The following is a 141,119-nucleotide window of genomic DNA, read 5'->3' as shown; positions in this document are numbered from 1 at the left end:
AATACTGGAGTTAAAAAAAACCTGCAAAGAATATTGCTGTCTCGGAGGAACACTGAAGCAGTGCAAAATGACATATTTTGGTCAAAAATACAAATAACGTATAACGTTTTGCTAAAGTTTGATTGATTTGTTTTAGGCATATTTTTGTTTTAAAGGCAGAGTAAGCCTCCCGTAAACCATCACAGATACGGTCAGGCTTTTACACACAGTACAAACACCCTTTCATTTAAACACTCACCAATTGAGAACATCCTAGGTGCCCTCCGTAAAGAGCGAACAATTTTCAAAGAATTTATTTTTGCGTGGTTTATCTTACCCCTGAGCCATCGTGAACTCGTGTGCTCCAGTTTTCCCTTTTCACAATGCAGTCGTCATAGTTAGTCATTTGAATGCGACTCGACGTGAGCTTATCTACAATAGCACGTTTTTTTTATGCACGAAACAACGGCTGTGGTTCACAAGAACTCTAGCGATGGCTTTTGACTGTTGAGAGGAACGGCGATTTGCACTGATAAACCGGCCGTCGTCTGCTACGACCCTTGCGTGACCCTGCTTCCGGGCTTTTCTTTTTTTAAACTTTCACAACTTCGAATTGTTCTGATCTTGTCTTGATGAAAAACGAATTCTTTTATGATTAAAGAATGTTTGTGTAACAAGCTGTCAATTTATTATTTAGATTTTAAAAGTTAGGTCCAGCGCAAAAACGAGGCGCCGTTGTTGTTAACGGAACAAGTCTACGAAAATAAATTCTTGGAAAATGTCTCACGCTCAACAGAAAGCAGCCAGGATGTTCCCGTTCGGTGAGCGTTCAAATGGAAGTATGCTTGTACTGTATTTAGACGCTCGGGGAGCTCTGTGATGGTTTACGGGAGGCTTACTGTGCCTTTAAATAATCTATTTATTTATTGACTTCATTATTGATTTATTTATTCACTCGTTTATTTATGAATTTGCATACGTATTTATTTGTCTCAGTCTTGATTGATTTATTTCTTATTTAGTTCATTATTTTTTTATTATTTTATTCTTTTAAAATTTTATTTATTAATTTCTTCTTTTACTTATCTATTCTGTTTATTTTATGTAGTTCAATAAAATTCTTTTGTAAAGATAGTAAAATAAGACATCCCCGTTTGTAAGCCCTAATATCTGAGAAGAAAGTTGATTACAACACATTTAAAAAAAAAGATAGAAAACAAGTCGCCTAAGGCGAAATTACTACATTTAGTCAAGCTGTCGAACTCACGGAATGAAACTGAACGCACTGTAGTTTATCACCAAGACAGTTCAGCTTCGTCAATCCGGCCCGCGAGAAGGAAATCGCTCACCTTCCACGTGCAAAACGCAGTGAAATTAACACGCCAGTGTCGTATAGCTTTAACTTTCCTAGCATATAACCACGTCGTGTCCCAAATAGACACTAGTTTTGGGGACAGAACAACCAAGTTAGCATAGCATCATTCTGATAAGCATCGCTCCACGGCTATTGCCAGTTGTGTCTCTGACCGGACGCTACAGTCCTACGCGAATCTATCAAAACAAGAATACAGAGTTATCTCCCATATGTTTTTCGCGAGCACTGATCTAAATTTGAGATCAGTGTTCGCGAGACGAAAATGATTGCAGATTGGCCGACTTCGACAGTGATCTCCGTTCTGTTCTTCACAGTTATGATAAAGACATCGTTCTAAGGTCAAAACAAGTCGACATTTTGGGACTGCTGCCGGAAGGAGACCGTAATATATGGTTTCATCACTGTCAACTGGTTACAGAAAAAATCGTCTGCTCCAGTGAGCACCGAAACCAAACGGTTGATTATCACGTGACACTTTTGCCATATTTAGAGTTGTTTGCACAGTAAATACAGCCGCGAAAAATAGCTCGCTTGAAACTGTCTTACATATCAATTCCTTTGTAATTTAAAAATTACAAAACACCATGAAAAATCATTATCGACGATCGCGAATCTGCTTATATCAATAATACATTACAAAAAGCTCTAAATATGTAAAATAAAATAAAAAAAAAAAAAAAATCGGTTTCCTTGCCAGACAAGGAAACTCAAGGCATCCTGTCAGGGAGAAAATGAGCCGAACTCATTTTGACCTGAGTTCAGGATGGCATAGCATAGCATAGCATATAGCAAAGCTTTAACTTTATTTCGCCTACAGAGAGGAACGGGGAGAAACACAAAAGAAACTGGCGGCTATAAAGGCACACGGGCACGGACAAGATCACCTGAAAAGTCATATACGTTGGTATCATATCGCTTTAACTTTCTTTCCCCAGCAGTGAGCACAATGAACGGGGAGCTACACAAGAAGCGGGTGGCGGTGATCGGGGCTGGGGCGAGCGGGCTGGCGGCCATCAAGAGCTGTGTGGACGAGGGTCTGCAGCCTGTGTGCTTTGAGCGGGTGGACGAGGTGGGGGGTCTGTGGTACTACACCGATCACGTGCGTCCTGGCCAGGGCTGCGTCATGAAGTCCACCACCATGAACACCTGCAAAGAGATGATGTGCTTCAGCGATTTTCCCCCGGCACCTGAGTTGCCCAACTTTATGAATCAAAAACAGGTAAGTCAATCAAAGCAAAAAGAAAAGACAACAGCAACCAGTTTGGGTGAAATCTTTTTATCAAATTGTTATGTTATATGTTATATGAAGTCTTATATCGCGCGCGTATCTCCAGACTCGGACTCAAGGCGCAGGGATCTATTTATGCCGTGTGAGATGGAATTTTTGACACAATACATCACGCATTCACATCGACCAGCAGATCGCAGCCATTTCGGCGCATATCCTACTTTTCACGGCCTATTATTCCAAGTCACACGGGTATTTTGGTGGACATTTTTTTTTATCTATGCCTATACAATTTTGCCAGGAAAGACCCTTTTGTCAATCGTGGGATCTTTAACGTGCACACCCCAATGTAGTGTACACGGAAGAGACCTCGGTTTTTCGTCTCATCCGAAAGACTAGCACTTGAACCCACCACCTAGGTTAGGAAAGGGGGGAGAAAATTGCTAACGCCCTGACCCAGGGTCGAACTCGCAACCTCTCGCTTCCGCGCGCAAGTGCGTCCACTCGGCCACCCAGTCAGACAGTCGCTGACTTCATCAGGGTGGGAAGGATAAGTTAGGAATGAACTAAACAGGTAAACAGGTACTAGGTAAGTCAAGTCAAATGTTTTAAACAAAGTTGGAGATCGGACGAAAAACCGTATTAGATACGTTTCATCCCATGTTGATTGTGTGTTTGTCCGTCCAGTACAAAGACCATTGGGTCGATGTACTTGTGAATGTTTTGTTGTGTCGACCACTAAACGATAAAATAACTAATTCTTGTCAAATTATGAACATGATGTGCTTCCGTTACTCCGCCATATCCCCCCCCCCCAATTCCCGCCACTATAATTGTCTACTTATGTTGAACAGAAACAGGTGAGAGGATATGATTCGAATAAATCAATTCAAGTGAATTTAAGTCAAGTAAAACCAACATGATGTGCTTCAGTGACATGATACCGCTATGTTTCAGGTGTGGACGTACTTCAACAAATACAAAGAGCACTTCGACCTCCAGAAATACATCCACTTCAACACAGAGGTCGTCTCGGTCAGCCAGGCCAACGATTTCGACCAATCAGGATGCTGGACGATCAAAACCAGGAATCACATGACTGGAAAAGATACCACCAACATTTTTGACGGAGTTCTCGTCTGCACCGGCCATCACGCGGAGAAGCACTCTCCCAAGTTTCCGGGACTGGAGAGTTTCGAAGGGGAGGTAGTCCACTCACATGACTACAAAGAGCGACGCCGCCTGGAGGGGAAGAAAGTGCTGATCATCGGTATCGGTAATTCTGGCGGAGACCTGGCAGTAGAGCTGGCGCCTGTTTGCAAGGTGAGATTGTTGATATTTTAATCATCTTACAAACCTGCAAATAAAGGAAGAAAGAATGAAACAAACAAAGATATAAATAAAGAAACTTGAAGAAATAAATAATGAAACTAACAAACCATTTTGCCATTTCTCTTTTGAGAAATAGGGCCTACGGATAGATTTCACACGCGCGAGACAAAAGCAGACATTACAGCAGATTATTATATTTTTTTGACGAGAGGGAGGGGAATGTGTGGGTATGTATGTGTGTGTGTGTGTGTGTGTGTGTGTGTGTGTGTGTGTGTGTGTGTGTGTGTGTGTATGGGGGGGTGTAGGATTCCTTGGAGGGGGGATACTGGAAGTAACTATAACAACTTTAATGAAGATATTTCTTTGAGTAGTTTCTTTGAAAAGCAAACCCTGTTAACGTGCAGGTACTGATCAGCACACGGCGCGGCACGTGGATTCGAACCCGGGTGACTGGGAAAGGTCTGCCCATGGACATGGTCAACACGAACCGCTGGAAGAAGACGATGAGGTCTCTGCTGCCCACCTCGTTCTATGCGTCTTACGTGGCCAAGAAGCTCAACCAGCGCATTGACCACGACCTGTGTTCTCTCCGGCCTGTCCACTCTCCCTTTGACCAAGTGGGTAATATACTGATATATTACACGTGGTTTGTATTATTGACCAACATATGACATTGTACACAGATCGAGACAGACAGTGTTCCTCCCGGCGAGACCGCGCCAGCGGTCGAGGTGAACAAATGACTGTCGAGGTCTGTGACAAATGTCATAATTATTTTGGTCCAAAATACGAATAAGATTTACGTATCAATCGATTTTGTGTCGGTCTCTGGCGTCACATGACTCAAAGAAAGAAATTCCAATGTTGAATCGATACATATGGATTTATTAATTGAGTCATGTATTGATCTTTAATGATATACGATACCGATCCCTTGCTGCCTTATTTCGTTCTTCATTCCTGTTTGAGACATTTCGCGTCGATTTGAAAGAACACGGTATATATCATGTCGACGCTGCATCTTTCTTCTTTGAGTTCTTGGAGCCATATGACGTCAGAGGCCGACTGAAACTCATATTATTTAGACGACTGGCCGAGACTTCAAAAGGGTGCCGCATTGTTTGTGTGCGTCTGTCGTAAAACGTAAAAGGATTTCTAACTGAAATGGATCGATACATAAATGTAATATGTATTAATGACCAGAGTAGGACATTTGACACTGATCTCGATAGTCATTGGTTACTTGCCCGCTAGTGCGGTCTCTTGGACCAATCTGTGTAAAATGTCATGTTTTATCAAAGAATACAAATAACATTTTATATTTATTTATTTATTTATTTATATGGGAGATTTATATAGCGCTTGACGTTCTCTAAGCGCTTTACATATTAATTTCTGCCGTGTGAGATGGAATTTTTTACACAATATATCACGCATTCACATCGGCCAGTAAATCTCAAGCCATTAGGCACAAAAAAAAAATTGTCTGTTTCTGGTAACATGGCTAAAAAAAATAGGGTCGGTAGGTAGGGATTTTTATTTTTTTATTTTTTATTTTTTTTACCCCAAATGTAGACCAATAAAACTAACTTTAAAAATCGCGCAAAGATTCACTATACATAGAGACAAGACACTCAACACATTTACAAATCGTCAGCGGACTTTCGTTTTCACACGTTTTTGTTGTTCATTTTCTCACCCTGTCCTTTACCACAAAAAAAAAAAAAAAAAAAAATTTTGAGTTTGGAAAAAAAAAGTTTAGGGTCGGCGCCGAAATTTAGGGTCGGTCGGGTGACCAGAAACAGACAATTTTATTTTTTTTGGCCTTACGGCGAATATTTACTTTTCACGGCATCAGTATTATTCCAAGTCACACGGGTATATTTGGTGGAATTTTTTTTTTATCTATGCCTATACACTTTTGCCAGGAAAGACCCTTTTGTCAATCGTGGGATATTTAACGTGAACACCCCAATGTAGTGTACACGAAGGGACCTCGGTTTTTCGTCTTATCCGAAAGACTAGCACTTGAATCCACCACCTGGGCTAGGAAAGGGGGAAGAAAATTGCTTAGGAAAAATTGACCCAGGGTCGAACTCGCAACCTCTCGCTTCAGAGGCAGGTGCACGTACCACTCGGCCACCCTTTTCCTTACCATCAACACAGAATGTTATTTGTTTTGTCGTGTGTGGTTTAAAAACGTTTTGTTTTTTTAATACTTTTTGTTTTACAGAAAGTAAAACTTGAGGTCTTGAAAACAAATTCAAAAACAAACAAAAACTAACAAATCAAAAACAATTATTCATATATGTACTTCTTCTTACATAATTTGCAATATAAGACACAAGCACACACAAAAATGTAACGCGTTTGGTTAGGCCAAAACAAAAAAAAAAGTCTGTTTACGGTATCCCGACCGACCCTATTTTTTTGCGCGACCCTAGCCTTTTTTTTTGCATTTGGGAAAAAAATTTTAAAAAAATTAAAAAAATAAATTTAAAAAAAAAGTCTGTTTTTTGGCAAAATAAATTAAAAATATGGGTTTTTTTAGAAAAAAAATTTGAAAAAAATCCCGACCTACCGACCCTATTTTTTTTTTGCCAGGAAAGACCCTTTTGTCAATCGTGGGATCTTTAACGTGAACACCCCAATGTAGTGTACACAGACTATTTTTTGTTGTTGCCTTAAGTTGATGCGCAAATGCTGAAACAATGGTGTTTTTCTGTTCTTTTCGTCTGACAATATTTGTATCGGTTTCGTTTATCACATTGTTGCAGGTATGTATGGTTAACGACGACCTTGGCACGCGCATTTCCTGTGGCTCCGTCACGGTCAAGACTAACGTCCAACGGGTGACGTCACGAGCGGTGGAGTTCGCCGATGGCTCAGTGGAGGATGACGTAGACGTAATTATTCTCGCCACCGGCTACGTTTTCGGTTTCCCTTTCATCGACACGTCCATTCTTGACGTACAGGAAAACAAGGTCAGTCTTTCTTCTTTTGATTGTATTTTATTTGACTTCACCCACGTATCGGAACCCCCGATTTAAGGTTTGATAAGGCGTAAAAGCCTTTCAATAGAAGATTATTGGGTCTTGAACAAATTGTCAAATGATTATTATTATATGAAGTCTTATATCGCGCGCGTATCTCCAGACTCGGACTCAAGGCGCAGGGATCTATTTATGCCGCGTGAGATGGACATTTTACACAATACATCACGGATTCACACCGACCAGCAGATCGCAGCCATTTCGGCGCATATCCTACTTTTCACGGCCTATTATTCCAAGTCACACGGGTATTTTGGTGGACATTTTTTTTTTATCTATGCCTATACAATTTTGCCAGGAAAGACCCTTTTGTCAATCGTGGGGTCTTTAACGTGCACACCCCAATGTAGTGTACACGAAGGGACCTCGGTTTTTCGTCTCATCCGAAAGACTAGCACTTGAACCCACCACCTAGGTTAGGAAAGGGGGTAGAAAATTGCTAACGCCCTGACCCAGGGTCGAACTCGCAACCTCTCGCTTCCGAGCGCAAGTGCGTTACCACTCGGCCACCCAGCCCATGATGACGATTTATGGGAATTTAGTGTTGAAAGGAGAAAAGAAAGAACAAATAAAAGATGGAAAGAAAGAAAGAAAGAAAGAAAGAAAGAAAGAAAAAAAGAAAGAAAGAAAGAAGAAACAACAACAACAACAACAACAACAACAACAACAACAACAACACCAACAACAAAATTCAAACGTTTATATGTAACTAATGCGAATCCCCTTGTGGCACTAACATAAAGTCAATTTTAAACACAGCCTTTGGGTAATTAATAGTTTTCATTTCGTGCAATGAACAGATAGAGCTGTACAAGTTCGTGTTTCCACCCGACTTGGCGCACCCCACCTTGGCCATAATCGGGTGCATCCAGCCCCTGGGTGCCATCATGCCTATCTCGGAGATGCAGAGTCGTCTGGCTGCTGGCGTCATCAAGGTCAGTTTACTTATGACGTCATTGTATTATTCTTGTATGACGTCATGGGATTCTTGTTCGACGTCATTGGATTTTTTTATGTCATTTTATTCTTGTATGACGTTATCGGATTCTTGTTTGAGGTCACTGGGTTCTTGTTTGACGTCACAGGGTTCTTGTTTGACGTCACTGGATTCTTATTTGTTTGAAAAAACTAAGGACTTTGAAATGCAACAAGCGCTGATCGAATGTGTACTGCTATGATATGGTCATATGATTTACTGAATGATTTAAGAAAATGTTAGTACAGCACGTAAACATTTGCAAGTAATAAACGAGCGGAATAAAGTGACTCTATGATTCTATATTTTTGTTCATATGACAAGGAGCATGAAACGGCATTAGCTAAACAACATTGATAAACCGTTCTTTATATATATATATACGATTTTCTTGGAACTATTTGTCCACATTTGAAATGGTGTTTTGTGTCTGCCAGGGTTCACTGACGTTGCCATCCCGTGACGACATGTGGAGTGACGTCAGACGCAAGCAGGAGGAGCTGAAACGTCAGTACGTGGAGTCCCAACGTCACACTATCATGGTGGACTTTCTCCCGTTCATGGATGAGCTAGCGGAACTGGTTGGCTGCAAACCCAACATCGGTCAGTGTGGCTTTTTTTACCAGTATCATCACACATTGCACTATCATCTTTTGTCTTTTTCGTCGTCATTTTCATCGTCTTATTCATGTATGTTTTGAATGACAGTAGTTATTTAGATTCTGTCTTGAAAAAGAGCTTCGAACTCCGGGTATGTGAGTCTGTAACCGACTTGTCGCTCCGACGGGTTTGCCTCTTGAACTCGTCAATGGTTGACACAGCATGACATGTTAATCACTCGATCTACGAAGGCTTTAACTTGCTTTCTATAAACTTTCAAGAACGAACTCATTGTAGAACTACAAAAACAGAAGATATTTATAGAGCACCGGCCGACACCGACACTGCCGTTCGCACACTGAGTTGCTCAACTTGCTTCTGATGGCCAACAACAACCAAACAACACACACACAGACACAGAAAGACACACACACACACACACACACTCTCTCTCTCTCTCTCTCTCTCTCTCACACACACACACACTCACACACACACACACACACACACACACACACCCAAACAAACACACACACACACACACAAACACACACACGCGCACACACACACACAAACCGAATGCACGCAAGAGCCGGCTACGGTCCGTCGAGAAAAAAACACAAAAAAACAAACCCGAAGCCACCATCATCATTGTTATCAGATGTGTGTGTTTGTGTGTGTGTCTGCAGGTCAGCTGATGATGCGTGACCCTCGCCTGGCCATACAGGTGATGTTCGGCCCATGCAGCCCGTACCAGTTCCGCCTGACGGGCCCAGGGGCCTGGACAGGAGCCCGCGACGCCATCCTGACCCAGTGGCAGCGCGTCGTCAGCCATCTGCACACACGCCAGTTGCCGAGCTCTGACATCAAGTCCACGGCGTCCGTCTCCATCTCCATAGCAACGGTGGTGTTCTTGGGCGTGCTGCTGTTCTTCTGCCAGCATGTGTTGTCGTGGAGGTAGTGGTGCCCCTGAAGGGTTGGAGCTGTGCATGTTGGAGACCTTGACGGTTGAAATCAGTGATAGATTTATAACGATAGCAATAACAATATCGAAGGCTTTCTTGCCCATTAAATTATGAATGCATTACCACGGAAAATTGTCGTCGAAAAGTCCAGAATTTGCTTTACACGTGTACATACAGGGATTCAAAATTCCTACCACGATTATCCCCCCTTGTTCTGTCTGTGTCTGTCCATCACAACCCCCTTCCCTACGTATCTCCACCCCCCTCCTCCCCCCCCCCCCCCCGTTTTTCTCAAACCACTGAATATATGCTATGTGATCGACTCCCATTCCCCTCGCACAGTCAAAAACACACACACGCACACACACACACACACACACACACACACACACACTACCACCGCCACCACCCTCATCTCGATTCTCAGTCTATCTGACAAAATACGTTCAATAGATGTGAGCAACTAATGTCCATGAACGCTCTATTAGGCTGTATGTTTTGCTTAATGTTTTAATAACATGCGTTCGATAGTTACTTATTTTGAAGCAGATGCTTACATTCTCAATAATTATGTTTTTAATTACTGAGCTGCAGAATCTCAGTGATTTGAACTTTGAAGATAAGATTTCACTGATTTTGTCAGTCGCTAAGATGTTGCCCATCCATGCATGTACAGATATCATATGTATAGCATTCGTCTCGTCATGTAAATATTTAGTTGTGCCATAACCGTGCGCTTTCAGCATTAGCAAACGAAATCCTTTGAATGAATGTTACGTGTTGCGTACGTGCGTCAGTGTGAGAGAGTGTGAGAGAGTGTGAGAGAGAGAGAGAGAGAGAGAGAGAGAGAGAGAGAGAGAGAGAGAGAGAGAGAGAGAGAGAGAGAGAGAGAGAGAGAGAGAGAGAGAGAGAGAGAGAGAGAGAGAGAGAGAGAGAGATCAAATCAAATAAAATTTTATTTTTCGAGGGTTGTGGCATTAGCAATACAACGAGCTTTTTTTCAACCAGCCCTCGCCCAGAGAGGGGACTAATCTAATCACATATTTACACGGATATTAACGTAGAAAAAAAGGTCGTCTACCTCAGAGAGAGAGAGAGAGAGAGAGAGAGAGAGAGAGAGAGAGAGAGAGAGAGAGAGAGAGAGAGAGAGAGAGAGAGAGAGAGAGAGAGAGAGACTCGAATTTACAAGAATTGAACACTGTTTTTCCTATTCACGAAGAGAAATCCTCTTGTTGAATTTTGTGTATGCCGTGAAAATATGAATCGTGCTTGGTACTGTCAACGTTCAGTATGTTTTGACGGTACATCCATCCCGCTTTCCTGCCTCTGACACATTCACTGTAGTCATTTCATTACATTAATCCATCGTTAAAGCTGAGGCCTCTCTATGACTATCTGGGGTTATGTGTTTGAAAAGATAGGGCTGAGAGTCCTGTACATATTTCTAACGCGATAGAGAGAGAGAGAGAGAGAGAGAGAGAGAGAGAGAGAGAGAGAGAGAGAGAGAGAGAGAGAGAGAGAGAGAGAGAGAGAGAGTCTTAGATTATGCTTTGATTTATTTTTTATTGATTGAATTCAACATGTGTATTTGTTTATTTTGGATTACCTGCATGTTTATGTACGTGTTGTGCTTGTTTGATATCTTAATAAAGAATAAAGGATATGTTTTGCAGATTGTGTTTTAGGCTCAGCATGTGCGTGTGTTGACAAGAAAGAAACGATGACACGCAAACAGACAGAACCGTGCGCGCACACACACACACACACACACACACACACACACACACACACACACACACACACACACACACTCACACACTACAAACACCTGCACGCCACACACACAACACACACAATGTCATGCATAGAAACGAACCAAATATAATATTATATAGCAACAATTTTTTTACCCCAGCTAAAAAAAATCATAACCGAAGAACTTTTTTCAAACCTTCTAAGTTCTATGTCCTCGACTTGGCTATCTGACACTCATTATGGTTGAAGATTTCATTCACAGGGGTCACGTGTTATTCGATCAAATGGGAGTACCCCCAAAATCGACCCGACGAAAACGAATTTAAAAAATGTTCCAATCAAAAAAATGATACAAAATCAGGACACCAATTTTAGCAATTTTTACTTTCACAAAAAAGTCATGTTAATAATATTTATCTATCAAGAACAGTTTGTTTGCATGCATATGTTACGCCAATTCGACAATTACAGTTGTCTTCTTAGCGGTAGTAAACGTGTAGGTTTTGCATTAATTTTGAGGGGTCATACGACAAAAAGCGCTGAGCTTTAGCAATGACCCAGTGGATGCACACAAAGCAGCGTTTTCTCCAAGCAATAAGAAACTAAACAAGCTGAAATGCAATACCGAAGTCCGGGCTTTGTCGAAGATTACTTGACCAAAATTTCAACCAATTTGGTTGAAAAATGAGGGCGTGACAGTGCCGCCTCAACTTTCACGAAAAGCCGGATATGACGTCATCAAAGACATTTATCAAAAAAATGAAAAAACGTGTGAGGATACCATACCCAGGAACTCTCATGTCAAATTTCATAAAGATCGGTCCAGTACTTTAGTCTGAACCGCTCTACACACACACACACACAGACACACACACATACACCATGACCCTCGTCTCGATTCCCCCCTCTACGTTAAAACATTTAGTCAAACATTTAGAGTTTACAACAAACTGGAACAATCATCCGAGTCTCAACTGAGTTAGCATATTAAATGCCTCAATAAGCTCACTCCTACCTATCTCTCTGATTCCCTCTCACTCTATCAACCTTCCCGACCACTCCGCTCCTCAAACGACAACCTCAAACTCAACATACCTCACACAAAGCTTTTCCTTTCAAGCCCCCACCAACTGGAACTCACTACCTCTCCCCCTCCGTCAACAACAGTCTTTGGAAGCATTTAAATCTGGCCTCAAGACTTTTCTTTTCCCTAAATAATCTTCAGACTACAGTGCCCCGCTACCCCCCCCCCCCCCCCCCCACGTCACCCATCTTACCCGCAAGCCTAAATCAGAACAGTTGTAAATAGCCATGTACATAATTATTGTTTGAAATTTTCTTTTCTTTTTCATGCTTACTTTTGAGTGCCGTGTCTCTGTGTTGTTGCCTTGTCATCTTCATGCAATTTATGCGTGAGTGTATAATTATGAGTATGCTTGAGTTGTTCATGCGAAAGATTGTGTATGAGTGCGCCTTGAGTAGCCTTGTAGTGCGCGTTATAAATTCTCGTATTATTATCATTATTAAACTGGCTTGTCACTTCAAGCGAATGCGGGCCTACGTTTTGCATGTGAATTGTCAGCGTATCTTTTTGTGTGTGAAAATCAGTGCGTTCAGTATCATTCTGTGAGTTTGATAGATTGACTAAATATACATATATATTAATTTCGCTTCATGCGACTTATTGTTTGTTTGTAATTTGTTATAGTAAAGACGGATAAACATTTTGAAAACTTAAACAAAATAGAGAAAAAAATATATACATCTATGAAACCTGTTCATGTACTAGTCAAAAATTAGCGGATACAACTTTGCTGATGTGAAATAGAAAGTTATTATCTAAAGTCTACCGGGAATTAGGAAGAGGTTCCCCCTGCCCCCTCCTCCTCCATAGAACGGAGACCTGTCAGAGGAAGGCTAAGAGGCTAGGTCTCAACTGAGTTAGCATATTAAGGTAATGCCTTCGAATACACTGAAGGTAGAACAAGAAGCAAAGTTAGTTAGATTAAGACAACGGGAACGTTTCCTTTTAAAATAATTTTGTCTCTTGACACAAAAACGCGTTATTATAGGTTTTAATTACACAGAACTCGTTTACAACAAACTGGAACAATCATCCGAGCTCCGATGCTTAAAAAACTGAGGAAGTGCATATAACGAAGTCAGGCATTTACTGACCCAACACAAATACAGGGGCCAAAGACATGATGCATTACTAACACACTGTCCAATCTAAGCGGTTACCTCACACACACACACACACACTTTCACACACACACACACACACACACACACACACACACACACTTTCACACACACACACACACACACACACACACACACACACACACACACACACACACACACACGCGCGCACACACACACACACACACATACACACACACACACACACACACACAAACCAAAATGACAACATTTTCTGAGGTGTAACAGTGTACGTACTTACCCCAAGCACCCGGGCTGACAACTAACGCTGTGTCAGTGAACATACACTTAAAGCTCTCTCAAGGCCCGCCCACACATTATATATCATACACTGAGCACAAAAAGTTAAGGATATTTTTTCAGTGGTATTGCCCAGATGTTAAACAGCAGGTTTTTGGTCAGAAATATACGTGTATTTGAAGATCAGTCTTTCTTCTGCTCAAAAATGTGTTTCTGGAATCTGAGTAATATTTGGGTATGACGTCAAAGGTCCGTGACCACGCCTACCCTCAAAAATGGCGTTTTTTGACGGCATGATTCACTTTCAACCGTCGAAACAGTGACTTAAACTGAACGATACTTTACATTTTTTGCACCCGAAAGTTTATTTGGTGTCTTACACATTTCGTTCAAATCCGTCGCGCAGTCAGGCTGATCTAGCGTGTAAAAAAGAGCGACCACAATCCTGAAAAACAGCAAAACATCCAGGGGTTTTGTTGTGTTTTTGCTGTGTAGCTGCAGTTGATATGCAATAAATCTAAAACTACAAATAGCAGCCTCTCCAAATTTCACAGAACGATGACAAAGACCCTCGTCTGTATTCGCGCTAGTATTTGGAGCAAACAGAACCTGAGAATGGACGTTGTAACGGTTACCCATTAAAAATTTGCAAACGTTCGTAACGTCCTAAAAACAAATGTGACATGCACGCAACTTTGTACACTTTGCAAAAAAATGGTGTCATTACATGTCTGCCAAGTTTCAGAAACATTATTTCATGGGCTCAAAAGATATAGCCTCATGACTTTGAAGAAATAAAGAAGTAAAATCTCACTCCACTGCGCTGTTCTATTTTTAGACGATGACGTCTGCAAAACTCATATCAAGGTGGCTGAGTGATCAGGACACACACTTTCCAGTATCAAGGTTAATTGTACAAAGCTCAGCGATTGAAACCTTTTTCCTTTAAATAAGATCTGCTATTATGTGTGTTGTTTTTGAAATTTGTCTTTGGCACGGTGTTCTGGTGTGCAAGCGCGTGAGTTTATGCATCTGTCTGTTTGTGACTACGTGTGTGTTTGTATACATGTGACATGTGTGCATGATAAAAAAAAATAATCCGAAGACCTCCAAATAATTATACTTTTTGAGTTTGTGTGACTGTTCCCGTAGCTTGATGTTCACGGTTTACGAATTAAGGGACATTCAAAATAAGGGACAAAAAAAAGGCGTTCTCTCTGTGTCATAGTATTAGTAAGCCGTTATGACCTCGAGACAATGCTCTTATAGACTCTTAAAAACTTGGCGATGTCCATCTCCACAGCTCTATTTCGTAGCATTCCAACTGTCTGATTCGTCACAGCAAATGCCAGATTGTGTCTCGCCGCTATCAAGACGACGATGAGAAAAATCAAGTGTTGCCTCCATCTGACGTCATATTTTTTGCATTCTTCTATCTGCCCCCGCGGGTTAGGGGGAAGAATTTACCCGATGCTCCCCAGCAGAGGCGACTAACGGATTCTGTTTCTCCTTTTACCCTTGTTAAGTGTTTCTTGTATAGAATATAGTCAATTTTTGTAAAGATTTTAGTCAAGCAGTATGTAAGAAATGTTAAAGGCCAACATCCAAAAGAATTTTTCTCCTGGAGCGACCTAAACTTGAACCCGTCGCTCTTCTTGCATGTCTGTTTACTTCGTGTTGCACGCAAAAATTGCGCGACTTCCTTGCCGCGTGGATTGACGAAGCTATTTTATTCTCGTGACTGAAAACACTGCAGTGCGTGCAGTTTTATTCTGTGGGTTCGACAGATCGGTCCAGTAGTTTGGTCTCAATCGCTCAACACACACGCGCACACACACACACACACATACACATACACACACTGGCACACACACACACTCACACACACACAGGCACACACTAGCACACACACACACACACACGCACACACACGCACACACCCGCTCGGCTTTTTGTCCCCTCTGCCTCACTGATTTGGTTTTGTGTTTATTTCGTCATTATTTTGTTAGTAAATAGTGAACATTGCTTCAATGCCGAAGCAAAAAACATCATTATTGGTTGTAATTTGCTACCAATTTTAAAACCCGAATATCGTATTACATAGTAATTTTGACAGCAGTTCAAATGTGTACATTTACCAGTTCCATTCAGCAGACTTTCAGGTCTTTGTGACTGATTTCTGGCCAGGAATTCATCACGCTTTCTGTTGTTCATTCGTTTCCTGTGACATTGATCAACAAACCAGCAAAGTGTGTGTGTGTGTGTGTGTGTGTGTGTGTGTGTGTGTGTGCCTTTGGTTATATCGGTTTTTGTTGTTGTTGATGAGTACGTAACAAAATGTAGTCAGTATAATTATATACGTTTGCACCATACCTCATCTCCCGTGAAATATCAACAGAGTTCGAAGTTTCAGTTTGTCAATCTGTATAGTATGATTTGTTTTCAAATACGTTTTGTCTTTCTTTCCTTGTCCTGGTTTGTTTACAGATCATCGTCATTTTTTAATCTCGGAAGATCTAACTAGTGTTCTGAGCATCGCCTAAGTAGACATCAACAAGCATGTACATACTTGAATGATCTTGCCGTTGTCTATCTTTTGCGATATCATGTCCATTTCCACATCGCAACATTATTGAATATTTGTACCAGTTTCAATTTGTCTGATAGATGTTGAATGACACAGAAATAAAACGATTTCTTCGTGAACTTCAATTTAATATATCAGGTGTACGATACATCTACACAGTTGTGTGTGTGTGTGTGTGTGTGTGTGTGTGTGTGTGTGTGTGTGTGTGTGTGTGTGTGTGTGTGTGTATGTGTGTGTGTGTGTGTGAGTGTGTGTGTGTGTGTGTGTGTGTGTTCTTGAACATAACTACACCCATGTGTTTATGAGTTACATAATTATATATATGCGTTCAGTCAGTCTGCATGTTTCCTTTCACAAAATAAGACACAACATCAAAAATGAATACAGATTTGATCTGCAAGGAGGAAATATCAAACCAACCCACACCCCAAACCTAAAGCAGCTCATGACAAACTTTTGGTACACACTTTGCAAAATAATACTCTAATTTCTAACCAGCTGCATTACACGCTGCCAACAGAGAGAGAACAAGTCGCGTAAGGCGAAATTACAACATTTAGTTAATCTGTCGAACCCGCAGAATACAAGAAACTAAGTCCATCTCACGATGAACACGAGCCGAAATCATATGCACTCGACTTATGAAATAGAAAGAAATCAAATACGACGAAGAGAAGAAAAAGTTTGAAAGTACCATTGAACTTCCATGTCGGCGTGTGGCTGAGTTTAAAATAGGAATGTTGTTGCAATCTGTTAGGCACTTTCCCTTTTGACAGGTAGTTTTTGCATGTACAGCAAAACACGGCCTTTTTACATTTAGTCAAGTTTTGACTAAATGTTTTAACATCGAGGGGGAATCGAAACGAGGGTCGTGGTGTATGTGTGTGTGTGTGCGTGCGTGTGTGCGTGCGTGCGTGTAGAGCGATTCAGACCAAACTACTGGACCGATCTTTATGAAATTTGACATGAGAGTTCCTGGGTATGAAATCCCCGAACGTTTTTTTCATTTTTTTGATAAATGTCTTTGATGACGTCATATCCGGCTTTTCGTGAAAGTTGAGGCGGCACTGTCACGCCCTCATTTTTCAACCAAATTGGTTGAAATTTTGGTCAAGTAATCTTCGACGAAGCCCGGGGTTCGGTATTGCATTTCAGCTTGGTGGTTTAAAAATTAATTAATGACTTTGGTCATTAAAAATCTGAAAATTGTAAAAAAAAATAAAAATTTATAAAACGATCCAAATTTACGTTTATCTTATTCTCCATCATTTGCTGATTCCAAAAACATATAAATATGTTATATTCGGATTAAAAACAAGCTCTGAAAATTAAATATATAAAAATTATTATCAAAATTAAATTGTCCAAATCAATTTAAAAACACTTTCATCTTATTCCTTGTCGGTTCCTGATTCCAAAAACATATAGATATGATATGTTTGGATTAAAAACACGCTCAGAAAGTTAAAACAAAGAGAGGTACAGAAAAGCGTGCTATCCTTCTTAGCGCAACTACTACCCCGCTCTTCTTGTCAATTTCACTGCCTTTGCCATGAGCGGTGGCCTGACGATGCTACGAGTAAAATGGCATTGCGTTTCATTCTGTGAGTTCGACAGCTACTTGACTAAATATTGTATTTTCGCCTTACGCGACTTGTTTACAAATCCTAAAGACTGTCGGAAACTTCGCATGCTCTCTTGTGAACGCCATGTGAAACATTGATTCTGAAACAAAAATCTATGGCATGAATGACAATGGAAAGACGGTCTCTCTCTGATTCCAAGTTCATAATGACAGTTATAAAGTGCTGAATTTAAAAAATCTGTAGATGAAGTAAAATCATTTGAATGTTGGCTTTTTGAAACTTCATAACAAACAGCCACCTCGTCTATATCATTATCTGAAAGAATGCCAACTTCCTTTGAAACACCAACATTTGTATGGAAAACTTCTGTTTCTGTCATCTTTGATTTCATTTGACAACTTGGACTGATGGCATCTTCCAGAGATATATCCATTACTTTCAACTTGCGCCTCTTTGTATTCCTGTAAGCCTGCCACTTATTTATAAAAAGAAACGTTTGATACTTTTACCAAACAGTTAGTATAATGCACGATTTACCTGTATTCGTCTTTAAATTCTGCAAGACTGAAGCGAAAGAGGTCTGTCTCAGTTTTGTCGTCAGTTTGTTGTGTACATTTACACACGCACAACGAACAACACATGCACAGGCCCGGGGGAAGCTCTCCTTTCTTATGTCCGACGATAGACGTATACATGTAGTTTACATGTTTATTAGTCAGATTACGTGTATGATATGACGGAGAGTCGCATCGGTTTGATGCCGTGAACCCAACCGTGGCTGTGGCTGTCGTTTGAAGTAGCCTACTTCTTTATAAAGATTCATTTACATTCTACTTCTGACCAAGGCATGTTTGGTACCTACTGAATCCTTGTTGCGTGTAGTTTTACGTGGCACGTTGCCCAAAGTTGTATTCTTGAGGAGCATAAAATAAAACGTGTTACAAAGTTATCTCAAAACTCTGCAGTGACTGCTCGCGCAGCAGGTCAGCTAATTATAGCACGCAGCCTCCACAGACAGCTTTCGAGCCGAGACCATATGAGTCGCCGCTCCTGCGGCTCGTCAAAAACTGCACGCACTGCAGTGTTTTCAGTCACGAGAATAAAATAGCTTCGTCAATCCACGCGGCAAGGAAGTCGCTCGATTTTTGCGTGCAACACGAAGTAAACAGACATGCAAGAAGAGCGACGGGTTCAAGTTTAGGTCGCTCCAGGAGAAAAATTCCCGCGGATGTTGGCCTTTAAAGGCACAGTACGACTCCCGTAAACCATCACAGATACTGTCAGGCTTTTACACACAGTACAAACACCCTTTCATTTAAACACTCACCGCTTGAGAACATCCTAGGTGCCCTCCGTAAAGAGCGAGCAATTTTCAAAGAATTTATTTTTGCGTGGTTTATCTTACCCCTGAGCCATCGTGAACCCGTGTGATCCAGTTTCCCTTTTTTCACAATGTAGTTGTCAGTTAGTAATTTGAATGCGACTCGATGTGTTTGTTTGTTTGTTTTTGGGGTTTTAATGTCCCTTCAGCAGATGCTAGCTGCGATTCGAGACCGATGCAGTTATTTTCTTTTTCACTTCAAGTGGCAAGTTCCGAGGCTACGTTTCAGACTATTTACATTCAGATCTATCACTGTAAAAGAAGGTTCTAAAAATTAATCACTCGATGTGAGCTTATCTGCAATAGCACGTTATTATGTACCTCTGACTATGCACGAAACAAACGGCTGTGGTTCACAAGAACTCTAGCGATGGCTTTTGACTGTTCAGAGGAACTGGCGAAAGGCATAAACCGTCGTCTGCTACGAGAACCACGACCTTGCGTGACCCTGCTTCCGGGCTTTTCTTTTTTCAAACTTTCAAAACTTCGAATTGTACTGATCTTGTCTTGATGAAAAAAGAATTCTTTTATGATTTAAGAATGTTTGTGTAACAAGCTGTCAATTTATTATTTAGATTTTAAAAGTTGGGTCTAGCGCCAAAACGCACCACGGTCCGATTGTCTGAGAGACAATCCACAAAATTAATTCTTTAAAAATTGCTCGCTCTTTACGAAGGGCACCTAGGATGTTCCCGTTCGGTGAGTGTTTAAATGAAAGGGTGTTTGTACTGTGTGTAAAAGCCTGACAGTATCTGTGATGGTTTACGGGAGGCTTACTGTGCCTTTAATGAGCAAACTAATTAATTAACGTTTAAAGCTTCCGAGGTAAAATGCAAAGTCCGGACAGAGTAAAAGATTGCTTGACCAAAATTTCAATCTTCTTCTTCTCGTTCGTTTTTAATTTGATCGAAAAATGTTGGTGTGACAGTGCCGCCTCAACTTTCACAAAAAGCCGGATATGACGTCATCAGACATTTATCGAGAAATTGAAAAAAATCGTCTGGGAATATCATAACCTGGAACTCTCATGTAAAGTTTAATGAAGATTGGTCCAGTAGTTTTTTGTGAACCGCTCTACACTTACACACACACACACACACACACACACACACACACACACACACACACACACACACACACACCACACCCTCGTCTCGATTCCCCGTCTATGTTTAAACATTTAGACAAAACTTGATTAAATGTAACAACAACAATATAAGTGTTGAAAACAAGCGAGTGTCCACTTACAACTAAAACACGACAGGAACTTGGACGATATCCGCGACAAGTCTGCATGCTTTCTGTCCACCGTCTTCCTGACGACAGGCGTGACCTCTGCAGGAGTCCAGTAGAGCGCTGCGCTTCTTCTACTCGCCGTCATGATGGCATGGCGGCTGTGGGCGGGGACGTAGCTCAGTTGGTAGCGCGCTGGCTTTGTAGCCAGTTGGTCGATCCCCACGCTCGGCGAGAGATTTATTTCTCGGAGTCAACTTTGTGCAGACTCTCTTCGGTGTCCGAACACCCCATTGTGCACACAAAAAATCCCAAGTTCACAGCGAAAGTCTCAGGGCTTGGAAAACACGAAGACACGCATGCATCATCTCTCGTCTCTGATTATCATGATCGTATATTGATACTTTGACGAGACAAATCCAATGCTGTGTCAAAGAAGACAGCCACAGTGGGCTTGTTCGAGTCAAAGTATCTCACCATATCTTCAGCGTATTACCAATACTTGTCCCAATATAGGCCAACAGGACGTTAAACCCCAATAGTCAGTCTGTCATGGTGGCTGTGAACATGCATCACCAACACCTGGCGAACGGGAACCTTGGATGTTGAGGCAGACAACTCTTTGTTGATGGAAAAGAAACAAACAGCGATACATGTGGTCCAACGAGAGTGCGTAAGTGTTTCCCCTCTTGAATGGACAAGTATTAAAGAGGAAGTGCATGGGTCACAGCATTGCCGAAGCAACGATTTACCTTTTTGTCGCAGATAACGATATTAACAGTCAACAGCTTTATACAATTTTTTCACAGATGCCTTTCACATACCTTTAGTGTTGCCAGCCAATTACGTAATCACACACATTGTGTTGACGTAAAGTACCCAAAATAAACTAGGCCAAAAATCATTGCGACAATTTTCACACCGTAATTAAAGCATCAATTCCCGTGTCATTTCATCCAAACTGTATATGCCTGTGAAGGCTGTTCACTTAACTATCTGGATCACCTTTCGGATAAAAGATTTTTTTTACAGGGATCACGTGACCGCAGCTCTAAAAAAAAAAGTACCCTCACAATCGACAGGACAAAAACGGAAGAGCCCAATTAAAAATCGACCAAAAATCACAATAGGCAAACCTTTGGAACTTTGACATACGAGAAGAAAGCCAAATCAATTATCTACCCAGAAAAGGTTGTTTTGTTAATATTACCCTGTAATTGTATTGGGCAAATATTTATTTTATTTGTAATTAAATACTTGGGACTAGAGATTGTTGTCTCTTTTTCGCCGAGATGAAGGGCAGACACGCTTGACCGGTATGAGCTTGCTTTGAGGGATAAACTTACCGTATGTTATTGCCCCCCCCCCCCCCCCCCCCCCCCCCCCCCCCCTCTGGACAAGGGCCCCTTAGAATGTTTTGTGTCTGGATGATATGCTAGAAGTAATTAGATATTAAAGGACGTTATGCTCATATACACACATATCAACACACACACACCAACGCACACATCAACAGACATGTGCGCAATGCACACGAACACATAGCATGCAAGGGACACACGAGTGACTGATTCTTCTTGTTTAATCTCAGAAACAAGACAATTTCTGTTGTATTTTCATATTACACCATTACCTCTCTCAATCACACACACACACACACACACACACTAACACACACACAATTACAATCACACACACACACACACTCTAACCGTAACATTCATTATTTCCAGGGTTCTGGAGTCTTTTTCCAAAGCTGCCCTTGCACCAACATTACCATCGGCATCTGTGCATCACACCCTCATACCACCTTCAAAATTACTGGCTGGAGAACAGCTGAGAAAAAACTCTGAAAGCTAGGGTTGTATATCGATACAAAAAATAACGTATATTATCTCAATATTTTTTTTCTGTATCAATATTAATCAATGATATTTCGGCAACTGCAAATCATTTTATCAAGTGATATCAAGTGGGGTTCAGATGCTATCCTTAAAAAATCGAGTGTCCAAGGCAAGTTCTTGAGCCTCAAATTACTTTTATATCTTCTTTGTTCATGGGCTGAAACTCCCAGGGCTTTTACGTGTATGACCGTTTTTACCCAACCATTTAGGCAGCCACATTCGGGGGATGCAAGCTTAGTATTATCGGGTTTCCATAACCCACCGCACTCTGACATGGATTACAGGATCTTTTTCGTGCGCACTTAGTCTTGTGCTTGAGTGTACACATGAAGGGGGATAAGGCACCAGCAGGTCTGCACATTAGCTGACATGGGCGATTAAAAAAATCGCCACCCTTAACCCACCATGCCCGGCCGGAATTCGAACCCACAACCTTCCGCTTGGGAGGCTGGCGTCTTTACTCTGATCCACTTTGCTATTGCGCCTGTCTGATCTATTATATGACATCAGTCACTTTTCTTCTTGGAATTTAATGAATGGAAAACATCAGAATCACAGTCCCCTGCATACTTTCACACTGTCACAAGTCTCTACGCACACAGACCGTTTAAAACCAAACCTTCATGCGCTCCTTCTCACACATTTCACTTAAAACAAAAGTTCTTCACAGTCCCGATATCAATTGTCCTTCCCTAGCACCCTAAAACCCAGGCAGTATTCTCCCTTTTTTGATGAGTTTCTTTCTGTGTTTCGCTTTCTTGTCGTCTTTTCGTTTCTGAAGGTTTTTCTCACGTTTGTCCTGCCGTTGGTTCTTGTGTTTCTCTACAATCTGCTTCCGGTCGTCCCATTTCTTCACCCGATGAGTTTTCATTTTCTCTTTTCGTTTTAACGCCCTCTTCAGCAGCACTGGGTCGTCCTTGACCTTTTCACCTTTGGCCTTGCTCAATACGTCCTGCAAGCAAAACAAAGCAAAGAAATTGATACGCTGTGTCTCATCAAAACACTGCCTGCTAATTCTTGTTTGAGAAAGTTTTGTTTTAATGTTGAACGTATGAACAGATATACACTGTTCCAATCGACGTTTTTGGAAAGAACTGTCAAGTTTTTTTGGGGATTGTGGAAGACGTGCTTTCTCTTGTTTCCATAGAAACACTGAGGCAAGCCTACAGTGTCCTGTGTAGCTTCCCTCATTGTTTCTATGGCCATCGCCAGTCAATGGTCACTTCAGTGTGCACATTTTCGAAAGAAAAAGACATCATATCGAGGGGACACCGCATAACATACTTAATATAAGTAATTTTTCACTTCGATTCTGGTTTGAACTGGTCAACTACGTGTTCCTGTTTGTCACCCTAAAGCGAAGCGCAACTCTTCCAAAATGCTTGGAAATCCTGACAGAGTTATTTCGGAATCCTTTTTTCGTTTCTCTCCACCCTGTTCTTCATCTTCATTTCCATGTCTTTTTACACCAGGGATGTGTCGCCACATTTTGCGTTTGGCATTTGAAGGCGATACTTATCTCTCACGCTAAGGAGAGCAATCTGGGAGTTATTTCCCTTGCGGCATTGTCTTTCGACGATTTCAATGGGTTTTTATTCTTGACTGCGGGCATTGATCGTAATGCAAATTTCAGTGACGACTTTGACTGGCAATTTTTAGTGATTGGCTCTGGCATTAGAATTTTCGGTTTGTCATTGTTGGAATTTATCCTGGGGCAGAGTGGGCCCCAAGCTTCGGCAATGTTTGGGGCGGAACACAAAACTCCCCCGCCTCCGCTAGTGTCGAACCCTGAAGCAAGTAAGTGATAGTTAATAATCTCAGAAATGATGAATCCTGTTGGTGTGTTGTCCTTACCTGCCACACGTGTTTCTGTTCCAGCTTAGCAGCAGCATCCGGATCCGACTCCTTGACCTTGGCAACCTTGGCGTCGCGCTGTTCCAGTTTGGCAAGCAGACGTTTGTAGTCCTTTCCCACCAAAGTCCCTGTGTGCTTCTCTTTTTCTCCTGCACATCATGTTCATACAGATTAGTAGAAGAAACCAAGAACAGTAAGAATAAGATCTGCTCTAGTGCTAGAAGGAATAGTCCCTGTGCGCATCTTTTTTTCTCACAGAATAAGATCTGCTTGGGGGAATGAGTGGTGTAACAGCTCTGCCTCAAAATATTCTTTTTCTTCTTCTTCTTCTGCGTTTGTGGGCTGAAACTCCCACGTACACTCGTGTTTTTGCACGAGTGGAATTTTACGTGTATGACCGTTTTTACCCCGCCATTTAGGCAGCCATACGCTGCTTTCGTAGGAAGCATGCTGGATATTTTCGTGTTTCTATAACCCACCGAACTCTGACATGGATTACAGGATCTTTTCCGTGCGCACTTGGTCTTGTGCTTGCGTGTACACACGAAGGGGGATAAGCCACTAGCAGGTCTGCACATAAGTTGACCTGGGAGATCGGAAAAATCTCCACACTTAACCCACCAGGCGGCCGCGGCCGGGATTCGAACCCTCGACCTTCCGATTAAGAGGCCGACGTCTTACCACCTTGCCACAGCGCCCGTCTCAAAATATTCAGGAACCACTTACACAGTGGAACCCCCCTTGTAAGACCATGGTTTCCAACATTTTGTTTTCACACCCTCTGTACATTACACCCATCTAAAACTCCCCGCCTCCTTCATTGGACCTGATTATGTCTGATTTTTTGAAGTGTTAAAAGGGGGGTTCCACTGTAGCATGATATAATTGTGTCTCTTCCTTGGCTGAGACCTGTACTTTCTTTCAGCACCTGCATGTCAGAACCATATCAGACAGACATTTTCCACGGATATCTCTGTCATCGTCATCACTAGAGGCACAGCCACTGGCCTGTCTGCTAAAGTCATTATAATTTGCATGATTGTCGGCTAGATAATCATGGAGCAGTATGACAGAATCATAAACACTGCCTTTCTTACAAGCGCAGCTACTGACCTGTCTCAGCTAAAGTCATTATAATTTGCATGATTGTCGGCTAGATAATCACAAAGCAGTATGACAGAATCATAAACACTGCCTACCTTACAAACACAGCTACTGACCTGTCTCAGCTAAAGTCATATTTGCATGATTGTCGGCTAGATAATCACAAAGCAGTATGACAGAATCATAAACACTGCCTTCCTCACAAGCACAGCTACTGACCTGTCTCAGCTAAAGTCATATTTGCATGATTGACAGCTAGATCATCACGAAGCAGTATGACAGGAATCATAAACACTGCCTACCTTACAAGCACAGCTACTGACCTGTCTCAGCTAAAGTCATATTTGCATGATTGACAGCTAGATCATCACGAAGCAGTATGACAGAATCATAAACACTGCCTACCTCACAAGCACAGCTACTGACCTGACTGGGTGAAGTCAAATTTACTAAACACCATCTTCCCCTCCTTGTTGACGATGGGTTTGTTGGGTCGCTTGGCAACCACAGGACTGTCTGCGTTGGGCGTCGGGATCGAGTCCTGGCTGGCTTTGCTTCCCTTGTTTTTGTTTTTGTTCTTTTTGTTAGCGTTCATGCGTCGCTGCTTTCTCTCCAGTCTCTTCTGTTCCTGCTGCTCCGCCCCGCTCAGCCCCTGAGCCCGCTTCGCTGCAAGGTATGAGGTCATGATAAATAATAATAATAATAATAATGCATAATATTTATAAAGCGCCATGTATACAGGGTTTAACCCTGCTCAAAGCGCTGTACAGTCATTGGAAAAATACAACATAACATTATTTCAAGTGCAATCACACGCATATCAATGAATAACACAATGCACTATAAAACATTATCACACGCGCGGACACACATACACGCACTATAAAATACACATTGCACAATAATACATGATCACAAACATGTCAACAAACTTTATCAAGAAACTAGTAATATTCTTTCTTTCTTTATTTGGTGTTTAACGTCGTTTTCAACCACGAAGGTTATATCAATCAATCAATCAATCAATATGAGGCTTATATCGCGCGTATTCTGTGGGTACAGTTCTAAGCGCAGGTATTTTATTTTTTAAATTTTTATGCAATTTATATCGCGCACATATTCAAGGCGCAGGGATTTATTTATGCCGTGTGAGATGGAATATTTTTTACACAATACATCACGCATTCACATCGGCCAGCAGATCGCAGCTATTTCGGCGCATATCCTACTTTTCACGGCCAAGTCACACGGGTATTTTGGTGGACATTTTTATCTATGCCTATACAATTTTGCCAGGAAAGACCCTTTTGTCAATCGTGTGATCTTTAACGTGCACACCCCAATGTAGTGTCAGACCTGTTTACCCCTAAAACATTGCATGTGTATTTTCTGGGAGCAAAATGAGGCAAATGTGTAGTTTTGTAATTGAATGTGTAGAATTTCTCGTCGACCTATCACAACAACAAGAACAATGATTGCTACTTTTTACCACATGTATTGATTGACTGACGGAAAAATGGGAATTGCAGACAGTGCAATGAGCATGATGTTTTCCTTTCCGCGAAGACAAGGCATGGGTAGTCCTGATGATATTTTGGCAGAAAGACTTGGTTCGGCGCATTGCTCGTCTTTTTCTTTTTGGTCGGTGGCCTTTCGGAGTCATTTTCTTCACAGTTCTCATCTTCACTTTCGTGTGCTCTGCGTTCAGCCATTGTGTCGAAACGCCCGCATGGTTTGGCAGTAACGCTTTCAGTTGTACCCGGCATTTGCTTGGAGAAGCCTATTCGGCATTAACAAGCTACAACGCAACGCCCGTGGGCGCTTTACGCGCTGCACGCAGCAAACGACTGCTGGCCGAAAACATGGATTGGAAAATGGATCGGTCAAGGGAGATGAAGAAAATTACGGATTGTGATTTGCGTAGCCGAAACAATACCGTTTGCGTGCAGGGACGGGGCGGTGTGAGAGCACAACGGGACAAGGAACAGGTGTAAAGACGAAAAAAAAAGAATTTTTTTTTTAAATTTTTTTTTTTAAATACCGTTTGCGTAGAAAACGACAGACTTGCGTAGTTGCGTAGTATATTATTCAAATTCGTAGTTTACTACGCTCAATGTGTAGTGTAAACAGGTCTGTAGTGTACACGAAGGGACCTCGGTTTTTCGTCTCATCCGCGACGGAACTAGTAATATCGTGTTAACCAAAAAAATTCATACCATAAACATTCCAGCCTTGAGTCGCTTGATTCCATTGTGTTTGCAGAGCTGCCTGAAAAGGCCTCTTGTGAACCCTGCCTAGAGGAACCAGCGAAGCCATCGATTCCATCTGACCTAGCAGCGAGGACAACTCCTGAGCCGTGGATAGATTCTTTCCGTAGAGAGAGCGAATCAAAGCCTGCAACTTGTCCACCCTTCTCTCTCCATCCCTAGATAAGTGAAATGTTCGGACGGTTCCAACTCCGACTTCACCAGATTCACTGTGAAGCCGAGTTGCCATGCCAGACTGAGAACCCTCTGCGTGTGTGTTCTGCAAAGGTCCAGATATGCCCTCAACCGCACACCTTCCTGTCTCACCAGGGCACAGAGCTGACGAATGACCCATACGGGACTGGGTGGCCGAGTGGTAACGCACTTGCGCTCGGAAGCGAGAGGTTGCGTGTTCAGGCCTGGGTCAGGCCGCAATTTTCTCCCCCCTTTCCTAACCTAGGTGGTGGGTTCAAGTGCTAGTCTTTCGGATGAGACGAAAAACCGAGGTCCCTTCGTGTACACTACATTGGGGTGTGCACGTTAAAGATCCCACGATTGACAAAAGGGTCTTTCCTGGCAAAATTGTATAGGCATAGATAAAAATGTCCATCAAATACCCGTGGGACTTGGAATAAAGTAAAAAAATTCCATCTCACACGGCATTAAGTCTCAGGAAACATGAATACACGCATGCAGGAAAAAAAAATATGGGTAGCGCCGTATGTATGGCAGCTCGCTTTCCCCGGGGAGAAAGCAGCCCGAATTTCCATGAGGGTAACCTCACTGGACTGTAAATCCAATCCAATCCAATCCATCCATCCATCCATGGTGAATATCCAAGGGGAGAGAGAGGGACCGAAAGGAAGAGCTCGAAATTGAAAAATTTTCTCTCCCCAGCGGAAGCGCAGCCATTTCCTGTCCGCCGAGTGCATGAGCACATGGAAATAGGCGTCCGTCAAGTCGACAGAAGTCGCCCAGTATCCTGGCCGGAGAGCCTCTCTCACCGAGGCAGGAGTCTCAATTGTGAATTTCACAACTCGAAGATATCTGTTCAGAGTTGACAGATCGAGAACCGGTCTCCATGCTCCTGAAGCTTCCCTGCACAGCTGACTTGGCCTCCGGGTCTCTTGGAAACTTGAAAGGCGGAGGTATCCTGGTCAGAGGAGCCTTTCCCTCTGCCCAGAGAAGACGGAATCCCGAACGCACTATCCCTAAAATCCACTCGCTGGCCACCATGCGTGACCCTGGAGGGGCCGCCCGCCACCATGATGGTGGGGGCTACCGGGATCAGCGGTTTGGGAAGGCATCATTGGAGGTGGGGCTTACGCCCCGACCCCCTAGAACCACAAAAAGAGCCCCTCTTTTGATAAGGGGCACCTCGCCCCCTACCTCGAGAAGAAGTGTTCTGATTCTGTGCCTTGCCCCCACCAGGGGAAGAAGGCTGTGCCTTGCTCTCAACCTGAGGCTTGTTTAGCGCTTTCTGGAAACCTTGATGCGCAATCCGAGCAATGGCCAAATCTCTTGCATCTTGAGTCTCTTTTTGCAGAGCATCGAGAGATGTACGACCCAAGAGGGAGCCCTCCGTGAAAGGTGAGGCCCTCAGATTATCAATCGTGCCTTTGTCTCTGATCCTAGACCCAGCTAGGAAAGCCGATCTGCGAGAATGTACTGCGTGAGTATACAGTCTGGCCGAAAGATGCATCTGCTCTTGCGAAACCCTGGCTAAAGTAGCCAAAAGGGTAGTCACATCCTCCGAGGAGGCATCAAACCGAAATTCGAAAGGATCAAGCAAAGTTGCAATCAACCTTGACAAAGATCTCTGGAGAGACTCCGACACGGAAGCCAACTCCAACAGAGACCTTCCAGTCTCCTCCAATGCCAAAAGGGAAGCTTCAGTATAGGGGACAGACCTGTCCCTACTATACCCATCTTCCCTCAGAGTGGCTAGTTCCGGTGTAACCGGAAGAGCTGACCTAGGTAGAGCGAACGCCTCAATCAGATTGACAGGCTGAGTACCCAATTTGAAATTCCGAAAGCCAACCGAACAAGAAGGAGCTTGTTGATCAACTTGAGCAAGCCAAGGCTTAGCCGACTCAGGTGCCTCACTGTGTTGTGACAACAAAGGAACAGTAGAGCTCTGAGTATTCGACTGAGGATGAAATTTCGTCAGAATTTTCTATATCTCGAAGGCCACAGACGATGATTCTCGGAACCGGAAAGAACTCCGGAAATCACCAAGAGCCGAAGGTGGTGGAACAACCTGAGCCTTAGACTCAACCACCCCTTCCTCGAAATACTTGAAAGCCGTTTCCGATGCCAAAGCAACAGCTTTTGACAGCTTGTGCGGCAACCTGAATTCAGTGCATTCCCCCATAGCGGAAGCACCTTCATCAAAACACCCATCATGCACATCCGTGCAATCCGGAAGCTGACCCCCGCATTGACTGTCATAGTTCAACAAGGAGCCAGCTTTACTGCCCTCTTCCTGCCCCCAGGGCAGAAGCGGAAGCTGCACACCCCGGCCAAAATCTTCTGATAAGGCTGGGTGCACCAAGACTTCCGTTCGCTCCTCAGGGTCCCTACCCCGCACTGACCGACCGACAGAGCGGTGGAGGCCAGCCCAGAGATCAGAATTTTCGCCCCTACGACTCACGTCAGGGGTTACTTTCTCCTGAGGACGCACTACGCTTTGGCCGGAGAACCCGGTTACTTGCGTAGCTGACATACCTTTAGATTGAGCTGGAACGCCGGAAGACGGACCACTCAAGGAATGGAAGTGACGGTCATCATCATCCTGTGAAGCATGAACATCTGCATGCGTGACCGTAGCGAAAGGGCGAACCTTGGCTAGAGAAGAAACATCAGTCACCCCGGAAGGAAGGGCCCGAAGCTCAGCTCTCGTGGACGAAATCTCCGCAGCCAAAGATGAAACCTGCGAACTGAGCGAAAGTAGCAAAGCAGCTACGTCCGCAGAAGCCAAACCAGAACCCACAGAAGAGGAAGTCCCTTTAACGGGCTTATCTTCAAGAACGACCTTGTCTAAGGACCTAACAGGTAAAATGGAGGTAGCCGGCAAATCGACCAATACATCAATACATTTCTTGGAGGTCGGTTCTAAAACAGAAACAACAGCCTGGCCGGTTTGTTTAGATTTCCTAGGCGTTTTCTTGGAAGGAGAGGACTCAGCAGCCACCTGTTTAGGGGTATGCCTCTTCCTGGTATTATCAGCCATGACAAAAAGACTCAAGAATTTTTTTTTGAAAAAAAGTCCAAATTGTGGCCAAAAACGCCGCCAAAAACATGAAAAGACAAGGGAAGATCTCACCTCTGACCTCAATATAGTAGCAAAGTCAAAACGAAGAGTAGAAAACCAAGAGGAATGTAACAAAGTCAAAAGACTCAGTGACAACGGCTGCAAAACAGCCAGAGCGTACGAAATAGCGACCAACTTGACTGAGTGCTGAGGTAGGAATGACAACAAATGGCGGCATATGCGCACGCATACGGAAGACAGACTCAGTATTGGTCTGGCCTTGATACCAGTATGGGTATTGGTCACTCTTTTTTAGAGTTGTCTCCCTTGTTACCAAGGGGACGCGTACAGCATTACCAGCACTGAAATAGTTGCTATATATATGTGAGTTGGGTAAGATATGCAATTTAATGATGTTTATTGGTAGTATTTTTGCCAGGAATGTTATTGTTTTATATTCTTACGTGTTATGTTGTATATGTTGTCTGATGCTTTGATATATATGTATACACCACACCTGAATTTATCTTTTTGAGATATAAAGTTTTCTATGTCTATGTCATAGCGTATAGTGGATGTTTCAGGAACCTGCATTGAGGAGCCCGCGCGGGCGATATTGGGCGCTCAGGGGGGGAAAGGGATATTACGGTTAAATGTCAAAACCAACAAGAACCCGCGGATCTGATTGGTTCCCACTAGACATTATCCAGAAACACCTACGTTGGGGCTGTAATGGCTGTGGGAGAGTTGCCCCACTTATACAGATACATGCAAAGCCATGCCACCGATGACTTGAACCAAGTGATCTGGTTTCATGGTGACAAATGAGCTCTGCTGTGCATTTTGTGTAGTGTCCCCTCAATATGATGTCCTTTATTTGTTAGAAAATATCCAAAGCGAAGCACACTTTATACAGCTAAATATAAAGCACAGTGGGCTAAACACTCATCCCTATAAAGTTGAACCCCCCTTTTAAGACCCCCCAATTTAAGACTTCCTTCCTTTTAAGACCATGTTTTTCTCAGACTTTTTGTTCATAACCTCTGTCAATTTACCCCCATTTTAAGACTCCCTCCTTTTTAACTCATTGTCTCCAAGGTACGGATATATCCGTAACCACTCATATGGCTCTATCTGACCTGTAAAGTCCATCTAACGACTGCATTCCAGCGTGTTGATACACAGTTTCTACAGAGTTACTACAATTCTGAGTGACCTGCTGCAGCACAGCTGGTCTCGGCTGAAAAAAAAACTTGGTCAACATAGGTGGGGAAGAACGCGTTGAGACCTGATTTTCTCAGACTTTTGGAGGTCTTAAAATGGGGGTTCCACTGTACACACCTTGCAGTTGAGCGATTCTCGCTCGAAGCTTCTCCTGCATCTCCTGAATGTTGACAGTTGGTGCCGTCTTCTCCTTCCCTGCCTTCTTCTTCTTCTTCTGCTTGCTCTCCTTCTTGCCTTTAATCTTCTCCTCTGCGGAAGATAGGCGATACAACGTTACCTCACATTTCTCACAGAAAAAAAGTACAGTAGAACCCCCCTTTTATTAAAGAATGTATTTAAGACCCTGAAGTTAAGACTTCCTCCCTGTTCAGACCTTGTCTTTTTCACATTTCTTATACACAAGTCTTGTAAATGTACCCCTATTTTAAGACTCCCTCTTTTTTATGATCTGAATTTCTCAGATTTTTGGAGGTCTTAAGGGGGGTTCCACTGTCCAGGTGTACAATGGACGCCCTTGAAACCAGCCAAAAAGTTACCCCACACAGCAGGGATCTTTTCACTACAGGAATAATTTGGTAAGTATAATAAAAGGACAACACAAAATTAGTGTTGTTCTCATGCCTTGGACTTTGATCACTGACATAAACTTTTCTCATCTGATGCATTATTCTGACCTTTTACTGGTTGACGATCCAATAGTTCGACATGTTACATAGGACGTCTTTTGACAGAACAATATTTTTTTTAAGTGAGGGCATTTAGACCACATGCAGATTTTCGATCCAGATCCAACTCACCAACAAGTTGAGTCTGGGAACAACACTGTTAGTTATGGTACTCCCACAATAGTTTTCATTTGTGAAAACAATGTCTCTTGTAATTTTGAAGCCGGTTTCAACAAGTCACAAAAAGAAAACAAAAACTTACCCATAGCATTCAGCGTTGTCTGTAGGTTGCTGACTGTTTGTTTGTTGATTGGATCCACTCGCATCTTTTTGGCTGGCCTTCCGTTGCTCGTCTTGGTCTCTGATGCATCTTCACCTAAAGGTATAACCGGACATCCAAAAAGGTTATATTTCCTTCTTATGTGTTCACCCCCCCCCCACTCACAGAGCTTTTGAGCTTCTCTACCTGATACTCTCACCCTCCACCTCACATTCTATTTCTACCTATGCAAAAGAAATCATTAAGTGAGTGTACACCCAGCCAGCCAGCAGTCACATACATGTATGGTCGTCTTAGTGAAGTATCTATGACTATATCGATCTACGGCTTGTGTGTGTCTGTCTGTGTGTTCACGATTCACGGCCAAAGTTCTCGATGGATCTGCTTCAAATTTGGTGGGCATATTCAGGTAGACCCCGGACACAATCGTGGACAATTTTGAACACGTGCGTGCTCTCAGCGAGCAGCGCTGAACCGATTTTGGTTTTTCTGTACATCCATTCCCAGTAACTCTTCCTTATCTTCTCCAGTGTTTTGCGCGTTTATCTCCCTTCCTTCATACGGTGCACCGGCAAAGCCGGCGTACACCCGGCAAAGTCGGCTCTACTTCTTCCTGGCGAAGCCGTACCCGGCGAAGCGGGTATTCATCTAGTATATATATATATATCTACTCACTGACTTTCAAAGTGTGCATCCAGTTTCGAATCAAATTTTTGCATTTTACTTGAAGAACTAAACGAAACTTTTATTTTAACCATGAAATGTAAATTGTAATTGAAATAATGCTTACCTTTGTTCCTAATAATACCCTTGGCCTCTTCATTGAAGTAGATCTGCGCTGGAACCAGGTCCAGAAGCTGCTTGAAATAAACATTGTCTTTGTCGATATCATCCATCATCCTCTCTTCTTTCCCTACAGGGCTGCTTCTATTTGAAAGGTCGACGTTGCTGCTGGGTTGACCGTCCAATTGTGTATGGAGCTCAGTTATGGTCATCAACTTCAGCGGTGTAAATCACTAAATGAGCAGTAAGTGGTGACAAACTTTCTGAGGTCCCTTGCAGTATGTTTGCAGTCTCTTCATGGAGCTGAACAGAACAAAACATAAAAACCCCATAATATTTGCATAAAAAAGGTTTACTTTTGTGAACTTGAATAGTTGAAACAGCTGCTCATAATATTGTGGAGAGGTTAACTGCCAGTGTAATCTCTGTCTTAATTGTATCCATTCAGTACTGGCATTAGTTGGTTCTTTTCATGCATTGTGTGTAGACAGTCCGACACCAACGTATACTTGAATTTCTTCTCAATTGACTTTTCTCGCTGTTGTCTTTTGAAAAGAATGGGTTTGGAGACGTTTGTTTGTCAACTCTGAGAGAGAGAGATCAAATCAAATCAAATCAAATCAAATTTTATTTTACGAGGGTTGTGGCATAAGCAATATAAACGAGCTTCTTTTCAACCAGCCCTCGCCCAGAGAGAGAGAGAGAGAGAGAGAGAGAGAGAGAGAGAGAGAGTCGATCAGTATCACTATCAGTCACACAGGGACTGGGTGGCCGAGTGGTAACGCACTTGCGCTCGGAAGCGAGAGGTTGCGTGTTCAGGCCTGGGTCAGGCCGCAATTTTCTCCCCCCTTTCCTAACCTAGGTGGTGGGTTCAAGTGCTAGTCTTTCGGATGAGACGAAAAACCGAGGTCCCTTCGTGTACACTACATTGGGGTGTGCACGTTAAAGATCCCACGATTGACAAAAGGGTCTTTCCTGGCAAAATTGTATAGGCATAGATAAAAACGTCCATCAAATACCCGTGGGACTTGGAATAAAGTTAAAAAAAAATTCCATCTCACACAGCATTAAGTCTCAATGCGCCACTAATAGTCAGAATGTTGACCCTGGGCGTTAAATGGAAGAAGAAGAAGAACTCTACTCTAGTCTATCACTGTATCAGTATCAACTATCAAATCGATGTTTTTCAATTCTCGAATTCTGGCAGAGACACTATGCTCGGAATAATCGCGGCTGATATAAAGAGTGGCGTTTATAAATCAAATCAAATCTTCTCTGAAACATCTACGTACCTACCTCTCAGAAGCAGAAGCATTTAGCATCAATGTTTGGCTGTACACAAATACACACATGGGATAATACCGGAAGTTGCATAGAGTTAGTACCCCTGACTTATCAAGGGAGGACACTTCGTCTGTGCTGGAGGGGGAATAGCGAAATTTTTTCAGATTTCCAACAACACACATTCTTTTTCTTGTTAGCTTTTTAAGAGAGTAGAGACGCAGATGTAACGTTGACAACACAGCAATTTGGTAGAATTCAAGAACTATCTCCGTCAATAGTCCGTCGTGTAGTTATGTCCCTTGAGTGTGAACATGCATTTTATGGAATGAATCGAATTTACAGAGATACTGTAGAAGCATACCAGGATGTGTGTATGTTCGAGGGTGACTTGGTAACTGCAACATTAAATATTCTGCCTTATAAAATAACATAAAACCGAAGGCATACTATGTATACCTGTTGCTGCTGTATGTGTGTGTCTGTAATGTTACCTACCCCCCCTCCACAAAAAAGAGGCATACTTTAAGAAACAGTAATGCCGGTGGGGAAAACAAATTTTTGAACTGAAATTTTTGTTACTTTCGAGGTCTTGACTCTCAACCAAATGTCCTCGACCTTTTGTTCCTCAATATTTTTGGTCTCTCTACTTCAGGTCTAGTCTCTCATTTTCTCCTTGTGAAAGTGATGATTTTGCACACACACACACCATTATACACACACACACACACACGTCATACACACATCATACACACAGAACAAGAAGTTGGTTTCATGGATTGTTTATTCCACCAGTCAAAATCAAAAGAAGTAGCAATTCCAAATCTGATGAGTTGTATTTTTAAAACATCCAGTCTGTACACTTGGTTCTATATGCAGTCAGAATGGTTGACAAAGACAGACAGACGACCAGATTTGCAGGTGAGCGGAGACATTCAAGGTATACAGCGATGCAAGGCAACACCCTTCAGCTGTGAACACATACACACTATGAACAGGCAAGCATACAGACATGTGAACAGGCAGACATACAGACAGACATGCAAACAAGAGGCAGAATCCATGTACAAAATCTAAGCTCTTTACACAAGCAGATGATTCCGTTTCATTCACGAGCCTGGAATATTGATATTTTACACATACAAGTGGATCTATTATTCAAAAATAACCTGTACAAATAAAAGAAAGAAAATATCTCAAGGAGGAGAAGGGCAAAATGATTGCATTGTCAAGAACCCAAGGCTCACTGGCATCTGTCAAGTGCACATCAACACTAAGCACAACGCTAGACTGTCTTCTGGATTTCATGAACCTACACCAGAGATCCATTCACAAAATTTGGTTTACACAGAGGTTGCACAGAGCAAAATACAGCCCAGCGCCATTAATCAAGCTATCCTCTGCCTCGGCTGTGTACAAGCAAACTGAATCACACTTCATAATGAGCTGTGAATGCAGCTGAGAAAAGACTAGATAGTTCTGCCAACAAAAACTGACTTTTATTTTAAAGCATCACAAATGTATGCTAATGCACAGTAGATTCCTACCATCATACATAAATAAGTTCTAAAGAAAGCAGTTAAAATGTCACTTGCACAAAAAGCTATCGGTCATTCAAAATGCATACAAGTACAAGTTTGTGACAAATCTGTCAGGAAACAAAGTAGTCTATAGAAATGGATAAAACAATTCACATACTCATTCTTATAAAAACAAATGTTTAAATAAAAAAACCAGACACACAAAGCTCACATATTCGACTGTGTTGTAACGTCAGACATTCATGAACCAGTCACAGAACGCCTTCAAACTCCCAATTTTAAAGTGTGATGATCAAAACTGAATGTTTTCATGATTTTAGCTGGCGTCTCAGCTACTTCAAAAGTTAAAATACAAAACTGCAGTACCAGCTACAGCAAAAGAACTATTGAAACTAACGGTTTTGATTCTGTGTGAATCAAGGTGCTTGACCTGATCTTTCTTTCTTTCTTTCTAAGTTTCTTTATTTGGTGTTTAACGTCGTTTTCAACCACGAAGGTTATATCGCGACGGGGAAAGGGGGGGAGATGGGATAGAGCCACTTGTTAATTGTTTCTTGTTCACAAAAGCACTAATAAAAAAATTGCTCCAGGGGCTTGCAACGTAGTACAATATATTACCTTACTGGGAGAATGCAAGTTTCCAGTACAAAGGACTTAACATTTCTTACATACTGCTTGACTAAAATCTTTACAAACATTGACTATATTCTATACAAGAAACACTTAACAAGGGTAAAAGGAGAAACAGAATCCGTTAGTCGCCTCCTCTTACGACATGCTGGGGAGGATCGGGTAAATTCTTCCCTCTAACCCGCGGGGGGTGCTTGACCTGATCCAGAGAATCCTTTTTTAAACCATCTTTCTAACAACTTCGAACAAGAACTTTCAATTTCAGTCACCTACAATGTTTGAAGTACAAAAAACATTCTTTTAAATGAATGCTGTAATTATGACATAGAACTCATGGCAAGCTTACATGTATTTAAAAAAAAATGTAAAGAAACAGAACAGCTAATAAATAATGTGCATACAATCTGGAACAATATAATCAGAAATATGTTGAAGTGAAACAGAAAACTAAGCAGAGTTGGTGGGGTTTTCAACCACATAAAACATTTATTTAACTTAAGCAAAATGGTGACAGTATCAACGTAGTAGATTATCTTATGCATATTGTTAAACTAAGCAGATTTTTGTTCAGTTACATGGTCAATTTCTTCCCTTCTCTATTTCTCTTGCCAGAAGATTTCTCTTAGTTTCATTGTACGGTTGTCAAACTTGTTCATTTAGCACTCGTTCACGGCATCAAGATTACACAGAGAAAGAGAACACCTTTCAAACAAACGCATATCTTAATACTTGTTAAAACTAAGAGGCTTTTGTACATATTGTATTAAATACTAGTATACTGGCCAGTTTTAAATGTTACATCTTGCCAGTCACAAATGAACATTATACATATCACATTAGCTTAAGCTTCTGCTACACCGGCCTACGTATTCTTCTTCTTCTTCTGCGTTCGTGGGCTGAAACTCCCACGTACACTCGTGTTTTTTGCACGAGTGGAATTTTACGTGTATGACCGTTTTCACCCCGCCATTAAGGCAGCCATACGCCGCTTTCGGAGGAAGGCCTACGTATTAAAACATTTTTCTTCAAAAACCTACATTTTTTACAAACTTTTACAATTACATGTACTTCACCATGGCCTGTAACGTCAATGGCTTCGAACTCTCTTCAGCTTTTTCACGATAATTTGGAAATTAACTGTGTGAAACCAGCTGACACGGTTATCGTAAGCGAGGATATTGTTACATTCAAGGGTTTAATGGATACAAGAACAAGTACTACCCCATTCAAAGATATTCATTCGCCTCACTCAAAATTGGCATTATTTTCTTCAATCAAGTTATGCAAAATACTGCTTAAATCAGTGAACAACACCGATTCCTTACAAGACTAGAACCTGAAATCATGTTTATGGATATATGCCAACTTAAACAAATTCTCAATTTGCCAATCTCTCTCTCTCTCTCAGATTCTTTCTTTATTTGGTGTTTAACGTCGTTTTCAACCGTTCAAGGTTATATCGCGACAGGGAAAGGAGGGAGATGGGATAGAGCCACTTGTTAATTGTTTCTTGTTCACAAAAGCACTAATCAAAAAATTGCTCCAGGGGCTTGCAACGTAGTACAATATATGACCTTACTGGGAGAATGCACTCTCTCAGATTAAATATTCATCAAAGGAACAAATAAACTAATCTGCCGTACATAACTGAACTTGAAATTATGAGAAGCATAAAACAATGTTTCACAACAACACATCTGAATACAGTGTCCTTTAGTCTTTACTATTGTGTGCAATTTGTAAAAGCTCCATTTTGACACAAGTGCAAGGTAAGAAGCGGACAAGTCGATTTGTGTCTGATGTTACGGACAGAAGCAAAACAACATGTGAATGTGTAGTGTTGTATGGAATGTGGCCTGTACATTCTGTTTGTACTTTGTACCTCTCGGTGCTTAACATTCTTTCTCTTCCTATCATCATCGATTTCTCCCAAACACTACCCTCTCCCAAGCTTGGCCCCTGTGTGTTTTGTTACTGTCAGTACCAATTTCTCAACAGACGCATCAAAAAATAAAAACTGTCAATAATAAATACAATAACTAACCTTTTGTGTTTTCTGATTTTATATACTACACCTGTGAATACAAAATAGTTTGTTTTCTCTTCACTTTTACAAACGTCCCAAGCAGAAGCCGAACATGGAAAATAAAATGTGTGTGAAACTCAACAGCCTATGATTGTTCTCAATTGTGTGGTTGACAATAAGCCTCAAAAACCTGACATGCCACAATATTGTTGAGTCAGCTGAATACTGCAGAGTATACATTGCTTTGAGCAGAGAGTAAAATAATAAGTTAAATGCGAGCAATCAAACAATAAAGTGTACAAAAAAGGTTGTGGAAATGCATGGGTTAATTCAACAAAAGCAGTGAGCGTTCCTCAACTTCTTGGTCAAGTTTTATAAACAAAAAGCTCACTCCTTGAAATAAATGACAGCGGCAAATGATTTCTTCACACTTTCTTTCTTTATTTGGTGTTTAACGTCGTTTTCAACCGTTCAAGGTTATATCGCGACGGGGAAAGGGGGGGATGGGATAGAGCCACTTGTTAATTGTTTCTTGTTCACAAAAGCACAAATAAAAAAATTGCTCCAGGGGCTTGCAACGTAGTACAATATATGACCTTACTGGGAGAATGCAAGTTTCCAGTGCAAAGGACTTAACATTTCTTACATACTGCTTGACTAAAATCTTTACAAACATTGACTATATTCTATACAAGAAACACTTAACAAGGAAGGGTAAAAGGAGAAACAGAATCCGTTAGTCGCCTCTTACGACAATGCTGGGGAGCATCGGGTAAATTCTTCCCCCCTAACCCGCGGGGGGAATTTCTTCACACTGTATGAAAACACATTCTGTCAAAACCAAAACAAGCAAACAAACAAAAAATTAACAACAGGAAGAGACATTTTTTTTCCATTCATTCAAAACCTTGACAGTCAACAAACACACATACATGTGTGTGCAAATTGACAACATACACTAAGTTATTAAACAAACGAGAGTTTGAAAGCAACTCACTGTGCACCTTGTTAATGCACACTGAATAACAAAAACCTACACAAAACATTACCGAAGTTCAACCAAACCCTGTCACAAAGTGCAGAAATAGAGACATATACTCAAATTAAATACATTAAAAAAATTTTTTTTTTTATTTAAAATGACAATCAAACCACCTCTAAATTGTCCTAATCGCTTTCTTTCTTTATTTGGTGTACAACGTCGTTTTCAACCGTTCAAGGTTATATCGCGATAGGGGGGGGGGGGGGGGGGTCCTAATCGCTCCTTGGTTCGCCTGGGAATGAGGCAGTATGATGGGGGAGGGGGTGGAAAACCAAATCTACCACAAGAACAGTGAACAAAATTGTGCTGAATTCCGGAAAGATGAATTCGGAGAGCATGAATCACAAGAACTGTGAACGTGAAGGCAAAAAAGTTCAGCAGTTTTCACATGCACTTTAAGAAAAAACAAGTCGCGTAAGGCGAAATTAGAACATTTAGTCAAGCTGTCGAACTAACAGAATGAAACTGAACTCACTGCATTTTTACAGCAAGAGCGTATACTCATAGCATCGTCAGTCCACCGCTCGATGCACAGGCAGTGAAATTGACAAGAAGAGCGGGGTAGTAGTTGCGCTGAGAAGGATAGCACGCTTTTCTTTATCTCTATTCTTTTTAACTTTCTGAGCGTGTTTTTAATCCAAACATATCACATCTATATGTTTTTGGAATCAGGAACCCACAAGGAATAAGATGAAATTGTTTTTAAATCGATTTTGGAAATTTTATTTTAATAATTATGTTTATATTTTTAATTTTCAGAGCTTGTTTTTAATCCAAATATAACATATTTATATGTTTTTGGAATCAGAAAATGATGAAGAATAAGATAAACGTAAATTTGGATCATTTTAAAAATTTATTTTTGTTTTTACAATTTTCAGATTTTTAATGACCAAAGTCATTAATTAATTTTTAAGCCACCAAGCTGAAATGCAATACCGAAGTCCGGCCTTTGTCAAAGATTGCTGGGCCAAAATTTCAATCAATTTGATTGAAAAATGAGGGTGTGACAGTGCCGCCTCAACTTTTACAAAAAGCCGGATATGACGTCATCAAAGGTATTTATCGAAAAAAAGAAAAAAACGTCCGGGGATATCATTCCCAGGAACTCTCATGTCAAATTTCATAAAGATCGGTCCAGTAGTTTGGTCTGAATCGCTCTACACACACACACAGACAGACAGACACACACACACACACACACACATACACCACAACCCTCGTCTCGATTCCCCCCTCCACGTTAAAACATTTAGTCAAAACTTGACTAAATGTAAAAAGAAGCTTGGATTGGCTCAGACAAACCACTTTTTACCCTCCACTGCAGGGGACTTTCACTTTCCAACAGACATGATGATAAATAGTAATGAAACATGGGCTCTGCTGGTATCTACACAGACCAAACTTCACTGCACACCTATGGGTTTACTGATCACGGTCAAATGCCACTGGCCTTAAGTATTATATCTTAGCGACTGCACAAAGAACATAACATACTAGCCTGTGCAGAAATTAACAGTACATGTACAACGATTTGCTTGCATCTATTCACCTATCAGCACTGAAAGGACATTTAGTCTAGGCACAAGCGAGCAGCTTTCATATTTACAGGAGACACTGAACAAATTATTGCAACATAAAAAAGACGTGAAATATCACAAATATTTTCATAACCCCAGCTTGCTCAATTGTCCTGTTTTGTTTGTTTATTTGTTTTTATCTTATTTATTTAATTATTCATTGGGAGAGGGGACCCTTTCTGAAAAAAACCTTCAGTGGTCCATTTCTCTTAACCCAATCCCCCCCCCCCCCCCCCCCCTTTAAAAAACCTTGTTTTTTTTCAGATTTCCTGTTTATAATATAATGTCTGTAACTTGATCTCCACATATTGAAGACCTGATTTTCCAAGATGTTTACAGGTCTTTAAAAGGAGGTTCCACTGCAAGAGATTAAATTACATCATAACCTCATCATTTCTGCAACATCAGACTCTTCATCCATGATTTGAAAGCTTGCATTGCACATCTGCCCCCCTACCCCCCCCCCCCCCCCCCCCTGATTGTTACAGCTCACAGTCACATCACAGTTCTCTTCATCAGAATCGATTTGTTTCTGTACAAACGTTTTTAGTTCCAGTCAGTCTCCCCAAGATGTGGTCGCCTACTCTTGAGAGCTCTTAGCAGTTTATTCACTACCTGCATCTGTGAGATTTTTTTTCTTTCTACATAAAGTATGTGTAAATTCTTCCCCAACACGTGATCCTGTGTTTTTGCTCCTTATCTGGATGCTAAAATAGTGAAAGTCCGTCAAAGATATTTTACTCTTACTGTGCGAACTCTAACATCAATATCCTGAAGTTTTAATCCTGCAAGTACGGTGGAACCCCCCTTTTAAGACCCCCCCCCCCCCCCCCAATCAAAGACTCCCTCCTTTTTAAGACCTCTTTTTTTTCAGACTTTCTGTTCATAACCTCTGTAAATTTACCTCCATTTTAAGACTCCCTCCTTTTTAGGACCCGATTTTCTAAGATTTTTGGAGGTCGTAAAAAGGGGGTTCCACTGATTATGTACATGAAGGCTATGACCTTGCGCAGCATTCTTTCAAGTGTTATCCTAATATTTTCTTCTGTGCCTCATCTTATTTTATAATCTGATACTATGTAACAACTTCAGAATATTGAACCATGGTCCATGCTGTAATTTCATTGTTCCTTTGACTGCTTCTGAAATGTAAAATGGTATTGCAAGGGGGAAAACAAAGTTTTAGTCAAAATCAATAAAGTGTACATGATATAAACATTAAAAAATAATCAAACACACAAGACAGAAAGACAGTTGTGTCACACACGAGCTGAGTATTTCAATTTCACTTTCATTGTTTATTGAGTCAGAACAAAGCAGTTCTGACAGACAGAACAAAGCTTTCCCCACTGTTATCGAGGCAAGACTCAAGAGTGTTCATTTACAAAAAATCACCAACATTTTGTTCTGAGAATCTGCCCATAAAAGTTGAGAAAAACGTCGAGTAACAAAATTCTTTCTTTCTTTATTTGGTGTTTAACGTCGTTTTCAACCACGAAGGTTATAATTATATCGCGACGGGAAAAGGGGGCAGATGGGATAGAGCCACTTGTCAATTGTTTCTTGTTCACAAAAGCACTAATCAAAAATTAGCTCCAGGGGCTTGTAACGTAGTACAATATATGACCTTACTGGGAGAATGCAAGTTTCCAGTACAAAGGACTTAACATTTCTTACATACTGCTTGACTAAAAATCTGTACAAAAATTGACTATATTCTATACAAGAAACACTTAACAAGGGTAAAAGGAGAAACAGAATCCGTTAGTCGCCTCTTACGACATGCTGGGGAGCATCGGGTAAATTCTTCCCCCTAACCCGCGGGGGGTAGGAGGGTTAGATAAGTTTTCTAGTCGCGCATCGACATCCAGGTACCTCTCATGAGAACACACTCTTGACACCATCAAAAAATACCACCACAAGTGTTCTTTTCTTCAGATACTTTGGTTCAGTTGATAGACAAAGTGACAACAGAAGGTGTCCTTTGTTTAAAGGCGTCCTTTCACCTGAGGGCAAGGCGTCTCCCACGACAGGTATCATTACTCTTACACTCATAGAATGTGTTCCCCACCAAAGCATATTTCCATGTTTCTTGTTAGTAAGAACACATCGCTACCACAGTACCAGAGGAAGAAAATGAAATGAATTGCACAGAAAAAAAGAAAACCACCAAAAAGGCAATGACAAATGTCTTTTGTAGGGGCAATCGGGAGAACTATTCACACAAACCATTCTCCACATATATGCAATGACTTGAATCAAATTGAATTATCAGTTTAATATACAGTGCAGTTGGACGAAATGATCTGATGAGTTAACTTACAGCCCAGCTCAATCGCAAATTGCCAAATACACGGTTTTACCCCAAACTTGTGATCTGTCAAACTGGTAAAAATAAAAATGAAAACACATCTGTTTAGTAAAGGCTTTCCCTGGCGGAACACCATACCTTACTTGCAGACACGATGAATCAGACCTAAATGCAAAATCAAGTCACATTCAAAGAGTCCTGGTCCACAAGAGAAGAAGACATGAGCGGAGACAAACAACAGTTATTCCTCAAATGCACAAGTTCTAAAATTGAAGACAATTGTTTGCCTGGCACTCTGGCTACACATGTACACTGGAATCTCGGAGATCTCCGAACGGTATCAGCAAAGCGCACATGTATCCAGACATTTCACGGGTGAGTTGGATTGAAGGCAAAGGATGTGACTCTATTTTCACACACTGTTGAGTGTTGACCCTGGATCCAGGAACCGGTTGACCATCTTTTCTGCACTCTCGCTTGTTCTCCTTCACAGATTGTTCGCAACGCTTTGAACAAGGTTCTGTTCCCTTTAGCATGCTGCGTTCACGTGAAAAGACACGCAAGCCTCGCTCAAGTGTCTCACTCTGTAAATCTCATCGGAACACAGAAAGCTCCAAGGCAACCAGTTGGTTTTATGTCAAGTTTACAATACAAAACTGGTCATCATAGGTCCTGTCATTTTCACAGAAGAAGGAGAGGATGAGTTTAAGTCTTGTGTTTTCATGAGAATTAAAAGAAAATAAAGCAAAATCCGACTGGTTATAAACTCAAAAATCACCTTGAATTTGTGACAGTGGCCATTTAAAAATGATTACCATGCATGCACTGCGACACGTATTGCAATCACAAGCGTCCTTGACGTCCAGTGTTTCAAGCCCCCTTGCCCCCAACCAGCAAGATTGCTCCCTTCATCTGTGAGCCGTTTCTCTGAGCAGCAAAATAAAGTGCATCATATTGTGCACCAAGTGTTGCTGGGAAAACTGATGAAGCGAAACTACAGGCCCTTTTCCTCATTACACTACAGTACTATTATTTTTCTAAGTGGGAAATATTTTTCGACACACGTTGAACATGTACACCTGTTTTTGAATCTACAGGATGTCGATGATTTCTAGCATGCCGAGAACAATGATCTGTATGTTGTAGCACTTTGCCTTGGAACCCCAAAACATTTTAGTTTTAGACACACCCTGAAAACTTTTCCCCTAAAGTCTTTTTCCAAACAAAAATGGCTATTGAGCAGAAAATGAATACAACACTGACTGTGGGAATAAATCACTTAAAAAAATCTACGACTTTCAAAGGAGCCTGGGACTAACTTCTTTGATTTGAGCACATCTTTTTCAAAACATTCTGTTTTCCACCAACCATACTGAGCAAGATCAAAATAAAACTGGAACTGGCATTAGCAAGCACCGACAGATACCTACAAAAACACACTCTCTCTTCACTGGAGATCTATAAACCACACTCTTAAATTTCATTTCAAAATGCATCGCTCTCTCAGTCTCACCTCATTTGAAAACACATCAACGTCTGACCGTTCTGCTATGTTACCCAGTGCATGCATTCTGAGTCTGACACGGAAGTGCCCTTCTAACTTCCTATCTGCTGTTTCTATAAACTTTCAAAAGATATACTATAAGCACAGCTTTTTGAAGCAGAAGTAATGAGTTCAAGTCAGAAGTGGTGGCTTTTAAGTTTTTTCACTTAGTCTGAAAATTAATTTTCACCAAATAAGGTTGTAAATCATTCTGTTAGGTTAGGAGTAAACACGGGCTACTGTTCACAGGTTTGTATTAGTATCAAAGGACGCAGGAAATCTTTGGTGTTCCTGCTGACTGTCTCGTGTGAAACGTCCTACCCGCCAGACTCAGCGTTAATACTGAACAGTTCCCTCACATCAAAATCTCACATCTCCTTCCATCACATCACATCACATCATTACTTTCACAGGTTCACAAAGCAGCATCAGACCGAGTCACAAGTTTGTTCTGTTTCTGTTCAAAATTGTGACAACTCTGTCCAGTATACTATCAAGCCTTAGGCACAAATGATTGTTTCCTTCCTTCCTGCTGTAGGAGAACGTAGGTTTCTCCTGTCATACTGGTGTCAGGAGTTGAACGTTTAAACTGTGCAGCTGTGTTCTTCTGGCAGCATGCTTCCCCCCACCAAAACAACATTTCTGGAGCAGACAAGCATGCCACGAAACACAGCTGGCACAACTGTGTTGAATAATTAAAACTCTGCAGCTTGTTGGCATGTTTCACATCTTCATGTTCTTTTATTTTTAAGCAGACCAGCATGCCATTCAACACAACTGCAATGTATTGGACAGTGCATACAAAATCCAACTTGACACACCTTCACTTCCAACACACACCTGGACTGAATTAAAGCAGAGTGACACCACTGCAGTCCAACAACCACTGACACAAAACTCAAACTGACCGTCGCCAGTCACACTGGTCATTGTGCAGGAAGAAACACCACCTCGAGTCTCGTCCAGCAATGGACACAAAAGAGCCACCCCACAAAAAAAGGTCCTCCTAGAAAAAGGCCACCGTTGGACCGGCCAAAGCCTCATCTCTGAATGACACTCATGATGTCCCTGTTGGTGGACTGGATGTCGGTCAGGAGGTTGCCGCCGGCCGAGGGGGAGGAGCTAGTGAAAGTCTTGAGGCTCTGGCTGTGGGTCAGAAGGCGGGTCAGAAGCTCGCGGGCGTGGAACTTGGCGTGGGGGGGCAGGGCGTCGATAAAGCGACAACACAGCGCGTGGAAGGCTTGCACCTGCACAAAACAAAGCATGAGGTGAAGCTGTCTTCAGACCAAGGACAGCGGACCCCCCCCCCCCCCCCCCCCTCAAGACTTAAAAATCGTAGAAATTCTGGTCTTAAAAAGGAGTGAGTCTTTAAGTTAAATGGAGATACGTGCCTGTCTGGAATACTTTGGGTGTTCTTCCTTCGTATGTTTTATTGTTTTTACATTTAGTCAAGTTTTGGGGAGGGGGGAATCGAGACGAGGGTTGAGGTGTGTGTGTGTGTGTGTGTGTGTGTGTGTGTGTGTGTGTGTAGAGCGATTCAGACCAAACTACTGGACCGATCTTTATGAAATTTGACATGAGAGTTCCTGGGAATGATATCCCCGGACGTTTTTTTCTTTTTTTCGATAAATAACTTTGATGACGTCATATCCGGCTTTTTGTAAAAGTTGAGGCGGCACTGTCACACCCTCATTTTTCAATCAAATTGATTGAAATTTTGGCCCAGCAATCTTCAACGAAGGCCGGACTTCGGTATTGCATTTCAGCTTGGTGGCTTAAAAATTAATTAATGACTTTGGTCATTAAAAATCTGAAAATTGTAAAAAAAAAAAAAATTTTTTTTAAACGATCCAAATTTACGTTTATCTTATTCTTCATCATTTTCTGATTCCAAAAACATATAAATATGTTATATTCGGATTAAAAACAAGCTCTGAAAATTAAAAATATAAAAATTATTATTAAAATAAAATTTCCGAAATCGATTTAAAAACAATTTCATCTTATTCCTTGTGGGTTCCTGATTCCAAAAACATAGATGTGATATGTTTGGATTAAAAACACACTGAGAAAGTTAAAAAGAATAGAGATAAAGAAAAGCGTGCTATCCTTCTCAGCGCAACTACTACCCCGCTCTTCTTGTCAATTTCACTGCCTGTGCATCGAGCGGTGGACTGACGATGCTACGAGTATACGCTCTTGCTGTAAAAATGCAGTGAGTTCAGTTTCATTCTGTTAGTTCGACAGCTTGACTAAATGTTGTAATTTCGCCTTACGCGACTTGTTATATTTAGGGTTGTTGTCATATGTTGTTTGGTTGTTTTAAGAGCAGATGAACCACACTTTTCCATCCATTGTTTAATTGTATGGACAATAAATCATCTTATGTCTTATGTCTTAAATTTACACAGGTTACGTGTAAAGGCACAGTCTTAAAAGGGGGAAAGTCTGAAATTGGGGGTCTTAAATTAAAAGGGGGGTTCCACTGTAATGACAAGTTTACTGGACTCTCTGTTTCACTTTCTGGCCTCTAGGCCAACAACAAAAAAATGGTCTGTTTACGGTAACCCGACCGACCCTATTTTTTTCGCGCGACCCTAGACTTTTTTTGGCATTTGGGAGAAGAAAAAAAAAAATTTTGGTTTTTTTGCAAAATAACGTAAAAATGTTTTTTTTGGGGAAAAAAAAAAAAAAAAAAAAAAAATCCCGACCTACCGACCCTATTTTTTTGGCCTATGTTACCGTAAACAGACCTATTTTTTTTGTTGGCCCTAGCAAAGCAAGTTTGAGCGAGACTTTTTCAAGTAAATACAGAGAAGCAAACCTTGTCTGAACCATCTTAGTGTAAAGGTTTTAGTGAAGTTTCAAGAGAAATGTGGATACCAGTACTAACAACAAAATGAAAGATTAAAGTAGGGAAGAACATAACATTCTGATTCAAATAAACAACCAAAATCAGATGCACAGAACAGCATCTTGCATTCAAAATATCTGTCCAACACACACACACTCATTCAACTACGCCATGGAGAAAAAGCACACAAAAGTGCAACTTTAATTTACTTTCACATCAATGAAGCGTGCATACACACACTCACACAAACAGATCTCACACACATGCATGAATGCACGCACACGCACACGCACGCACACACACACAGATAAGCTCACCTCTTCGGACAGCAGCATAAAGTTGGTACTAGTTTTGTTGCCTGCCACAGCCAGCTTGTCTATACAACCTCGCAGGCGATTGGACGCTTCCAGAATCTTCTCAATGGTCACTGGGGCGGCATCACCCCCGTCATCCGCTGACAACGATAACACTGTCTTTTTATCCCCCACCATGGAAGAGGTCATGGGGTCAGGGGGTCTGGTATCGGGGGGAGCCGTTATCGTAGCGCCCTTCATCAGGGGAAGAACCGGTTTATAAATCCCAGTGTCCCCTCCCCCAGTGTTGTTGTCTGTGGGCGTGTGACGCAAGGAGTCCGCCGCCGCCGCCAACATGGCTTCCGCGTTGACAAGGTCAAGGTTGGTCTCCTTGACAACGCTGGGCTTGCCGAAGGTCTTGAAGGAGGAGAGGCTGTTGGGGGAGTTGGAGAAGTCCAGCTTACTGCGGTCAGTGCCGAAGGAGGAGGGTGGGGTGGGGCGGTGCCCCCCGTTGGTGTCAACAGTCACAGTTTCTGGCTCTCCCGACGGCGAAGACCTGGAGGAAGCCATCTGAGTGGAGGAGGGATCTGACCCCCCGTCTCCGATGAGCCGCGAGAAGCGGGGGCTGGGTTTGGGCTTGGACACCACCCCGTCCTGGTTCTGCTGCACCTGCAGTCTCTCACTGGGGTTGGGGGGCGGACGCTGCCCCCCGAAAAGATCCCCCCACGGGGCCTCGTAACGATGCGAGTCTGAGTCGCTCAAGTCCGACTTGTGGCGCTGTAGCATGCCAGAATACTGAGACTTGACCCCCATCCCGACCCCCATCCCCGTGTTGTTATCCCCCAGGCCGTGCTGAGACTGGGACTTGACAAAGGCTGAGGGACGCAGGTTGGGTTCCTGCTTGATGCCCGGATCTGAATCGTCCGTCGTCCCGTCCCCCACCACTGGGCTCATCCCATCCCCGACAACCTCCGACACGGCGGGGGGACAGGACGCCACGCTGTCGCGGTCGTTTTCAGAGTCGCCGTCCTCGGGGGTGCGGTCGTTGCTGTGGTTGTTGTGTTCACGCTCCAGCGATTCCAGGTAGGCCCCGATGCGCACGCCCTTGGGGATGGTGCCGTAGCGATGGATGGCCTTGGACACGTTGGCCACGTCCAGCTTGCCCACACGCACCTGCACGTCACGATCAAGCGACTTGAAAGATATGCAGTTGTTAAAACATCTGTGGCTAACATCGATATTCTAATCCATTGGTTATGTACAGTGGAATCCCCCTTTTTAAAATAAAAAACAATTTAAGATTCCCCCCTTTTAAGACCCTCTTTTCTCAGATTTTCTGTTCATAACCTCCATTTTAAGACTCCCTCAATTCTTATTCTAAAAGCAGATTTTCTCAGATTTGTTGATGTCCTATGAGAGGGGTTCCACTGTTTAAGGATAATTAATCTCTCAGTGGAAGAGCTGCCCTCACAGTACACAATCTACCAGCCCCCCCTCAATACCTGATGAAGCCAACGGGCAACAGGCCATACTACCTGATCTTTAATTCCATCCCTCCCAAACTTGATGTCCAGCAGCAAGCCAAGAAACACACTGACCTGTTCGCTGTCGTCATCCACAGACATGGAGTGATGCAGCTCTGTAGGGCGGTTGGGGTCCGACATCTTCTTGTACGACCCGATGCTGGGTCGCTGCGGAAGAGGGATGGCTTTCTTGGGATACTGTCCAACAGCTGGCAAACTTGACGAGTCCACTCCATCCCCTGACTTGCCAAAGCTGCTTTGAGGCCCCAGTTTGCGAGAGCTGCTTCTCTCCGCCGTCCCCTGCTCAAACGACCGTGCGTTGGCCTCGGATATGAGATACTTGGACTTGTCGATCTGCGCGGCTTTCAAATTAGCCTCGCTGCTTTTCCCGAAGGATTCTTCGCGGCTGATCTTTGGAGACCCATCCTGCTTGACGGAGCCACTACGCTCGTCTTCCTCAGGGACGGTGGAGTTCTCTACCTTGGCTTTCTGAAGCTTCATGCGCGATTTGAGCTCCAGGTCCAGCTCTGATTGTTCCAAGGCCTGCTGCTCCTTGACGGAGGTGGTGCGGCGAGGGGGCACGGGGCCGGGCCGTTTCTTGTTGGATGCCTTGCGCGCCAGTATGTCCGACACCTGCTTCATGTCCGTCATGTTTGTCTCTTCCAGCGTGGGGAGAACGCGGCGACCGGCAGGAGGGGTGGGGCCTTTGTCAGGAGAGGAACAAATTTCATTGCATGTTTGGTTTCAGGTTATATGGAGGCAGTACAGACACTCAAGTTTCAAATGCACATTTGGTTTCAGGTTATATGGAGGAAGTAAAGACACTCAAGTTTTCAAGTCAACAGTTATACTAATACCCACAGTTAAAAGTTTACAAGTGTTCATAAAAAAAGTATAAAAAAAAACACAAAAAAACTTTGAATTTTTTTTTTACCAAAGTGACACCTATAAATTTAAAAAAAACAAAAAAAACCAATATCAATAAGAAATATATGTATATAAATGACATTCAAGTCTTTTTATAACATTTCTTCAATTTCTTGTATCTTGTGTAAGTACACTAACATGTAGGAACCCTCATAGTCATACGCAATGACAATGAAACAGACAGACACGCTCATGCTTACTCTCACGAGCGCATACACACAGAGACAAACACATACTTATCCTACATACGTGAGAGAGACACCCGTGAGATAATAATCGTTCAAATCACACGTGTGTATATCATGTAAATGAGGTCATGTCAAGCAAGTCTGGCAGGGACCTGTTTTTCCACTGCTTATGATGCCAAAGTCACCGAGACAAACGTCATTATAGAAACACAAATTGCGCTCGCTAATTACCCTCGATGAATCTTTAGAACTAACACGTCACGCCACATTTCAGTGACGTTTCTTTGCTTTGACGTAATAGATTGCACGAGGCTTTAGAAGAGATCGAGGTTCCAAAACAAGCGTCTTCAATTTAGCTGCCTCGAATGCAGGGCATTTTCAGTAAAATACACGTAAGTACAGTATGTAGGATAAACAGAATACTACATGGCTTGCTGTGTCGTACCAGATTTACACTCGTTGCTTTTTCAAATAGTGAACAGCTCGCTTTCGCTCGCAGTTCAATATTTAAAAAAACAACTCGTGTAAATCTGGTACAACACAGCAAGCCATGTAGTATTCTCTATAGACACACACACTCTCACACACACAAACACAGTCACATACCTGCGCTAGCTCTCCCCTCTGACTGGAACTCGGGACTGTCAGCGGTCGAAGGCCTCCCTTTCTTGGAGGGCAAAGTGGGCACCAATCTCTTATCGTTCTTTTCCAACTCTTTCTCTACCTCTGTGGATGGAGAAGTGGGCAGCGTATAAATATCATCAACATCACATGAAGTCTTTCCCCACCAAACAACTCCACTACTCGTTAGTTGTCATTGTTTTGGGGTTTTTTCTTTTTGCAGTTTAAATCATAAGGCTTGGCATGCACGTCATAGTCACCAAGGCAACACATCCTGTCATAGTCACCAAGGCAACACATCCTGTCATAGTCACCAAGGCACACATCCGTATGTCAAAGTTAGGGGAACACGGGCACAGACAATTCACACCTTTGAGACTTTGCACCCAGCTCTGAAACACGCACACACACTGTAGACAGGAAAGCCTTTCTTGTTCATTGCAGGCAGGCTTTCCTGGCCTTCCACAGAAGGAATCTACTGGTTTCAAGTTCTGATGTCTCTGGTATTCCATCAGCAGGCAAGCTTGGGGTGAATGGTTGAGTCCTTGTCAGCAAAGAGAATAATCTCAAGGCTAAGTATGGAAGTTGGTCAGGCAGCGCACACAGTCTCTAGTCCTTGAAAGACAGCACCGCTAGTCAGTCCTACTGCATCAGACGCAGCAGAAGCCGTGTTCCCCAGCGGGAGCTACACCTGAAGGGTTTTGAACAGTTTTTGTGTCAGTCTGCTGTGCGTTACGCCTCGTCCTCGCTCCGTGCGACCTCGCAGGCTGGCAGAGAAAGAAAGACGTGCAGTGGGACACACAACCACACACCATCATCTCGCATGCAAAATCACACTGTGCTAAACTGAACGGCATGAGAGTTTTATTCTACCAGAATTCAAAAATCTGGTTCTGAAACTGACACTGGCAGGATTCCTTTCTCTCGTTTTCTTTATCATTACACAAATGTACGTTTACTGTTCATAATCATCCCTGGTCTTTTGTTTTTGCAGTAAAATATCTTCAAAAAAGTGGTTGTTTTAACAATAAAAAGGTGCCAAATCCCATGCTACGTTTTTTGCAACTTTTATCAGTTCATTCTCAGCCATTCAATTCAAGCTGGCTATTTCTACTCTACCACACTTTCTTGTTCTGTCAGTCGTGTCAACAAAAAAGCAAACCCAAAAAAGATGAAACAAAGGATTCCAACTGAAAGAAACAGAAAATAATTTAGTATAGTCAGCAAAGAAAACGGGAGGTACAAAAACGATAACACAAACAAATGAGAAAAAACAACACCAAACCAACAAGATAAGAGAAACCAAATCAAAACTGAAATAGAAAAAAATACAGCAAAAGTCAGTGTCCGGAAGAGGAAGAAAAGAAAAACGACATGCATAGGAAAAAAAGCAATCACAATTTGACAACCAAAACCCAAGCAAGTACCAGTCTAGTATGCAAAAACACCCCAAAACACACAAACAAACAAAATCACATACCAACAACACATACAAAATACAACCGAAAAAATCAAACATACAAAATAGAACAACAACAACAAAAACATTAAAAAAATAAAGACTAGGAAATGAATAAAAGAAAGAAGATTAGAAAACAGAGACAGAAAGCAGACGTACAACAAAAACTTTAAAAAACACAAAAGACACACAGAACTCGAACTAAAAAAAAAAAAAAAGAAAAAAAAATCATAAAAAAAAGTAATGGCAAAGCATACCTTCACTGATGCTGGATTTCTCAAACATGTTTTCTAATAAGTAATGAATCTCCTTGAACGTTGGCCGGTCCTTCGGGTCCCACTGCCAACCTGAAAACAGAATCCTCCATTAACACTACTCACCCTATCTTTCACTACAGTGGAACCCCCGTATTAAGACCCACTGAGCCCACTAATTTAAGACTCCCTCTCTTCTAAGACCTGGTTTTCTCAGACTTCCTGTTTTTAAGCTCTGTCAATTTACCACCATTTTTAAGACCCCCTCCTTTCTAAGACCTTATTTTCACAGATGTGTAGAGGTCTTAAACGGGGGGTTCCACTGCAGTATGCTCCTACACAGTTCCTACCCCACTATCAGTTTACACACTCTGCAACTGTTTTGAAAGTCAGCTGCATCTGTCAATGTCATCACTAGTCTTGTTGTTTTCAAATGTGTTCCCATGTTTTTACAAATAATCTGATAACTCACATGTACACACACACACTCGTACATCCGTCAGGTTTGTATTGGCTGTGGAAGAGTGACCGTTCCACGTGTTTCCTTCACACCCCTCGCTAGTGATTGGCTCCTCCAATATTTGTACGAGGTTTTGCAAGAAAAGGTCACTCTCCCACAAGCCATGCAAACCTGCCGGAGTTATTTTCGGAATTCATCTATTCCTTGAAGACAGTGCCCCACCCCTGACACTCACATTTCAGCATGAGTATATAGACATCGGCGGGGGTACCCTGTGGTCGCTCCATGCGGTACCCCCTCTCCAGCAAGTGGTAAACTTCAGTCAGGTCCACCCCTGGGTACGGCGACATGCCGTACGTTGCCAGCTCCCACAGTAATACACCAAACGCTGCAAAAACGTAAATGAAATACATTTTAATTCAAAGATGATTCCTAATTTTCCTGTGCCTTCTTGTGTGTTCCAGTGTTTTTTTCGCAATGTAAATTTTGTATATGACGAGCATGAAGACAATTTTCTGAATGTTTTACATTGACAATTAAGTTGCATTGAATTGAATTGAATTAAATTAAATTTGTATTGTTTTCATGGCTCAGGCTATGTCTAGTAAATTCAGAGCTCAAAAACACTTTCAGTACATATTTCACAGCTAAAATAGGTGGCACTGTTTTCATTGAACATTGTTCAGTTACGTTGTGGACATTTTCCATACCGTGTGAACAACACCTATCAACATCTACAGTTAATGAACACACACATACACACACACAGTCACATGTTACGCAAATTACACCAGTGATACTGTAAAGCAGCTTTCTCACTCAAACAGACAACTCACCCCAGACGTCAGAGCGGGTAGAAAAGCGGTTGAAGGCTAGACCCTCAGGTGCAGTCCACTTGATGGGGAACTTGGCCCCGGCGTGTGCAGTGTACGTGTCGTCCTTCATCAGACGTGCCAAGCTAAAGTCAGCCACCTTCACCATGTTGGTGTCCGCCACCAGGCAGTTCCTGGCCGCTAAATCCCTGTTAGACGTGATGGAAAACACTTTGAACATGATGTTATTGACAATGTGGTGTCTGATATGTTATTGGGGGCTAAATTGGTAAGAGCACTGGATTTGTGATCCTAGCGTAACAGATTCGAATACGGGCTGGGACGCACACGGGTCAACTTTATGTGCAGACCTAGAGAGGTATCCTTGTTCCGCCCCCGTGTCACCACTGTGGCACGTAAAAGACCTCGGTCATTCTGCCATAATTACAGGTGGCTGATTACACCTAAACACGCACACACCTGGGTAGCGCCACTCTGTTGCTGCTAGCTTTCCACTGGGAAGAAGTGCCCCAAATTTCTCAGCGATGGGACAATTAAGGGAAAATAAAAATGAAGAAAACAATACAGTAAAACCTGTCTCTAACGGACACCCTTGGGGAATGGTAATAGTGTCCCTATTAGACAGGTGTCCCTTCTTCACAGGTGGAGGGGCCGGGGCAATATTTTACAAAGAGCACGTAAAATGAACAAGACACTTTTTGTCAGTCCTGTAGTATGTATTTATTGGATTGAACATGAGACTCACTGAAAATGTGAGTAAACAAATGATACATGTAGCAAACAACAACAACAACAACATCCCCCCCCCCCCCCACCTACCCCGTTCCCTACACACACTGTGCATTCAAACTTATGCAAGTCGGACGTCACAAAGCTAAAAATAGCTGACTCTTCATCAGTCATTCAACGGGAAATTCCGCAGTGTGTCTCGACCAAATTGGGTCAGCTCTTGTTTCATTCAGTTTTTCTAGTCTCAGCATAAATGCATGGAACAAAAATTTAGCTGTGTGAACTATTGTTTCCTTCGAACGATTGCTTACAAAGAGAGAGAGATCGAGAGAGAGATTAGTAGGAGGGGGGAGTGGTAAATGATAAATGGTCCACTGACAGGCAGATTCTTCGATCTTGCAGTACAAAACCACTCCCATACCACGTTGTTCAGGTCTTCATATTGCGTTTCCCGACGTTTCACAGTTTTTTGGTCGATTCGCGCACCTGACTCCCACTCCTTCATCACGTCTTCTTTTTCCGATTTGATCCTCGCGATCTGTGTTTTACCACATCCCATCTCCTTCGCCACATCTCGGCATGATTGGCCGCTATCTAGTTTTTTCAAGGCTGCTCTAAAGTCAACGCTTTTCTTTTTCCTGCTGGAGATTCCATTTTCAAACACAGTAGTCTACTGTTGCTTTTGGTTGTGACTGTATCCACAATGCGGAAAAGCGAAAGTGAGCGAAGCGAAAGTGAGTGAGCGAAAGTGGGTCTCCATCTAAACAAGCCACTGATTGGTCAGAAAAGGGACAGGACAACCAATCAACAACCATTTGTGCTACGGCTACGGCTGCCGAGCACTGACTGCATAACAGTCGAGTTTTCGAAGTTGCGTTTTTATGTACGTTGTGTCCGTTTGTGACAGTGTTTACACTTCCTACGGTCCGAAAAATCGTGTCCGCGTCCGTAAGTGGCAGGTGTCCGCCCGTTAAAGGTTAGTTATTGTTGAAATCGTGTTCGTGCCATGATAAACTGTCCGTATGTAGCAGGTGGCCGTTACAACAAGGGTCCGCTAGACTCAGGTTTTACTGTAGTGTCGAAAGAACGCCTCAATTGCAAGTGTCTCAGTATGTAAACAGATGTTAGCTTCAGAGACCCATGAACAGGCAGCGTTTGCACTTGGATTTGCTTTTACTCGTATTTTTAAGAAGTATAGATTGCAGCTCTCACAGAATCTAGCTCTCCCTGAAAGCGGCGCATGGCTGCCTGAATGGCGGGGTAAAAACAGTCATACACGTAAAAAAAAACCACATGTAAAACCATGAGTGAACGTGGGAGTTTCAGCCCATGAGTGAAGAAGAAGAAGAAGAAGAAGAAGAAGAAGAAGAAGAAGAAGAAGAAAAAGAAGAAAAAGAAGAAGAAGAAGAAGAAGAAGAAGAAGAAGAATCTGGCTAAGCATCTTGTGCGAGTGACCCCTTGACATTTGTGCAAATAAACCCTCTGTCAACAGACTGTCAACAGACTGTCAATCCGTTTTATAGTGTTTTCAGATTCTAACCACCCTGGAAATGACAGCTCAACTTGATTCCCCGCACAAGTGTCTTCTGCTTGAAGATGTCTTCTCACCAGCAGGTCGAAAGAAACATAGTTTCTCTACCCCCCACCCCAATAACTGTACTAAGCAGCCAGGTAAGCTGCATACACCTGCTCACCTGTGAATAAACATTCTGACTTCCAGGTACGCCATGCCTGAAGCGATCTGTGTGGCCATGTACATGAGGGCGGTGGGGCCGATCTCCTCCTTGTTGCTACCGCGCAAGTAGTCCAGCAAGTTGCCGTGCGGCATGAACTCCGTCACGATGTAAAACGGGGGCTCTCTCGTACACACACCTAAACCACACAAAGATTATATATCAATTAAATAGCTGTACAAAATATACACACTTAAACAACACAAAGATGTACATCAATTAAATAGCTGTGCAAAATGCGATGTGAATGCGTGATGTATTGTGTAAAAAAATTCCATCTCACACGGCATAAATAAATCCCTGCGCCTTGAATATGTGCGCGATATAAATTGCATAAAATAGAAATAAAAAAATAAAAAAATAAATCCCTGCGCTTAGAACTGTACCCACGGAATACGTGCGATATAAGCCTCATATTGATTGATTGATTGACAAAATATACACACCTAAACAACACACAGATATATCAATTTAATAGCTGTACAAAATATATGCATCGATTTAACATTGGATTTCCCTTCTTTGAGCCATGTGATGTCAGAGGCCGACTAAAACTCATTTAAGGGCCTCGAATAGACTACAAAAGAGTGTATGCTTCTGTGCATTCAAAAAAGTCCTAGCATAGAACCACGTTATGTCTCAAATAGACACCAGTTCTGGGGACAGAAAAACCAAGTTAGCGTAGCGTGCATTCAATCGTAAAAAAAGAAGAAGAAAGGAATGCAAAATAAAAGCGATGGATACATTGAAGTTATAGATCTGTATGTTTGTTCTGACCATGTGTTTCCTGTTTGTACAAGAAAAGCGGGCCGCAACTCTTCGCCAACGCTTGCGCATCCTGACAGTTATTTCGGGACGTTGTCAATTACAGAAAGATTGTTAGATTAAAGTGATGGACACAGCCAGGAGAGAGACGGACAGACACAGAGAACAAGACAGACCCCGAGACCAAAACAAACCCATCCAGATATAGAAGTGCCGCAACTAAGACTCACCCAGTAATTGCACCAGATTTGGATGTTTCATTTCTTTCATAATAGCAGCCTCTTCCAAGAAGTCTTTGAGAGCCATTGTGTCCTCCTGAAAATAGAATTTTACAGAACATGTTCATTTCCAGCTTATCTGCTGATACAATTATTACAGACATGAGGATAGATAATGGTAACAAGTCGCGTAAGGCGAAAATACAACATTTAGTCAAGCTCAGTCGAACTCACAGAATGAAACTGAACGCAAAGCATTTTTTCCGCAAGACCGTACACTCGTAGCATTGTCTGTCCACCGCTCGTGGCAAAGGCAGTGAAATTAACAATACAGAAAAGCGCGGTAGCGGTTGCGATGAGGAGGTTAGCCCGCTTTTCTATATCTCTATTCTTTTTAACTCTCTGAACGTGTTTTTTAATCCAAACATATCATATCTATATGTTTTTGGAATCAGGAACCGACAAGGAATAAGATGAAATTGTTTTTAAATCGATTTCGGAAATTTAATTTTAATCATAATTTTTATATTTTTAATTTTCAGAGCTTGTTTTTAATCCGAATATAACATAATTATATGTTTTTGGAATCAGAAAATGATGAAGAATACGATACACGTAATTTTGGATCGTTTTATAAAAAAAATAATTTTAATTACAATTTTCAGATTTTTAATGACCAAAGTCATTAATTAAATTTTAAGCCTCCAAGCTGAAATGCAATACCAAAGTCCAGCCTTCGTCGAAGATTGCTTTGCCAAAATTTCAATCAATTTTATTGAAAAATGAGGGTGTGACAGTGCCGCCTCAACTTTTATAAAATGCCGGATATGACGTCATCAAAGCTATTTATCTTTCTTTCTTTCTTTATTTGGTGTTTAACGTCGTTTTCAACCATTCAAGGTTATATCGCGACGGGGAAAGGGGGGAGATGGGATAGGGGAAAGGGGGGAGATGGGATAGAGCCACTTGTTAATTGTTTCTTGTTCACAAAAGCACTAATCAAAAAATTGCTCCAGGGGCTTGCAACGTAGTACAATATATGACCTTACTGGGAGAATGCAAGTTTCCAGTACAAAGGACTTAACATTTCTTACATACTGCTTGACTAAAATCTTTACAAACATTGACTATATTCTATACAAGAAACACTTAACAAGGGTAAAAGGAGAAACAGAACCGTTAGTCGCCTCTTACGACATGCTGGGTAGCATCGGGTAAATTCTTTCTCGTCCCAACCAATATGGGACTCCCCCTAACCCGCGGGGGGTAAGGTATATATCGAAAAAATGAAAAGAAAAAAAAAACGTCTGGGGATATTATACCCAGGAACTCTCATGAAAAATTTCATACAGATCGGTCCAGTAGTTTACTCTGAATCGCTCAACACACACACAAACACCACGACCCTCGTCTCGATTCCCACCTCAATGTTAAAACATTTAGTCTTCGTCTTCTTCTTCGTACGACGGTAAAACAATTAGTCAAAACTTGACTAAATGTAAACAAGAAGAGCAAACGCTCGATCGAGTCACTTTCGCAGTTCTGAATATTATATGAGGCATCAGATGGACAGGAAGAAATTGCTATTCACAACACAATGAGTCACGTTCACATAAAATTTGAGCCCGGTCACTTTTATAGTTTCCGAGAAAAGCCCAACGTTAAGTTGTGTGTTGCCGAACAGAAAAGGCTAGTTATCTCCCTTGTTTTTCTGATAACGTTCGTAAAAGGCTACAGATGTAAATACTTTGATGTAAAGAATAATCCTACAAAGTTTCAATCACATCCGATGAACTTTGTCAAAGATATAAAATGTCTAATTTTTCCTTTGACGCTGACCTGTGACCTTGAAAAAGGTCAAAGGTCAACGAAACCATCGTTAAATGTAGAGGTCATTGGAGGTCACGACTAAACAAAATATGAGCCCGATCGCTTTGATAGTTTCCGAGAAAAGTCCAACGTTAAGGTGGTGTCTACGGACGGCCGGCCGGACAGACTAACACTGACCGATTACATAGAGTCACTTTTTCTCAAGTGACTCAAAAAGGAGGAAATAAGATTGGCCATATTCAAAATAAGGCTAAATGTAGAATATTTTCTGTTTTTACATTTAGTCAAGTTTTGACTAAATGTTTTAACATAGAGGGGGGGAATCGAGACGAGGGTCGTGGTGTATGTGTGTGTGTGTGTGTGTGTGTGTGTGTGTGTCTATCTGTCTGTGTGTGTGCGTAGAGCGATTCAGACCAAACTACTGGACCGATCTTTATGAAATTTGACATGAGAGTTCCTGGGAATGATATCCCCGGACGTTTTTTTTAATTTTTTCGATAAATGTCTTTGATGACGTCATATCCAGCTTTTTGTAAAAGTTGAGGCGGCACTGTCACACCCTCATTTTTCAATCAAATTGATTGAAATTTTGGCAAAGCAATCTTCGACGAAGGCCGGGGTTTGGTATTGCATTTCAGCTTGGTGGCTTAAAAACTAAAGAGTGAGTTTGGTCATTAAAAATCGGAAACTTGTAATTAAAATTATTTTTTTATTAAACGATCCAAAAACAATTTCATCTTATTCTTCGTCATTTGCTGATTCCAAAAACATATAAATATGTTATGTTTGGATTAAAAACAAGCTCTGAAACCTAAAAATATAAAAATTATGATCAAAATTAAATTTCCGAAATCGATTTAAAAACAATTTCATCTTATTCCTTGTCGGTTCCTGATTCCAAAAACATATAGATATGATATGTTTGGATTAAAAACACGCTCAGAAAGTTAAAACGAAGAGAGGTACAGAAAAGCGTGCTATGCAGCACAGCGAAACCACTACAGCGCTGAACAGGCTCGTCAGTTTCACTCTGTTTTGCACAAGCGGCAGACTACGGTCATTGTGAAAAAATGCAGTGTGTTCAGTTTCATTCTGTGAGTTCGACTGAGCTTGACTAAATGTTGTATTTTCGCCTTACGCGACTTGTTTTTTCTTCTCTCAACCCTTATTTCAGAGAAATTAAAGGTAAATCGATTTGCATGTGAGAGATGTCGATCAAGCTACAACTTACCTTCAGTGTCTTGACAGCAACGACTTTGTTGTAGCGTTTCCACACAGCCTCATACACATCACCATACTGGCCCCCTCCTGCACACAAACAAGCAAAAACACATTAACATCATGTCATCCCACACGTTAACATCCATTCACACGTAACACCTCTTGAAATCAAATTACTTAACCACTTATCATTAACTAATTAATGTTACTAATTCAGACAGAATACTGGAACTAATCCAAGGTTTGAAGGTTCTGCAGCTACATTTCAATGCAGTTTCTTTCTCTCAAGTGGACAGCTCAGCCCCAACAACACAAATTCAAATTCAATCTCATGCGCCCCCCTCAACAGCGATTCACTGCCATCTCTTCTTTTGAAAAACAAACCACCCGCCTTCAAGGCCCAAACGTACCTAGCCGGTGTTTCATAGCAATCTCCGTCCGCTCAATCTCCCAGCGGTCTGGCTCGGGACTGACGCCGAAGACGGTGGGTTTCTGTCGCTTGGGGGCGGGGTAGAGCAGCGTGGTGACCAGGCCGTCTGCATGGATGGAGTGGTGATGCACCAGTTCCGCCAGCGTGTTGAACCGGTGCTCTTGGGTCACAAACACCTGTGGCAAACAACGGCAGTGTTTAGCGTTGTTTTTTCTTCCTGTCGTTTGGCATCTGTTATTGCTTTCTGTTTTGTTTGCTGATATAGCTAATGCTTTGCTTGCAATGCTAAAAAACAGTGAATAACCTGATTGCTGAAATAGCGAATGCTCTGCTTGCTAAAATAACAAACACTTTGCCCGCTAAAACAGCAAATGCTGAGTAAATTAGAAAAGCACTTGCACTTGCAATTGTCTGGGTTTTTTGCGTGTGTATATCTGACAATAAAATGATCCCAAATCAAAATGACTTATCTTTTTCTTCGTATTTTGTTCACCAGTGCAATTTTTTATCCCTTTCCTTCTCAAATGTCCCCATTTATCAACATTCCTCCTTGTGCAAATGACCCATTTTTACCAGTGCAATTTGTGCCTCATTCTGTAAACCCCCCCCCCCCCCAAAAAAAAAAGGGAGGGGGAGACAAATAAAGAAATACATTTAAAAAGAAAAAGGGCCCACCACACCAAACCCCAGCTCACCTTGCCGTCCTCTTCAGTGATGCGGTAGTGATAGACGCGGCCCTCGAACCGGACGGAGATGGAGCGCTGGCCCGGACTGCTCTCGCTCTCCCGCACCAGGAAGCTGCCGTTGATGCCGCTGCTGAGCAGGTACTCGGAGGCATTGCGCGAGATGAGGCCGTGGTACCAGGAGAACTTGTCCAGGCTGTTGACGGGGGCGATGTAGTTGCTAGGCACCCAGCCCACCTCCCCCGCCCGGTTCTTCACCTCGCACCACTCCCCGCCCTTGTTGTAGCCGATGATTGTCACCTGTTCGCCTGGAGGGGGACGCACACAGATTAGGCTAGCAAAATGTGGTGTTATTTTAGAGAGAAAAAAATCCAAAAACAAATAAGACTGCCAAAGTTCCCAAATTCAGAATTGAAAAACAAGCAGGGTATGCTATAGGAAAATTTAATTATGTGTATTGTTTTGTTTTGTCACAATTAAACGTTCCTCTAACATACCTTGCTTGTTATTATAGAAAAGAGTCGCTGAAACATGGGACGGAGGGAGTGACATGGGAAGTACTTATGTGTATTCAAACACGTTGCACTTAAAATTAAGAAAAACAACAGCCACTTCCTGTACAACTACAAATATGCATGTAGACTAATAGTAATAAGACAGACACATGCAAATATATTTATGTGTGAAATAGAAAACAAGAAGGGCAAAGCCCACACGACTCACATGCTGAACAGACCTTGATCTTTCTTTCAGAATAATTTTACAATAAAACTGAGAAAAACAATATTTTACACATTTTTCCTACCAAAATACATGTGACCCAAGGTCAAGGTCATCCAAGGTCATGCAACACAAAGCTGTTAATTCAAGACATAGGAAGTACAATGGTGCTTATTGGCTCTTTCTACCATGAGATATGGTCACTTTTAGTGGTTCACTACCTTATTTTGGTCACATTTCATAAGGGTCAAAGTGACCTTGACCTTGATCATATGTGACCAAATGTGTCTCATGATGAAAGCATAACATGTGCCCCACATAATTTTTAAGTTTGAAACAGTTATCTTCCATAGTTCAGGGTCAAGGTCACTTCAAAATATGTATACAATCCAACTTTGAAGAGCTCCTGTGACCTTGACCTTGAAGCAAGGTAAACCAAACTGGTATCAAAAGATGGGGCTTACTTTGCCCTATATATCATATATAGGTGAGGTATTAAATCTAAAAAACTTCAGAGAAAATGGGAAAAATAGCTGTTTTTTAGACAACATTTATGGCCCCTGCGACCTTGACCTTGAAGCAAGGTCAAGATGCTATGTATGTTTTTTGGGGCCTTGTCATCATACACCATCTTGCCAAATTTGGTACTGATAGACTGAATAGTGTCCAAGAAATATCCAACGTTAAAGTTTTCCGGACGGACGGACGGACGGACGACTCGGGTGAGTACATAGACTCACTTTTGCTTCGCATGTGAGTCAAAAATGCCTACGACGACTGAATATCAATGAAATCACTATAACATAATCATCAAAATCAACTAATGTTCTCTCATCACTATGGAAATGCAAAAAAACTCTTGCCACTTGAAGGCTCACTATTTCACAAACTCTTTAATTACAATACTATTTTTTATAGAGTCAGAATTTCATTTTAAAATCTAAATCCCCTCTCTTTCACGGCATAATTTCCTTAGATTGTTTAAGTCTTTTCAACACACAGACCATGCAGACCACACAACTTAACATTCTGCCGACAAGCGCAGGTAGTCTGAAACAGACGGAACAATCACACACGTACACAGACACTCTCCCTCTCTCAACCAGACGCCCCAAACCAAACACTGCCATTCTGAAACAATCCTCACCCTTGACGATGCTGAGTTGCCCCAAACCAAACACTGCCATTCTGACACAACCCTCACCCTTGACGATGCTGAGCTGATTGTCTCCCCCTGCCCCAAAGTCGTAGAGGGCCACGAACAGGTTGGGGTCGTCGTCTTGCTGACCCACCAATAGATTTTCTTTGGACATCCATTTTGCACCCAGGATGTCATGGGGGGCATCGGGCAAAGGTCGACTTTGAAGCAGAGCCTCTGAAATGAGAAATGTATGAGGGCATTTCAGATATATGCATGAGGCAAGATTGCTGAGGTCAAGAGGCATTTTCATTTCAAGCACAAATGCACGACTAGCTGTCTGGCTGCAACTGTGATTTTATGTCATTGTCATGCATCGCATTCACTGAAATGTGTACTTTTACCCTTGATGCTAGGGATATGGGACACTAGGTTTCTTGTATCTATGTTGTAACTCTTGTTACAATTTTACAATTTCCATGATAAAATCATCAGTGATATGTCACCTACTGATTTTTCTCTGTTGAAACAAACACAGAGGAACCCCATTTTAAAACCTAAACAAAAAATCTGAAACAAAATACGGTCGTATGTGCGAGGGAAACATCTAAAAGGGCGTATATTTACATTGGTTCTGAACAAAAAGTCTGAAACAAAATACGGTTGTATGTACGAGGGAAACATCTAAAAGGGCGTATATTTACATTGGTTCTGAACAAAAAGTCTGAAACAAAATACGGTTGTATGTACGAGGGAAACATCTAAAAGGGCGTATATTTACATTGGTTCTGAACAAAGAGTCTGAGAAAAAAGAGCTTTAATTGGCTCGTTGAGTTTGGGGGGGCTGTCTTTAATTGTAGGGTCTAAAATGGGACTGGTTCCGCATCATCATTTATACAACACCCACTGATTAGGCCAAAAAAAAAAAGGTCTGTTTACGGTAACATAGGGTGAAAAAATAGGGTCGGTAGGTCGGCTTTTTTTTTTCTTTTTTTTTCTCCCCTCTCTATGATGTTTCACAGTTCATTTCTTCTCATCAATCCCTGCTTTTGCCCAACATAACTATAAACAGTACTTTGAGCTTACCTCCCTTCTGTCGTCTGCTGTTTGAGAGCAAACAGCTCTATTTTGGATGCGTTTTTTTTTTTTTCAGACGATCCAAAAAAAAGATTAGGGTCGGGCCTAAAAACTAGGGTCGGTCGGGTTACCGTAAACAGACCTATTTTTTTTGTTGGCCTTATTCTCCACTGAAACAAAAACAGTAGGCATAATATTTGCCAGCACTGCTTCACGCTACAAGAGACCAAAACACCACACGTACAAAAGCCCTTGATTTTATTCCATCATCTTTCAATGAAACAAATGAAAGGCTTCTATACATAAACTACGCAAAACTCTCAAGCACCAATAGTGGCAACAGCAAAGGCTATAAGCACTTACATCAAACAAAAGAAAATAGTCAGCAACGTGTATAGTTATCACAGAGATTCACGAGGAATACAAAGATAACCGTAAACTCCTGCAGATCATAAACCAAACAAACACAAAACACCAGTCCCTTGAAGAAGAAAAAAAGAAGACAAAAAAGAAGAAACAAAACATAAAGCATCAAACTAATCAGCATTTAAGAGATTGCTTTATGAATAGTCTTTGTTGTTGCTATTAAACAAAATCAACACAAAAATATAATCACTGCAGTAGTGTTAATTACTACTTATTCATTCATCTGAGGTATGTGTTATAAACGACAGCTCATTCAGATTACAAACGGCTTTTTATTGAACAGACGACTATCAATCTACATCAAAAAACAGGTCACTGAACATTGTTTACAGGAATGTTTGAGATTCTCACAAAGGAACCGCTGTCACTGCTGTTAGTGTAACCATGCAAAATTTACATGGCAGAAAAAAAGGTGTAGATGAGTCTTTATATAAATTATGCATGCGCCAACCAAAGTAATGAAACCTTGTATTCCATTAATGTACAGTATAGACATGATTACTGTTAAATGTTATTGCAACTATGATAGAGATAATACTACTAGGCCCAGATCAGGACCATCCAATTGGGGCAGTAAACAAGTACATATTCTGATACATATAGCCATGCAACAGTATATATATACATAATACGTCTTGTATTTGCAACAGAACATTTCTACTGTATCATTTGTTGTTGGGACATTTGTGTTTGCACTCACTCAAGTTCTGTGCTGCTGTATCAGTGAGGCCAATTCTCCCCAAACACCATGCAGAAATTCACCAGTTAATACAAGACCTGGAGTAGCCAACTTGCAATTACATGTAACAGTAACACTAACACTCAGCATTCAATGCCTCTCACTCATAGGTGACATTTAGTTGCTCCTACACCAGGCATCCATTGCTTATATGACGCTTACATCATATACCAGTCAAAGGCATTGTGTGTTTTGGGTAACTGATTAATTTTCACGTTTCAGTGTATATATATATATACAAAATGCTACACGACTTGCTGTAGGATAGCAGGTTTATAATTATATGGGGTTTTTTTTTGTTTGTTTTTTCAATATTGAAACGCTTGCAAAAGGGAGTTTTTTCAATACATGTACATGTATTTGGAAAAAAACAAAAACAAGAGTTAACCTTGAACATAGCAAGCCATGTAGTATTCTGTTTATTCTACATTCAGTACTTCCGTGTGCCACAACTGCAAACATACTGTCGTTTTGAATTGACTCACCAACTTTCAAAAATGAAGTGCTTTAATTCACTCGATCTAATGCTCCGCTCCGTCACACAAACTAAAAGCACTCTAAAGTAGTTTGCCTTTATTTACATCAGAACATATTACTTTGAACACTGAATCCTTTACATTTTTACAACTCAGGCCCGAGTTCCACTTCCAAACACACGAAGGAAGCATTATTTGTCACAACAACAAAAGAAAAGAAACATTTCGGTAACATTAACAAAAGCAACAACAGAGAATGTTTGCGCCCGATTGTCGCTTGCTGCCCCTGAACCATGACTTCATTTACATAGTACACACACCCGTGAAGGATATGAGAAAGTTATCAAATGGGTATTCATTTTCCTCACGTAGAGAACACAATAAGTGCCTTTCCCAAGCTGTGGGCAGTGAAGTTGTGGTTCAATTAACAGCTAATATTTGGTCGCTTTTTTCAGAAGAAAAGTTATTGAGGAACATGAGTTTATCTACTTACTTTCTGCAAGTTGTGTTAGTTGTAGCGTGACCTGTACAGTTGGTCAAGTTCACTTCTCTGGCAGAAAAGATGCACTTTTCCTTTCTTTTCTGAACTTCAATAACGTCTGAATTGTCATTCATTTGGTACCCTAAACAAAGGTTTCACGTTATATCATAAAAAGTGTCAAGGAAGCTCTGCCAGGGTTGAGACAAAATGTTTCTTGGCTGGAACTACGCGTGTTTTCGTGTATGCTGAGCAAAAAAGAAAGATAAGATATTTCAATAGTACAAAAAGTTAGAAAATGCCAGAGTTGCTGAACATAAAATTCTCTGACAATGGTAAGGTTATTTCTTCTTTATTTTTCTTGTAAAAAAATAATTAAAAAATTCACTGCCCACAGCTTGGAAAACACACCATACAAGACTCGAACAGCAAACAAACAAAAAAGGAGAAGTTATTTTGTGCACGTGCGTCAAATGTGCATCACTAAGTGTACGGATGATTTCAAACGGCACATTAGATTCTTCTCAAGCCTTGGGTATTAGTGCACAGCGTTTAAATTCTGATTTTACTTCAGGGATCCAGCCATGGCCAAACCGTTACTGCAGATGTACTGATAGACATCAGGAAATGCACAGGAAACATCTTTGTATCCTTACGATTATGGGGTTAATTACACAAAGACCCTGCCAGCATTAAATAATCATTATGAACAAGAAAGCACTGTAATCTGAGTAAGCTCTAATAATTTTAACAATCTTTAAAATTAAAGCGACAGAAAAAAAAGAACAACAAGAAAGAAAGAAACAAACCAAAACTGTCAGTATGTCAACATGACATAACAACAACAAAAATCATAATTTCCACATCCACGAACATGCCAGAAATCAGTTGCAGGAAAACTATGCAAATTATTAATTCAGGAAGAGAAAGAAAATGTCATGAAAATTATCAACACCTTCCCCCCATACACTTGAATTATAATAATTGGGGAATATATAAACTAGCGTCTTTGCTAACATGTAAAATCTTCTTTTGCTCATTCTGCCTTTTTTTAACATAAGAAGCACTGCAGCAGATTATGAAGGATCAACTTCTTTCTCGCAGCCTATCATCTATGAAGCAAAATGTTCAATCTCATAAATGGAGTATGCATGCTGCAGCCGAGCAATTTCTACAGCAAGACCACATTAAGCAACTAACGTTACAAATGTACGCAGATATGTGTAAAGTAGCAGCAAATCTGAATTTGAATCTCTATCACTTTTTACATTTAGTCAAGTTTTGACTAAATGTTTTAACATAGAGGGGGGAATCGAGACGAGGGTCGTGGTGTATGTGTGTGTGTGTGTCTGTCTGTCTGTCTGTGTGTGTGTGTAGAGCGATTCAGACTAAACTACTGGACCGATCTTTATGAAATTTGACATGAGAGTTCCTGGGTATGATATCCTCAGGCGTTTTTTTTCATCTTTTTGATAAATGTCTTTGATGACATCATATCCGTCTTTTCGTGAAAGTTGAGGCGGCACTGTCACGCTCTCATTTTTCAACCAAATTGGTTGAAATTTTGGTCAAGTAATCTCCGACGAAGCCCGGACTTCGGTATTGCATTTCAGCTTGGTGGCTTAAAAATTAATTAATGACTTTGGTCATTAAAAATCTGAAAATTGTAAAAAAAAAAAAAATTTATAAAACGATCCAAATTTACGTTCATCTTATTCTTCATCATTTTCTGATTCCAAAAACATATAAATATGTTCTATTTGGATTAAAAACAAGCTCTCAAAATTAAAAATATAACAAGAAGAGCAAACGCTCGATCGAGTCACTTTCGCAGTTCTGAATATTATATGAGGCATCAGATGGACAGGAAGAAATTGCTATTCACAACACAATACAGATGTAAATAATTTGATGTAAAGAATAATCCTATAAAGTTTGAATCAAATCCGATGAATAGTTTCAGAGATATGATATTTCAATTTTTTCCTTCAAGACATACCTGTGACCTTGAAAAAGGTCAAAGGTCACCAAAGCAGACGTCAAAGTGTAGAGGTCACTGGGAGTCACGTTCACATAAAATTTGAGCCCGGTCACTTTTATAGTTTCCGAGAAAAGCCCAACGTTAAGTTGTGTGTTGCCGAACAGAAAAGGCTAGTTATCTCCCTTGTTTTTCTGATAACGTTCGTAAAAGGCTACAGATGTAAATACTTTGATGTAAAGAATAATCCTACAAAGTTTCAATCACATCCGATGAACTTTGTCAAAGATATAAAATGTCTAATTTTTCCTTTGACGCTGACCTGTGACCTTGAAAAAGGTCAAAGGTCAACGAAACCATCGTTAAAGTGTAGAGGTCATTGGAGGTCACGACTAAACAAAATATGAGCCGGATCGCTTTGATAGTTTCCGAGAAAAGTCCAACGTTAAGGTGGTGTCTACGGACGGCCGGCCGGCCGGCCGGACAGACTAACACTGACCGATTACATAGAGTCACTTTTTCTCAAGTGACTCAAAAATTATGATCAAAATTAAATTTCCGAAATCGATTTAAAAACAATTTCATCTTATTCCTTGTCGGTTCCTGATTCCAAAAACATAGATATGATATGTTTGGATTGAAAACACGCTCAGAAAGTTAAAACGAAGAGAGGTACAGAAAAGCGTGCTATCCTTCTCAGCGCAACTACTACCCCGCTCTTCTTGTCAATTTCACTGCCTTTGCCATGAGCGGTGGACTGACGATGCTACGAGTATACGGTCTTGCTGCGTTGCATTGCGTTCAGTTTCATTCTGTGAGTTCGACAGCTACTTGACTAAATGTTGTATTTTCGCCTTACGCGACTTGTTTTCTTTATTCTTTTGCAGCACCACTTTCAGTTCCTTAAAATGCTGTTTAATGTTATTCAAATAAAATCATTATTCAATGCAAATTGCAATCAAAACCTCAGAAAGCTTATGACAATTAAACCATATGCAAATGCTAGCCTCCATACGTTGTCTGCTGATGCCAGAATTAAGTTGCATTTCACATGGTACTAAGCTGATCAATTTGTTCATGGGAAATGAATACAGAATCATGATGAGAGTCCAACAGACATTAATTATCATGCTCTGAGTGTCCTGTCAACAGGTTTTTGCATACAAGGATACACATGTTCACAATAAGAAGATTAAATGAAGTGATTACATAGCTTTGCAAACAAGAATCCCATTCCCATCATCATAATAATTCAAACATACCAGGCCATTTATAGTCGGGGGGGGGGGGGGGGGGGGGCTCACAATAACAACAACAAAAAATTCAAGCAGTTACATAATTAAACTTAAAAAGAACGAAAAGAAATAACCAAAAACAAGATGAATTAAGCCAACAAAAAGAACAACAGCCAGCAATGGTTAAACAAAGAGAGGTTACAGGTGTTAATTGTCAAACTGAGAGTGCAGAAGAGAGAGGGTCAGGGAAGTGAAGAAGGAATGTGTCCAGTAACACCAACCAATGTGACTGTGGTCAAGACCTGCTTCAGTATTGCTGGACAGCCAATGCTGCACTGCTGGCGCCGTTCTCAAACTGTCTGGGATTCTTTGTAACGTCCCGCCACCTTCACAATGTCATAAAGAGGGAACATAAACTTTTGATCAATTTGTTTGCTTTCCTTAATCATTTTTGTGTGTAGATGTATCATTATAAATGAACTTTAATTGGATACTGCTCACGAATTTCCACCTCTCATAAACAAGTCACAATTGAACTTTAATGTTAAGGAGTGGTGCTACTAGTTGGACACAGTGAAAGTCTAAATAAAAGTCTAGCACTGCAAAGAAAGGCAAAACGTATTACACTCCAATAGAATACACACTCTAACAGTAACAACACAAATCAACAACAACAAAAATGACACTCCAACAGAAAACAATACAAAACAAATAAAAAGAACAAGAAACAACATTACAAATATGATATAACTACACCCAGTTACCCACCCATACACTCACCCACGCACTCACACAGACAGCATACATAGTGATACTAAGTTAAGTATCATCGTATTACCAAATTCAGCAAATTGCACAAATGCAAAGATACAGTTATCAGAAAAAAGGAAATAAATCATTAAAAAAATAATTAAGACATAAATAAAAACACACACACACAACAAAACACCAAAGAGAATACAGCTGTGCAACAAATCAGTGCCGCAAAAAGCAATAAAAGATGGAAAACGACCATCAGCAGGGCTGGACTGAGTTCATGGACTTCACAAAAGAGTTACTGACTCACTGGTGGAGAATATCAATCCTCTACCCAACACAGGAGCAAGTTAACGCACACATGTATGCATGTAATGTCTGTGAACTGTAGTCTAGCTTGCACTCACACAGGCACACCTAACCCTATTACAACCATATCATCTGTAGGCTTGGTCCAATTGCACTACATTAGCTGGTATTGCTAATGACGCACAGCTCAGCAAGTGCAACGGGATTGAGAAGTTGCGGAGCCTGACAAGTGTTTAACGGAACCAGAATGATCTGCCTGTACAGGTCTGTGTGCTAAACTGTGTATGTGTGTGTGTGTGTGTGTGTGGGGGGGGGGGATACATGCCTTACACTGCAAGTGCAAGGCTGTTGAATCAACCTTCAGATTGTCCTTACATTAAAAAGATTTTTTTTTTTTAACAGTGTACCGCCATTTCTCTAAGCTCCACCCAGAGTTCAGTTGCACAATTATTGCACAAACAGATTGAGTCTGAGAAATCCAAATTGTATTAGAACAATTCCAGGTGGGGGTGTAGGGGTGGCATTGTTTAAACAGCACTTTAAAAACACTCTTCCTGTGTGAGAATTATTTTTGTAAGTACTCGCAACATTAATATAAGCACTGGGATCATTAGGGTAAAGCAACAGTAAATTCTTACATGTGTATACCAGTCACTTGACCCATTGTTAGCCACTCGGACATTGTTCAATCTATAAAGTCACACAATACTCTCCTCATGACCTTCCGTCCCCTATGCTAACATGTTAGTGCAAACCAGTGCATGCGACTCACATGACAGTCAAACATTTCTCCACTTTCACTGGCTTTCCACAGGGCCATAAGTACAATACACATACAGTAAGACTAAGACAGTAAGAGTAACCAACTCTACCATCACTGTATCAAGAGGTTGATAAAAACCATGTCTAGGCATAAACAGAAAGGTACAGCACTAACAAGCCTGGTCTTGCAGCATAAACATTTAGTGGCCATATAATATACTCCCCCCCTCGAGCACAACTATAAACCCCACCTGTGCCAAGTGCACCTGAGGGCTTCATAGCTTTACCCATTTTTTGGGTCCCTTAAACCCACAACCCACTACCGCAAAGACAAATTACCATGATACCTGTGATGAAAGGACACGCTTTGGACCAGCCAACAGTGGCCGTACATTGAGGGTGGTCTTTCATGCCTGGTATATTGTGGTCTGGCGTTAATATTTCATTGATAAGGGGACTACAAAAGATGTCCTTTATTCTGAGGTGTCCTCTCATCAGAGGTGCCTCACATCACAGCTGCCACTGCATAAATAATCATACAAACGGTAATACATATACTTCCAGGATGCTCTGCTCGCCTGGCTTTAAGTTTTGAACAGTACAAGACACAATGATCTTTCTGTCTTTCTTGCCTGCCTTAGGCCCAAAAAAAAAAAAATTGTCTGTTTCTGGTAACATGGCTAAAAAAAATAGGGTCGGTCGGTAGGGATTTTTTTTATTTTTTTTTACCCCAAATGTAGACCAATAAAACTAACTTTAAAAATCGCGCAAAGAGACTGGATTCACTATACATAGAGACAAGACACTCAACACATTTACAAATCGTCAGCGGACTTTCGTTTTCACACGTTTTTGTTGTTCATTTTCTCACCCTGTCCTTTACCACCAAAAAAAAAAAAAAAACATTTTGAGTTTGGAAAAAAAAAGTTTAGGGTCGGCGCCAAAATTTAGGGTCGGTCGGGTGACCAGAAACAGACATATTTTTTTTTGTGGCCTTATTATGAAGACTGCCAAGCAGTGAGCGTAAGGAGTTTATAAACATTACCATTTAGCATACAGTTCCCACTGATCAAAGAACTGCCACACACAGCGGGTGGCTTTGGTATGAGCAAATTACACCAGCTAATACTAAAAATAACACCCTGACTTTATGTTGATGATACACAGGCCTCTAAACATATTGGGGACATTAACGGGTGATATGCTCCAAAGGATATATTGTTAACTGTGAGAAACAAGGCAGAATGAGGGGATGGGAGCTCCTGTAAGTGTGTTTAACACTGGCTTTAGGAACAGGCTGTAAGTCAACAGCCCATATTCTGGGTATTCTGGTAATCATAAATCTCAAACATAGTTTTATTTTTATTTTGGGTAAGACAGAGAGATTCAATTTCAAGCAAGTATGAATAATCAAGAAAATCCCAAAATGGTATAAATGCACACACTTGACTGATGACCTATTCAACAGGGAAAAAAAATGAACATTCCACTCAAGCTAAAGCCAGCCACAAGTGTTTTTTTGTCAACTGTTTCAAATCCTGCATGTCTCACGAACAAACTTCACAAGCTACTTAGTACCCCCTCAAACCTCTTTTCCTTCATGTTCAGCATGTATCAGATTTCACTGTAAGATCTGAATGCAATTCTTTGTCCCCTGTCACCAATTACACTGATAACCCTTTACACCCACAAAACACTGACCATATCATTTTCCTCATTCAAAAGACTGATGACTACTATCTCACTGATCTGAAAGGAGATTATATATATATATCCTGTTACACTGACAGTAGTGGGAATCTGAACAGCCTTGGGGCACAAGGAGCAATAGTACATGTATGTACTATTGACCACTATCATTTGTAATTAGCAGTTCAGCCCCCACACCCCCTTCCCCAACATTCCAAAGGGAGGATGAGATGATGGGGTGATGATGGAGTGATGGATCTATAGCAGTGTGATGAAGCTTATTTATAATAGACTGCTGGCTTCCCAAGTCTCTACTTATCACAACATGCTGGGCTCTTTCTTTCTTTCTTTATTTGGTGTTTAACATCGTTTTCAACCAGGAAGGTTATATCGCGACGGGGAAAAGGGGGGAGATGGGATAGAGACACTTGTCAATTGTTTCTTGTTCACAAAAGCACTAATCAAAAATTTGCTCCAGGGGCTTGCAACGTAGTACAATATATTACCTTACTGGGAGAATGCAAGTTTCCAGTACAAAGGACTTAACATTTCTTACATACTGCTTGACTAAAATCTTTACAACAATTGACTATATTCTATACAAGAAACACTTAACAAGGGTAAAAGGAGAAACAGAATCCGTTAGTCGCCTCTTACGACATGCTGGGGAGCATCGGGTAAATTCTTCCCCCTAACCCGCGGGGGGATGCTGGGCTCTTAACTGCAGATTCTAAAGTCTCTACTTATCACAACATGCTGGGCTCTTAACTGCAGATTCTTGTAATCATATATATTTTTATATATCCAAAATTCACTTACAAGAAATCATTTGCTCTGACACTGACAGCAAGTAAAACAAAGCAATAGAAACTATCCTGACTAATTACCAGCAAGACGCATCCTCTACAATAAAACAAAACACAAGAACATTATTCCACCAAGGGCATTTAACAAAAAATTTAGGAGTGTGAATGTGAGTGGCAGAGTAATACACTCCCGCAATGACTCAGTGAGCAAAAGTCTAAGACTGGGAGAATAAACATGTATGCTTGGCAATAAAAATCAGATCACCCCAGGCAATCTGAAAAGACAGTTCTGTTACCATCCTAGGCACAGAAACTGCTGACCATGCATGTATACAATGTGCCTTCAAGCTATGTGTATAAAACACTCCAGACCTCAGTGTCAAATAATGTTATTGATTTCAGGGGTGGGACTCTCTTGTGATGAAAAAAGAGGAAATCCCTTTTTTCTAGGGGGCATGCTCCCCCGAAAATGTTTTAAATGGTATATTAAGATCTGTGCAATCTGGTGCATTCTGAGACTAAAATTCAACTCGTTTGGATCAGGTAAAAAAGACATTCTCCTCACCCCCCCCCTCCCCCCCCCAAAAAAAACAACACCCAACCAAACAAAACAAAAACTTTCACACAACAATGGTAACATTGTAATGATGCATATTTACGTAATGAACCATGTATCCATAATCCAATACTGGCAATAGTATGATCCAAGCGACGCCCCAATGCATTGAAGCTCAAAAAGACTATTAGTTATCAGGAGTTTTCATCGTCAGCACAATTTAACTCTCAAGCCTCCAGTGTTCTGTTCCATCTTCACTTCTCTCCATATCATTCAGTCAACAAGTTATAAATACTGTGATGAAATGGGACACGGAAAAATAGATTCCTCCAGCGGAATTCGTAAGTTGTGTCCGCGGATTCGCGGAAAAGTCCCACCCCTGTGATTTATAAATTATTATAGTTTTTAAAAACTCTATTGAATAAGGGGTAAAGCAAAATACCTGAGTTAAAGAAAACGCTATGAGCCTGAGAAACAGTGAACAATGAGGGGTGGGTGGAATGAGGGGGGGGGGGGGGGGATTGGCTTGCACACCAGTGCAGCAACAGTTGCTCACTCTCAGCTAAGGGGCATCCCGCTCTATCAATGCAAACTATTTGTGCAGCTGGCACTACAAGTGTGTCACTGTTCCTCAATGTCGGTCTCTGTCTGAGCCTATCTTAATCCTCCTGTCCATCACTATACTGCACAATGCTGTTCATCCTTGATTCCTGCAGACAATTTTCTGTCTCAGTGTAAACATGTCTCACACTCTTCCAGCTTCACACACAGTTGACATGTTTGCGTGATGATGTTCACTAAAAAAGGGTACACATTAAGTCCCTAGCTGAGCAACTGCACTGCATTACAAACTACAACAGACAATACTTTTCAAATGATACACAATCATCAAAACCTGTATAGTACTGTAATTTATACACGTATACATTATGTATTTGATCTTCTGATAAATTATCTCACTTATTTCTTGTCAACATGTAAAGAATTCCAATTCGCCAGGTAAGTAACCTGATATCAGTATCAGCAGTGTGTGTACATAATGCAAACTGGTAAAACAATAATGATACAGTATATTTTAAGCCAAAGACAACAACCAGAGCACGCAAATGGATTCTGAAACACCCCCCTTTTCATGCCAGAATGTTCATCCTCAAGATCGTGGGCATTACCGAAAAGAAGAAGAAGAAGAACATCAACTCAGAAACAAAATGAAACTTACGTTACTTTAAGTTTTAAGCTTAACACCGGCATTTAAAGCACAAGTGCCATTATTCCCATGCCCTGTCTATTGTGCTGTGAAACAAGTTCCGGTTTATCTTTAGTAGGGTGCAATTTAATCTGCGTTGAGTCAATGAGTGGCACTGACAACTTTTAACTGAAGTGGCACTTAAGAATTCACTTCCTCTTCATTCCACAATCAGCTAAAACCATGGCACCGCAACGTGTATGTGTAACAAACCCCAATCAAAACTGCTCAGGGAGGTGACATCAGGCTCAAACATTGTAGGTATTTACCTGAACTGAGGGATTTTACTTGATAATGCGCCGTGAGTTTGCTTTTATTTTGACCAATATGTACCTGCCATGACAGGACACCTGCAATGTTGGGACAGTTTTGGCTAGCCAGGTGGGTGACCTTTCATTGCAGGTACCACTACACTAAAGTTACCTCAATACTGAATCAATTATTCAGACTTCAGATTGTAAGCATACATGAATGATATCACGCTTGTGTCCCTTTGTGTAAATTCTATAACACAGCTCAGCTACAGACCCTAGGTGTGCAAGTAACACTAATATTATAGGAACAAATGCCTCCAGGAAAAGAGCTGTCATTTGTCAATTACACTTCTCCAACCAACAGAAATCAGTAAATCACAACCAAAAAATCTTTGAAACTGGTGACAAGAAAGACATTACTAATGTACTTATTCTCCCTGATTTCTGCAAAACCGACACATTTCATGAATTTAATCCTCAGTGTCACAGACTCCAAATGGACAGAGGAGACTGCATGTGCACGAACAGTACAACTACAATTCACATGCTTACTACGCATCTCTCTACAAATGGCATACTCAGCACAGGCAAACTGTATAAGGTGTTCTCTTGATTTACATAATGGATACTAGCATTAGTAACAATAACAATCACGAGGCAGCATGACAGCAAGGTGCTAGAACAAATGCAGATTTGTAACTTTACTCCCAATTCACCAGGTTACAACTCACTGAATGCTACCTGCAGTGTTGTTGCCAGCCTAAGAAGACAATAGGTCATTTGGACCTCCCTAAAAAAAACAATAGGTCCAACTGTCCTGGCTTTAAAAAAACAATAGGTCCAAATTGTACCACCATTCCTTTGATACATGCAATTCAAAATAACTTACAGTCCGGAGTTAAATCTATCTTTTTACGCAAAAATGACAATAAAGCCATTGAACAATGATAACACTTTATTATCTAAGGCCAAAAAAAGAAATAGGTGTGGTTACGGTAACATAGCCCAAAAAAAATAGGGTTGGAAGGTAGGCAATCACTTTTTTTTTTTTTTCAACTTTTTTTTCTAATGTGTACAAATTAAACCTACCGTACTTTCCGGGTGACAAGGCGCTTTGTTATCTAAGACGCACCCCCTTCTTTTAAAAAAAAAAATTGTAATCCAGTCACCCATTGGACGCAGGGGGCCAATAGGGCGCACCAAAATGACCCAGTTTTTGCCATGAGAGGTGGTTCCCCTGTCATATCTGAGAGAGGAAACACTTCCTGCATCGGGGTCAGTGACCGGTCAGTGACCAAAGGCATTGTGATAGCTGGGTGGCCTTGTTAAAAGACACGACCTTCTTCCCAGGGGTCAATGACCCAGTTTTTGCCATGAGAGGTGGTTCCCCTGTCATATCTGAGAGAGGAAACACTTCCTGCATCGGGGTCAGTGACCGGTCAGTGACCAAGTTTAACAGAGTGGAAATCTGTGTGTGCGGCCAGATCAAAGGCAGGGCAGTACCTAGTAGCTGAAACATGCATTATCACAAGTTGTTTGACTGGTACTCAAGCGGTCTCTTTGATTTTTTTCGTATTTCATACACGGATTAGGCGCTTCGTTATACAAGACGCAGGGGTCGAACTCGAGGAAAAAAGTCGCGCCTTATGACCCGGAAAGTACGGTACTTGACAGGGAAATAAGTGTGCGACACGGGCGCTTTCGCTTTCATTGCGTTTTTTGCTCTCGGTTTGTTTTTTTTTGTTTTTTTTGACAAATGTAATAAAAAGTTATAGGATCGGCCCCTAAAAATAGGGTAGGTCGGGTTACCGTAACCACACCTATTTTTTGTTTAGGCCTAATTCTCACAGAAAGTAGTGTATGGCGCTCATTTGCTGATTTTTGGCAGAGAAAGAGTCTGACATTCCTGGCCTACCCTTTCCAATACAGTGCCCGGTGTGCGAATGTAGGGATCCTGCCTGATCTTCTCATTACCATACCGTAGTATTATATTGATGAAATTTCTGCTGTTTGTGCCGTTTTCGGAGAAGGACCACTCCAAATTTAAACCCACGTAGTCCCCCGAAGACGGAAGACATCGGCCATTAGGCGGGGAGCAGACCGGATGTCTATGCTTACTACGACAAATGATTGTGTCTAGGTCGAATGTTCGCCGTTTTCGGTAAATAGGTACACCGGCTGGATCGGGTATTTCCGTAAACGCAGCCTCGAGTGTCAATGACGACAAACACGGACTCGGCACCGAGTGCATTTTCACTCGTAAGTCGTAGCGAACACGAGCATTTCGATCGGGGTTTGTTTTCCGACTTTGCAACTCCCATTCCATTCACTGCAGACCTTGTCCGCCTTGTACGAATATGTATCGATCAGTTGACCACTAAAACGTAAAAACTATCGGTCCATCGACTGGACAAGGCTACCAATGCGTCAAATCAGAAAGGAATGCGTCAGAGACCGAAGACCGAGGCCTGGCAACAACACTGTACCTGGCTTAATTCTTCTTGTACACTGGCACTTTGTTTAACAGCTTTAAACAGTGATTACATTTTTATGACAGCTGACAAAATCAGTAACCTCTGGCAAAATGCATGTAAAAAATGAATTAAATTAAAAACAGCCACATTCTAAAAATTGCAAAAATCATGTTGATCACCACGTTGAGTGTTACCGGCCCCTGATTACTGCAGGAGCAGAAAATAGGGAGTGACTAACCCCTGCTCGATCACTTGGTCTACACATGATCCATCATTCCATGCTAACCCTGTCAATGACACTTCGCTACCTCATCATGATCATCACCCAAAAGATCCAACATGATCCCGTAACGCAAAGAAACCGGATGAAAGGCCATAAAAATAAAGTATGTGAAAAAAGTCGAACTCCACTTTTTCTGCCAGCGTGGTGAATCATTCTTCGACACCGTAACACTAGCACTCGCACAATGGTCAATCGCCGTCGAGCAGACAGACAGACTGACCAAACCCCTTCGTCACTCCTCTGCAAATAAACCGAGCCGTCAGACATGAATCGCCAGCGTAAAATGCTGACGGAAGCGCTAAATACTTACCCGAATGCTCTGTAAAAATGTTTCCATGCGAGACGCGCGGTTCTTTTGTTTTTCCCTTCCCTTTGCTGGCACTTGGTCTCGGTTCTTTCTCTTTGGCTTGCTGGGCCCCCATGTTACCGACTCGCCACCTCCTCGTATACACACACAGCTACCTATCTGTCTCGTCAGCGACAACTGGAATCATCCTACTACATCCCTAACATATTCATCTCACATCATCCTGCGAAATAATCCATCCAGAAGATACAGAAAACACGTTTTTCGAATAAAATTATGCGTGACTGCTCTACTTCCTCCATCAGTCGGCGGCCGCCATCTTGATCACATAGCGAAGTGAAAATGAGGCAACGATCACACTGGCTGACCTTTCACCTCTCTCTGGGAATGATGACGTCACAATAGGGGTATTTCCCGCCGCGAAGGATTTCCCTTCTTCTGAATGTCGACCTTGACGACGCCAGCGAGAAGCAAAGAATGTCACCGGCAACTCTTTTGCCACACAAAGAGAATAAAAGCAGAGTAAAAGCCGAAAATAATACTGCCGTCTTTCTTCAGTGCAGTGGGAAACTGCTGACAAATGTTCGTCAGTTTACCGAAGTCACCGAACTGGGTCACATTCTCCGAGGCCACATCAACTTGACTACACGGTTTTTACACCCCTCTTTATGAGGATTACTCATTCGCGGGTTCACTCTGTTTGTCTGTCTGATTGGTTGTCTGTCTGTCTGTTTGTTTGTTTGATTGTTTGTTTTATTACCTTGCATGCCGGCGAGATTCATATGATTTTGAGATAAGTCCATTATTTGTACCATAAGAGTCTGTACCCAGGATTTTAGACCTGCCCCCGAAGTGATATTTCAATAATCCCGTCAAAAAGTTCACCCTATTTTGGCCGTAAAACGAAGCGCCCAAACGCGGTCAATTTCTAACCTGTGTCGTGTGTTCGAAGGAGTACATCTCAGCGATGCCATTGACTTGCAACCTCAAAGAAATATATTTAAATAACCCGCTAAATGAACGATTTTTCAGTGTGCAATCTAAGCCGGAGATTTGTTTCGTTTCTTTGCTGTGACACAAAACAAAAATCAACTATAGATCTGCGGTGACATTGTAAGATCTTTTTCGACATTAGTTGCGTGGATCTTCGATGGTTCCCGTTCCGGGTTTAAATGTGGATGTGGCTTTGATTGAATGTAACTGCTTTGAAAAGTTACAACATGGATTGTGTCCTTGGGGTCGATATTTTTCGATAAACTTCTTCGTATCCGTGACTTTGCTTTTGACTTGAACAGATCCAGATCGTCTGGGGTCAGTTGTAGATCGCCTACACAGATCTATATGAACAAGTTGACTCGCCATAACACACGGCAAACCGCAATCCGTGCCCCCTCGTCACTCCTGCCCCTAAAGCCCTGACCAGCCTCAGACCTCATCCCACCAATCTAACCTCACTGGCGCAAAATGTGTGTTTATTCGATTCCTACTTCATGTGTGTGTGTGTGTGTGTGACGGTGTGTGTGTGTGTGTGTCAGTGTGTGTGTAGTTGTGTGGATGTAAGTGTGCCGCGTTGTGTGTGTTAGTGTGTGTGTGTGTGTGTATGTGTGTGTGTGTGAGAGAGAGAGATAGATAGAGAGAGAGAGAGAGAGAGAGAGAGAGAGAGAGAGAGACTGAGACAGACAGACAGACAGACAGACAGGCATATGAACACACTCATAAAGAAACACACACACAAACAAAGTCGCGTAGTGTTGAATTCGACGCCCACTGTCACTTTCAAGATCGTTTTCCCAAACGGTTTCTCTTTCACTGATTTCTCAAAAGTTCGCCTTCTCACACTCAAAACAAAAAAGACTAAGACACACGAAGCGCCTTAGGCGGAACGGGCGCAAGTGCCCCCCCCCTGCACCGGAATCATAGTGTTTTCCGCAAAATCATATTTGACCACCCCCAGACAAAACATTTTGATAAAAAAAAAGTCAATAAGGAAACCACCCTTTTTCTCTCCACAGATGTGTACATATTGCTTAGGGAAACATGTGCACAACATGTGTAATAATCACGAGCGATTTTTTTTCGACGGGGGGGGGGGGGGGGGTGACGTATGCCCCCGAACAGTCTTTTTCTTCGCGTCCTAGATTTACACTCTTGAATTATAAGTACACCCCCCTTACAAACTAATTGATCCACCCTGGTGTGTGTGTGTGTGTGTGTGTGTGTGTGTGTGTGTGTGTGTGTGTGTGTGTGTGTGTGTGTGTGTGTGTGTGTGTGTGTGTGTGTGTGATCAAGATCAAGGGTGGGGGAGGGGCACTGAGGACACTAGTCAAAACTTTGTATTATTGTGTATGTATTTGTAGTGCGATTCAGAGAAAACTACTGGACAGATCTTCATGAAACTTTCCACACCCCTTCCCACGGATTCAAAAATATGGATCACAAGTCCAGTGCTCTACCAACTGACCTACTGGGCTCCCAAATGATTGTTTCATCATTTTTGTTAGTCAAGATATGGGGGTGGGGGTGGTGCGGGGATAATTGTGGAGCAAGCAATAAGGTAACACCTTTTTATTTTCTTAGGTATTGTAACAGCATATAGTGAACTTAGCTGTGTTTAAATTTGGTTATGATTTAAGCTGACATTTTTGTGTAATAACGTTTTTACCGCTAAATGACTGATAATTTTATGTGTACGCCCTCGACAAACCTCGATAATTTTTTGAAAATGCACATTGATAAGTATGGTATTATGATAAAGTGATACTCTCCATTCATTTATCTACACAAAGTAGTGTTTTATTTATCATTTGTAAACTGAGCTAAATATGTCAGTTAGGATCACGTTAAGAATCACAGTGTTTTTCGCAAAATCATATTTGACCACCCCCAGTAAAAATATTGTAAAAAAATCGTTCATAAGGTGACCCCCTTTTTTTTGCACAGATGTGTTCATATTGCTTAGAGGAACCTATGCAGAAAATGTGTAATGAATCTCACGAGCGATTTTTTTGTCGTGGGGGGGGAGGGGGGGTGTGTTGGCGGGGACGCATGCCCCCGATCAGTCTTTGTCTGGGGCGCTTCGCGACCTCGATCTACACTCTTCAATTCTAAGTATATCCCCCTTCCATACTGACTGATCCACCATGGTGTGTGTGTGTGTGTGTCTGTGCGTGTGCGCGTGTGTGAGTGAGCGTGTGTTTGTGTAATGCAATTTAGAGAAAACTACTGGACAGATCTTAACAAAACTTTGCACCCAAATGTTCCGACCCCCACCCCTTCCCCCAGACTCAAACACATGTATCACAAGTCCAAAGCTCCACCAACTGGCCTACTGGGCTCCCAAAGGAATTTTTTCATCATTTTTGTCAGTCAAGATATATGGGGGCGGGGTTACTTGTGGAGTAGGCAAAAAGGTAACACCTTATTTTTTTCTTAAGTATTGTAACAGCATATAGTGAACTTAGCTGTGTTTAAATTTGGTTATGATACAAGCTGACATTTTTGTGTAATAACGTTTTTACCGCTAATTAAATGACTGATAATTTTATGTGTACGTCCTCGACAAACCTCGATAATTTTCTGAAAATGCACATGATAAGTAACGTATTATGATAAAGTGATACTCTCCATTCATTTATCTACACTAAGTAATGTTTTATTTATCATTTGTAAAGCTAAATATGTCAGTTAGGATCACGTTAAGAACCACAGTGTTTTTCCCAAAATCATATTTGACCACCCCCAGTAAAAAAATTGTAAAAAAAAAGTTAATAAGGCGACCCCCTTTTTTCTTTGCACAGATGTGTTCATAATACTTAGAGGAACCTGTGCACAAAATGTGTAATGGATTTAAGCTGCGGTTTGAACACACTAATAACCCATTAAAAGACCACTGGGTCGACGTACTGTAAATGCATTTTTTGGGTCAATAATTAAACTATCCGGCCATTAACTTCAATTCTTGTTTTTTGATTCTGATTGCTTGTTTGTTTGTTTGTCCCGATGTCCGAACCATTACTAAGATCTCTGATTTTTTTAAGGAAGGCAGGGTCAATGGAGGCTAAAGAGCGACTGACTGAACTGATTTCAGTTCGGGTGTGTAACTTGGAATTCCATGTGGTAGGCACACATGCAAGGTCGTAGCTACTTACACATACAAATAAATTCCTACCTTTTGCAAAAGAAAAGATATGAGTGTTGTTTCTTTGGTGTACTACAGGTATTTAAATTTAAAAAAATGCACACAATATTACAGCAACCCGGCCTACTGTCTTTTCCATTCCATTTCTGCACGTACTTCTCTCCCACAGGGTTGGCATGATTGTTGAAAGTGTTCGCTGGGTATGTGTATAGATATAGTGTGTATAGCATATAATTATGAATATTGTGTGAACAGTACATGTGGTGAATTTTGTCCGTATGGTTAAATGTTTTATGTAGGTTGTACATTTAATTGTTCTATTCTGTTCTTTTGTAACATTCTTTCATAGGTTAGGCACTTAGAAATGTCCAGTTATCATTATTATTATTATCATTATTATTAAATTACATCAGCTATACAGGGGCGGATCGCGGTTAGTTTGCAGGGGGGGAGGGGGGGTGGGGGGTGGTGGTCGGGGTGCACTTAGAATGTCAGTTAAACTGAGTGTAAATCGAGGACGCAAACTGATTCTTATATTAACCAAAAAGGTTCAGAAACATTATTATATAGCTGCATGAGTATTAATCACTGAGTTGATGATTCAGTAGTAGGCCTATGTTATTGCCTGTGATCAAACGGCATAACTCAGTTGCACTACCTCGGCATTACTCCCAACAAAAACAATGATTTCGAGGGGGCGTAGGAGAGAGGCAAAAAAAAAAAGGGGGGGGGGGGGGGAGAAGAAAGGAAGTCGACGCGGATCAGACCAGTAAAGAATTGATGGATTGCTCATTTGCATGTTTCTACTATGGTTTCCCGGCACTGTGGCAGACTGATATGGCAGGGCTGCCCTGTAAGGCACCAATCAATACCACAATGCACATTATCATTCTACTTCCTCAGTGTCCTACGACCAGACTCAATGCGTACCACCGCCACGCCAAAAACACAGAGACGGTCTCAGTGTCCTCGGTGTTAAATTGATACGCCCACGGAGTCGTTCCGGGCACTTTGCCAACTGCAAGACTGAGTGACTCGCCGCCGTCTCACAAAGACACATGACCCGACATTATAGACAGACATGGCGCACGTGCATACACTTACACGAACCGTGGCACACACACACGCACGCACGTACGCACGGCCGCACACACACACACACACACTAGCACATCAGCCCGTGGCAATCAGTTACACTGCCGTCAGTTTGTCACTTAAGTCAGGTCCTGTTGTATTTGATAAGATCTTATAATTATAGGTCTAATTATTTAATGTACTTTTGTACAGACACATTCGAAACGAAAAATTCACTTCCGTCAGAAGAGGATTAAAATTCACTTGTGCTTCCGTGAAAAACGGTATCAGCACCGGCATATCCGTCTAGACTGTTACATGTGATAAGGGAACCCGTTCACTTTCAACTCACTTATCTGAAGTCTGGTGTCCGCTTTCTATGCAATATAGCAACTGGAGTAAATAAATAAAAAGTGGTTCAGTCGATAACATCATCTTCTATTCAACAAGGAAACTCATTCATTTCGTGAATTCACTTTTCTACCTAATTTACAAACTATGCATCATACAGTTCATAAGTGTTTTGTGTTGCGCTGCTTTGCCCGGTTGAACTGCATCAGAATAATTCACGAGTAATCTATTTGGGCCAACTCTCGTCATTTTTCACTGAACAAACTCATTGTTCCATTCGCGGGTTGGTATTGATGTTATTATTATAATATATTATTATTGTTTTAAGTGTGTAAATGTGTGTACGTTGAAGGCAAACCTGACGCAGACAAATTCTCTTGGTCATCGCGTAGTACAATCGTAGCTGAGTAAGCGTTATTTCGCAGGGTAAGCAATAGGTAACGGCCAGTAATTAGTGCACAGCCGCGTGTGTATAGTGGGGCATTTCCTAATACGCTATAGCCGTATGATACCTGGCGATAGGTGCCACGATGCTGGACCCTGTGACGTCAGTCTCCAAAAATGGGAAGACGGCACAGGGCCCAAGCTTACTTTAATCTAGGGAGATAGGGAAGACACAAGACGGACGGCAGAGAATTCTTGGAGGACGGAGCTATAGACCAGACCAGAGGAAATAGAGCTAGGAAAATAGAGTACAGGAGTGTTGACCAGCATAAAAAAATACAAGTTACTACTTAGAATAAGTTAGCATAGAGACAAGTGATAGCTAGGATACGACAGTTGAAGTACAGTGCCAACAGAACTGTCTGCATCAGGTAAACAAGTATGCACGTTGTTTCCCCTTTGGTGTCAAATTGTACCCTAAATAAAAAGAAGACATTGTTGCTCTTGGTTTCGTTTGCATTCTTAAGATTGTTCGTACTTTGTTCAGTCTTTGTCTCCATTATAAAGATCTGTCTGTCCTCTCAAAACTCATAAAGCCAAGCGAGTAAAAGTAATTATGGACATCTTTAATAAACATCTTTAAAGACCAGGTCACCAATTCGACCCCGCGATAAGTTCATGTGAGAATCGGTCAGTTACTACTCTACTGAATGAATTAATACCATATGGAAAAACGATACTTTGGAACTACACCGGCAATGAACAGATTGATCGATGCTTGTATCATTATTAGTAATGGGCGGGGATGTAGCTCAGTCGGTAGCGCGCTGGATTTGTATCCACTGACTGGGACAGGCTGATCTTTCTTAACCCAGTGTGGGATTTTCAGTGGGGCGACCACCCCCAACCCAGCGCGTCCCCGGGTGGCGGATAGGGGAACGGTCTTCAGATATGGAGATCAGCCGCTTGCGGCCGCGGACCAAACTGGCTCCGGGTGGGATCCCGGCAAATCCTCCCCCCTGTGCTCTCAGGGTAGGACGTACGGGCCATGAGCTAAGGGTGAGGTAACCCCGACAAAAAACCCCGAATGCTGAAGACGGAGGACCCGGGCCGCACGGCGCATCCTAACAAACCACGGGTACACGCACTTACGCAAATGATGACACAATCAACCAGCACAGATGGAAATGGCGCTCGCCCATTGAGGACCCCCCAGGGTGGAGCAGCGTCGGGTCCCATGCCTCAAAGGGACCCAGCCCCAACTACTGGAGGTCCCTCCCGTCCGTCTTGTCACGCCAGGGGACGCGGGAGGAATGTGACTGGCACCACCACAACCGGGAAGAAACCCAGTCAGCAGCGACCTTTTCAGGTCATGCACTGGAACGCAGAAAGTATCCTGAACAAGAAGACAGAGTTGGAGCATATCCTGCATGAGAAGAACATCAACATCTGCTGTATTCAGGAGACGCACCTGACACCCCAAAAGTCCTTCAAAGTGAGAGGCTACCAATGCCTTAGGTCCGACAGAACAGACCGAAGCAAAGGAGGAATCCTGACCCTCATCAGGAACAACATCAATGCCTGTTTGATAGAAACGCACATGGAGGACTCCGAATATCAGGTGATTCGAATCCAGACGAAGACATCAGAATTCCATCTTGTCAACTTCTACTGCCCCAATGATAGACACCTCGCCCTTGACACGATCCCCGCAAAGGCCTCCAACTTCATCGTGGTGGGTGACTTCAACAGTCATTCACAGAGTTGGGGATATGACCACCTGGATCGGAGAGGAGAAGAGGTGGAGAACTGGCAGGACGACAAAGGTCTCATCCTTTTGAACAGTCCCTTTGACTGCCCTACATTCTACTCCAGAAGATGGCACACTACATCAACTCCTGACCTAGCCTTCTGCACGGAAGACATGCACCAGCTAACCAGCAGAGATGTCGGAGAACAGCTAGGTGGAAGTGACCATCGGCCAGTCTTTTTGACCCTGGGCATGGAGTCCTGCACTGAAGCTTCCTTCCCACGGTGGAACTACAAAAGAGCGAACTGGTTCCTCTTTAGACATCGCACCAGCGAACTCACCAAAGACATCAGAGTCGAGGGTCGAGACATCAACATGGTGGCGAAGGACTTCAACATGAGCATCCTCAGAGCAGCGCGTGAGTCCATTCCCAGGGGTGCCAGGAGAGACTATAAGCCCTACTGGAGCAATGAATTGCAGGAACTGGATGATGATCTGGCAGACGCCAGAAGGGAAGCAGAAGTCAACCCGTCACAAAACAACAACATCCGCCTCCAGGAAGCCAAAGCCAAATTTCTCAAAAAGAAGCTACAGGCAAGACGGAGAAGCTGGCAAGAGAAAACAAGCTCTCTGAACCTTGAGAAGGATGGCAGGAAGCTCTGGAGGCTCACCAAGCAGTTGAATGATGAGAACACCAGCAGAGGAAAGATCACATTAGAAGAGAACGAGAAGGTGCTAACTGGAAAGCATGCTGCCAACCAATTTGCTGAAAGCTATGCAGCTGAGAGCAACCTCCATGTTAGCCCCGAGAAACAGAGAGAAGCAAGAAGAGAGAAAAGAGAGAGACCTGCCAGACAGTCGACAGTGGACGCCATGAGTCAACCACTCACACTCCACGAGCTGCACTCAGCTCTGAAAAAGTCAAAGGCGAAGAAGTCCCCTGGCCCAGACGGCATCACCAACGAGATGCTAACCCACCTTGGTAGTGCAGCAGAGAACAAGCTACTCGAGGTCTTCAACAGCAGCTGGCAAGAAGGATCGCTACCACAACTCTGGCGAGAAGCGATCATGATCCCCATCTTAAAAAAAGGGAAGGATCCAAAGAAGGCCACCAGCTATCGCCCAATCAGCCTCACCAGCTGTGTTGTGAAGACCCTGGAGAGAATTGTGAACGAGCGCCTCAGGTGGTACCTGGAATCCAGGAACCTCCTCGCCCCTGAACAAGCTGGATTCCGACAGTTCCGCAGCACTGAAGATCAGGTCACTTACCTGGCGCAAGAAGTTGAAGATGCCTTTCAGGAACAGAAGCTGGTCTTCGTCACCTGGATAGATCTTAAGAAGGCCTTTGACAAGGTCTGGAAAGATGGACTCCTTGTAAAACTGCTGAGGAAAGGCGTGTCCAGCAACATGTACCAGTGGATTCGCTCTTACCTCTATAACCGCAGGGCAAGAGTTAACGTCGACCAGACCAAAAGCAAGAAGTTCCTCCTTCGTCATGGCGTCCCTCAGGGCGGAGTCCTCTCCCCCACACTCTTCCTTCTCTTCATCGACGATCTGGTGTCTGAGATGCCCAAGGGGATCAAAGCTGCTCTCTACGCAGACGACCTTGTGATCTGGTGCAAGGAGGAGCACGCAAGTACTGCCACCTACAGAATGCAGCAAGCGGCAGATAGGCTGAACGCATGGGCAGAAGATTGGTGCGTCTCCATCAACAAGGAGAAATCCTCCACCACCCTATTCACCCTGTCGCCAAAGCAGAAAGCCGGAACCATTAGGCTTGGTGGAACTTCTCTGAGAGAGGATGAAGAAGCAACGTACCTTGGTGTCACCTTTGATAGACGGCAGACCTGGAAACCACACATTGCACAGGCAGAGACGAAGGCCCGGCGCAAGCTAGACATACTCAGGAAGCTGGCAGGTACCACCTGGGGAGCGAACGAGAAGATACTGAAGACAGTATACCAGGGAACAATCAGACCCCACCTCGAGTACGGCTCCACAGCGTGGTCAACCTCAGCCAAGACAAACCTGCAGACCCTTGACCGTGTGCAAAACCAGGCCCTCCGACTCATCACTGGTGCAATGAAATCCACGCCCATCAAGGAAATGGAGAAGCTTACCACCATCCAACCCCTCTGTCAGAGAAGAGAAGCCAAGACTATGGTACAGGCCGAGAAGCTCAAGTGCCTACCCGACCACCCCATGAAGCACAGACTGAGCAACCTCACCAAGAACCGGCTCAAACGGAGCAGTTTTGTACACGAGAGCAAGAGACTTTCTCGACAGTACAGGGAAGTCCTCCCACAGAACACTCTACCTCTGACCCAAGAAGAAGAGGAAACCCCCAAGGCAACAGAGAAACCAGGCATCCAGATCTGCACCAGTGTTCCACATGTTACCTCAGGAGAAGATCAGAATGACACAGCTCGACAGGCACTCACCTTAGCCCTGATCGACGAACAGTACCCAAAAGAGGCGTGGATCCATGTATACACCGATGGATCAGCAACTAACGCCGTGCTCAATGGAGGTGCAGGCATTCTCATCCAGTTCCCTGGGGGACATACAGCTACATCCAGCGTTGCCACTGGCAAACACTGCACAAACTATAAAGCAGAAGCAGAAGCTCTCATGCAGGCCGCCTCCTTGGTTCAGGACTCCGCAGACCCTTGCTACCAAGTTGTCTTCCTCTCGGACGCCCTTTCAGTCCTTCAGGCCCTAGAGAACGACAAACTCCCACAGCTGGCCAAAGCATTACAGATGGTCAGACAAACCAGAAGAGTTGTCCTCCAGTGGATACCAGCACACTGTGGGATACCAGGAAATGAAAGGGCAGATGAGCTGGCGAAAGAAGGAGCCGTGGAAGACCAACCTGAAAACAGTGTCAGCTTTAGTGAGCAGAAGACAATCATCAAGGCATTGATGAGGCCAAGGACAAACAGAGATGACTACCACACACTGTCCAGAGAGCAGCAAGTCAAACTCATCAGGCTGCGTACTGGCCACAACAGGCTCAATGCTCACATGAACCGAAAGTTCAAGCTGGCGCCATCACCAACCTGTGCCTGCGGTCAAGAAGACCAAACAGCGGAACACATCTTACAGCGATGTCCCTTACTAGATGAGGAACGAAAAGAAGTGTGGCCGTCACCAACTCCCTTGCAGACCAAACTATACGGCAGTCGACAGGAGTTGGAGAAAACGACAACATTTATCACCAGTGCTGGACTGATTGTGTAACCTCTGCGAACGCCAAGAAGAAGAAGTATCCACTGAGTTGGCCGCTGTCAGCGTGAGTTCGTCCCCACGTTCGACGAGAGATTTATTTCTCAGAGTCAAATTTGTGTGCAGACTCTCCTCTGTGTCCGAACACCCCCCGGTGTGTACACGCAAGCACAAGACCAAGTGCGCACGAAAAAGATCCTGTAATCCATGTCAGAGTTCGGTGGGTTATAGAAACACGAAAATACCCAGCATGCTTCCTCGGCGAAAACGGCGTATGGCTGCCTAAATGGAGGGGTAAAAAACGGTCATACACGTAAAATTCCACTCGTGCAAAAAACACGAGTGTACCGGCGTGGGAGTTTCAGCCCACGAACGCAGAAGAAGAAGAAGAAGAAGAAGAAGATTATTAGTAATGAATATGTAGATACTACCTCTTTAAAGTCCACCAAGGGACGAGCTGGATTTTATGAAACGAACACATAAATCCGGTCACGATTTCATCTTTCACCTGTGTACATAGTTTCCCCCTCGACATATACTCAAGACTGAAATGTTGTTTCTTGGTAAAATTAAGAAGTGAAATTATTTAAGGACGAAAAGCATGTCAGTTTCTTGCATGTGAAGAAAATTGGTGGTAAAATGTAATAGATTTCACCCCCAAAATCGAATACTTCGAAAACGTGTACTGAGTGGTTACGTCCCTGGCCTTGAGTAAGAAGGAAAACATTTTAGGATGAATCAAATTTCTAAGTTAAATAAAACAAATTGGTTGGACAAATTTGGCCCCATGAATGTAAGGTACACAAGGTCGCTCATCAGTACTATCGAAGGGTGTTTTTTTGTTCAGTGTAGAGTTTATACTAGATCAACGAGGCCGAGAAGCGAAATATCAACACGGCGAAAGATGAAAACGTCACACCGGCCACAGGTACGAGACATTACGCCCCTGAACACGATTAGTTCAGTTTCACATAACCAGGAATCACGTTTACCGGAAACTTCTGGGAAAACTCATTTATCCAAACTTTTTGGGAACCGCATTATTATCATGCATGCCGTTTTCGAGACGTTTTGACACTTGCATTGTTTTTCTGCATGCATGGACCTCTGAAAACGAGGAAAAACAAGGCGACTGAGACCTGTCTCGGCTGAAGACAGCCAAAAAGCAACTACACACACACAAAAACACAGGAGGGTGAGCGTGTAACTATGCGTACGACTAGAGGAATACCCGGCTTCGCCGGGGTGAATCGCGAGACAGAGACTGACAGACAGCGTGGCGGTTCACCACAATCACCTTTGAAGGCGAAGTCCTGTCAAACGGGATTGAGAATTTTAGAGCTTATTTCTTAGTCCTATATTATATGTTGTGGCTTTTCAAATGCCAGAACATACAGACAGACAAAAGCCGCTAGACCCCATCACAAACAGAACTCTATAATCCACAGGTGTTGCCCACACACACAAACACACACACACACACACACACACACACACAGAAGCCGTATATATATATATATATGTATATCTATAAATATATAGAGATAGGTGACAGTGTATTTTTCGCGTGGCTATAAATTGATTCGACCATTTCACTTTGACAGTAAGAACAACTTACGGGTGCAAGGGAAGCGTTCTGGACAGCGCAGTGACATTCTAAACATAGTAACGTAGAAACGGGAATATGGATTGAAGCCACACGAAGGAAGGGAGATAAACGCAAAACACTGGAGAAGATAAGGAAGAGTTACTGGGAATGGTGAAATGAACAGAAAAACCAAAATCGGTTCAGCGCTGCGCGCTGAGAGCACGTGTTGAAATATCTCATCGATGATATTGTGTCCGGGGTGTAGCTGAATATGGTGTCCAAATTTGAAAAAGATCCACCGAGAACTTTGGCGTTGTGATGTGGTCTAGCGGCTTTGGTGTGTCGGTATGGGGGCCGGGTAGCTCAGGTGGAACCAAAATCGGTTCAGCGCTGCGCGCTGAGAGCACGTGTTGAAATATCTCATCGATGATGTTGTGTCCGGGGTGTAGCTGAATACGGTGTCCAAATTTGAAAAAGATCCACGAGAACTTTTGCCGTGCATCGCGAACAGACAGACAGACAGACAGACAGACACTATATATATATATAGATGTGTCTGGAAACACCTCCGCGCGAAGGGGTTTTGCGACCAGCGCAGCAAAGATAAAGAGTGAACATTTTCTCCGCTGGCGCGGCAGCAAGCACTATGTCTAGGTAAGGAGATTGGGGCTGTGCTAGCTTGTCTCATTTCCGTCCGTAGACGATCCGCCATCCCATCACCAGAGTGTTCCACATTCCTGTCTTGTTCTCACCCCTTTGGGTTTCTACCACTCTTTTTGCACAGCTGATGAAGTGCTTTGTATGACGGCTTACTAGTGCCAAAACCTGGGGTTACCCATTATCACGTGATAATTACAAATTAACGCTGTCAGTTACTGTTTTCACTCGTTAGTTACTCATTTTCACGGGATAATTACTATTTGTCCCTTGATAATTACAATGATGAGGTTTTGGCACAAGTAAGCCGTCACAGTAGCTTTGCTTAGGCCAGGCTATTTTGCAGCAGCCATCTTAGCTGCTGGTGTTGTGAGCCTGTAAATCTTTATGACGGCTTACTAGTGCCAAAACCTACGGTTACCATTTTCACGTGAAAATTAGTAATTAATAGTGTTAATTACTAATTTTCTTTTTTGCCTCGTTTTCGGTCACAGTAGTCGGATTTTAAGAGTCCGCACTGAGAGGCTTCAACATCCGGCAAACATCACTCTCACACTATTTTTGAAATATCTTTTAATAGAAGCCGGCCTTATCGAGCAAGCTATCCGACGGGAAGATGCATGTCACAGTTTTCTGCAATAGTTCTTTCCTTAACGTTGTTTTGGGTATCTTAAAAAAGAATAATCGACCCCGAAAATTTTCCAATCGAAGCTGTTCGTAGCAGACGGACTTTTGATTGGTTGTGGTCTCACACCGTGACTTTCACAGATATCTCAGTTCAATATAATTCCTTATTCGACAAGTTGTCGGGCAGACAGACGTACCTCATATTTGTTTCCACTACGTGACACTCATAAATTTGCTTTGTAGTGTATTAGTGAAGGACAATCGATCCGAAAATGTTCGAACCGAGAGAGGAAAATGGCGGCCGGCCGGACATGTGCTAAAGGTCCGACCACCAGCAGACGGATCTCTTCGATCGACTCACACACTTTCACAAATATCTTTCGATAGAATTCGTTATTCAACAAGTTGTCGGACAGACAGTTTAGTTGTATGTCACGGTTATCTACACATGCGCTCAGCTCTTATTGTTAATTTGCATCGGATTAAAGAACTATGGACCAAAAAAGTTTCGAATCGAAGGATGTTTTGCTCTGGCCTGTGTAACAGTCGCGCATGCGTATTGAGCCCCCACAGTCACGAGGCACATGAAAATTAGTAATTAACGCGTGAAAATTACTAATTTTTAGTTTTGGCGCTAGTAAGCCGTCAGGAAGCGAGCCAAAACTGAAAATTAGACATTAACACTTGAAAATTAGTAATGAACACTTGAAAATTAGTAATTAACACGTCACAGTGAAAATTAGTCATTTTCACGTCATAATTGTAATTTTCTCGTGAAAATTAGTAACTTTCACGGGTTAGTAATTACTAATTTTTAGTCAGTTTGGCGCTAGTAAGCCGTCATAAATCTTACATACGACGCCGGGTAGGCCGGCCTAGTCGCAAGTGTGTTTGTGTTTGTGTCGTGTGTGTGTGTGTGTGTGTGTGTGTGTGTGTGTGTGTGTGTGTGTGTGTGTGTGTGTGCCCGTTGCTATGCCGTGACTGTGTGTGTGTGTGTGTGTGTCAGTGACGGTGTCAGTGCTAGTCAGTGTGTATTTGTGCACGCGCGCGCGCAGAGAGAACGAACGACTGAACGAACGAACGAACGAACGACTGAACGAACTTTATTACTCAAGGATGGAGATTTTAGGCAGGCTCACGCCTAGTCTTACAATCTGTCCCTGCTAAACTAAGACATAAAAATAAAGACAATAAAAGGACAATTGTCAATCGCAATCATACAGTATTACTAATTACAACATTACCTATACGAATACATAATGCATGATAGAACATTGAAATGTACATGTAGGCCTATGTCAATATAATACAAAGGAAAAGGAAAGTCGACTCGCACACACACGCGCGCCGCATGCCTGCAATTACGTTCGCACTCAATACAACACACACACTCACACACACATATATATACACACACACACACACACACACACACACACACACACTGGGACACACTCACACACACACTGACACACACATACAGTATGCGCACACACACACACAGATGATACGCACGCACACACACATACACACGCAGACACACACACACACACACACATACACACACACACACGCACACACACACACACACACACACACACACACACAACAGCAACCTCATCATCATCATCATCATCATCGTCGACATCATTATCACTGATCATCATCAAAATATATAGAGGTTAGTGATAGCAATGGCATTCTTGCTAGAAACAGCTTCAGAATGTAACTGTTCGTGACAACAGATATTTGCGAAGCTGCGCTTTGAAGTGTTTAATCGTGCTTGACCCCTTTATCTCACATGGTAGCGAATTCCAAATTGTTGAGCCCGAAAACGCTAAACTGGTTTTATATAAGAGAGAGAGAGTGAGAGAGAGAGAGGGAGAGAGAGAGAGAGAGAGAGAGAGAGAGAGAGAGAGAGAGAGAGATACTGTCATGAGCAAACAGGTGCTTTTTTTTTTACATCCCAACCTCGCCCATAAAGAGGGACTATTCTAGTGACTATAGATACGTCATTAAAATGTAGTAAACATTTTTTTTTAAACTGAAAAAAAGGCATCTTAAAGGCACAGTAAGCCTCCCGTAAACCATCACAGAGCTCCCCGAGCGTCTAAATACAGTACAAGCATACTTCCATTTGAACGCTCACCGAACGGGAACATCCTGGCTGCTTTCTGTCGAGCGTGAGACATTTTCAAAGAATTTATTTTCGTAGACTTGTTCATTGACAACAACGGCGCCTCGTTTTTGCGCTAGACCTAACTTTTAAAATCTGAATAATAAATTGACAGCTTGTTACACAAACATTCTTTAATGATAAAAGAATTCGTTTTTCATCAAAACAAGATCAGAACAATTCGAAGTTGTGAAAGTTTAAAAAAAAGAAAAGCCCGGAAGCAGGGTCACGCAAGGGTCGTAGCAGACGGTTTATCGGTGCAAATCGCCGTTCCTCTCAACAGTCAAAAGCCATCGCTGGAGTTCTTGTGAACCACAGCCGTTGTTTCGTGCATAAAAAACGTGCTATTGTAGATAAGCTCACATCGAGTCGCATTCATGACTAACTGACGACTACATTGTGAAAAAGGGAAACTGGATCACACGGGTTCACGATGGCTCAGGGGTAAGATAAACCACGCAAAAATAAATTCTTTGAAAATTGTTCGCTCTTTACGGAGGGCACCTAGGATGTTCTCAATTGGTGAGTGTTTAAATGAAAGGGTGTTTGTACTGTGTGTAAAAGCCTGACCGTATCTGTGATGGTTTACGGGAGGCTTACTCTGCCTTTAACTGGCACAGGAGAGAGGCAAGACAAGACAAGACAAGAGAAGACACAACCTTTATTATCAAGGGAATGGATAAACAAGAATATATGGTGTTTTATTTTTTACATCCAGCCCTCGCCCCAAGACAGGGTCAACTAGAACAGAAAAAAATATAATCAAAGAACTATCAGAGCAAACTTAATTACGCATTATAACCGCTGTACTTGTATACAGAACAAAAGATGAAAAATACTTCACAGCATTTTGATCAAATTGTCAGTGAGTTTAAATGAATCGATGAACACATTCATCACTTGTTATTTTGCATTATGTCACGTAGGGCGTGACATATTATGTTCTTTGAAGCTGTGTGTGTTTGTCAGTTTTATGTTTAAGAAAAATTGGCATTGACTGAGTTCCACAGGACCGCACCTGAACTTAGTAAAGAAGGCTTGATTTGAAAAGGTCAATACGTGGAGTCGGTGTTATGATTTTCAGTCTGTTCTGGTTCAGTCAAAATAAAATTATCACGTTATGTCTCCCGGCGGTGCATTTCTTGACATCACTTTCTGCATCATAACACCTTTATTATAATAATGTATTACTTGCACATTTTTTATAATCAGATTCTAATGGAGTGTGATTTTTTTTAACATAATTAGCTTCAGTAACTGCTCTTCTGTGGAGACTAGCTAAAGGTTTTGATATATTTAGCACTTGCACAATCCCATACATTGAAGAGAGAGAGAGAGAGAGAGAGAGAGAGAGAGAGAGGGGGGGAGAGATTATCGTATCTGGTATTAACGGCAAGAGTAACTTGAGTTGAAGCCAACAAGTTATTAAGGAACTAAGTAATGAGTATCCAGCAAAGTAGGTCAGTACATCATTGTCTGTGTTTTGCACATGCCAACCAGGAATCAGGAATTTTACGCCGCTTGGAACCTTTTTAGCTCAGTGTGTATTTATATTAATACCTGCCAAGGGAACCTATATATATATGCAGCCCCCTTGACCCCCCGGTGTTATTTATTTCCTTGAAACTTATTCTTTGGTATTATGAATGGTAATATAAACTTTCTTCAGATTCTTTTTACTCGGTACTCGTGTTGTGTCTGCCAGATCTCCTCATTGATTTTTGCAAGCTAACAACAGTAACTGGTTTCATCATGTCTATTTTCTGCCAATACACGTGATGAATCACACACGAAGGGACTTTACTTACATGCATCGTCTGCTACACTTATATCGAGTTACTCCCCTTGTAATCAAATATGGCTGTGTCGAGATCCCCAAGCTGATCCATACGTGATGTTAGTGAGATTATTTATGTTGATACTAGGTCATCAGAGCCTTGCTAGTGAAACACAAGGAGTATACTCGGCCTCTGGTATATTATAACACATTTCTGCGACGGCATTGCGTCAGAGAAAGTGGTCTGTGGTTGCTTGGAGCATTGCCAAGGCTTGAAATTAAAAGCAAATTATACAAAATAAACTATTTTCTTCGATCTGTAACTGTAAGTCCTTGGGGCTTTACTACTTAACTTTGGGTGGCTAGTCGCATGTTCTGACAGCGGCATGGCATGCTATCATGATCGGGTCATGATCGTTTATGCTACGATCGAGACGTTCGCACACAAGATTATTTTTGTCATACATACATTCAACATTGATACATTAACTGACGGGAGAGTGTTTCAGCGACTTTAGAAAGCAGATCTGTGTTGCAAGTAACATTGAGGGTATGGCAGGGTGCTCCAGATGTGAGTGTAAATGTGGTGCCAAGGTGTTCGTTCGTCTGGCACATACTGCCCTGTGTGTCGGGGTTCCATTGTCACTTCTCTTCAAAGAGACAGGTGAGAATTCATTTGACATGGTTCTTCAACTAACACATGTATACATGTATGCACAAAGACATGGTATGCAGACACATACACACACATACATACGTACACACACACACACACACACACACCACACACACACACCACACACCACACACAGTGAAAAGTTTTGTTTCATGTGGAATATGAGGCTGTTAGGTTGATGATACATAGTTTATGTTCCTAGTTAGTAACCAGTCTATTGTTTGTGTGTGTGACTGACCATAAAACAGGGACGTAGCAGACCCACATTTTTGGTACGGCGAGGGAAAAAAAAAGCTGATTTGCTTCCCAGGTCCATTGATCGACGTCATGTGGATGTGTTTGTGAACTCACTGTTTCTTCTCACATCTGCTTTTGTTCTAGTTATTACCCCTGACTGATTTATGAGGATGTGATCATCATCGGATATTTCTTTAAAAAAAAAAAAAGTCTGAAATTTGGTACGGCGATCGCCGTACCCACTGTACCGCGTCCTACGTCCCTGTAAAACGACACTGTCTGACACATGAATGAGATTTGCATGACATTGACAGAGCTCAGTGTGTATTTAATACCTGCCAAGGGAACCTATATAATATATGCAGCCCCTTTGACCCCCTGGTGTTATTTATTTCCTTGAAACTTATTCTTCTTTGGTATTATGAATGGTAAGATAAACTAAGGTGTTCATTTGGCTCATATTAGGCTTTCTTGGGGTTTCATTCATTGTAAACCTGAGTGTGCACATAATTGTTCGCAGGTGAATTGCTGGTATAAATTATAATGCTCCATTGATAATATGCGAGTTTTGTTTCACTTTCAGTCAGCTGTATAGCATCTGCTTTATTATTAAATTTTCAGTAAGCAATAGTAGCTTTTCATATCAGTGCTGTCAAAATTGTTTGCATGTACTGATGTAGTCACTTATATAAGATGCTTTGTTCTTAATTACACACTTTTAAAAGTCCTGTTAAATGCCAGATGCTTTTCATTTCTTTTGAGTAAAACTTTGTTCAAAAGCTGTTTATTGTGCTTCCAGTACCACCATATCAAGAGCACACAGTTTCTTTCACCAACATTCTGTGTTGCAGTGCTGTCGGATGCTTTGCTACGAGGCCAGCAGCTGATTGTGAACACAGTTACTTAAAGTTTCTTTCACTGTCATTCTGTGTTGCAGTGCTGTCGGATGCTTTGCTGCGAGGTCAGCAGCTGATTGTGGGGATCCTGTACGCCTCACTGCTGGTCTTCTCCCTGGTCATGTACTTCCTGGCCTGCTGTACAGACCCTGGCTACCTGCGTGTCCGCAAACACTGGAAACAGGTCAGGGTTCTGTCTGTTTGCTTACTTACTTTGACGGGTGAAGTGGCGCAGTGTTAAGACGTCGGCCTCCTAATTGGAAGGTCATGGAGATTTTTCCGATCTCCGCCCAGGTCAACTTATGTGCAGACCTGCTGGTGCCTTATCCCCCTTTGTGTGTACACTCAAGCACAAGACCAAGTGCGCATGAAAAAGATCCTGTAATCCATGTCAGAGTTCGGTGGGTTATAGAAACACGAAAATACCCAGCATGCTTCCCCTGAAATCGGCGTATGCTGCCTGATTAGCGGGGTAAAAACGATCATACAAGTAAAAACCCACTCTTGCAAACACAAGAGTAAACGTGGGAGTTTCAGCCCATGAATAAAGAAGAAGAAGAGATTACTTACTTACTTACTTACTGCCCGTTATGCCCGTTGGCATGTAGAGCAGCAATGAAGGACCTCTACTCCTGTTTGTTCTGGGCGAGTCTTTGGATGGTACCCCACGTATTGTTGAGGGTCTTCAGTTCCCCTTCCACCATTTGTCGCCAGGTGTTCGTGGGTCTGCCTCTTGCGCTTTCCAGTCTGTTTGCTTAACAATCAACAAATATGAAAGGTTAAATATTGAAATGCTTCGTAATAGACAAAACAAAAACATTGTAACTGTAGCTGTATGTAGCCGACCCTGAAGATGAGAAGTAGGAAGCTTCCGGTGTAAAACCCAGCTTTGTTCAAATTTTAAAAAAAAATAGGAAATGAAATCAATTTCTGTCATCAAATCTAGCTAGCTACCACCAGAGCTTCAAGTATTTTGAGATCAGAAACTGCTTGTAAAACACTATTTCACTTCTTCCTTGTTGTATTTCTGGAACTTTATTTGTAAAATAGCTGAGTACACTAAAAAGTTAGCAACTTTATGTTCAGACTGAAAATGTTGCAGGAAATGTCTAACCATTTGATTCAATGTTGATTAAGACTATGAGGTATGATACCTCTGCATAATATGCATCTGTATAAAAATGTCAAAGCAACAATGTTATTTGTCTGTTTCATTTTCTTTTAGCAAAAAACAGTGAACAAAAACAACAACATGGAAGATGCCGACGCCTCAGATAGCGATGAAGGATCCACCATGCTCAAGTTCAACACAGAAGATGGGGACTTCAAGTACCGCCTCTGTGACTACTGTGAAATTGAGGTTAGAAGTCTACGAAAAGGCTGAATTTAGGAAGAGGAAAAAGCCAGTCCCAGTAGAATATGCAAAGGCCAAAGCTAAAGTGCATATTTTCTGAAAAGTGCAGGATCAGAGAGATGATGTAAACTTTAGTTTTTGCGACGTGTGTCATTTGAGTGGCTTGTTTTTCTTTTTCTTTTCTTTTCATTTCATTTGGTGTCATTATTCCAAAGTCAGGTTTCAGTAGATGACAAAAGTGAGAGGTTTCTGAGGGTTAAATCAAGACAAACTAAAGTAAAATTCAAGGGAAAAAATCCTTTTGGTGTCAGCACTTCGAATCAAATTAAACTACCGTTTGGGATTTGTAATTTTCGGTAAATGCTTACAGAACCTTGTGCATGGTTTGAGAATGTGTACATTTTGTTGTCTCAATAGCAACCCATGCGCACAAAGCACTGTGAGGATTGTGGGAGGTGCGTTCGCAAGTACGACCATCACTGCCCATGGCTGGAGGCTTGCATCGGTGAACGCAACCACAAGTTCTTCTGGATGTTTCTCTTTTCCACTGCAGTTCTCATTCCATGCACACTCTTCATTACCTGGTGGGTTTCTGTGAAGGGGAAATTAAAATTTGCATTACATTGTTACATGTTCAGTGTATTGTCAAGATGAACCAAAACAAATAGCCTGAATGAGTTCATCTCGTACTGTATTTTGTTGTTGTTTCTGGTTGTTTTTAGTTTTGGAGTTTGATTTTATTTTTGTCAAGTGTTAATGTCAATGCATGTGTTTTGAAAAGTGATGGAGATGGAACAGACTATAGATTGTGTTTAACTACTAACTATTCTGCAAGTTATAGATTTTAAAGTGTTCCATTCCTTGAACTTGTAGGTTAGTTCAGAAGTTGGTATTTGTACGTGGATGTGGACTATTTTTCCTCTCAAGATGTTTTGTTTTTGTTGTATGTGTATGTTCAGTGATGGTGGAAATGAATGTTGCACAGAAATTGAATACCTGTTGAGTTATTCCATGGAGTCCTGTATCTTTGGCTTTCATTCTTCTTGTACAGTCATGGGTCGCATCTCCCACATGCACTCATGTTTGCACTGGTCAGTGTTTAAGTGAATAGCCATTTCCCCCCCGCTATAAACGCAGTCATACTTTGTTTTCAGATCAAGTATGCTCTGTATTTTTGTGTTTCGATAACCCATCAAAGTCTGACATCGACTACAGGATCTTTTTTTGTATGAACTTGGTCTTGTGCTACCATGGATACGGCATCAACAGGTCTGCACATAAGTTGACCTAGACGATTGAACAAATCTCCACCCACCTCCTAACTACTAGGATGTCGCGCCTGTGTAGGGGGCTTTCATTGAATAAAAAAAGTGTATGCTGTGTGTGCTTCTTCCAACCATATTCTTTCCTGACGTGTTTTATTTTTATTTTTTCTCTGTAGGCACGGCATAGCGTGGAAACCATTGTGGGGGGACTGGTTCAAAGCCAACATCCTCCTTCTCATCGACCTCCTCGTTCTCATCATCAGCGGCTTCGTCGTCGTCGGTCTTCTGGGATTTCACACCTTCCTGATGCTGCGAGGAATGACCACCTGGGAAGCCGCCTCCCGCGAGCGCATCACGTACCTGAGGTACCTGGATGAGGATTACAACCCTTTTAACGAGGGCTTGTGCAAAAATATTTACTACTTCCTCTGTTCTTGTCGCACTCGCAAGTGGGAGGGTGTGTATGCCAATCATGCTGAAATGAGTGGATCCGTGGCCTGAAAGAATGAAAAAGCAAGAATGGTAGGTAATTGGAACGTTTGTTATTGACAAAATAAAACTTTACATTTACTCCATAATTATTAGGAATAATTTGTCAATACTAAACGTTCCAATGACCTAACATTCTTGTTTTTACATTTAGTCAAGTTTTGACTAAATGTTTTAACATAGAGGGGGGAATCGAGACGAGGGTCGTGGTGTATGTGTGTGTGTGTGTGTGTGTGTGTGTATGTGTGTCTGTCTGTCTGTGTGTGTGTGTGTGTGTAGAGCGATTCAGACTAAACTACTGGGCCGATCTTTATGAAATTTGACATGAGAGTTTCTGGGTATGATATCCCCGGACGTTTTTTTCTTTTTTTCGATAAATACCTTTGATGACGTCATATCCGGCTTTTTGTAAAAGTTGAGGCGGTACTGTCACACCCTCATTTTTCCATTAAATTGATTGAAATTTTGGCAAAGCAATCTTCGACGAAGGCCGGGGTTTAGTATTGCATTTCAGCTTGGTGGCTTAAAAACTAATGAGTGAGTTTGGTCATTAAAAATCGGAAACTTGTAATTAAAATTATTTTTTTATTAAACGATCCAAAAACAATTTCATCTTATTCTGCGTCATTTTCTGATTCCAAAAACATATACATATGTTATATTTGGATTAAAAACAAGCTCTGAAAATTAAAAATATAAAAATTATGATCAAAATTAAATTTCCGAAATCGTTTTAAAAACTATTTCATCTTATTCCTTGTCGGTTCCTGATTCCAAAAACATATAGATATGATATGTTTGGATTAAAAACACACTCAGAAAGTTAAAACGAAGAGAGGTACAGTATAAAGCGTGCTATGAAGCACAGCGCAACCGCTACCGCGCCAAACAGGCTCGTCACTTTCACTGCCTTTTGCACTAGCGGCGGACTACGTTCAGTTTCATTCTGTGAGTTCCACAGCTTGACTAAATGTAGTAATTTCGCCTTACGCGACTTGTTCTGAATTTTGGAACGTTAGCAGTCTATCTGTTTTTGTATTTTTCCGTTTCCTGAAAGTTTTTACAGAGGTATCTGTGATGACAGGTGATCCTTGAGTCCAGTAACAAGTGTCCATGCAATGAAGGTGTCCTTACATGACAGGTGTATTTTGGTAGGGAACAAAGTGTATCCTGTGTTTGAAGGTGTACTCTCATCAGAGGAGCCTTGCATTGCAGGTACCAGTGTGTGTCTGTTGTTATTGTGTGAGTGGGTTGCCTGAGAGATAAGAGTGATTTCAACATGTTGGTTGAAGAAAAAAAATCACTTGTTCGGAGAAAGGCAGCGGATTTTGTGTGCTCCTTTTTTTAAAAAAAATAAAAATTGCTTTGAATTTAGTTTTGGGGAAAGAACAAACACACAAACAAACAAGTCGCATGAAGCGATATAAAGACATTTAGTCAAGACTGTAGTCTCGGCTAACCATACCGAAGACTGAGACGGGTCACGCTCGCCTCCGCGAAGCACGCGTCCGTAGTACTTACTGAACCTATTTTCTTTCATTCTGAGCATATTTTTAGAATAAACATGACATATCTATATATTTTTGAATTCAGGAGAAGATGGGGAATACAACGCAATAAATCTGTTTGCTAAAAATCGATTTTAATGACAACTTTAATGACCAAACTCATCAATTAAGTTTTAAGCCTCCAAGCTGAAATGCAATACCAAAGTCCATGCTTTGTCGAAGATCACAAAAAGTTGGATATGACGTCATCAAAGACATTTATGAAAAAAAATGGGTGGGGATATTATACTCAGGAACTCTCATGTCAGGTTTTATGAAAATCGGTCCTGTAGTTTTCTCTGAATCGCTACACACACACACACCACACACACACACACACCACACACACCACACACACACACACACACACACACACACACACCACGACGACCCTCATCTCGATTCCCCCTCTATGTTAAAACATTTAGTCAAAACTTAACTAAATGTTAAAAGGAAAGAAGTATATAAACATGCATAATTATTGAGGAACAGAGAACAGCTGATTTCGGGCGACTGTTACTCACAAACAAACAAACAATTAATGAATGAACGAACAAATACAGTATCTTACTATAATGATAATATGATATATAATATGGATAATACTGACACTTGTAGATAAGACAACAAAGCTCAGTGCAATAATAATCTTCATCCCTTCATCACTGTAACTTTCCGTCATTTATGTTTCACCTTTTTCATGTAATTTATATGTGCTTGTTGGCTTGTTGTTGTTGCACTTTTGAAATGAAATCCCATTGACTTGTAAGTGTATTTGATGAACAAAGTTTATATTGGATTTTGAGGAAACGGTATGTTGGATGTGCATGTGTAGACTAGAGTGCTCTGAGTTGAAAGGGTTGTCATGCCTTCAAAGTACTATATTTCTGTTTAAAACTGAAAGCTGACAAGACGTTCACATATAAGTAGCGCATATATGCAGAAACAAATTGGTATTTTATGGTACATGGGATGTATACATAAATTGTGAACTGTAAAGATGATACGTTCAAGCATGGTACAGTGTTTGTGTTTGAAACAGAAAGTTGACAAAAAGTAGAAACAAAATATGTTATCAGGGGAATACATACATATCTATGTCTCTGATTGGATGTATTGAGTATGAACTGATCAAAATGTCATATTTTGGGTATGAAGCTTGTGTGTGAAGCTGAAAGCTTACAGGAAGTAGAAGCAAAAAGCTTTTGATTTACTGGGTCCCAGTGCTCCTCATTGTTTGACTGTTATAACCTGATGTCTGATGGGCAGGATCTGTGATTGTTCAACATGGAACACTTTCATTGTGGCTTAATGGAGCAATGTATGTTCTGGATTTCACTAATTGTACAGCTCAGATCGAATTACCTCAAAGCCCATCCTTAATTGAACACGAAGTCGACTTGGCGAAGCTTCGCGAAGTCTTTGTACCGAAAACCCACAGCTGCGGCGTGGTACTTTGACCCCTACTTCGCTTCGCAAGTTTTGACATGCGAAGCTTCGATGTAGCTCGCAACGAAGTTGTTCTTTTTGTCAGAAGAGTGCTTTTTGATTCAAGATGAACGCAGAAATCACACTCAAAGCGAAATGAAGGACGTGTATATCGGCTTTGGTTGACCCTAAGTGCGTAAACTAACCACCTACCAGTATTTTTACATTTAGTCAAGTTTTGACTAAATGTTTTAACGTAGAGGGGGGAATCGAGACGAGGGTCGTGGTGTATGTGCGTGTGTGTGTCTGTCTGTGTGTGTGTGTGTGTGTGTGTGTGTAGAGCGATTCAGACTAAACTACTGGACCGATCTTTATGAAATTTGACATGAGAGTTCCTGGGTATGAAATCCCCGAACGTTTTTTTCATTTTTTTGATAAATGTCTTTGATGACGTCATATCCGGCTTTTCGTGAAAGTTGAGGCGGCACTGTCACGCCCTCATTTTTCAACCAAATTGGTTGAAATTTTGGTCACGTAATCTTCGACGAAGCCCGGACTTCGGTATTGCATTTCAGCTTGGTGGCTTAAAAATTAATTAATGACTTTGGTCATTAAAAATCTGAAAATTGTAAAAAAAAAATTAAAATTTATAAAACGATCCAAATTTACGTTCATCTTATTCTCCATCATTTTCTGATTCCAAAAACATATAAATATGTTATATTTGGATTAAAAACAAGCTCTGAAAATTAAATATATAAAAATTATTATCAAAATTAAATTGTCGAAATCAATTTAAAAACACTTTCATCTTATTCCTTGTCTGTTCCTGATTCCAAAAACATATAGATATGATATGTTTGGATTAAAAACACGCTCAGAAAGTTAAAACAAAGAGAGGTACAGAAAAGCGTGCTAATATCCTTCTTAGCGCAACTACTACCCCGCTCTTCTTGTCAATTTCACTGCCTTTGCCATGAGCGGTGGACTGACGATGCTACGAGTATACGGTCTTGCTGAAAAATGGCATTGCGTTCAGTTTCATTCTGTGAGTTCGACAGCTACTTGACTAAATGTTGTATTTTCGCCTTACGCGACTTGTTTCATACTGCGACACTTTGACATGTTGAATAAAACTCAAAATCCCAGTGCTCACATGACATGCCCATGTCGTGTCGACTGGCCAAAATAGAACAAAGAACTTTGTGTTACAATTAATCTTACGTCAGTTAGCAGTCAAACATGCACATTCTGGCTGAAAGGGCTGGAGACGCCAAGACAAGAAAAGATAAATCTATTCTCTGCCGAGAGCAGAGTGCGTTCCCTTGGACTTCGCGAAGCTATGCTGAAAGTAGTTCAATTAAGGGATGAATTCTCTTTCCGGAAGCTTTGTGAAGTGAGCTACGCGAAGTCGACTTAGTCCAATTAAGGACAGGCTTTAATGGCTGACATAGTCCTATTTAATTAGTTTAATTACTTCCAGGGCTTTTCCCATCATTGCAGGGATGTCTAAATTAAGCTTCCTGCAAAGTTGTAGGTTTGAAGTCCTTACTAATTACGAGAAATAATTAATTCTTTATTGCATTGTTTAGCAACAGTTCTCCAGGACTTGGGCTATTTTTAGACCGTTGACGTTTCGTAAACCAAAGATGGCGTTTGAGACTGTTCTGTTTACATTCGACACTATCAACACCACTTTGCAATACTGAAATAATTTTTTCTGTGTTCGAAAGCTACAGCCAATCGTTATTATATCCCCTTAGGTACAGTTTTATAACATTATTGGCACATGTAAACAATATGAATTAATTAATGAACGCTACGAGTATGGCAGCCTTTAATAAAGGTGCATCATTGTTGAAAGTTATTATATGCTCGTCATGTTTAATGACATGTGATTCCCCTTATTTTCATGGCTAAGCTAAATAATTGTAATAACAATTCAGTTGATTTTGGGTTTAGAATTCAATAGACACAATGTTTATTTGGACAACCCATATAATAATAATAATAATAATAACGATTACTTATATAGCGCGTAAACCTCGTGGTGACGAGCCCAGAGCGCTTTACACTTACACAATCATAATACAAACAAGGAAAGAGAACTAAATCCGAATAAATTCAAACATGGTCACACACACCCACACACGCACGCACACACACACGCACACACACACACACACACACACGCGCGCACACACACACACACAATCTTTGTTTCGTCATACTAACCAAAGCTTGCCAGTCATGCATTCTCTTTAAAGAACCACAGTGGAACCCCCTTTAAGACCTTCAAAAATCTGAGAAGGTTATGTTTTAAAAAGTAGGGAGTCTTAAAATGGAGGTAAATTTATTTATTTATTAAGGAGATTTCTATAGCGCATAACTAAAAGCACTATCCGCTAAATTCACTGAGCTTATGAACAGAAAATCTAAAAAAGCAAAGTCTTAAAAGGGGGGGGTGGGGGGAAGTCTTTAATGGGGGGGGGGGGGGGGGGGGGGGGGGGGGTCTTAGGGGGATTTCACTGTATAACATTTCATGTTTAGCATGTGGATGTCTCGCACTGACATAATGCTTATCAGTAGTCTGTGCCTGCCGCTCAAGTCAATGGCACCAATGAAATGTGGTGTTACAGTGAGTGATTGGGATAAGAGTGTTGAACAAAGAGGGTTTTTTCCAGAGTGATGCCTGTTTATGTTTGAGTTAGTGCAGGTTGTATTATTCGATGGGATTCTGTAACTTTTGCTGGATCTTGCTTTCCAGCACCAAGGGCAGTTATATTTCACTCTCTGAAAAGATTGTCAGATGATTTTTAGGACTTGATTTGCACAAATTGAATGGACAAGTCGTAAACAAATCAAAACCATTTGCTATCTTGTAGTTGTGGTGGTGGACCAAAAAATGTATTTGTTGAAAGAATGAAGTATAACGGCATAGCTATGCTTTCACTTGAAACTTTTTGGATTGCGTTGGGAACCTAATGTCTGCTTAAAGTCAGTTGAATCTCTTTGTTTTATTGTTGTTTCAGACAGCACTTGTTGTTATTTGGGTGTCAATCCCTAGTGAGTATAAAGTGAAGTCTTAAAAGTGTGTGTGTGTGTTGGGGGAGGGGGAGGGGGGGGTCACTGTCACCTGATTTTCACTAAGGTTTCTATATAGGTGGTTTATTTTTTGTTGTGAATAGAGATAATTTTGTTTTATTGCTGCCATTGTTGCTGAGCAGTTTTATCTTGTCACGAGATGTTTTTGTGAAACTTTTTTTAAACAATTTTATCTTCATAAGTTCATGGTTGACTTCTGTTCCTACAAATAAAAAAAATAAATAAAAACTACAATGTACCTCCACCACTCACTGTATTTTCCATGATTTTGGACTGGAACCAAAACAAAATGTATGTACCTGTTCAATCATCTGTGCACCTTTCGGGAACACATATTGTCTTTTTTTGTGGCTAATTCATTCCATTAACAGAAACATTTTTGTTTCAAATTGATATTTTTTTCATTCAACCATATCAAAATTTACCTTTTTAATCATGGTTTTCATTTTGACCTCACTGTGATTTGTAGAAATGCCTTTTATACTCATTTGTATGTGTGTGAGTGTGTGTGCAAAGAAGAAATCTGAAGGTAGAGTAACCATTTTAAGTTTGTTTCTGATTTTTATTTGTATTGTTTATATCTAATAGTTTTCACTGAATGTGTTATTCAGACCATGATCTGTGCTGCTCAATGATTTGTTGTTGTTAAAGTTTCAGCAGTAAGGATTTCTTGCAAAACACTGGCTGTTCAGAGTTGTTCGGTCCTTTGGCACCTTTAGAATTTCAGTTGAAGGGTTGTGAAGGGTTTCAAGTTTTGCCTTTATGACTGAATGGTGAAGCCGCTACTGTAATTGTTAATTCTCTTATTTATTTGCTGCTTAAGTATATGAGAACATTGACTGTCTTTCGAGTGACAAACAAATATTTGGTTCATTTGCTGCTTTTCCCTTCCACATTATTCAAAAATTGGTTTGATTTTGGAATGGATACTACTCTGAGTGTGATATTTTTAACTGTTCATCATTTTGCTGCATTGAAGATCCTGTGTGATTGTCACACCCCCAGCAGGCACTTAACAACTGGATATACAGTCAATTCCGGTTAATCGGCCATCCGGATAATCGGCCAATTACGAATAATCGGCCAATTTTCCCTGGGACCGAATCTTTTCTTCATAGTTATGTGTTAAAATGTTCGGTTAATCGGCCACCACGAAAACTTTGCACATCGGCTAAACGGCCACCTCACACTTTTCACGTTTTTGTGAGTGGTTCAGTGATCATTACTCACATGACAGCACAAAGGTCTGCCAGTGAGTTTACTGAGTTTACACACTGTGATCAAAACAACTGACTGTCAAACACTGACTTGCTTGTGCCGAAAGCCTCTTTGCACAAACCATGGCAACGAAAAAGAAAGACTACAGCGTCTTGGAAAAACTTGAATTCTTGGACAAAGTGAAAGGATATCCGCCTTAACACATCAAAATTGCAGCTTGCAAGTCAGTTAGGGGTCCCAAGAAAAACCCTTTGTCGATGGATTAACGACGAGGATCATCTCAGGAGTGAAGCTGTAGGTGGACGCTTGTCTGTCTCAAAGAAAAGGAAAAGAGGAGGAAAAGACGATGAAGTGGACGAGGCATTGGTTGATTGGTTTAATATGCCCTGGAAAATGCGCTCAGTGTTTGCTGATGTTGTTGATGCTTCCAGTGCTAGTATCTTGTGGTTTTATTGAAGAACTGATTGAAATACAGTGGTGCCTGCAAGGAAAGGATTCTCTTTTGTGTATCCCGCGCTCAGTGTTTGCTGATGTTGTTGATGCTTCCAGTGCTAGTATCTTGTGGTTTTATTGAAGAACTGATTGAAATACAGTGGTGCCTGCAAGGAAAGGATTCTCTTTTGTGTATCCCGCGCTCAGTTTTTGCTGATGTTGTTCATGCTTCCAGTGCTGTATATTGTGGTTTTATTGAAGAACTGATTGAAATACAGTGATGCCTGCAATGAAAGGATTCTCTTTTGTGTATTCCACGCTCAGTTTTTGCTGATGTTGTTCATGCTTCCAGTGCTGTATCTTGTGGTTTTTATTGAAGAACTGATTGAAATACTCCGTCGCGATATAACCTTCGTGGTTGAAAACGACGTTAAACACCCAATAAAGAAAGAATTGAAATACGAACAGTGGTGCCTGCGTTGAAAGGACACCCTTGGGACCAGGTAAAAGTGTCCCGACATTTCAGGTGACCTGTCATGACAGGTATATTTTGGTCAAGGTGACAGAAAGGGAAAATTGAAGGTGTCCTTTTTTGGGAGGGGTCCTCTCCTTGGAGGGGCCTTACATTTTACATTGCAGGTACCACTGTGGCTGAAATATCAAAGAAGCCAGGGAATGTCTTTATTTTGTTGTGTTTGTGTTCATAATCTCTGCTCTATACCTCTCTGCAGATAGACAGACCAATGAGGGCATTATGTGCGATTTTTTGTTCAGATTTTGCTTTGTGTTCAGTGTGTTTTTGCGATGACTGCATTGTTACATGTCAAATGTGGCTTTGTTTTGTGTGTTTTTGCGATGACTGCATTGTTACATGTCAAATGTGGCGTTGTTTTGTGTGTTTTTGCGATGACTGCATTGTTACATGTCAAATGTGGCTTTGTTTTGTGTGTTTTGCGATGACTGCATTGTTACATGTCAAATGTGGCTTTGTTTTGTGTGTTTTGCGATGACTGCATTGTTACATGTCAAATGTGGCTTTGTTTAGTGTGTTTTGCGACGACTGCATTGTTACATGTCAAATATGGCTTTGTTTTGTGTGTTTTGCGATGACTGCATTGTTACATGTCAAATGTGGCTTTGTTTTGTGTGTTTTGCGATGACTGCATTGTTACATGTCAAATGTGGCGTTGTTTTTGCGATGACTGCATTGTTACATGTCAAATGTGGCGTTATTTTGTGTGTTTTGCGATGACTGCATTGTTGCATGTCAAATGTGGCGTTGTTTTGTGTGTTTTGCGATGACTGCATTGTTACATGTCAAATGTGGCGTTGTTTTGTGTGTTTTGCGATGACTGCATTGTTACATTCAAATGTGGCATTGTTTTGCGATGACTGCATTGTTACATGTCAAATGTGGCGTTGTTTTTGCGATGACTGCATTGTTACATGTCAAATGTGGCGTTGTTTTGTGTGTTTTGCGATGACTGCATTGTTACATGTCAAATGTGGCGTTGTTTTGTGTGTTTTGCGATGACTGCATTGTTACATTCAAATGTGGCATTGTTTTGTGTGTTTTGCGATGACTGCATTGTTACATGTCAAATGTGGCTTTGTTTAGTGTGTTTTGCGACGACTGCATTGTTACATGTCAAATGTGGCGTTGTTTAGTGTGTTTTGTGACGACTGCATTGTTACATGTCAAATGTGGCGTTGTTTAGTGTGTTTTGCGACGACTGCATTGTTACATGTCAAATGTGGCGTTGTTTTGTGTGTTTTGCGACGACTGCATTGTTACATGTCAAATGTGGCGTTGTTTTATGTGTGTGTGTCCTCCACATAGGTGTCTTGTCACTTGGACTCATACTTAAATCTACACCCTGGCTGATTTCTGTACCTAAGAACTGTATAACATGTTGGAAGAGCAGTCTTCCGTCATTCATCTTACTGAGTGTTTTGACTGTCGGTCAGATTTAGCAAAATTATACTGTTTATAAGTGGCCGTTCTATCACTTTCCTCTGCTTTACATTTTTACACAATTGTTTTTTTTCAGTTGAATTTTTTTTTTTTTTTTAAATCTATGAGGAAGTAAGCAAGGTGATGATGGTGAACATGGGGGTGGTGGGGATGGGGAAGAAAATAAATTGTGTGTATAGTCTGAATTAGTTGATCAAAATCTACTAATTTGAGATGAACCCAAGCTGTTTTCATGTAACCATTTAAAGGGTGTTGCATCATTGTCAGTATTTGTATCTTGCCATTTTGTGTGTGAAAAACCCCCAAACAAACCCAAAAGAAAAACACAGTTTTCGTTGTGACTTGTGTTCTTGTGCAATGAAAAAAATGTGTTCCAAACAGTGGTCAAAATATCATTATGAATGAAAAGTCTCAGTGTGTGTGTGTGTGTGTGTGTGTGTGTGTGTGTGTGTGTGTGTGATATCTGTACCTCCCAGAAATTTTACATCTCTCTCTCTTTCTCTCTCTCTCTCTTTTTTTATTTGGCTGGGGGGGGGGGGGAAGCCCCCCCCCCCCCCCTCTTGTTCGGCCCTGTGTATCTTGACATTTTGTGTGTGAAAAACCCCCAAACAAAACCAAAAGAAAAACACAGTTTTCGTTGTGACTTGTGTTCTCGTGCAATGAAAAAATGTGTTCCAAACAGTGGTCAAAATATCATTATGAATGAAAAGTCTCAGTGTGTGTGTGTGTGTGTGTGTGTGTGATATCTGTACCTCCCAGATGCTGTTCATATACAAATATTTAATTTTCAATTTTTTATATGTCTGTGTGAAATAGTTCTTTACCTTCACTGGAACACACACACACACACACACACACACACACACACACACACACACACACACACACACACACACTCTCTCTCTCTCTCTCTGATTCTTTTTCTCTTTCTCTCGCTCTGTTTCTCACCCAAAGATTAAAACCTGAATACACGGCAAAAACAACATGAGGCTTGTTGACGACTTTAATACTGCATATAATAAGCATGTGTGCTGCTCTTTATGCGCGAGGTAGATGTAAACTGTTTAAAAGAAATGTTTCAGTCCAGTAGTTGTCTTAGTATCGATGACTTTATGATTTGCTAAGCTATACTCTTCTGAATAAGACATAAAATCACACCACCCAAAGAAATGAAAATTTTGTTTAACTGAGATAAGGCCCAAACACTTATATAATAGAAGATCAATGCACTTGAATTCAGACATTGGCATCTGTTTGAAAACTAACTGCATATTGAGCAAGCATGTGAATGCATGCACATGCATATATATAGACCTAAGTCTATGTGCAGGCAAAAACGCTTGGAATGCATACCTGTGGAACTGAATAAGTGGGCCAGTGTGTGTGTGTGTGTGTGTGTTTGTGAGTACATGTGAGTACATGTGTGCGGGTGTAAGTTTATGCATGCGAAGAAAGTAAGAGATCGAAATAAAGAGAGTGTCAAACAAGCTCATTCACAATTCATTTTGCTCCATACCCAGTTCTTTTTATGACGTGGAACAAAATTTCCCAAACAGCCTAGTCCAGGAATGCGAGCCAGCTCTTGTGCGCATTTTGTCTGTATGGTTGTCTTCAGGCTGTAGCACGTGCTGATGGCGCTGGGGTCGCAAACTGACGCCACACAATCGTCAAAGTGTCTGACGTCATCTTCGTTCTCAATGACGCATTTGGCCAGACTGCGTGACCCGAAGAGGGGGCTGCACACTCTTGCTGCGTCAGCAGTTTTCTTCTTACAACCCTGGAATCTCCTGGCCACACCGTTACACACTTTGCTGGAAAAGACATTTATACACGTGCTTGAGAATGTACAAACAAAAAACTAGAAAGAACAAAGAAATGCGTGTACGTTTGAAAAAGAGAAGTCACTAGCATATGGGGAACTCAGTTGGGCAAAGCGAGGTGACGTTGGGTTGAGGGTTGGGGATGGTGAAGGGTCAGTAAAGGAATTAAGGGATAGACTGGAAGGGTTGGGGATGGGGAAGGGTCGGTAAAGGAAGGGGAAAGGAATTAAGGGATAGACTTGAAGGGTTGGGGATGGTGAAGGGTCGGACCTACACGCACACGCACGCACCTACACGCACACGTTGGGCATGGGGAAGGGTCGGTAAAGGAATTAAGGGATAGACTGGAAGGGTTGGGGATGGTGAAGGGTCGGTACAGGAAGAGGAAAGGAATTAAGGGATAGACTGGAAGGGTTGGGAATGGTGAAGGGTCGGTACAGGAAGGGGAAAGGAATTAAGGGATAGACTAGAAGGGTTGGGGATGGGGAAGGGTCGGTACAGGACTCGAGAGGAAAGGAATTAAGGGATAGACTTGAAGGGTTGGGAATGGTGAAGGGTCGGTACAGGAATTAAGGGATAGACTTGAAGGGTTGGGGATGGTGAAGGGTCGGTACAGGAAGGGGAAAGGAATTAAGGGATAGACTTGAAGGGTTGGGGATGGGGAAGGGTCGGTACAGGAAGGGGAAAGGAATTAAGGGATAGCTGACTGGAAGGGTTGGGGATGGGGAAGGGTCGGTACAGGAAGGGGAAAGGAATTAAGGGATAGACTTGAAGGGTTGGGGATGGGGAAGGGTCGGTACAGGAAGGGGAAAGGAATTAAGGGATAGACTGGAAGGGTTGGGGATGGGGAAGGGTCGGTACAGGAAGGGGAAAGGAATTAAGGGATAGACTTGAAGGGTTGGGGATGGGGAAGGGTCGGTACAGGAAGGGGAAAGGAATTAAGGGATAGACTGGAAGGGTTGGGAATGGTGAAGGGTCGGTACAGGAAGGGGAAAGGAATTAAGGGATAGACTGGAAGGGTTGGGAATGGTGAAGGGTCGGTACAGGAAGGGGAAAGGAATTAAGGGATAGACTAGAAGGGTTGGGGATGGGGAAGGGTCGGTACAGGAAGAGGAAAGGAATTAAGGGATAGACTGGAAGGGTTGGGAATGGTGAAGGGTCGGTACAGGAAGGGGAAAGGAATTAAGGGATAGACTAGAAGGGTTGGGGATGGGGAAGGGTCGGTACAGGAAGGGGAAAGGAATTAAGGGATAGACTGGAAGGGTTGGGAATGGTGAAGGGTCGGTACAGGAAGGGGAAAGGAATTAAGGGATAGACTTGAAGGGTTGGGGATGGGGAAGGGTCGGTACAGGAAGAGGAAAGGAATTAAGGGATAGACTTGAAGGGTTGGGAATGGTGAAGGGTCGGTACAGGAATTAAGGGATAGACTTGAAGGGTTGGGGATGGTGAAGGGTCGGTAAAGGAATTAAGGGATAGACTAGAAGGGTTGGGAATGGTGAAGGGTCGGTACAGGAAGGGGAAAGGAATTAAGGGATAGACTAGAAGGGTCGGTACAGGAAGGGGAAAGGAATTAAGGGATAGACTGGAAGTGTTGGGAATGGTGAAGGGTCGGTACAGGAAGAGGAAAGGAATTAAGGGATAGACTGGAAGGGTTGGGAACTGGTGAAGGGTCGGTACAAGAAGGGGAAAGGAATTAAGGGATAGACTGGAAGGGTTGGGAATGGTGAAGGGTCGGTACAGGAAGGGGAAAGGAATTAAGGGATAGACTTGAAGGGTTGGGGATGGTGAAGGGTCGGTACAGGAAGGGGAAAGGAATTAAGGGATAGACTGGAAGGGTTGGGAATGGTGAAGGGTCGGTACAGGAAGGGGAAAGGAATTAAGGGATAGACTAGAAGGGTTGGGGATGGTGAAGGGTCGGTACAGGAAGAGGAAAGGAATTAAGGGATAGACTGGAAGGGTTGGGGATGGGGAAGGGTCGGTACAGGAAGAGGAAAGGAATTAAGGGATAGACTTGAAGGGTTGGGGATGGGGAAGGGTCGGTACAGGAAGAGGAAAGGAATTAAGGGATAGACTGGAAGGGTTGGGGATGGGGAAGGGTCGGTACAGGAAGAGGAAAGGAATTAAGGGATAGACTGGAAGGGTTGGGGATGGGGAAGGGTCGGTACAGGAAGAGGAAAGGAATTAAGGGATAGACTAGAAGGGTTGGGGATGGGGAAGGGTCGGTACAGGAAGAGGAAAGGAATTAAGGGATAGACTAGAAGGGTTGGGGATAGGGAAGGGTCGGTACAGGAAGAGGAAAGGAATTAAGGGATAGACTTGAAGGGTTGGGGATGGGGAAGGGTCGGTACAGGAAGAGGAAAGGAATTAAGGGACAGACTAGAAGGGTTGGAGATGGGGAAGGGTCGGTACAGGAAGAGGAAAGGAATTAAGGGATAGACTAGAAGGGTTGGGAATGGTGAAGGGTCGGTACAGGAAGGGGAAAGGAATTAAGGGATAGACTAGAAGGGTCGGTACAGGAAGGGGAAAGGAATTAAGGGATAGACTGGAAGGGTTGGGAATGGTGAAGGGTCGGTACAGGAAGAGGAAAGGAATTAAGGGATAGACTGGAAGGGTTGGGAACTGGTGAAGGGTCGGTACAAGAAGGGGAAAGGAATTAAGGGATAGACTGGAAGGGTTGGGAATGGTGAAGGGTCGGTACAGGAAGGGGAAAGGAATTAAGGGATAGACTTGAAGGGTTGGGGATGGTGAAGGGTCGGTACAGGAAGGGGAAAGGAATTAAGGGATAGACTGGAAGGGTTGGGAATGGTGAAGGGTCGGTACAGGAAGGGGAAAGGAATTAAGGGATAGACTAGAAGGGTTGGGGATGGGGAAGGGTCGGTACAGGAAGGGGAAAGGAATTAAGGGATAGACTTGAAGGGTTGGGGATGGGGAAGGGTCGGTACAGGAAGGGGAAAGGAATTAAGGGATAGACTAGAAGGGTTGGGGATGGTGAAGGGTCGGTACAGAAAGGGGAAAGGAATTAAGGGATAGACTTGAAGGGTTGGGGATGGGGAAGGGTCGGTACAGGAAGAGGAAAGGAATTAAGGGATAGACTAGAAGGGTTGGGAATGGGAAAGGGTCGGTACAGGAAGAGGAAAGGAATTAAGGGATAGACTGGAAGGGTTGGGGATGGGGAAGGGTCGGTACAGGAAGAGGAAAGGAATTAAGGGATAGACTGGAAGGGTTGGGGATGGGGAAGGGTCGGTACAGGAAGAGGAAAGGAATTAAGGGATAGACTAGAAGGTTTGGGGATGGGGAAGGGTCGGTACAGGAAGAGGAAAGGAATTAAGGGATAGACTTGAAGGGTTGGGGATGGGGAAGGGTCGGTACAGGAAGAGGAAAGGAATTAAGGGATAGACTAGAAGGGTTGGGAATGGGGAAGGGTCGGTACAGGAATTAAGGGATAGACTTGAAGGGTTGGGGATGGGGAAGGGTCGGTACAGGAAGGGGAAAGGGATAGACTGGAAGGGTTGGGGATGGGGAAGGGTCGGTAAAGGAATTAAGGGATAGACTTGAAGGGTTGGGAATGGTGAAGGGTCGGTAAAGGAATTAAAGGATAGACTTGAAGGGTTGGGGATGGTGAAGGGTCGGTAAAGGAAGGGGAAAGGAATTAAGGGATAGACTGGAAGGGTTGGGGATGGGGAAGGGTCGGTAAAGGAATTAAGGGATAGACTTGAAGGGAAAAAAACATAGTCCCAAAAGTAAATAACGCTTAACAGACCCAAAATCATAAGCACAAAAAGGTCAAACAATGTCACGAAAACGGTCGTTTTGTTTCTCTCCATTTTGGGACGTTACACATGGTACGTAGCCTGTACAAACTTATAATTATGCAACTGACCTCTGTTTGGCCCTTCTGTTGGTAAGGATGTCGTGAGTGAGAGTTCTGGAGCCGTGTCTCCTCAGTCGTCATCATGGCCGATACCGAACAGGGACTGACGTCTGGCCGGCAGCACTCGGCCTTTGCTTCCATCACCTAGCGGATGACGAAATGACAGTGACTAACAGCTCGCTCATACAACCCATTTTTGTGAGAAACTTACATCTTGATCAAGGCTTGTTGAAAGCGATGGAACAATAAGGTAATGAAAATGAAATGAAAATGAAATATTCTCATCCCGTTTTACCTTTGGAAGTATAGAACAGCGTAGTAGATCTATCGTTGTTGTATTTTTTTGCAATACAAAATGCACGCACGCACGCACGCACCTACACGCACACGCACACCTACAAACACACCCCCACACACACATGCGCGCGCACACACACACGCGCGCGCGAAAACACGAACACACGGCACACACACACACACGCAGCACGGTTTGCGGCAAAGGAGTTGCTGTGACGAAACAGCAGTTTCTCGTTAAACTGATAAAAATTAAAACTATTTGAACGGCCAGTGCACTTTTTAATCATTCATATCATTATATGCTTTTTTTCTGTCTTCCCCAGACATGCTATGACTAAATAGCGACACTTCAACAAGCCTAATTAGCCTATTGACGCTGTGCAAAATTAAGTCTATCCAAAAAATGCGATTCAGCACTGAGTTTTGATGTACTAAGGAAAAAATCACGTTCAGTTAAAAAAAAAAAAAAAGCAAGACAGCATAGTTACCACAAAGGGAGTCAGGTTATGGTTTTGACGTCATCTTGTCAGCCAGATGACACGCCGTCACGGTGACACCTGCGTCATCGCTGTCAGTGGAAAAAGCGATGTCAAATTCATCCTCTTTGGTCAACACCGCCGCCTGGCGAGCTTCGTCATAAACTTCTGTGTCAAATGAGAGCTCGCCCTCTTTCTCCGTCCATACAGCGGTTTCGCTTGTGGCCTGAATTAAAAATTAAGGGAAATGTACAAAACGTGGTCAGGGACATGTACAAATAAAGCTACAGACTTACTTAGGACCTAAATCGCACAAGCTTCTTCTACACAGACAGATTTAAGGCAGACATACTGAGAGATACACGCACGCACGGACGCACGCACGGACGCACGCACGCACGTACGCACGGGCGCACGCACGCACACACACACACACACACACACACACACACACACACACACACACAACGGATGGAAAGGGACAAATCTACATTGTCCATTAAAGGCCCTAATAATAGTATTGCATAACTTTCGGCATGGAAATTCACACAGCAACTTTTCCCTCAAGCCCCTCACACACACGGAAGCAACTTTTCCCTCAACCCCTTCTCACGTACGTCCCCTACCTCTTCTCCACTATCCTCTCAGATATATAAGCATATTCAAGACTTGTTTACTCTTACCATTTTGAAGTATTACGATATTTTTGACTTGACGCCCATCACTCTGTAAAGTTGTGTGTGTGTGTGCAGGGGCGGAGCAGTTAAGCCAGAGGGGGGGGGGGGGGTTACAACCTGGGGTCCAGGGGTGGACCCCTTGTGGGGTACATGGGCAAGGCCCCGTTGGGGGGTCTGGATGGCTTTGCCCCCCAGAAGCTGAAGAGTTTTAGCTATTTTATGAACAATTTATGGCTTATCCTTGATTTTAAACATGATCAACTGGTGTCAGCAGCCACTCATTATTTTTTTTAAAGTTAGTATTAATTTTTTAATTTTTTTGACAGCCGGGGGGGGGGGGGGGGTGTTTTCCGGAACCCCCCCTAATCCGCCCCTGGTGTGTGTGTGTGTGTGTGTGTGTGTGTTGGTGCGTGTGTGTGTGTGTGTTGTGTGTGTTGTGTGTGTTAGTGCGTGTGTGTATGTGTTTTGTGTGTGAGTGTGTGTGTGTGTGTGTGAGTGTGTGAGTGTGTGTGTGTGTTAATGTGCGTGTTGTTAATGTCATGCTGCTTTTGCTGTTGTTGCTTTTATATTTGTCGGTTGATATTATTTCTTCCTACTTTTCCCCTTTAACAAATCCTATTACCCTTTCGATATACGTTCTATAATTATGTCCGCCAAAACAGATGTTATATTGCTTGTATGAGTACGCTTAGAAGCTCAGCTTGTTGTGCTCCATTTATTTCATTGATTGTATTCGGCATTGATAATTGCAATTATCTGATTAAAATTGTTAAACCAAGTTTTGTGGGTAAACAGGTTTGGCATACTCACATTCTCCAGGAGTTTGGCGGCGGTGCGTCCCGTCCAGAACTTCAGTGCCGGTGGTTGTCTTGATGACCTTGACCCATGCTGTGCTTGGGGAGAAGCGGTTCTGCACGTTATCTCCGTCCAGCAAGCTGCCCACTGTCACCTGGGTCACACACGTGCACCACGGGGTTAGCTTCTAACGGTCAAATGTTTGTACTTGGCACAGAAGTAGGCTAAATTATACCTTTGGATGTACATACATTCGCAACAATAACGGCCTGGAAACAGACGATGTTCGGAAGATTGTTATTGGGTCCGGAAGAGTTGTGTCTCTTCGAAACAGTGAGGCAAATAATTGCCTCTGATATCGGACAGTTAGCTAGTTATTCATATTTTGTTGGTTTGTCTATTCAGAGATTCAATTAGTCACTTAGGCTTTATTTTATTAGCTTTTCAGTTATGTTTATGTGTGTGTGCGTGTGTGTGTGTGTTTGTGTGTGTGTGTGTGTGCGTTTGTGTGTGTATGTGTGTGTGTGTGCGTGCGTGCGTTTGTGTGTGTGTGTGTATGTGTGTGTGCGTGCGTGCGTTTGTGTGTGTGTGTGTGTGTGGGTGGGTGTGTCTGTGTGTTCGCATGTCTGATAATGTTAATTGAACCAAGCTCTAAAGCCAAAATAGATATGGTTGACCCATTGTTTCATTCTTGTATGGTCATATCACTAAGATAATGATAGATAAAAAAATAAAAAAAAATAAAAAAAAATGATTTTCTGATCAATAAGCGCTGCTGAACCCTTGGGAAAACTATGTCACGTTCACTTTAGACCCTTAAAGGTACTGTACTGTGCTTCCCGGGGATCTTTGACACACAACAAAAGATCTGTCCGGGCATTAATAGACGATTTTCGGAAATAACTCTGTCGGCTTTGTATGGGGTGGGGAAAGAGTGAATACCCTTGGTTTTAGGGGGACAAACATTGCACGGGCCAATCACTAGCGAAGGGTGTGTCGGAAACACGTGGACAAGGAGCACCTGTGGATTTATTTCCACCCGAAAAAGCAAGGGTATTAACTCTTTACCAAACCCATACAAACCAGACAGTTATATCCGAACATCGTCTATTCGCATTCGATAAGGCCAAATGTTTGTTTCCGATGAAAAGGCCCAACAAATACAATAATGACAACAACAAAAAATCGGTTACTTTTTGTTGGAATGGAGTTTAAAAAAACAAATAATTGACAGGCGCATGTGTTTTCTTATAGGCCAGAAATAGTGCGAGCTGTGCCCTCTGGATGTCAGAAATAGTGCGAGCTGTGCCCCCTGGATGTCAGAAATAGTGCGAGCTGTGCCCCCTGGATGTCAGAAATAGTGCGAGCTGTGCCCCCTAGATGTCAGAAATAGTGCGAGCTGTGCCCCCTGGATGTCAGAAATAGTGCCATCTGTGCCCCCTGGATGTCAGAAATAGTGCGAGCTGTGCCCCCTGGATGTCAGAAATAGTGCGAGCCCTGGATGTCCGAGAAGAGTAACTTTCATTTTAAAGTCTCCAAAATCGAGTTCTAGAGTCGGGAGGAAAAAATAGGTTCGGTTGGGGAATCAGATTTTTTTTTTGCCTAAGAGTCCGACTGACTGATTGCATGGGTTGAACAATCCAGGTTACCGGAGAAGATGGTTCGACTTCAGTGAAGCTTTGTGAGCTTACTTTCAAGTTTACAATGGCCATTTCATATGCCAGAGATAATGTTGATCGAATCGGACAATTACCTAGATTGGCTGCAATAATAATGCTTCAAGATTGCAGTGATGAAGCACGCAATTTCACATATACTGTAGATTATATATTTGATAAAATTTTAAAAAAAGAAAGAAAAGAAAACCCATATGTAATGCGAGATCAATGAACCTGTCTTTTCTGACTTGAAAAACTTTTGTTTTGACGAAACAGACGGCCAGACAGACAGACAGACAGACACACAGACAGATAAACACACACACACACACACACACACACATAGACACACACACAGGCACACAAACACACACACAGACACACAGACAGACAGACAGATAAACACACACACACACACAAACACACACACACACACACACATCCATACACCGCAAATCCTCCTTTATTTGTAGAATTGGTCAAGTGAAAACCAGCAAAGTGTAAACCTTGGGAAATTTCGCTTATTAGCTTGAAAGCAGAAAAAAGCACAGTGATGTACGTGCCTCAACAAAACCTCACCAACATTAAAAACAAAAAGTGACAACTAAAAGAAAACTGACATAACAATCAAACAACTTTTTAAACCATGTGTACTGTACAATATGAAAGGGAGAGGCGTCCGGAACCCAGGATCCCTCCTCCTCCTAGATTCAGCCCTATAATTCATGGTCTTCTGTGATCATAATTATAATGGTGTTGGTAGCAGCACCAAAAACACAAAAAAAGCAACAACAACAAAAAAGAGAAAAGAAGACAAAGACAGGAGCAAAACAATCGTCCTCTTTTGAATGTCTTCAATGCAGAAATAAAAACACAGAAACATAAAATTAAATCGCACGGCTATCAGCCAATTCACGCTCACAGCGGTCGTCTTCTCTTCTAAGAGAAACGATTATCGTGAAAGACAACAACTTCAAACCTTCTCGCACTTTTGATCTTATTACTGAAGTCCATTCCCCCTTCTTCTGCGTTGCTAGGATTTTTATTGTGAGAGTTTTGCGTGCCACACCAGTGTTTTTGTCTCCCCTATGAGGTGGTTGAAACCGTCCTTGATGGTGTGCGTGCCAGGTCCAAAGGTTTTCGCTTGAAACTCGATGTCTTTAAACGCTAACGGTGGTCTTTGTGTATGAATTTGTATGCATTGATGGACGGACACAATGACCCAGTGGATAAAACGCCGTACCCCTTTGCAGAAGGTTGAGCATTCCATTCCACTCCTGGTCGCGCCTGGTGGGTTAAGAGTGGCGATTTTTTCGATCTCCCAGGTCAACTTATGTGCAGACCTGCTTGTGCCTTATTCCCCTTCGTGCGTACATGCAAGCACAAGACCAAGTGCGCACGGAAAAGATCCTGTAATCCATGTCAGAGTTCAGCGGGTCATACTGGAAGCAAAAAAATACCAAGCAATCACCCCCCCCCCCTCCCCCGACTGGTTACACTTGAAAGCCAGCGCGCTACCGACTTCGCTGCGGACCCTACTCCATATTTTTGTCTAATCGTCGTAAAATGACGTTGACACCCGAGTAACAGCAAATTCGATCAGACGAACGTCAGTGTCCGTGCCGTTAACCGGCCAGTAAAACAAGCCGTTGGAAAAGAGATCTGAACCTTTACAATTGCTTCCGAACCAACCGCTTTTATCACCACGTTGGGCAGAACATCCGTTGACGTCATGTCCGCCGGAAACAAACACTACCGGAAGGGAACCTGAAAACGCATCATCGGCGTCGCAATTTGTACAGTCGAAGCCATCGTGGGTCACGGCGAATGATGAGGATTCCGCATCCACAGAAAAGTTGGTGTAGTGCATCGTTTTGGAAACATAACGAGTACCGTTCATCATCAGCATGTAGACGCGCAGTTTGTACTCCGCCTGACTCAAGAGATGGTGCAGGTTTTCAAGGCCAATGAAATATTTAGGATCAGGACTGGGGAGATCCTGCATATTGTAGGGCGCCTTGCAAGTGGCCCAGTCCTGACAGAAGTTTGTGGATCCACGTCTTCTAAGTGGCCATGTCTCGCCTCCGGCTCGAAACTGGCACTTGACCTGCATGTATAAGAATAACAGCTAGGAGTTGAGGGGAAGTGCCCCTAATATGGACTGGCTCCTAATATGTGCAAACAAACTTACGGTGCTAGAGTGCTAAAAACAATTTCAGTCGCTGCATTTACCCTCTCTGAATAACGGGCACATGTCAAAACAGTTGGAGACACACAAACTACAAAACTGTGGTTTTTTTAGTGTTTTTTTTAATAAAGACTTTTGGCAGCATTCACTCTAAACTTGCCGCTTTATAAAACGGACAAGTTTCTGTCCAGAGACAAACCTGTTATCACTTAAAAATAGCTATCTATGACAGCTAAGACTGTACGTATTTGTTACATTTTGGCAGTGTTGGCCCCGAGTTTCTAGCGCAAACATAACAAGTCGCGTAAGGCGAAAATACAATATTTAGTCAAGTAGCTGTCGAACTCACAGAATGAAACTGAACGCAACGCAACGCAGCAAGACCGTATACTCGTAGCATCGTCACTCCACCGCCCGTGGCAAAGGCAGTGCACGTGGAATTGACAAGAAGAGCGGGGTATTCGTTGCGCTGAGAAGGATAGCACGCTTTTCTGTACCTCTCTTCGTTTTACCTTTCTGAGCGTGTTTTTAATCCAAACATATCATATCTATATATTTTTGGAATCAGGAACCGACAAGGAATAAGATGAAAGTGTTTTTTAAATTGATTTCGAAATTTTTTTTTTATAATAGTTTTTATATATTTAATTTTCAGAGCTTGTTTTTAATCCGAATATAACATATTTATATGTTTTTGGAATCAGCAAATGATGGAGAATAAGATAAACGTAAATTTGGATCGTTTTATAAATTTTTTTTTTGTTTTTACAATTTTCAGATTTTTAATGACCAAAGTCATTAATTAATTTTTAAGCCACCAAGCTGAAATGCAATACCGAACCCCGGGCTTTGTTGAAGAGTACTTGACCAAAATTTCAACCAATTTGGTTGAAAAATGAGGGCGTGACAGTGCCGCCTCAACTTTCACGAAAAGCCGGATATGACGTCATCAAAGACATTTATCAAAAAAATGAAAAAAACGTTCGGGGATTTCATACCCAGGAACTCTCATGTCAAATTTCATAAAGATCGGTCCAGTAGTTTAGTCTGAATCGCTCTACACACACACACACACACACACACACACACACACACACACACACACACACACACACACACACGCACGCACATACACCACGACCCTCGTTTCGATTCCCCCTCGATGTTAAAATATTTAGTCAAAACTTGACTAAATATAAAAATACCCGTAAACAACCCTGTAAGCGCCCACCCCCTTATGCACCAATTTCGCTCAAAAGTAGGGGATGGGCGTTTACTAGGTACTTTACCCAGTGCAGAATCTGTTCCTCATGAAAATGAGCGGTATTTGATGACTTGTATGAATGATAGTAGGATTTGTTTCTGTGCTAAAATGTCTATACCCTCTCTTTCTCTGTGACACAGACGCTTTTGTGTGTGTGCAAAGTACCTCGCAAGAATGGAACATGGAAAATAACCACAACAATCCATTTGTGTCATAGGTTTAGAAAAAAAGCTCAAATCGCAAATGAAAATAATGACTCAAGATCTGCTTCGTATACCCAGCGTTACGAGCAGCAGCGCAAGAATCATAAACTTGCACACACTGAAATAATTATCATAATTAGAGCCAAGGCATTTGTCCTGATCAAAGTCATCTAGCAAATTCGGTGGGGGTAGGTTGGGGTTGGGGGTGATGGGGGGGGGGGGGGGTTGGAGGGTGGTGTGTAAGATACGTCTTAAACACAGCGTATTTGAAAAACAGTCCGTTCACTTGATCGATATCTTTAAATCCCCCAAGGTCGACGTCTTAAACCTTAGATGAGTCTCTAATCACCTTCTTCCACTTTTGGTATGGCTATCCAGAGTCTGTGATGGCAAAGGTATGAACTTAACGGTATGACTTCATTGCAGCATCCTCGAATGATATCTGTATTTTGTGAAGAGGTTTATTTATCAATTGGATTTTTTTTACGCCATTAGAACAAATGTGTGTATGTGTGTGTGTGTGTGTGGGTGTGTGTGTGTGTGTGGGGGGGGGACGTTTACAAGGTGCAAGACCATATACACAGTTTTTGACCCAAAGTAGAAGTGGGAGTTTGCTCGATACTGGGCGCTTAGAAGGTAGCTAACGGTAATAGCAAAATCTCAAAGTATGTGTTTGTCCCCTAATATGGACCACCTTCAACAAATTAATAGAAGAAAATAAAAGATAAAGACTGGTTTCTGTCATGTATTACGAAGCTGGCTGAAACTAACATATAACTAGCCCTCAACCTTGCAAAAAATATACCAAATTGTCATTTTTCATGAAAGTTGATCATTAATTTTATTTATTTTCTCTCTGTTTTTAATAAATTTCTTTAGTCTCCTGTTGTGCTTCAAATAATGTTCTCATCGAACCGAAACAGCATATTTGAATTAGTCTTACTTTCACACACAGTTGTATCGTGTTATATTGAAGTATACGGAGCTTTTAACAGTGATTCGTGAAGGCCTCTTCACTGGTTCAAATTATGCGCTCAGGCTCCTAATATGGACCAGCTGTGAATGTTCCTGTATTTAAATTTTGCTGAATGTCTTCTATCAAAGCTCCTTCGCTCTAATTAGGCCTAACGGTTAGCTAAAGAGATAAAAACTACCAGACACAATATGAAACTTCTTCGCGAGAAAACATACTAGTTATCAGCATGAGACAAAAAGTGGTCCATCCATATAAGGGGCTCATCCCCTACGTGACAAAAGGTTGAAAAAAACTAACATGCAAAAACCGTAGATCAGAATGTTTTGGGCATCTTCAGGCATGACAACATTTGACCGTTTTAAATAGTTCAGGACAATAACGTACAGTCATAGGCTACATCACATCATCATTAACAGCTATTGTGTTTTCAGCGTAGCAATAGGGTCCGATATTTAGACGAGACAAGTATAATGCTGACGAGTCGAAGACGAGTCGCATTATACTTGTTCGAGTCTAAATATCGGACCCTATTGCTACGCTGAAAACACAATAGCGATTATATAGCTGTTCTGACCTTGATTTGTTGTTCCAAACTTACAAAATGACAGTTTTTGCGTCGATGCGTTGATCTCAGGTTTTGATAGCAGACGCCGTTTCTTATGCGCATTTGTTTTGCGCAGGCGCCACACTGACTTTGGAAAAAAAACTCGATTTGACAACACAGCTGTTAAACAGCTTTTTATTAGTTCATTCGAATACAACAAAAAGAAGTTTGAGTTTTTTTAATTTTGAACAAGACTATTTATGAAGAAGACCAAAACACAACATAAACGGAAAACTAGAAACAACTGAAGAACTAGGATGCAACAAGGGGAGGAGAAGAGAATAGCTAATCGCGAGCAGACGGCAGCGAAGTTTTCAGTTTGGGTGAATGGCATTTATACTTGTCTCGTCATGAAGCGAATTTTTCAACCTCAGTTATAAACGACTACATGAATGTTAGTGACATGGGTTGTACATCAATACTTCAGAGGGGAAGTGGGGTATTTAGTGTGGAGTTACGAGATAAGAAAAGCCGAATGCGAAAGTTTGTGTCAGTCGGCAACTGACACAGGCACACAAAAACGTCTGTTCCGTTTTACTCCCCTGTTTGTACTACATCTTTCGACTTTGGGCATTTTGTGGTGTTTAGGGACAGAAAATAATTGATTTAGTCCTGTTTCATCGGGAAGTTAGCAGAAAGGGGTATGCTATCGACATTTGTAAAGCTGAAAAACATTCCCGAGAAGAATTTCAAGTTGTCAGTGTATGCTGTTGTCGATTAAAACATCGTGTGGTACAGATGGGTAAACCGGAACCATGCGTCTTTGCTATTATATTGCCAATATGCTTTTGGATATTGGCAAAACTGGCCGACTTCCGTAGCATTATGCTTTGACTGATCGGAAGAGACCATCCAATCACAGCCCCCGAATTCCCCCACGTGTCCATCAGAATAGCTATATATTTGTATTTATCTGTGTTAGAACAACAATCACATTGATTTGCGGAGGATGCTGTGTAAGTTACCTCAATTGGACTCGGTGCTGTGGCTGGCTGGATGGCGTATATACCGTCGTAGTCACTGTTCGTGTGTCCATTCTGAAATGGCTCTGAGCAATCTGCACGTTGCAGGAGAGAAACCCAAATTAGTTTATTCGCATGTTGACGACCAATAAGTGATTCAGTCGATCGATCGTTTTGTTGGTTGGTATGTCAATGAATGAATGAATGAATTAATGAACGAACGAAAGAAACAATCAATGAATCAATCAACCAATGAATGAAGCACCTTAGGAATCAATTCTAGACACTGAAAATGTTATCTTTGACCATAAAAAAAAAGTGAAAACTACTATCGACTTTCTTCATATTTCACGAGCCAGTTGGAAACGAAAACAGCAGCAGCAGCAGCAGCAGCCACAACAACAACAACAACAACAACAACAACAAAAACAACAACAACAACAACAACAACAACCAGCAGCAGCTGAACCAACGCGCAGACTCACTGGAAAACACGCGGTGTTGTATACATTTGACAAAGATAGAAACAAAATGTGAATGCAGGCAGATGGTAAAAAAACCACCCAAATAAATATTGAAAATTGTAATAAGAAAGAAAGAATAGTGAAAAGGCGACGTGTTTTTACCAAAATCTCAGTGCTAAAGCTTCGTGCGGCCAGCTTCGCGAAGTATTACTTCGCGTTGTCGACTTCGTCCAGTTAAGGACAGGCCTAAGTGAGTTAAATGGGGATTAACCGACAAGTAAACCTAGCTAGCGTACAAGATTGTTTGACAGAGAAGAGATGCAGCATTCTCGTAGTGGTATGTCATGCGGATCGAGCCATGATCTTTTCGGTTAAATAGGAATCGAGATGAGGGTGATGGTGTGTGTGTGTGTGTGTGTGAACAATTCCTAGAAAACTATAGCACACATTTTTATAACACTTTACATGTAAATTCTCAAATTGATTGAAATTTAGTCAAACATTCTTTGACCCGTTCCGAACTTTGAGATTGCATTATAGCTTGAAAGCTTAAAAACTAGTCAATTAAATTGCTAATCAAAACTTCGCTTTAAATCAAAATTGCAATAACACACGCAAAAATTAGTTTCCTTTGATGCTTCAATTATTTCTGATTCCAAAAATAGTTTGATATGTTCTGCTTAAATTTATATTTAAGCTCAAAAACAACAAAAATCTGTTTTATGTAAGTCCCCGGTGTACGTGACACCAAGGCTGCGCTGTCTCGGTCGACGAGTTTCGGTTTCCCAGGACTCAGTCTCGGTGAAGACTTTTTAACTCAGATTTGATGTTTAGGCCGACATATTGATCAAATGTTTTAATATCGCTTTACGCGACTTGCTGTCTGTCTGTCTAACTATTTTGTGTGTGACTTATTTGCTGGCAAGTACCTCTTATAAGGCGATTACAAGTCCTCCCTCCATAGTGCACAGGACAGTCACACTTTTCTCCATTCGGTGTTCCGCCATTTTGACATGCAATTTCGGTTGTGGTCGCTTCCTGTGTGGCCAGAGTTGTCTCCTCAGCCTCTGTCATCACTTCTGCGAGCCTGCTGTCCTGAAAAATGCTACATTTGTTTGCTATTTGCTACTTGAATTACATTGATTTTTACCGACAGAAAAATACGGAGGCAAATAAGTCTACTCGCCGCTCTGAATATTGAATGAATCTGTTGGAAAAACCTTAGGACACTTGCCTATCAAAACCGGAAACTGATGCAATCAAAGTGTTAGATGGTTTTGCTTAGGAATGCTGATACAAGTCTGAACTCATCTTAGATAAATAAAAACACGGAGGCATTTAGTTAATTAGATTTGGAAAATACATTGAAGGCAGGGACAACCCGTACGCATACACACACCAAGAAGTACAGCAAGGGCCTCAAAATCATAATCATCCTATTTTCTGGTTGTTTCGGCTTTGTACAAATGACAACCATGAAGCCATATTTCCAATCTTCCTTATATACCTCCCTTATACTGATATACAATGCTATCTCCTTCCTATTCCGTCAATGTTCCTGCTAGTGACCGTTATGCTCGAAAGACAAAAACAACTTCAGTACTTAGCCAACTTACTTTTTTCACAAAATGGCAGGATGGAGATGGTACGGAATTGAGGTCATCGCACCCTGCAGTCTGAACATCCTCAGACAGGCTACACGTCACTTGTTCGTCATGTCCACTGTGACAGATGCTCACACCAGAACAATGCTCTGCCAAGGTGCACATCTGAATGCAGTCCAACGGCGAACGGCCAAACAGGGTGCGCAACTTATCGTTGGCAACCAAACGTTCCGGGCAAATCGTGTACTGCTCTTCTTTCGTTTCAGCAGATGCGAATAGTCTCCCACTGGCAAGTCCAACCGTTATCCATAACATGGCAGATACAAGTTTGTGTCGCTGATGCATTTTGTTTTACGTTCTTCAGCACCTTGGGCTTAAAAAGGGAATTCTCTGTGAACAAAGAAACAAACAAACAACCTAATTACTTACTTAAAAACAAACAACCAAGCAAAGGACAAAACAACCAAGCAAACTACCAAACAATCGGCCAAGCAAACAGAGAAACAAACAAAGGCACACACACGGTGAAATATAATGCACATTGTGAAGACATTCTTTGGACGTTTCTTCGGGTAATTACCCGATTTTTGTCCAGCGAATGCTGAAAGCTTCTACCTTTGTTAACGCCGAGGTAAAACTGATGTTAATCTTGCAGGGAACAATGTCTACTCAAAACATTAAGACATTTCAGAGAGAAAGAAAATATACACAGTACACAAAACTTCGACGATTAAGCCTTCAACAGCGTTTTATCTGACACCCCTGAAAAAGACTGCTGGCAGCAAAACGGACGACTGCAGAGTGTGAAGCACCATCGGCTCCACACTGCGCGAGCGAGACGATTCAATGCCTAACAGTAACAGTGCATTATAGGGGAAGGGATCCGAATATGGACCACTTTTGTGTTTCATGCTGATAATCCGCTTGTTTTTTCTCGAAGAAGTTTCATTTTGTGGTTGGTAGTTGTTCTCTCTTCAGGTATATATCCGTTAGTGAGAAACTGAGCAGCCCGAATTTCCATGAGGGTAACCTCACAGGACGATATACAAAATATATATCTTATCTTATCTTATCGTTGGGCATAGTGAGACCGAATTAATTTTGATAGACATTTAAAACAAATCAAATACAGAAAAATACACTAAAAGGCCACTATACTTCAAAATAACATGATACAACTCAGTTTGCGAGTTAGACTAATTGAACTATGCATGACATTTATTTGTTTCAGTGATTTCGATGTGAATACTATAGTGGAAGCACAATAAGAAACTAAGGAAACTAATCAAAATTATCGACTTGCACGTAAAGAAGACTGATTGGTATATATTTTGAAAGCTTGAGGGCTATTATAAGTTATTTTCAGAAAGCTTCATGCATGATTGAAATAAGTCTTAATCTTTCCTTGTTTTCTTTTCGTTGAAGGTGGTCCATATTAGGGGGGACACAACTACTTTGAAATATACTTTTATTTTTTGCCAGGTGTGTGCTAGAAAGACGGGACCAACGTACACTGCTAAAATGTAACAGTTACAGTCTTAGCTGACTTTTACAGTAAATTGAGTATGTTATTTTCTGTGTCTGTGGACAGAAACTAGCACGTCAGTTTTAAGCGTCAAAGTTACAGTGAATGCTGCCACAATTAAGTGTTAAAAAAAGTCGCGTGAAACGATATAAAAACATTTCTTCAATATGTCAGGTTGAAAATAATAGATCAACATTAAAACCCAGCCATCACCGAGACTAAATGTAGTAAACATTGGCTAGCAGAAGACCGAGACGGGTCAAGCTCGGCTCCGCGAAGCAATGCTAACGTAGTCTATACCTATTTCTTTCAGTAATCGTGAGCACATTTGTAGAGTAAACATGGCAAACATAGACATTTTTGGATTCAAGAAATGATACAGATTAAGATGAAATTATTTTTGGATCGATTAATCAAATTTTAATAGTAATCATAATTTTGCCTAATTAACATATTTTCATTATTTGTAGGTACAATTTCAGAGTAAACATAGCATATCTACATATTTTTGGATTCAGAAGATAATAAAGACTAAGATGAAATCATTTTTGAATCGATTACTAAAATATTAATTTTAATTACAATTTTGAGATTTTTAATGACCAAACTCATTCATTAATTGTTAAGTTTTACAGCTGAAACGCAATCCCACAGTCCGGACTGAGTCGAAGATTAGTTGACTAAAAGTGTCAATCAATTTGATGAAAAAATAAGGGCGTCACAGTGCCGCCTCGACTTTCACGAAAAGCCGGATATGACGTCATCAATGATATTAATTTTATCAAAAGAAAGAAAAAATGATCTGGGTGTATCATACCCAGGAACTCTCATGTGAAGAATTATTAAGATCGGTCCAGTAGTTGTCTTGGAGTCGTTCTACACGCGCGCGCACACACACACACACACACACACACACACACACACACACACACACACACACGCACACACACACACACACACACACACACACACACACACACACACATACACACACCACAACCACCACAACCCTCGTCTCGATTCCCGTCTATGTTAAAAGATTTAGTCAAAACTTGACTAAATGTAAAAAAGAAAGGGACAAAATAAGAGAAAATGCCAAACGATATTGAGGTTTGTGCGTCCGCAACTGTTATTAGAGCGGGTGAATGTGGTGAATGAAATTGTCTTGAGCGCTCTAGCACCATTAGTTTGTCAGAACAGGAGGTAGTCCATGTTGGGAACAGGTCCACATCAGGCGCCGTTCCCCTAACAACATTTAGATGAGGAAGGCTGCGCAGTGCTACCCCTGTACATGATAGACGAGTCCTCTGTATCCACAGCAGTTGCGGACGCCGAATTTTACTCCTGTGAGTGTGACGCTCCTTTTTCCAAGCTCTGTCCGTGAAGGACAGAAACTTTAAAGGTATCCTCCTCCTAAGGGCTGGATCAAGTATAATAGAGGTGGGGGGGGGGGGGTGGGGGAGGGGGGGAGGAGGCAGGTCCAAAAATTGGGACTGGGTGGCCGAGTGGTAACGCACTTGCGCTCGGAATCGAGAGGTTGCGTGTTCGACCCCGGGTCAGGCCGCTATTTTCTCCCCCCTTTCCTAACCTAGGTGGTGGGTTCAAGTGCTAGTCTTTCGGATGAGACCAAAAACCGAGGTCCCTTCGTGTACACTACATTGGGGGTGCACGTTTAAGATCCCACGATTGACAAAGGGGTCTTTCCTGGCAAAATTGTATAGGCATAGATAAAAATGTCCACCAAAATACCCGTGTGACTTGGAATAATAGGCCGTGAAAAGTAGGATATGCGCCGAAATGGCTGCGATCTGCTGGCCGATATGAATGCGTGATGTATTGTGTAAAAAATTCCATCTCACACGGCATAAATAAATCCCTGCGCCTTGAATATGTGCGCGATATAAATTGCATAAAAAAATATTTAAAAAAATAAAAAATCCCTGCGCTTAGAACTGTACCCACGGAATACGCGCGATATAAGCCTCATATTGATTGATTGAAAATTAGGCAGGGGTCCGGGAGCCGCTCAAGCCCCTTACAAATTGTGGGGTACAGGGGCGAAGCCTTGTGAGGGGGTCAGCCCCCCTGACGGTGAGAAAATTTTACATTTTAATGATAATATTTGGGTCGATCCGCGTGTCTGGAAACCAAATTGTCTCCAACGAGGTACATTTGGCGGTGGGTGGGTGGATGGGGGGGGGGGGGGGGGGGGGCTGGTCCGGAACCCAGGCAACCCCCCCACCCCCTCCCCGGCCCAGGTCCGGCCCTAGCCCTGCTCCTCGTGTAAAGGATTATGTTCACCACCACCAAATTATTATGTCTAGGCTTTTACGTATAGTGATAACATCGTTCCACTAAGACGCATACCAACATTCAACATAATAAGTGCTTCCTGTGCAGAGTGGCTTTTTACATTTACACAAGTTTTGACTAAATGTTTTAACGTAGAGGGGGGAATCGAGACGAGGGTCGTGGTGTATGTGCGTGCGTGTGTCTGTGTGTGTGTGTCTGTGTGTGTGTGTAGAGCGATTCAGACTAAACTACTGGACCGATCTTTATGAAATTTGACATGAGAGTTCCTGGGTATGATATCCCCAGACGTTTTTTTCATTTTTTTGATATCCGGCTTTTCGTGAAAGTTGAGGCGGCACTGTCACGCCCTCATTTTTCAACCAAATTGGTTGAAATTTTGGTCAAGTAATGTTCGACGAAGTCCGGGCTTCGGTATTGCATTTCAGCTTGGTGGCTTACAAATTAATTAATGACTTTGGTCATTAAAAATCTGAAAATTGTAAAAAAAAACTCTTTTTTTTATAAAACGATCCAAATTTACGTTCATCTTATTCTTCATCATTTGCTGATTCCAAAAACATATAAATATGTTATATTTGGATTAAAAACAAGCTCTGAAAATTAAATATATAAAAATTATGATCAAAATTAAATTTTTGAAATCAATTTAAAAACACTTTCATCTTATTCCTTGTCGGTTCCTGATTCCAAAAACATATAGATATGATATTTTTGGATTAAAAACACGCTCAGAAAGTTAAAACGAAGAGAGGTACAGCAAAGCGTGCTATGAAGCACAGCGCAACCGCTACCGCGCCAAACAGGCTCGTCACTTTCACTGCCTTTTGCACTAGCGGCGGACTACGCTCAATTTCATTCTGTGAGTTCCACAGCTTGACTAAATGTAGTAATTTCACCTTACGCGACTTGTTTCTTCTTCTCTGAATTGATTTCCTTGGGGACACCTATGCTTATCTGCCAAATTAGTTTTGTAAAACATTCCCACTCAGGCTGTTTATTTTGGGGCATGCGTCATGATGCTCTTATCCCAAGGCAATTCCTGGTAGATCTGAGATGGTGTATATGTATAGAGGTTACATGCCGAGCCTGTTCGTACTTATACCCAGGTAGCAAAAGATCTGGAAATCATCTGCGGGACAGATGCCAGTTGCCACATATTGTACATATGTCAGAAATCGTATGGATACCACATGGTTACAATTTGTCATTTCTCACATGATCTGACCATGACCAGCGGCATATCATAGCCAGCTGGATTCTTGCTGGCGCGGTCAGCTACTCTACTTTTTCAAGCTGAATCATTTTAAAGCTTTTGTTTGTGAACAATAAAAATTATGGTATTTATTTTGCGAATTATTATATATTAATTACAAAAATGACAATTGAAAAATCTGAATTAAAGACAAAGTATTGTATGCCATTTTTGTTGTTGAGTGCGTCTAAACCCTCCAAATAAGGTTTTGAGTGTGTGTAAAAAAAAAAAAATTTTTTTTTGTTTTTTTTTTGGTTGCAATTTGTTTGTGTCATTTGTTATTTTGCAAAAAAAATCTATGTGATACTTTTTGCAACCAGCCGAAGTTTGCTGTCTGAGTTTGACTATATTTTATAAGGCAAGCGTCCCCAGCCACCATGATCCTGCATGCGTTTTTTGGTGTTTTTTTTTCATGCTGGAATGCGTGACACCTTCGCTATTCGCGCCTTACATTTCGTCAACTTTTACGCAGATTGTCGCAGTCGAAACAATTTCACCACGCTTATTTGAAAAGGTGATTGCAATCTTTGTTTTCCTAATTTAATACCGTGCATTTATGTTTCTTCTTTATAAAAACACTTTTGTTAATCTTTTTTTTACCTGTATTTAATTTTGACATGTTGACATAAAAATTAGTTATTCTTCTTGGTGACATTTTTTTTATTTAGAATTTTAATTGCATTAAAACCTTTATTCGGTTATTTTTAAAGTTATTTTCAGACAGTTTGGGTTCAAAGAATACATTTTATTTTTAATCAAATATTTTTATTTTATGTATTGGATTTTTATTAAATTTTTATCATAAAATTTGTTCTCAGCCTTTTTGTTTTTTTGTTTTTGATAAAATAAATCCAAAATCAAAAAGACTGCCAACCTTAAATAAAAAAAAAATTGTTTGTAGAAAAAAATTGCTGAAGTTTTGTTTTTTGGTCAATTGAGCATTTACACTCATTTCAGTGAGCCGTTTGTTTTAAGGGAGACAATAACAACTGCAAAGAGCAATATCTTTCAGTTATTTCCCTTGTTAATTAATTAACTCACTTGACTTCCGGTTGGTGCTAGATTATGCCACATGTTTTGACGTTTTTCACCCTTTTATCTTCCTGCCTTGTATTTTGAGTTGCTTATTGGATGTAAGGTAATCCTTGTCTTTCATTCTAAAATAAAGATTGATTGTCTCACGAAGTACTAAGTGAATTAACTGATGGAACAATTTCATTTCGAATTTGATGACTGATGGACTCACAGTCGATCACAGTCTCGATTTTATTTTATTTTTTGCGTAGAAGAACACTGTTCTATTCATCCAAGTTTGTTTTTTTCTGAACGAGGTTTGAGTCAACTAACTTTTCCAAAAACATGATGTTGATTGATGTTGTGGTTTGTTTTTTAGAATAGAAGTTGTAAAACTAAAACAGTAAAAGTGTGAAAATGCTCCGAGTCCGGTATTCGCTGGTCACATAACAAAAATCGGGGAGGTTGCTAAATTACAACACATGTCTGATGTCTTACCCGTTCGCTTCAAATATAATCCAATCAGTTTGAAACATTGTTCACAAGTAGACGAGACTCTGCTTTTCATATTCATGATATTGATAGTGATTGAATAATATATTTTATTCGCGAGCTGATCTACATTACACACGATGACAAAATTCAATCAACCCGATTTTTTGTTGAAGTAAACAAATGTATGTAACCTGCGAATTAGATTCAATCAACCCGATTTTTTGTTGAAGTAAACAAATGTATGTAACCTGCGAATTACATGGTAGTTTTTACATTCTGTTTTAACATTTATCAGCTTCCTGTCTCTTGGTAAACTTCTGGTTTCTAATCTACTGATATACATTCCAATTTTGTTTTCATTGATGATATGAACAAGTGTGGACTTTTTAAAGATTTTTTTCTGTCTTCATTTAAAAAAATGTCATCCATCAAATGTAAATTGCATCTTCATCAAGTGTTAACTATTTCTGTGATATTTTTTCAAGGTGGCGGTACTGAACAGCTTCGGTCAGTTCAAACATACTCTGAACTACAAACAGGACCTTGCGTATTGAGCTGAGGTAAGTAACCATTCATATCGCTCTGCCTCATAAATCAATAACCGTTCAACTTCAAGATTTCTCTCTCTCCCAACCTCAATTTTTTGTTTTCTCTTTGGTGAGTCATGTTCAATGTTGTGACTTTTGTTTTGCATGGCAGACTTTGTACCAACTTTCCCCCTACTTTGAAACAATTTTAGTCAGCGCCAAATCAAATCAAAAGTGCTACCCTTGTGATGTAAACTGCTAAACAGCGCAAACTGTCAAACTTGTTTTAAGCAACGATTCTTGTCAGACTTTGTAGGCCAGTGCAGCTATTGGAGCTACCTCCTAATGCGACAAAAGCAGTCTGGCTATAGTTTGACTCTATAGCTAACCAATCAGTAAGCGGCGATAAGAAAAGTCTGCGGAATTATATCTTTTTTATTCCACGGCCAAGTCCAGCAGCTTTTGTAGTCGCTGCTAAGTCTTACCTTTATTGTTTCTAAATTATATTATACATTCCAATTTTGTTATTGTTGTTAGTGTGACTTTGAGGCTTGTAAATGATGAATCATTGTGTTCCTAATTAATTTCAAGGCTTTATTTTTCAGAAAGCCATGATTATGACAGTGTGTTTGAACTTGAAGAAAGCTGAGATGGACAGTGACCTCAGCCCTCAACAGACAACATCGCCACAGATGCCGCTAACGCAGACTGTGGTTTCGCTACTGCGGCCAGGTGAAGATGTACAGGTATATCTCGATAGCAACAAATGCATCGTTGACAGCGACACATTTGTCAGGGTCTTTTTGTTTTATGAATTTGGCTTATTTTGTCTTTTATTCTTTTGTAGAACCTTTTTAAAGTAATGAAAGCAGATGTGTCAGTGTCACTTTTTTTAAAATTTTTTTTTTACTGGTTTAGGGAAACAAATGCATTGTTTTCAGTAAAGAGGAAAAACAGGGTGGTATGTTGATGATTGCTTTATTTTTTTATTTTCAAATTACCCAGGCATGTGTGTTTTTCATCGATGAACAAGTGTGGACTTTTTAAAGACTTTTTTCTGTCTTCATTTAAAAAAAATGTCATCCCTCAAATGTAAATTGCATCTTCATCAAATGTTAACTATTTCTGTGATATTTTTTCAAGGTGGCGGTAATGAACAGCTTCAGTCAGGTCAAACATACTCTGAACTACAAACAAGACCTTGCGTATTGAGCCGAGGTAAGTAATCATTCATATCGCTCTGCCTCATAAATCAGTAACCGTTCAACTTCAAGATTTCTCTCTCCCAACCTCAATTTTTTATTTTCTCTTTGGTGAGTCAAGTTGTGACTTTTGTTGACATGGCAGACTTTGTACCAACTTTCCCCATACTTTGAATCAATTTTAGTCAGCGCCAAATCAAATCAAAAGTGCTACCCTTGTGATGTACACAGCGCAAACTGTCAAACTTGTTTTTAGCAACGATTCTTGTCAGACTTTGTAGGCCAGTGCAGCTATTGGAGCTACCTCCTAATGCGACAAAAGCAGTCTGGCTATAGTTTGACTCTACAGCTAACCAATCAGTAAGCGGCGATAAGAAAAGTCTGCGGAATTATATCTTTTTTATTCCACGGCCAAGTCCAGCAGCTTTTGTAGTCGCTGCTAAGTCTTACCTTTATTGTTTCTAAATTATATTATATAGTTTTCAGTGTTGTTGTTGCGAAGCGAAGCGGCTTCCCAGTGCGGAATGCAGACAGTGTGTGCATCAAACAGTTGTTGTGATGGATGGATGAGTGAGTGATGAGGGTGAATGAGTTAGTTAAACTGTGACTGAATATCTATTGATTGATTGATATTAAAGTGAACATCAGGGGGGGGGGGGGGGGTTAGAAATGCACCATTGTGCACCCGCCTTGATGTAAGAAACACTACTGCAGTCTCCAACAGCTTCAAAGTGGGTTAGACAGGCTCTTGATAAAGACTGAGGCAAAATGTGCCAAATCACACATTGTCTTGTAAGAAGGAAAAATCTTCATTTGTCACCTTTCTGCACTTCTTTGACTTTGTGTGCATAGCCACAATGGTCACAGACAAGATGCATCAAACAGATTTGAAAAAGACCCCAAACTGAACTTGTTATGACTATTTGTAACCCCTCTTACCTTTTTGACTTGGCCGTACCCAAGCAAGAAGGCTAAAAAAATCATAACTAATTCCATGTTGACTTTTTGGTGGGGTGGACCCATTGTTCCAGACTCGCCTTGATTAGAGCAACACTAGTGCAGTGTCCAACAGCTTTTAAAATTTGTTTTGACCTCTTGACAATGTACATGTAAACATGTAACCCTAATCCCTGACTTGTGTAGTAAGAAAAAATCTTCATTTCTCCCCTTTCTCCACTTTTTTGTGTGTCAGTGCATAGCCACAATGGTCACAGAAAACATGCATCAAACAGATTTGAAAAAGACCCAAAACTGAATTTGTTATGAATATTTCTCACCTTTTTTGGACTTAGAAAAATTTGGCAAAAAAACCACACCCAAAATCTTCATTTTTCCCCTTTCTTTCACTTCAATTCAAAACTTTTTGGAAGAACAGTTTCTTACTCTTGCAACTGTCTGTGAACTTAATTTCTCGCAATGGCATAATGCTGAAAGGTATTTTTCGGAAAGGTAGTGCGATGTTCGAACATTAGCGTCTGCTCACGTGCAGCGCGTTTGCAATATTCACTGTGATACGTCACTTCTGCCCCGGTCGCGTTGAGTTATCTTTCGTCAATCGTTCATCGTGTGACGGGTCAATGGCCTACGATTTGATCTGTGATCGGCCCCCGATCGGATTGGGGGAATAAATCTCACGATGGAATCGCCCGTGTGATTCCAACTTATGGAAAGTAGCCTCCTTTTAAAACTCAACTAAATATTCTTTTTTTTAAAATTATATAAAAAAAAAAAGCCGACCTACCGACACTTATCCTTTTTGGTCACATTACCCTACACCAATGTATATTTTTGTTTGGCCTAACCTGTCTTTGATGACAGCATATCCAGCTTTTTGTGAAAGTTGACGGCTGTGGACGGGACATTTTGAAAACCTCCAGTCCTATGCGCATGTGATCAGAAATTTCAGAAACTAGGGACCTCCCATGTTGTGGATCGTCCATAATTGGGCAGCCGGCTTCATTCCTCTGATTTGGTTGGTTATGTTTCTTTATCTTTCTGTTTGCAGCTGCAGTCAGACGTACATTCGCCAATGCCACAGAACAGGAGCTGG

At 41.7% G+C, this 141,119-nt stretch overlaps 6 protein-coding genes and 2 long non-coding RNA genes across 16 annotated transcripts in view; 3 read left to right on the top strand and 5 right to left on the bottom strand.

Annotated features, from left to right (window-relative positions):
• LOC138949111 (flavin-containing monooxygenase 5-like) overlaps positions 1–11,180 on the top strand; it is a 13,278-nt gene extending 2,098 nt beyond the window's left edge. For 2 of the 4 annotated variants that reach the window (XM_070320867.1, XM_070320868.1), the window contains exons 2-8: positions 2,293–2,573; positions 3,540–3,905; positions 4,319–4,531; positions 6,692–6,898; positions 7,768–7,902; positions 8,381–8,546; positions 9,233–11,180. In XM_070320867.1, coding sequence (XP_070176968.1) covers positions 2,301–2,573; positions 3,540–3,905; positions 4,319–4,531; positions 6,692–6,898; positions 7,768–7,902; positions 8,381–8,546; positions 9,233–9,504 — 1,632 coding nt within the window. In that variant the 5' untranslated portion in view covers positions 2,293–2,300 and the 3' untranslated portion in view covers positions 9,505–11,180. Of the gene's footprint in view, positions 1–2,289; positions 2,574–3,539; positions 3,906–4,318; positions 4,532–6,691; positions 6,899–7,767; positions 7,903–8,380; positions 8,547–9,232 lie in introns of all 4 variants that reach the window. The other 2 variants (XM_070320866.1, XM_070320865.1) reach the window with 1 other exon arrangement.
• A 10,902-nt stretch (positions 11,181–22,082) lies between these two features.
• On the bottom strand, positions 22,083–35,217 carry LOC138949110 (surfeit locus protein 6 homolog). 2 transcript variants are annotated; one of them, XM_070320862.1, is made up of 7 exons: positions 35,126–35,217; positions 33,837–34,132; positions 33,029–33,142; positions 32,219–32,350; positions 25,805–26,044; positions 24,275–24,423; positions 22,083–23,372 (listed from the first exon to the last, which is right to left on the bottom strand). In XM_070320862.1, exons 2-7 carry the CDS (start codon positions 34,039–34,041, stop codon positions 23,121–23,123), a joined length of 1,092 nt encoding a protein of 363 aa, XP_070176963.1. In that variant the 5' UTR covers positions 34,042–34,132; positions 35,126–35,217; the 3' UTR covers positions 22,083–23,120. The 2 variants fall into 2 exon arrangements, with proteins under 2 accessions (XP_070176963.1, XP_070176965.1); XM_070320864.1 differs by having other exon boundaries at positions 35,122–35,202.
• A 659-nt stretch (positions 35,218–35,876) lies between these two features.
• LOC138949120 (uncharacterized) lies at positions 35,877–42,159 on the bottom strand. The gene is made up of 2 exons (XR_011450168.1): positions 38,285–42,159; positions 35,877–38,143 (listed from the first exon to the last, which is right to left on the bottom strand). It is a non-coding gene; the product is annotated as an uncharacterized lncRNA (long non-coding RNA).
• A 594-nt stretch (positions 42,160–42,753) lies between these two features.
• Positions 42,754–80,823, bottom strand: LOC138949118 (tyrosine-protein kinase Abl-like). The gene is made up of 15 exons (XM_070320877.1): positions 80,517–80,823; positions 71,353–71,457; positions 64,729–64,899; positions 62,817–63,112; positions 62,102–62,297; positions 61,702–61,778; positions 58,653–58,737; positions 57,619–57,796; positions 55,199–55,383; positions 54,598–54,750; positions 53,906–53,995; positions 52,175–52,294; positions 50,529–51,157; positions 48,955–50,103; positions 42,754–47,030 (listed from the first exon to the last, which is right to left on the bottom strand). Exons 1-15 carry the CDS (start codon positions 80,626–80,628, stop codon positions 46,824–46,826), a joined length of 3,753 nt encoding a protein of 1,250 aa, XP_070176978.1. The 5' UTR covers positions 80,629–80,823; the 3' UTR covers positions 42,754–46,823.
• Positions 80,824–98,341: 17,518 nt separating this feature from the next.
• LOC138948105 (palmitoyltransferase ZDHHC12-A-like) lies at positions 98,342–104,164 on the top strand. The gene is made up of 5 exons (XM_070319627.1): positions 98,342–98,924; positions 100,111–100,253; positions 101,295–101,429; positions 101,841–102,007; positions 102,865–104,164. The coding sequence occupies exons 1-5, from the start codon at positions 98,813–98,815 to the stop codon at positions 103,187–103,189; spliced, it is 882 nt and encodes a 293-aa protein (XP_070175728.1). The 5' UTR covers positions 98,342–98,812; the 3' UTR covers positions 103,190–104,164.
• A 9,712-nt stretch (positions 104,165–113,876) lies between these two features.
• On the bottom strand, positions 113,877–118,987 carry LOC138948104 (uncharacterized). The gene is made up of 3 exons (XR_011449885.1): positions 118,869–118,987; positions 118,583–118,717; positions 113,877–114,693 (listed from the first exon to the last, which is right to left on the bottom strand). It is a non-coding gene; the product is annotated as an uncharacterized lncRNA (long non-coding RNA).
• Positions 118,988–122,931: 3,944 nt separating this feature from the next.
• Positions 122,932–131,145, bottom strand: LOC138948103 (microfibril-associated glycoprotein 4-like). The gene is made up of 4 exons (XM_070319626.1): positions 130,754–131,145; positions 130,067–130,232; positions 128,677–128,768; positions 122,932–124,583 (listed from the first exon to the last, which is right to left on the bottom strand). The coding sequence occupies exons 1-4, from the start codon at positions 131,084–131,086 to the stop codon at positions 124,029–124,031; spliced, it is 1,146 nt and encodes a 381-aa protein (XP_070175727.1). The 5' UTR covers positions 131,087–131,145; the 3' UTR covers positions 122,932–124,028.
• A 5,119-nt stretch (positions 131,146–136,264) lies between these two features.
• LOC138949109 (uncharacterized) overlaps positions 136,265–141,119 on the top strand; it is a 9,392-nt gene continuing 4,537 nt past the window's right edge. For 2 of the 5 annotated variants that reach the window (XM_070320857.1, XM_070320861.1), the window contains exons 1-5: positions 136,862–136,969; positions 137,826–137,900; positions 138,473–138,599; positions 139,011–139,085; positions 141,075–141,119. The exon at positions 141,075–141,119 is cut by the window's right edge. In XM_070320857.1, the coding sequence (XP_070176958.1) occupies positions 138,479–138,599; positions 139,011–139,085; positions 141,075–141,119 (241 nt within the window). In that variant the 5' untranslated portion in view covers positions 136,862–136,969; positions 137,826–137,900; positions 138,473–138,478. Of the gene's footprint in view, positions 136,346–136,861; positions 136,970–137,825; positions 137,901–138,086; positions 138,614–139,010; positions 139,086–141,074 lie in introns of those variants that run through there. The other 3 variants (XM_070320859.1, XR_011450165.1, XM_070320860.1) reach the window with 3 other exon arrangements.

The sequence above is a fragment of the Littorina saxatilis genome, linkage group LG15, assembly GCF_037325665.1.
Source record: "Littorina saxatilis isolate snail1 linkage group LG15, US_GU_Lsax_2.0, whole genome shotgun sequence".
Taxonomy (NCBI): domain Eukaryota; kingdom Metazoa; phylum Mollusca; class Gastropoda; order Littorinimorpha; family Littorinidae; genus Littorina; species Littorina saxatilis.
This window is presented reverse-complemented; position numbering and strand designations above follow the sequence as displayed.

Bases quoted from the DNA above. Each gene is read 5' to 3' on its own strand.
- LOC138949110 (XM_070320862.1), bottom strand. From the start codon at position 34,041: ATGACCATAACTGAGCTCCATACACAATTGGACGGTCAACCCAGCAGC. The intron at 33,143-33,836 runs GTAAGCATTATT...TTATACCTTTAG, and splicing joins GGGTATTATTAGGAACAAAG to GTGAAGATGCATCAGAGACC. The intron at 23,373-24,274 runs GTAAGGACAACA...TTTTGCTTGCAG, and splicing joins AACAGAAACACGTGTGGCAG to GACGTATTGAGCAAGGCCAA.
- LOC138949118 (XM_070320877.1), bottom strand. From the start codon at position 80,628: ATGGGGGCCCAGCAAGCCAAAGAGAAAGAACCGAGACCAAGTGCCAGC. The intron at 62,298-62,816 runs GTGAGCTGGGGT...TGTTTGCCACAG, and splicing joins TCACTGAAGAGGACGGCAAG to GTGTTTGTGACCCAAGAGCA. The intron at 55,384-57,618 runs GTGAGCAGGTGT...CACGTCTAACAG, and splicing joins GTCAGAATGTTTATTCACAG to GGATTTAGCGGCCAGGAACT.
- LOC138948105 (XM_070319627.1), top strand. From the start codon at position 98,813: ATGGCAGGGTGCTCCAGATGTGAGTGTAAATGTGGTGCCAAGGTGTTC. The intron at 100,254-101,294 runs GTCAGGGTTCTG...ATTTTCTTTTAG, and splicing joins TCCGCAAACACTGGAAACAG to CAAAAAACAGTGAACAAAAA. The intron at 102,008-102,864 runs GTGGGTTTCTGT...TTTTCTCTGTAG, and splicing joins TGCACACTCTTCATTACCTG to GCACGGCATAGCGTGGAAAC.
- LOC138948103 (XM_070319626.1), bottom strand. From the start codon at position 131,086: ATGCATCAGCGACACAAACTTGTATCTGCCATGTTATGGATAACGGTT. The intron at 130,233-130,753 runs GTAAGTTGGCTA...AGCATTTTTCAG, and splicing joins CCTGCCATTTTGTGAAAAAA to GACAGCAGGCTCGCAGAAGT. The intron at 124,584-128,676 runs GTAACTTACACA...TTATACATGCAG, and splicing joins CAGCACCGAGTCCAATTGAG to GTCAAGTGCCAGTTTCGAGC.